Source organism: Halichoerus grypus, chromosome 2, assembly GCF_964656455.1.
Source record: "Halichoerus grypus chromosome 2, mHalGry1.hap1.1, whole genome shotgun sequence".
Taxonomy (NCBI): Eukaryota; Metazoa; Chordata; class Mammalia; order Carnivora; family Phocidae; genus Halichoerus; species Halichoerus grypus.
The window spans coordinates 191,334,056-191,451,402 of NC_135713.1; the positions used below are offsets into that span (position 1 = coordinate 191,334,056).

A 117,347-nucleotide genomic window follows, 5' to 3' on the forward strand; every position below is an offset into this window, starting at 1 on the left:
TTCCAACTATATGACATTGTGGAAAAGGCAAAATACGGAGACAGTAAAAACACTAGCGGTCACCAGGGGTTAGGAGAGACGGAAGGATGAGTAAGTGGAGCACAGAGTATTTTTAGGGCAGGGAAACTTTTCTGTATACATAATGGGAAATACACATCATTACACATTTGTCAAAACCCACAGAATGTACAACCGTAAGAGTGAACCCTCCTGTAAACTATGGATTTTGACTGATAATGTTGTGTCAATGTAAGTTCATCAATTGTAACAAATGTACCAATCTGGTGCAGGATACTGATCATGGGGAAGGTTGTACATGTGGGGGAAGGGGGTATATGGGGACTCTGTCCTTTCCATTCAATTTTCTTGTGAATCTAAAAGTGATCTAAAAAATAAGGTCTATTAAAAAAAAAAAAAAAAGGAGATCATCCAGCCGGACAAGCAGTAGGACTCCAGATCAGAAGTAAGGACCTTGAAAGGGAAGTAGAGCCTTACAACTGGGTAAACCTCCCATACTCTCTGCTCTCCAGGAGTCAGTGAAGTAGCTTCTCCAGGTTTCAACTTTGTAGGTGCCCTAGGGACAGATGGCCTGTAGAACCCTGCCTGATTAGGGGCCAGCTCAGAACCTAAGCAGGTTTTAAAACCTTTTGCAATGAAATGGCTATCTCCAGGCTCTGACAATCTGATAAAGATGCAGAGTCCCATTATTTAACACAATGATTTATAAAACAACCCAACTTTCAGATTGAACCTATAGGTAGGTCCTCTCAGAGTATCTTAAGACTGCTCAACTAGAAAATAAAGCAGATAAAACAATATAGACATTTGGGCTGGTCAAAGATTGCAACAGTTAGGTGAGCTGTGAGTTTTCAGGAAGATTCTATAAATACAGAATTTATTTCCCACCTTAAGGGCATATAATCATCCAATTTGGAAACCATCCCTTTCATGAATGTTCTTTTAACTTAATTACCCTTGGGAAGGAAGATTACTTTTAGAGGTATGTCACAAAACACAAAGCTTTGATAGAACTTTAAAAATGGACCCCTTCATAACTTCTTGAATTCTGTGGCCTAAATTAAAACTCTGGATCTTAATTTTTTTTTTAAGAAGCTGTTTTCTGGTCCATTGTGTCAGAAGATCCTTCTTTATATAGTCTAGGGATCCCTCAAATTCAGGAGAAATTTAAAGGCCTAAAAGAAATTTTTTAAAAAAGATTTTATTTATTTATTTGACAGAGAGAGACACAGCGAGAGAGGGAACACAAGCCGGGGGGAGTGGGAAAGGGAGCAGCAGGCTTTCTGCTGAGCAGGGAGCCCGATGTGGGGCTCGATCCCAGGACCCCGGAATCATGATCTGAGCTGAAGGCAGATGCTTAACGACTGAGCCACCCAGATGCCCCTAAAGGCCTAAAAGAAATTTCTAAAGACATCTTAAAAAGATGTCTTTTTCTGGTGGCACTCTTCTGTGAACCTTTTCTAACATCTGGTTCCAAACAAACACTGAGAAATAGAAATTCAGTTTTAGAGGGCCATAAAACAGAGATATTCAGAATTTTTCATTTTACAGTGAAAACCCCAGTTCAATGTCAATTCATAAGTTTAAATATCAAATATACATTCCATTATATTCAAAAAATAAAGTTATGGGCCCCTGGGTGGCTCAGTTGGTTAAGTAACTGTCTTTGGCTCAGGTCATGATCCCAGGGTCCTGGGATTGAGTCCCACATCTGGAGCCTGCTTCTCCCTCTCCCTCTGCTTGTCACTCCCCCTGCTTGTGCTCACTCTCTCTGTCAAAATAAATAAATTTTAAAAAATCTTTAAAAAAAAAAGTTATACATAGAAAAAGACCAAAATATAAAAGAGATGAGAAAGAACGTTATCTTTGAAGGGATGGAAGAGTTTGCCATAGGAAATGCACATTAATATTATATCTGATAAATATTAATCAACTCAAGAATCTCCCCACACCCCAAGCAGAAATATTTATTCAGCAAAGGTAAATGTATGAATTTTTCAGGGTCTCATCTGAAGCTAAGTGGAAACCTACAAGTTTCCTGGAACACAAATTAAGAGAGAGTGACCTGGAACCCTGTCCAACCAGAAAGTTAAAGCAGAAACAAGTTTACTTCCTACCTACCTAAAATAAATAAATAAATAAATAAATAAATAAATAAATAAATAAATAAATAAATAAGCAAGCATTAGCTAGGGAGCCAGAAAAACACTAATTACTGAAAAAAGGGAGTAGTTTCCAACAGCTCTAATAAAGAGCACTTTGTAAGGCCTCTGTCAACCTTTTTAAAAGAAAAAGGTAAGCGATTCAGCCAGGAAAAGAGAGTGTTTTGGGGGAAGAGCAGAAAAACTGCAATTCAGGACGAGCAAACTATGGCCAACCACAGGCAAGTCCTGGCAACAAAGTGGGAGAGGTCCTTCTACAGAGGTAAGGAGAAAGTTTGGAGGGATTTGTTTTGTTTTTTAAGATTTTATTTATTTGAGAGAGAGAGAGAGAGGGAGAGCGCACACACAAGCCAGGGGGGAGGGGCAGAAGGAGAGGGAGGAACAGCCTCCCCGCTGAGAGCAGAGCCCAACACAGGGCTCAATCTCGAGACCCCAGATCATGACCTGAGCCAAAGTCAGTTAACTGACTGAGCCACCCAGGCACCCAGCTGGGAGGTATGTTTTGAACAAAAGTTCACTGGAGGAAAATGAGAGTTTGAAGTGGTGGCAGCCTCTTTCATTGGCTGCCGGTGAGGGCAGCTTGCTGTTGGCTGGGCTGAGAGAATATCTTCCCTCCTACTGGAGGAAGCAAGCCAGGAGGAGTGGTAGGTAGTAAGATGTGAAAGCCTTCCCTTCATGTTTTCCCAGCTCCAATTTTGAGTTAAATTTCCTCAATACATTTCCACTCTTCCAACAACGATTAGGGGTTGAGAAACCACATATGGAAGTCCAGTTAATTTCAGTAGGTATAATTAAGATAATTGAATCCCTCAAGTCAGAGAAGCCTATAAAGAATTGCATGGCTTGAACTGAGGTAGTTTTGCAGCCCATTTAAGTTGTTGGACCACTAGTCCATTAGGAAACTGAAAAAGCAATTCATTTAACATAGATGTGAGCATATACAGTAATCCTGCAGTGACGTGATTATATACTGACTTGGAATTATATGATTGCTTTCTATGAGGAATTAATTCAGAGTTCTCTCTGGCATTGAGATTGTGCACCTGATATACTTTGAACTTCCGAAAATACGTATTTTATTTGAACTTGAAGTTTTAGTTGGGAGAATAATGAAATCCTATTTATTTTATCACACAAAACATTTCTAGGGGGCAGACTGACTTTTTTCAATGAAACTGATTATTTTTGTTACAAAACAAAATGTTTAAGCATGTGTAAAAGTATAAAAAGGGCTTCACTAATGTAACTGAAGAGTACCACATTGTACATTGTCTTCCAGAGTTGTAAAACAAAAACAAAAAAACCTAACCTTATATATTTTGGAGAAGTGTGCATTCTGCAGTAATTCTTAAGGATGGAATAGGTTTAAGTTGTTCCTAGTTATATCAAAGAATGTTCTTTTTTTTTTTTAAGATTTTATTTATCTGACAGAGAGAGACATAGCAAGAGAGGGAACACAAGCAGGGGGAGTGGGGGAGGGAGAAGCAGGCTCCCGGCAGAGCAGGGAGCCCGATGCAGGGCTCGATCCCAGGACTCTGGGATCATGACCTGAGCCGAAGGCAGACGCCCAATGACTGAGCCACCCAGGTGCCCCAGAATGTTCTTTTTTTAAAAAAAAGATTTATTTATTTGAGAGAGAGAGAGCACAAGCTGAGGGAGAAAAAGATGGAGAAGCAGACTCCCCGCTGAGCAGGAAGCCCAATGCAGGGCTCGATCCCAGGACCCTGAGATCATGTCCTGAGCTGAAAGCAGACGCTTAACCAACTGAGCCACCCAGGCACCCCACTATTTTTAAAATCCAATCATAAATTCAGATTCACTTAAATACTTAAATAAAAAAAAGAAAAATGAGTTTCTTACTTCTGAGGGCACCATCATTCTGAGATGGACCAAGGTTACTGAAATGTGATCAATCTTATGACATCAAACTCTTTTATGTTTGCTCCTATATAGGAATAGTCAATAAATGGAGAAAGAAGGTCATGATTTCCCCAGAAAACTTTTAAATTCAGATGAAGGCAAAGAATACATAAAACAATTATGTATTTCTAACTCCTTCTCATTTTTTACTTATTTATTTATTTTTAAAGATTTTATTTATTTATTTGACAGAGAGAGAGAGCACAAGCAAGGGGAGCAGCAGAGGGAGAGGGAGAAGCAGGCTCCCCACTGAGCAGGGAGCCTGGCATAGGGCTCGATCCCAGAACTCTCAAACGACTGAGCCACCCAGGTGCCCCATCTTTCTCATTTTTTTTAAGATTTTATTTCTTTATTTTAGAGAAAGAGCAAGCAAGCATGGGGGGGGGGAGCAGAGAGAGGAACAAGCAGTCATTGCACTGAGCACAGAGCCCGACGCAGGGCTTGATCCCCAGACCCCGAGATCGTGACCTGAGCCAAAACCAAAAGTTGGACGCTCAACTGACTGAGCCACCCAGGCACCCCTTTTATTTATTTATTTATTTGAAAGAGATAGCATGTGCACATGCACTCCCGGGGTGGGGGGTGGGTTGGGAAAGGGGAGAGGGAGAGAGAATCTCAAGCAGACTACTCGTGGAGTGCAGAGCCCTATATGGGACTTGATCTCACCACATGAGATCACGACCTGAGCCGAAACCAACAGTCAGACACTCAACCGACTTCGCCACCCAGGTGCCCCATAACTCCTTCTCATTTTAATCTGAGGTCTGTATATATCTTTGGGTAAGATTGTGAACTCAATCCTCCCCCCACCATACACATCCAAAATAAGATCTCCCCAAAAAGAAATAAAAGAGCTGAAAGAACTACCTACATACAAAATACTTGCCCTGCTCCATAACCAAAGTGTTCCCTTTAGCAATGTGTTCACTTGAGTTCAATGGAGTGTTAATTTTTCCTATAACCTTCATTTCCAAAACAAGCTATACCAATATTAAACAAGATAGTACAATCTCAAAAAATGAGCAAAGGACCTGAATAGATATTTCTCCATAGAAAATATACAAATGGCCACTAAGCATATGAAGAGATGCTTCAAATCATTAGTCATAGGGAAATACAAATCAAAAGCACAATGAGACACTGCAAAACACCCTCTACAATGGCTACTATTTTTTTAAAAAAAGGAAAACAACAAGTGGAGAAATTGCCATGGTGCATTGCTGATGGGACTATAAATGGTGCAGATGCTGTGGAAAACAGTTTGGTGTTCCTCAAAATGTTAAACAGAATTACCTTTTGACCCATTCCACTCTAAGGTATATACCCAAAAAAATTAAAAAAAAAAAATCAGATACTTGTATACTAATGTTCAGAGCAACATTATTCACAATAGTGAAAAAGTGAAAACATCCCAAGTGTCCATCAACAGATAAATGGATGGACAAAATGTGGTTTACATGTACAGTGGAATATGATTCAGCCAAGAAAAGGAATGAAGTTCTGACACATGCAACAATATTGATGAACCTTGACATTGCTAATGAATAAGACAGTCACAAAGGGACAAATATTTTATGATTCTACTTATGTGAGGTACCTAGAATAGGCAAAATCTTAGTGACAGAAATTAGTATTGAGGTTATCAGTGGATAGGGGAGAGGAAGTAGGGAGTTATTGTTTATTGAGCACAGAGTTTCTGTTTGAGATAATGAAAATTATCTGGAAATGGACAGCGGTGATGGTTGCACAACATTATGAATGTACTTAACCCCACTGAATTGTACACTTGAAAATGACTAAAATGGTAAATTTTATGTATATCTTATTACAACAAAAAAGATACATAAGAGGATTCATACTTTTTCAAACTTCTTTGGGGTACAATGGGGGAGGGAAGGGGGTACAGAACTCCTTCCAGCAAGGGGAGGATGAGCTCCACATCAGCAACTTTAAGGGTGAAGTAGGGAAAGAAATGTAATTGGTACAGCCACCTCACCTGGTCAGCTTTCTCAGATCAAAGCTGGGTAGACATCCAAACTCACTCCCGGGACAGTATGGGCCAATAAAACTTGTCCCCCTGTACTATCTCCATTTGCTTTTGAATTAAAAGAACATCTTCCACTTTACTGAGCGCTTCTCAAGTTTTGATTTTAAACATAAACACCTTAAAGGCGTTTGCAGCGTTTATGATTCCCATCTTCAATATTTCAATGCCCACAACATTTAGCATTTCTCTGAGACTATCTTATCTCCAAATGGGACTGCCCACGTAAATGGCTTGTCTGGTGCAGGTCAGCGTGACCTTTGTTCAAGAGTTCCATTAACACCAAAACGCCTTCACCCTCGTTATGGCCTGGGGCCTAGAACAGAGCTCGGCTCTCCCTCGGAAGGGGTGGGCGCGGGGGGGGGCGGGGGGGAGTCCCAACAACACCCAATCCCATGACCGGTTCCTCACCTTCCGTAAATGAGCACGTCTATTATTCTCTTGGCCCCTCCAAAGGATTCTGGGAGTTAGGGGAGGGACCAAGGGACAAAAATGAAATGCACAAGGTGCGCAGCGTTAGGTTTAGAATTAACAGCCAGTTGCTGAGCGACTTCTCATATCTTCCCACCACTTCCATCACTTCTCCTATCTGGTAGGCCCGCGCTCCCTCCCCACCTTCCACGCCCCGCCCCTCTGCTGCCCTATTAGCCAATCATCGGGCTGCTGCTTGCCAGTCAGGGCCAATCCCGAACAGGTTTACTTTGAGCGGGAAAGGCTCAGAAGCTACGGGAAGAGCGAGGTCAGCTAACGACCCCTTCTTGGCCTTGTCTCTGGGGGTAACAGGCCCTGGAGGCGATTGCCTATTGGTTGGGCAGCGGGCCAATGAGGAGGTGCGAAGCGGGGGGCGGGCCTCACACGAAGGGGTGGGGTGGGGCGGGGCAGGCCGGTGCGGGGTCGCGTGCCGGGTCGCGAGCCAGGGGTAGGCAATGTAACGGCCTCTCCCCCCGCCCCTCCCTCCCCGCTGCGGCCCCCCCACTCACAGACCGGCTCCAGGCAGCGCCCGGGGCGGCGGCGGCGGCGGCGGCGGCGGCGGCGGCGGCAGCGGCGGGGTGCGGGCTGAGGGAGCCGGGCCTCGACGCCCCCCCCTCACCCCCGTACCCCAGGAGCTGTACCTAGTCCAGGAGGGGCTGGGGGGCCCCATGGAGGTGAGAGGCGGAGACACTTGCCCGGCCCCTCACCCCCCAGGCCTGAGGGAGGGACTTGAGGTAGCCGGTGGGGACGGTCAGGGTCTGGGAGGCGGCCGGGCTTGGAGGATGGCGACGGTGAGGAGCCGCAGAGGAGCGGGCGCGTCCCCAGACGCGGTTCTCTGAGGAGCCCGCGGCCGGGCGGGAGAGGGCAGGTCGCCGGGGAGAAGCCCCGACGGGGCACCCGGGCCGCGGGGCGGGGGGCGCGGCGGCCGGCGGGCCCGGGCTTGGGGGGCTCGGCGCGGGCTGACAGGACGGACCGGCGCGGCTGCAGGGGCTGCAGTGGCCGCGACGCCCGGGCTGCCGCCGCCTCCTCCACGTCGGGCGGTCACGGCGCTGAGGCCCGACAGGGTGGCCGCGGGCGCGGTGGGCCTGTCGGGGCCGTCGAGGGCCGCGCCTTGGGGTCGGCCGGCAGAGGGCCCGAAGGCGGAGAGGGAATCCCCGGGACGGAAGCGCGGGCCCCGGGATCGGTGGGCTCGGAGCGGATTCCGAGTCGAGGTGCGCGAACAGCGGCGGGGCAACAGCCGTCCGCCCTTCCGGCCCGGGCTCTGCGCTGCGTGATGCCTCTCCCGCTTCCCACCCCTGTCTTGTGCAGCCCAAGGTGGCGTTCCGTGGAGGTGCGAATCGCTGCTGGAACCTCGGTGCGGACCCCGGCAGTAGACTAACGGATGTGTTCAACAGCGTGATGCTGACTGGCTCCACTTCCTTCTATGATTGCTACAAATCGCAGGTCCATCCTTTGTTAGGGGATTTTTGTTCCGAAATCAAAGTCGTTTACCTGAGCCCGTTCACTTAGGTGTTTAAATTTCTCCCAAGTTTAGGACCAAAAAGCCAGTAACATTTTCTTTCTTTCTTTGTTCCCTTTCTTCCTTTTCTTTCTCTCAGCCGGTAACATTTTCAGTAGAGTCTGCACAATACATATTTTGCTTGGAAAACAAGTTGAGGAAGATTTTTCCATTGATTCTTGGTATCATTTTGTTCTCAGTGTAACATGAGGCCAGAAATGTAAGAAAATCCCAGTTTACTTAGTAAGACAGTAAAATAGTTTTTCCTTCAAGCATTTATTGCAAGCAAGTCAGCACAAACATACTTTTGATCATTTGAAGGTGAAATTTTTCTGTACTCCTTCATTTTCTGGCCTTAACTGTGTCTTAGATGACATGCTGCCTTTCACCTCACCTAAACATTTAGTTTTATTAATCATATTAAATTAGGCTTAGGGTAGTGTAAGTCATTTTCATTTGAAATTATTTAACCGGAACATCAGTGTTGATATTGTTATACTTTTAATTATAACAATATCCCAAAATAAATAATTTTATCTAATCCATAATACAACTTTGTATAGTATTACATCTAGTGTACAGACTGAGAAACTGAGGCTCAGAGAGCTTGATTCATGCTTTAAGTGACAAAGCCCAAGTGGAACACAGGTCTTTTCACTGCCAAGACCAGCATTCCACTGTTCTCTACAATGTTTATACAGCTCCTAAAATTTACTTGGATTTAATTTCAATCAATTAACTATAGCAAGGATATAAGTGATACATTTTGCAGTTATTTAGACTGATTAATATGCCATCCCCAAACATTTGCATATTTAATTCGCATAAATGTTTTAACTGAAAAGGATCCAGATATTTAAAGTATAATTATGTTTGAATCCACCATGTTACTTTAGCTGCTTCTTTTATCCTAGAATACAAAATTGAAATCAATCTTACAAAAGGAGTTAATTTTTCTAATCCTCAAATCTTACTTTAAAATGTAAAACGAACTTGAAAGAATGCTCCTAAAATACAGTTAGTTTCAAATACTGTATATCTTGTTTGATATTGCATAATCTGAAAATACTTCTTTTAAGTCACTATCTTAAAAAGATGAACAATTACTTATATCACTTTGGATGTTTCACACCTAAAAGAGAGTTAAGGTGAGCCTATGATAAAATCTTCAGAAAAGGAATAAAATGATGAAAGGTTCTAAAGATAAAAGCCTTTGTAAAAGTTATTGCTAACTAAGAAATTCTGGAAAAGTATTTTTTTAGTGACACACTTAGCAAAATTACTTTGGTACCTCCGTTTCTGCAGCTTCAGAATAGTCAGCATGATGTATATAAACAAGACAATTATAATGTGTAGTTTTCAAATAGCAGTCATAACCAGAACTTAAACAAATGGTTGTAAAATATTTGAGATTCTTAAAGATGGGTGATTGGAAGAGATTTTCATATTTTTTGGTATAGTATAAACTCTTTTATGTTTAAAGAGTTATATTTCAGTTATGTCTATGATGAACAAAAATTTAGAATTCTTTGATCTAACTATGTCTTCTCTCTTTATATAAATTTTGATTGAGTATAAAAGCAATTAGAAAATATTTTCAGTCAGGATTATATTTTCTCTGTATTTATAAGAAAATACCATTTCTACTATATCTGGATATTTATAGTTATTACATCTCAGGTTTCATTTGGAGAGTTAAAAATTGTGAATCTATACTTTCAGACTTCTTTAAAGAAGCATTTTCTAGAATAAAATACATCTAAGTTTAATTTTCATATAATTTGTTAAATTCATTCTATTTTAAGTATCTAAAATTATTTTCACTGAACATCCCTTTTGGAAAGAGGCAGTATTTTATTTTACTTTTATTTTTTTAAAGATTCCATTTATTTATTTGACAGAGGGAGAGAAAGCACAAGCAGGGGGAGCGACAGGCAGAAGGAGAGGGAGAAGCAGGCTCCCCGCTGAGCAAGGAGCCCGATGCGGGGCTCGATCCTAGGACCCTGGGATCATGACCTGAGCCGAAGGCAGACGCTTAACCAACTGAGCCACCCAGGTGCCCCATGAGGCAGTATTTTAAATCAATAAAATCTTAAAATTCAAATTTTTTACCTTATTTACTCAAAGTTCATTATAGAAGTATTCACAAAAAAAGAAAAATGAGCTTGTATTTTTCTTCTAATTGTAGTAATAGCCTTTAAATTTCTAAAGAGATCATAAAATTTTATGTATCATCATCTTTATAATATCTCTTGGCAATGGAAACTAGGCTGAAAATTGAAGATACTATTTAAAAGGTCCTACAGAAAATAAATAAATAAATAAAAGGTCCTACGGTAGGAGTAAGGCCTTGAGTTTGGGTTTAGTTTTGTCACCTATCCGCTCAGTAACCTGTAGCCTCAGTTTCCCTCTTTTTAAAATAGAGTATTCATGTCACAGGTTGAATGAATATGTTACTTGAAAATTCTATGTAAATAAATGACATTCACTTTTTTCACAGATTGGGGGCATTAGAATTTTGCAAATAATTTCTTGAAAATAACACTGCTAGTGTCCACACAATGCTCATCTGTTCAAAAAAGTTAGAAGTGCAGTAACTATAGGTGTTTCATACCAGGGATAAGCAACAAGTACAGATCAGATCTGCTGAGTGCCTGATTGTGTAAATAAAATCTTATTGGAACACAGCTATGCCCTTTACATATTGTCTGTAGTTTGCTTTGGTGCTAGAATAGCAGAGCTGAGGAGTTTCAACAGAGACCATAACAGCTAGAAAACCCTAAAATATTTATTATCTGTCCCTTTACAGAAAAAATTCACCAACCCCTAGTAGAAAACAAGCTTAAGTGGCTAAGTCTAGATTTTAAGTCTTCCAGCTCTTACACATGTGTTATTTCCTCTAATTTCTTATTATTTCACTAATATTCTGTAATAAATGTAATTTTGATGTGTCTGATATGCAAACATGTCTTTAAAATTTCAGAGTGAAGACAGTGTTGACCTACGGCAGACCTATACTCCACTTTCTTCATCAGCAGAATATTCAAGTTCTGTAGATTCTTCACTTTTCTATGCACCATGGTCTACTTATGGAGATGATATTAAACAGCCTTCTAATTCTCAGATCAATGTAAAGAACAGGTAAATTAATAAATCAGATTTTTCAGGTTAAATGAAGTTTTTTTTAAGTTTGATTACATAGGAACCCAGTTGTATTAGCTCTTTGTTCCCTATATCAGCACTTTAATGTCATGGCATTACAATTCTATGTTTATTAAACTTTTAGAAACCCTAAACTGGGCAGTTATGTGTATATAATTTTTAGCTCATTACTTTTTTTTTTTATTCATTAGAGGCAACACTTAGTAGATCTTAAATTCCTCTTTCTAAGGATAGCTTATATAAATGAGTTATACTTTTTTATCTATTTTTTTCATCCAGTTCTAAATTTTCAGTAATTATTTCCTTCACAAGTATACAACAAATGGGATTTTATCAAATATAAGATACTTTTAGTTATTTTTTGATTCCATTAATAATAAAGGCCTACTCTATGCCAGATCTCTCCTGTTGGGGATACTAGAATTAACATGGCAAATATTATCCCTGCCTTTGTAGATCTTACAGTAATGATGATGATGATGATGACTTGCTGGGCACAAGTATAGTGAGGTTTAAAAGAAAAAGTATAGGATATTATGGGAGCCTGTTGCAAAGAGAAGCCTAAGGGAATGCCATCTACCTTTATTTTAATTGTATATAAGGGAGCAGTTGATAGAGGTTGATACATCTTTAGTTTAAGTGGAAAATAATTATTTTAAAAATCTTATATGTTTATTCTTTTTTTTTTTTTTTTTTTTTAAGAAATTATGTGCCCAGTGTGGGGCTTGAACTCAGGACCCTGAGATCAAGAGCCACATGTTTCATCAACTGAGCCAGCCAGGCTCCCCAATTTTAATATTTTTTAATTAATAAAACTTTTAAGTGACTCAGTTGGTAGAGCATGTGACTCTTGATCTCAGTGTTGTGAGTTCAAGCCTCATGTTGGGTGTAGAGATTACTTTTTTTAAAAAGATTTATTTATTTATTTATTTTTAGAGCGAGAGCACAAGCGGGAGGGGCAGAGGGAGAGGGAGAGAATCTTAAGCAGGTTCTGCGCCCCAGCATGGGGCTCGATCTCACCACCCTGAGATCACGACCTGAGCTGAAACCAAGAGTTGGTCTCCTAAACCACTGCGTCACCCAGGCGCCCCTAGAAATTACTTAAAATTTTTTTTTAAGTGTTAAAAATTTGAAAATTGGTAAGTTCTATGAAATAGTGATTTTATTAGAAAGACTAATATATAATTCTACAAGAATATTTTTTAAGTTGATCTGTGTTCATTGAAAAAATTCAGACTTTACAGAAATATACAAAAGAAAGCAGAAGTTCACCTTTTAACACTTCCTAATAACAACTATTAATAGTTTAGTATATATTACATTGAATTTTTTTAGATATGTACTAATATATTATTATTCAAAAAAACTTTACATTGAATCTTTTTGAAATAACATAGTGGAAAAAGCATTAGACTTGTAGGCAGACCACTTGTTCAGCAAGTGTACAGTTTGGCAAATCATATACACTGGCAAAATACAAGTTTCTTAAAATCTCAAATGCTCATTCTTCAATAGCTTAATGATTACTAATACCTGCCCATCCTATGTTATGAAGATCAATGAAATGTTTGAGTGTTATGCAAATATAAGGTATTTTTATTTCTAGAATGTCCTAACACGTGAAATGTTAAAAATAAAATATGAGAAAACAAGAAGTTACAACCTAAAGCAACATATTACTTCTAGGAACAAATTACTTTAAATACATAGGAGGTAAAAGGCACTAATTTCAGTCTCCTTGTGGTTTTTACATTTTGTATTATTTAGACAGTGTTAGTCACAAGACACGATTTCAGGTACATGGAGCTCTGGTTACTTTAGTAAGGATTTGGGATAGCCCATAAATCGGTTACATTTAAGGGACAACTGCAATATTGGTGTGGTATCTAGGATGACCATATTTCATTTCACTTTTTAAACCCAACGTTTGGTCTAAAGAGTCACAAAAATAGAGCAGCAGATTCATGTGGTTTTCAAATCACAAATGAAGAAACTGAGCAAGTGTTGATGGAATAATGTATAATGGGACCAGATACGCTTTTAGAAGCAGCCATGGTGCCAAGTCTGTCTAAAACATCATAGGTTAGAGATTTATATCTTGGAACCTAAAATGAATAGCATGTGTTTTGGAGAAATAAGAGTTAAGCATACACTGTGAACTAGACATAGAATTTGAAATGAAGGAGAAACACTTACATAGCATAGGCACTATGCTAACGTGGAAAATATTCTTGAGTTCCTGTTCCCTCTTTATTTGAAATGATGATATAAATCCAATCCAAATATTTTATAGAAAAATAATGGTATGATAAGTCTGGAAATAGAAATCAATATATTGTATTTCAGCATGAGGAAAAGAATTTACATGTGATATTCATTTACTTTTAGGATTCAAACGGAAAGAAATGACTATGGCAGTGAAACAGACTTATATGGACTTGTATCTAATATTTTGGAAGAACAAGATAAGTCACAGCCATATTTTGCTGAGGGGTTAGTATATTATATAAGCCATATGGTATATAGTAAGCTTTTAAATTCACATATACTAGATTACTATATTTTTACTTAATAAAGGATCATCTGATAATAGACATCTTAATTCACATATTTGTATCTAACAGCCTTGATTTTGATGAGGTACTTACCATACAATGGAAGTTTCATACTAAAATTTAATTTACTGTTAAGAACTTTCATTTGGAAAATTATTCTTGCATAATTCAGAGCTATTTCCCTCGAGTTTATGAGCTAAAGTTTGGCTTAAAGAGTATAAATTCCAAAGAGCTTTTATAGATATATCCCAAAGAATAAAACTATCATTACTGCTATGCAGAAATATGTATGGACTTTATTCATATGGTAAAAATTTTTAAAATACACTTTGATTGTTTTGGGGGGTGTGGAAGCCATATTACCCAAATGCCCTATTTCATAGATAGGGAAATATGCAGCACACATGTAACCAATTAAAATATTTTAATTTCAGTAATAGTTTCAGCAAAGTACATCTTTTTCATTTAAAAAATTGCAGTCAACAACATTTTTGTATTATATAATAACCTAATTAAAGGAAAAACTTACTTTGTTTTCTGCTTATTCTAGATAAATAATTGATGCAAGATCATGCAGTCACCAGCCTCAGGCCTTAGTTAATGCCTCTTGGGAAAGTATACTGTAGACATATTAAGATTAAAATGAATATTTATGTAGCATGTGACACATTTCAAGTGATAGAAAATTATTTGGATGTAATAGTTGTTTATAAGTCAAAATTAGAAAGGATTAGATAGATAATGGGGCAGTGAGGTGATATAAATGTTTTGAAAACCTGTCCTACCTTCTCCACTAAGGAAATAAAGTCATTTAAAAGCTAAGTTGTAATTAAATATATTTACTTGTTCTAGGACCTGCTCCTCCAATTTAAAGTCAGTTTGGCCAATGAACACAAGCAGATTTGCAGATCACCATGACCTCTTAACAGAAACCAAAAGGCCAATAGATACAGCCATCTCTCAGCAAGCTTTTTATAGTGGTGAATCTGTGTCAGCAGTGGAAAAGCAATACCTGCATAATAGTAATCTAACACCACAACAAAAAATAGATGAACTTTATCATGGATTTACTGGTTTAGACCTTGAAGAACAATGGATGTACCCCTCACGAAGTGATCATTCTAACTGTTACAATATCCAGACAAATGATACAGCTAAGACAACATTCCAAGATTATCCATTTATCAAAAACTGTTTTACATCACAAACTGGTCTGTCTGACATCATGAAAGAATCAGCAGTTGATACTTACCTTTATGGAAGAGAGAAAATATGTACTAAAGGTCTTGAAGCACCATTACAGCAGAAAAGGGCAGAGATGTTTCTTTCTCAATTTAATAGATACAATGAAAATGCAGATTATTGTAGATACCCAGAATATGTTCATCCTAATAAGGCTAAGCTTAATAAGTGTTCGAATTTTAGTGTCCAAGATAGTAAAAAATTAGCCAATGGCACACCTGAAACACCAACTGTAGAAGCAGACACCTACACAAAGTTATTTCAGGTTAAACCAGCAAATCAGAAAAAAATGGAGGAGACAATACCTGACCAGCAGAATTTCACATTTCCAAAAACCACACCACATCTGACAGAAAAGCAGTTTGCAAAGGAAGCAGCATTCACTGCTGATTTTGGCTTAAAATCAGAATTTGGACTAAAACCTCACACAGCTTGTCCACCTAATAATGATTTTGCTAATGTCACAGAAAAACAACAGTTTACTAAACTTGAGCCCCCAAATTCTGAGTATTTTAAATCTGTGAATTTATTATCAAACTCAGCAACATCTTCAGGAGGTATCAACTTAAACAGACCAACTTGGATGAATGTCCAAACAAAAAATAACACTCCTATTCCTTATCGGAATCAAGGTAACTTGATGAAATTAAATAGTCACTTAAGTGTAGCTTCAAAAGGTTCTAACCATTCTTCAGATTTCCCCCAACTGTCATCCACAAATTTAACCCCAAATAGCAGTTTATTTCAGAAGTATTGCCAAGAAAACCCTTCAGCATTTTCTAGTTTTGATTTCAGTTACAATGGTGCAGAAAGAATTCAATCTGTCAATCACATGGAAGGACTGACAAAGACTGGAGAAGAAAGTCTCTTTGAATCAGTTACTGATAAAAAAATAAAGCAACCAAATGGATTTTGTGATAACTATTCAGCTCAGCAGTATGGGATCATTGAAAATATAAACAAACATAATTTTCAAGCTAAGCCTCAGAGTGGACATTATGATCCTGAGGAAGGTCCAAAGCACTTAGATGGCTTATCTCAAAATACGTATCAAGATCTGTTGGAGTCACAGGGTCATTTTAATAGCCACAGACAGGGAAGTGGAGACAACAATATTAATAGCCGTGTGAATCGCGCACAGGCGTCATGCTTTTCTAATAATTATATGATGGGAGACTTAAGGCATAATCAGAGTTTTCAACCACTTGGTTCAAATGGGTTTCCCCTAAGATCCACTCACCCATTTGGCCATTCAGTTGTTCCACTGTTGGATTCTTATGATTTGTTTTCTTATGATGACTTAAGCCATTTATACCCTTATTTTAATGATATGATGTATGGTGATAATTCCTTTTCTGGTTTCGTGCCAACTTTTGGATTTCAAAGACCAATTAAAACCCGTAGTGCACCAGCCAGTGAACTTCATATTCGACTAGAAGAGTGCTATGAACAATGGAGAGCATTAGAAAAGGAGAGAAAAAAGGTAACACAAAGCTATCCATTTAGGAGTAACTTAGGATGTTCCCTCTGCCTCTCTTCATTTTGTTTGTTAGAGTAGTTTGAGTGTTATTTCTAAGCTGAATTCTATAATGTACAGTATTTGTTAAGTATTTGACTATAAGGAATTAATTAGATGACTTAAGCTTCAAGCTTAAAAAAAATCATTATTTATGTAAAGTTTATTTCGCCTATGAAGACTTTTTCCTTAATGGGTTAAAAGTTTACTTCTTTTGGGGTGCCTGCCTGGCTCAGTTGGAAGAGTATGTGACTCTTGATCTCAGGGTTATGAGTTTGAGCCCCACGTTGGGTGTAGAGACTACTTAAAAATAAAATCCTTTTTGGGGCATCTGGGGGGCTCAGTTGGTTAAGCGACTGCCTTCGGCTCGGGTGATGATCCTGGAGTCTCAGGATCGAGTCCTGCATCGGGCTCCCTTCTCAGTGGGAAGTCTGCCTCTCTCTCTGACCTTACCCCATCTCATGCACTCTATCTCTCTCTCACTCTCTCTCTCAAGTGAATAAAATCTTTAAAAAAATAATAAAATTCTTTTTTAAATTTTTTTAAAGATTTTATTTATTTACTTGAGAGAGAGTGTACAAGCAGGGGGAACAGCAGGCAGAGGGAGAAGCAGACTCCCCACTGAGCAGGAAGCCCGATACGGGACTCGATCCCAGGACCCCGAGATCATGACCTGAGCTGAGGGCAGACGCTTAACTGACCGGGCCACCCAGGCGTCCCAAAATACTTTTTTTTTAAAAAAAGTTCTTTTAATTAAATATTAAGCTGTTGGAGCCTTTGGGTATTTTATATGCATTAAATATGATAGAAAAATATGGTGGTATTGTGGTTTGTATTTGTTGCTTTTTGAAACTAAAACAATTTTAAAGTTGTGATTTTCAATTTATTTCTTAGGCCTAGGAGAAATGTTATTCAGTACTGAATCATATTTAGAAAGTTCAGCATCTAAAAGTTACATAATTTTTTACAGACTGAATTAGCCCTGGCCAAGAATTACCCAGGAAAAAAAGTATCCAGTACTAACAACACACCAATTCCAAGGCTGACCTCCAACCCATCTCGAGTTGATCGCTTAATTGTGGATGAACTTCGGGAACAAGCCAGAGTAAGCTGTAAAAACACCCAATAATGGATTTTTTAATTGTTTGATAAAATTTTAAAACAAGTCAGAGTTCTGAAGGATTTTTAAATCACATTTATGCAAAACTCTCTGAAATATATTCTTTTCCATGTTTGGTCCTAGAACTATGATTAATAATTAGGGAAGGGGAAATAGCACTCCCTTAATCATTTAAAAAGTAGGTTTAGTAACTTAAATGGTTCCTCTTTAAGAAACCCAAGTTAACATAGAGCTAATCCTCAATAGAAAGAATTTTAAAGCAAAAATAATTTTGAATATTATTTATAAAGAAAGTCCCATTTCTTAGACACAAACATTTGTTTTCTAGCTTGATGAGCAAGCTGTGCTTGCATTATACAAAATGGTAAATCAACAGGTAATTACTGTATTTCATTTTCTTAACCCTGTACTCTTGAGTTATTCAACAAACATTAAATATATCCAGCAATGTATTAAATACTGAAGAATATAGGTATGCATAATTCTGTAAAATACTCTTGTTTTAGAAAATTAGTATATCACTTCAAATATAAAGAATCCTGATGTTAGGTCACTTTGTAATTTAACAAATGATTATTCCTGTTATTTCCTTTGTAATTTCAGAATTTTCTAGAATTTAATAGAGCAGTGTAAAATTTCTTTTTTTATTTTTAAGATTTTATTTATTTATTTGAGAGAGAGAGAATGAGAGAGAGCACATGAGAGGGGGGAGGGTCAGAGGGAGAAGCAGACTCCCCGCCGAGCAGGGAGCCCGAAGCGGGACTCGATCCAGGGACTCCAGGATCATGACCTGAGCCGAAGGCAGTCGCTTAACCAACTGAGCCACCCAGGCGCCCGAAAATTTCTCTTTTTTGACCTTTCTCTCTTAAAAACTTATGCTGTTTTCCAAATAAAATATGATACAAGATTCTTGGGGGGGCGCCTGGCTGGCTCAGTCGGAGGAGCGTTTGACTCTTGATCTCAGAGTTGTGGGTTCGAGCCCCATGTTGAGCATAGAGATTACTTAAAAAAATAAATAAACTGAAAAAAAAAATATTCCTGGGAAAAAGCATGCAGTAAAGACAGCTTGCTTCTGTGATTGAATAAAAGCCATTTTAGGAATTAGAAAAATCAACATAGCAGAGTGTATTTTATTGAACATCAGTTTCTTGTACCTTGCTGTCTTTAAAATATAGATATGAACTACTTCAGTGGAAAAAGATTGATTTTACCTAGCTTTCAGTTGGTCAGTTGAAATTCTGTATCAGGGGCGCCTGGGTGGCTCAGTTGGTTAAGCGACTGCCTTCAGCTCAGGTCATGATCCTGGAGTCCCGGGATCGAGTCCCACATCGGGCTCCCTGCTCAGCGGGGGGTCTGCTTCTCCCTCTGATCCCCTTCCCTCTCATACTCTCTGTCTCTCATTCTCTCTCTCTCAAATAAATAAATAAAATCTTTAAAAAAAAATTCTATATCAAATTTATAAATTTGTACAATGGATTTATCAGTGGTATAGCATATACCAACATGGGTTACAGCCAAATGTTATGTTAATAAAAACTTCCAAAAAAGAAAAGAAAAAAAAAAAACTTCAGTCTTTCATTATTTTCTCTTAAGACTCTTCCAAGTTAAAATTCCTTTTCTTCAGTACATGTCTAGGCAATATATCAAAGGACTGCAAACTTAATAAACTTTTTCCAGCTTTGCTTATGCTTCACATTATTTTAAGTTATGTTTATAGCTGTTGTAAAAATTTGTTTTATCTATACTTAGCAACATTAGACCAATGATCACAAAGGGCAAAAATATTTTTACATGTACTACTTTCTAGTTTGCTGGTTTTATACAATTCTGAAAAAAAAACTTTTAAAAGTTTATTAAAAATCACCTGTGCACATTTCTTTCTTTATGCTTATCGTTTATTCAAAATGATTCGTATTTTAAAAATATATAATTAGTTCACATTTAATACCTATATACTTGTGTTTTCTCCATGGACCTGAAGTGGACTCCAAAGAAACTTGATATGAGTGTGAGGTTAGAGGCATTCATTCAGTTGCCATTAGCTTCTTTTTTTTTTTAATTTTTTTATTGTTATGTTAATCCCCATACATTACATCATTAGTTTTAGATGTAGTGTTCCATGATTCATTGTTTGTGCATAACACCCAGTGCTCCATGCAGAACGTGCCCTCCTTAATACCCATCACCAGGCTAACCCATCCTCCCACCCCCCTCCCCTCTAGAACCCTGTTTGTTTTTCAGAGTCCATCGTCTCTCATGGTTCATCTTGCCATTAGCTGCTTTTTTTTTTTTTTTTAAAGATTTTATTTATTTATTTGACAGAGAGAGACACAGTGAGAGAGGGAACAGAAGCAGGGGGAGTAGGAGAGGGAGAAGCAGGCTTCCCGTCGAGCAGGGAGCCCGATGCGGGGCTCGATCCCAGGACCCTGGGATCATGACCTGAGCCGAAGGCAGACGCTTAACGACTGAGCCACCCAGGCGCCCCTTGCCATTAGCTTCTTAATTGAGAGAGATTTTCTTAGTCTCTCCAATCACTGAACACCAAGTTCTTATGTGAATTTTGTGATTTTTAATTTGTGAATTTTATTTTTTATTTTTTTTAAAGATTTTATTTATTTATTTGACAGAGAGAGAGACACAGCGAGAGAGGGAACACAAGCAGGGGGAGTGGGAGAGGGAGAAGCAGGCTTCCCGCGGAGCAGGGAGCCCGATGCGGGGCTCGATCCCAGGACCTGGAATCATGACCTGAGCCGAAGGCAGACGCCCAACGACTGAGCCACCCAGGCGCCCCATGAATTTTATTATTTTTTTAAAGATTTTTTACTTATTTATTTGACCGCGAGAGCAGGAACACAAGCAGGGGGAGTGGGAGAGGGAGAAGCAGGCCTCCCGCGGAGTAGGGAGCCCGATGCGAGGCTCGATCCCACGACCCTGGGATCATGACCTGAGCCGAAGGCAGACGCTTAACGACTGAGCCACCCAGGCGCCCCTAATTTGTGAATTTTAAAACATTTAGCTCCCAAAGACAATTACTGTATTTACTTCATGTTCAAATCCTAATTATTGAAAAAGTTCTCTTTCCTTATATACCTTTCAAGTGTAGAATTTGAGACAAGTTAGGTATATACACCTAGAAAATATACTCCCCTTACTGATATACTGGATTAGGGATTCCTTAAAACTACCACTAGTCAGTGTGATCTGAGTATTTCTGATTTCCAAAAGGAGAATACTGGAAGCCCAGAAAGGACTTACCAAGGTCAGGATTAATCAATCTAGGACTTCTCCCTTTTAGCTCAATTTTTTTTTCCCTTTAGATTACAGTACCTTCTAAAAATGTTCTATTTGCAGGCTGTTCTCTTACTTGCCAAAAACAGTCTTAGATCTTAAATTTGCACTTATTGTCAGTGACATGGAAATGTTTGAATGTTCAATTTTTTTAACAGTTGCTTATTCCCAGTAACTGATTACTGACTGAAACAAGGAGGTACAAAAGACTGGCTTTATATCTTTGTTTTCCCCAGCATGGTATCAGGACACAGTAGGCATTCAGTTATTTATTAGATGAATATTCTTGCCCTCATCTCTATTCTGCTTCATTGAAGATTTGTTCTTAATTAAAAGACAGGGCAGTATGGTTACATGCCTTATCAAAATTTAAAATGTTTCCCTCAGGTTGTGACTCTACTAGGCAAAATGGAACGTCTTCGAAGCTCTCCCCTTCATGCCAATATCTCTACTGCTCTTGATAGACACCTGGAGTCCATTCACATTGTACAGTCACGTAGAAAGGATGAAATTGTTAATGCTTCAAATCGGCAAAGGCAAGGAGTTCCTAGATGCCAAGATGACAGAGGTATAAGCGGTAATGCATATTCTTTTGATAAGGCAGTGAGATCATTTGAATGTTGTTAAAATCAGATTCTGAAGTTAAAAGGTTGGATTTCTAAAATTTATATTTAGCTAAAGAATAAATTGGTAAATGATGCCCAAATAATTTACTCTAAAAGTACTTTGATCAGTTTTGTTAATTTTACCCATTTAATTATAACTCTGTCAAAGTCTGTGTTCTACCCAAAGCATAGTCATTGTACTATAAGTCAGAAATACAGTATCAACAATTTTAAATATTAAGTCAAATACTTTACCCCACTCAGTCAATAGCCATCCTTCTTTTATAAAAATAATGTTTGATAATTTAATAGTACAACATTGGGCTTTTTTAAGAGTTAAGGAATATATAAAAGGTATCTAATATGAACTGACCCTGAATGGTTTTTTTACAGATGTTTTTGCCCTTGCTTCAGCAATTAAAGAGATGTGTGTGGCTACTCGGAAAGCACGCACTACCCTGTGGTGTGCACTGCAGATGACCTTGCCAAAAACAGCCAGTACAGCTGGCCAAACAGATGTGGAAAAGGCTTTACAAGATATAGTAAACTGTGAGGATAAAGTCCATGAAAACATAAATAGTAGCAATCCAGTGAACCAGAGAGGTGAAGCAAACAAACATTAAGGAAATGCCAGCAGAAAGAAGAATAAAAAGCTGATAAGTAAATGTATCAAGACATACTAAAAAATTTTAATGAACTTGTCAAACTTGAAAATTTCAATACATTAATTTTCTTTCAGATTTAAAGTTAATACCTTAATGAAGTCTAACTTCTATTTAAAAATCTTCTATTTGGAATGAATCAGATATAGTTTAAAGTGAACTCAAAGGGAAAGTTGACTACTCTAGGAGTTCCGAGTAGCCAAAAATAACAAGTTTAAGTAAATTAAATATTTCCTAACAGCTAAAATATTGCTTAAGCCCATTCTGCAGTGCAGGTAAATGCAAATGTGAAATTGTTCTAGAAGATAAGTTTCATTTAGGTCTGCCTTAGTAAGTATAATTCCAAATAATGAATCTAAGTGACTGTAACCCAATTATGGCTACAGTCTAGTAACCAAGACAAGTTTTGATTGTGATATAAAAGTGTTTTCCTTACAAAACTGGATAATACCTAGGAAACAAAGGAAAACAAGGATGAACCCAATATTCATGTAAAAATTTAATATTTAAAATACTACCATATTTATAAATTTGAAATCTTAGTGCCTAAGTATATGGAGGGAAATGCATCTGATTCTCCTAAATTAGTGATAAAAGTGCCAGTGTAAAAACCATGCAAGTTACTGAATATAAAACCTGTTCAAATCATTTGTGTATATTCTTTAAAATTTAATTATACTATCAATTATTACATATTTCCAATTTTAAAGTATTTAAACTGAATCAAAAACAAATTTCCTTTATCTGGATCTTTTAGAGTTGATGCACAGTAACTAAAATAATGACTATTGTTTTAATACCCTTAGTTTGCTGCATTTTATGAGGGTATCACGAAGTTCTAAAATGTATTTTTTTAAGGTTAATCTTTAGTTTAGTTTGCAATTGGTTAGTGTATATTTTGTGTAGTTGTGTTCATTAGTTTGCTTCTGTATTTTTTTTAAAAGAGCTTTTGAAAGCTTGGCTTTTTCTGTTTCTCATCACTTAATATCTTTGTATGAAACCCGAGTAATTTATTCATTAATATGAAATGTTGGTATTATGTGACTCAGAAGATCTTGGGTTTTAACATTTCTCCATGAGTTAAACTATAATATAATGTACTGATGAAATTTAATTGAACTATCCTTGACTAGAAACACTGATGTTTTAAATGTTGGTGTTTTTCCTAGTTTTAGAAATCTTGGTATTAAAGAGTGTAATCACACCACATAAATTTTCTTTAGATGATGTGCGGAAGAAACTGATTGAGAATGCAGGAGTAACTATAGGGAGAAACATTTTGATCACTGATACGCTTTAGAACTACCCAAATGAATTACATTGAGGGTAGTCAAATAAAATAGATCACCCCACCACACTCACTGCATAGAAAGTGGTTAAGTTTGACATAAGACATGTTGGATGTTTTGAAAACAAATATTGTACTGAATTTAGTCTCTCAGGAAAAAATAAATTACTTTGTTGAAAATATTTGGTTTCTTTTTTTTACATCTTTGTATTAGTTTCTAACCTGAAGTGTCACGAAAAGGTCAGAAAACCAAATTTCATTTCACTGATAAGAACTGGCACTGAGTTTTAAATTTCATTAACATTTAAGTAAGAATGTTGGTAGACAAACCAATGCCATTCAGATACCCTTGCATCGAGCCTGACCTCCTTCAAAGATGTGTTTTGTTTTGTTTTTTTAAAGATTTTATTTATTTGACAGAGGGAGACACAGCGAGAGAGGGAACACAAGCAGGGGGAATGGGAGAGGGAGAAGCAGGCTTCCCGCAGAGCAGGGAGCCCGATGTGGGGCTTGATCCCAGGACTCTAGGATCGTGACCTGAGCCGAAGGCAGACGCTTAACGACTGAGCCACCCAGGCGCCTGTTTTTTTTTTTAAGATTTTATTTATTTGAGGGCAAGTTGAGCGAGAGAGCGTTAAGTGGAGAGGCAGAGGGAGAAGCAGACTCCCCGCCGAGTAGGGAGCCAGGGACCTGGAGATCATGACCTGAGCCAAAGGCAGATGCTTAACTGACTGAGCCACCCAGGCACCCCAAAGATGAAGTTTTTGCTCTGCCTTTATACTAATCCAGACAAACCAGATTAAAATTCTGGGGAAGTTTTAACATGACAGTGGTCAGAAATAAAACACTAGTCCATTAACAAAAACCAAACACAAAAATTCTTTGAAATTCTGTTAATCACATCACCCTGCAAATAATTCTCATATTAGTTGGTTATCCCTTTCTATGGTATACTCTCTAATGGATGGTTCATATGTATTGTACTTCTGAATTACAACCTGTGAGAACAAAAAATAGCACATATAATTTGTAGTGAAACTGATAAAACTGATGCTCATCATTTCTAATCCAAAAGAATTTGGTATATTCAATTTTTTTAAATAGACAAGGTGATGGGGCGCCTGGGTGGCTCAGTCGTTAAGCGTCTGCCTTCGGCTCAGGTCATGATCCCAGCGTCCTGGGATCGGGCCCCGCATTGGGCTCCCTGCTCCTCGGGAAGCCTGCTTGTCCCTCTCCCACTCCTGCTTGTGTTCCTGCTCTCTCTCTCTCTCTCTCTGTCAAATAAATAAATAAAATCTTTAAAAAAAAAAAAATAGACAAGGTGATTTATATAAAAGTAGTTAAAAATTATCTTGAATTATATCAGCATCCTTACCACTTGAATATCTGCTACTATTAAGTTTTAGAGTGTTGGGAATTAATGACTGAAATCCCAATTTTGGACTAAAATGTCAATCATACTACAGAAGATACGGCTGTTTAAAATTTGCCCTTTACAATACTGAACATTTTAGACATAAAGGATTTATCAGCATCTGAATTAAGTGAATAACCTTACTCAAAGCCTAATGAGCTGATCCTTTTTTCCCATTTAAACATTAGTTCAAGGGGCGCCTGGGTGGCTCAGTCGTTAAGTGTCTGCCTCCAGCTCAGGTCATGATCCCAGGGTCCTGCTTCTCCCTCTCCCACTCCCCCTGCTTGTGTTCCCTCTCTCACTGTCTGTCAAATAAATAAATAAAATCTTAAAAAAAATAAACAGTAGTTCAAGTATACACCTAACTGTAACATAATAGAGTCCCAGAAGAACTGGCTACTGTTATAACAGACTATAACAAGTACCCTTCAGGGGTTCATGGATATAACCTGGCTCTGCTTCAGACACCAAAATCAAGGTGAAAATAAACTAAAAATCCAAAATAAGGGTTAATAAAATAGGCTCTCTCATATGCTATCTGTAGCCACAGCTTATTATTGCTACTGCCATAGAGGACTAAGATTCCAAAAGGACTGCAAGGACTTCAAAGCCAATTTACTGACTTCCAATAAAACAAGGTAATCTTTCTGATTTCCTAATACCCAACTTCACAGGAAAATTGAGGCAGAGAATTTGATTCTAGGAAGAGGTTCTACTAATACAACATATTGGGCTAATCAAAATACAAAGCAAAATTCAACACATTCCTAAGTGTTCACACAATTCATTTCCATGGATAGCTGGAAGGAATCAATCAATCAGAAAACAGTGATTTAAATAGTTTATTTTTTTTTAAAAGATGGTTACTTTTTTAAAATGCAATGCCACGGTTATAGGAGTGTATAGAGGTGACACATCTTTTCCTTAACCATGCTTTTTACCTTCTGCACAAAGGTAAAAATTTTTTGTTAACCTCTTAGTTAATGGTATAAAACAGGTCAGCAAACTTTTTCTCTGAAGGGCCAGACAGTAAATATTTTAGGTTTCACAGGCCACAAAAGGTCTCTGTCACATATTCCTTCTTTTACAACCCTTTAAAAATGCAAAATCCCTTGCTGACTTGCACCATACAAAAACTTGCACCATACAAAAACAAACCACGCCAAATTTCCTAGCCTGCAGTAGTTTGCCAACCTCAGGTATAAAATACCTATTTTCTGTCTTGTCAGGGAGATTGCTCCCTTCGGGCTTCTTGACAAGTCTGCTGCCAGAAGTAGAGAAAGGCCTTATTTACAATTGAATGTGGCTTGTGACAAAAGTAGAAATGGAGAGTTCCTGCTCACTTTTGACTCTCCCAGGTTTTTCCACTCATTAAATTTGTTGAGTACACACAATGTACACTCTTAAATATCTTTGTGTTAGCAGAGATTTCCAGTGTTTCTTCCTTAGACGCATGGTTCCTGCAGTTTCTTCCAAACTGTAATTATCGCATCTTTATACTCATGTTTTAGGGCACACCAGGATTAAAATCTCTACTAGCAGTCAAGAGGGCTCATGATTATAAAAAGTGAATCTAGCTATCAATGATATCCTTCCACCCAATACACATCCTTCTTCAAAATCACAGCCTGGATGAGGAAAAATATGTAACTATCTCTACTTAAAAAGATACTTCTTTTCCTCCCATAGGCTGAAACTTAAAAAAAAAACCTCAAATCTAGAACATCTACCACATCATTTCTTCCATTTTCATAGTTTGTTGCCATGTTAACATAATATCTGGATCCAGGTAGGCTCTTCATTAGCTTTCTATTTCATCCATAAAACAATACAGTAAGAGGTAACTACTACTTTCAAAGTACTTTATGCTCCCACATTTCACCTCAGAAAAGGAGTGGTCATGATTCTGCTCCTTCAGGATGAAAACTGTAACTGTCTGCTTTCTGAATACTTCTGTTATTTATCCTAGGTGAGGGAAGACTTTTAAAGTGGCCAAAAGGAGCCAGGACTTCAGTATTAAAATATAAAAGTTGCCCCCATTCCAGATCTTTGGTACAGACATCAACCACAATAATCTGATTACCCACACCACAGAGACATGGCACATTTTGTAATTAGAAGTGTTTGTGATTTTCCTTTTGACCATGTAAACAAAAGGGAAATGCCTTGGGAAACCACTCTGCAATGTTCTCTCACTTCTCTTAAATACACATGTGCACAATCACTTCTCCCTTTGATCAAGTCCATGAGGAGAAAGAACAGAGTGGACCAAGGTTATCGCTTCCGCTCCCCTCTTTGTGTCCTTTTCTTTTCCTTTTCCTTGCGCTCCTGCTTGGCTAGTTTGTCTCTCTCCCTCTGCAGCTTGTCCTGTTCCTTCTTCCTTTGGGACTCATCCCGAAGCGAGTCTCGCTCCAGTTTTCGGGCATTGAGGACATCTTCCACATTGGTGTTTCGGAACAGAGCTACAGGTGAGTTAAGGGATTAGGGTACAAGTCACACAGGTCCCAAATACTGCTCTGTCCTTATTTTCTCTCTACATATTCCTAGTCTTTAAAAAAAAAAAAAAAAGTCCTGGGGCGCCTGGGTGGCTCAGCTGTTAAGCGTCTGCCTTCGGCTCAGGTCGTGATACCCAGGGTCCCGGGATCGAGCCCTGCATTGGGCTCCCTGCTCAGTGGGAAGCCTGCTTCTCCCTCTCCCACTCCCCCTGCTTGTGTTCCCTCTCTCGCTGTGTCTCTCTCTGTCAAATAAAGAAAATCTTTAATAAATAAATAAATTAATTAATTAATTAATTAAAAAGTCCTTATGATAATTTATCTTTGGTCTAATGGGAAATCCTGAAACTACCATTACAAAGGTTTAAACTTTTGAATAATCCTCAGAATAAAAATCTCAGACTTCTCTAAATTTGAATGTTAAAATATTTTATGAAAATGAAATTTTATTCCAGAATAAGTACTTAGATCATGGCAGAATATTGTTGGGAGTATCTAGGCTAGTTTTAGTCAACAGAGTATTACTGTAACTGGCAAAAATTTTATGTACTTGGCACTATTAAAATGCTTGAAAAAGAGTTAAATAAGTTGTTTAACCTTACTAAACTTTATCAGTTTGCTTTTTTTCCTAGACCACTGAAGCTTAAGTGAAAAACATGTTCTAATAACCACAAACTCTGAATTTATAAAAGACATGAAATAAGTTTAACCAGTTAGAAAATACCTAGCCAAAAACTTTACCCCTCATTTCTTGGGACTTTAAAAACACAACCTGGGGGTGCCTGGCGGGCTTAGTCAGCAGAGCACGCACCTCGATCTCGGGGTCGTGGGTTCGAGCCCCAAAATGGGTGTAGAGATTACTAAAAAAAAACCAACCTGTTAGCACCAGACAAGCTCCTCTCTACTTTTTTTTTTTTTTAAAGATTTTATTTATTTATTTGACAGAGAGATACAGAGAGAGCACAAGTAGGCAGAGAAGCAGGCAGAGGTAGAGGGAGAAGCAGGCTCCCCACAGAGCAGGGAGCCCGATGCGGGACTCGATCCCAGGACCCTGGGACCATGACCCGAGCCGAAGGCAGCCGCCTAACCGACTGAGCCACCCAGGCGACCAACTCCTCTGTACTCTTAAAACATAACTCTGTTGCTTTGGTGCTTTAAAATAAATGTCTCTGACATAACCTCCCCTTCTTTGATAACCCACCATACTTCTCATCCTTAAGAAGGTGGATTTTTTTTTTTTTTTTAAAGATTTGAGAGAGCAAGCAAGCACGCAAAAGCAGGTGGGGAGGCAGAGGGAAAGGGAGAAGCAGACTCCTTGCTGAGCACGGAGCCCGATGCAGGGCTCAATCCTAGGACCCTGAGATCATGACCTGAGCTGAAGGCAGACTGAAGCAACTAAGCCCCTAAGAAGGTAGATTTCTAAATGCAGGGGCGCCTGGGTGGCTCAGTCGTTAAGCGTCTGCCTTCGGCTCAGGTCATGATCCCAGGGTCCTGGGATCGAGTCCCACATCGGGCTCCCTGCTCAGCGGGAAGCCTGCTTCTCCCTCTCCCACTCCCCCTGCTTGTGTTCCTGTTCTCACTGTCTCTCTCTGTCAAATAAATAAATAAAATCTTTAAAAAAAAAAAAAAACAAATGCAGAAGCTTCTCAGGGCACCTGGGTAGCTTAGTCGGTTAAGTGTCTGACTCTTGGTTTTGGCTCAGGTCATGATCTCAGGGTCCTGAGATCGAGCCCTGCATCAGGCTCCTCAGGACCTTCCCGCCGCTTTAGCGGGAAGTCTGCTTGAGATTCTCTCTCCCTCACCCTCTGCCCCTTTCTCCCGCTTGTGCTCTCTCTCTCTCAAATAAATAAATCTTAAAAAAAAAAATAAATATAGAATCTTCTCATAAGTGTCTGTTGGTAGGGACTTTCCTCAGCACATTTTTCCATCCGTCCATATTTTCAGCTCAAAAGTATTCAGTGTTTGTGTTCTCTTTCCAAAAAATTATACGGTCTCTGAGGACAAAGTCAAAATTTCAATATTATTTTAACTACTTCCACTGCTGGGAAACCCAGTGCTATCCACAGGGAGTATAGATTCTTATTTTCCCTTAGAAATCCTCCCTTAAGTTAAGAAATCCTTCCTCCCTTCACATTAGATGTTAACATGTTTTCTTTGGGGAGAGTTCTCGTTAAATTGACTATTTATGGTTGTCCTTGGAATGGGGCTCAAAATGCTGGCCCGACACAAGTTCCTGTTGGTAAAAGGATCCCCCAGCAATGACAACAAGATGAAAACTGTTCAAGAGTATTCAATGGAGAAACATTTGGGGACGGACAAAGAGAAGGATACATTTATCAGAACCAATGTTCATTGTGGTGGCACATGAGTCATCCTTCTCAGCTGCTTCGGTAAGCGTCGTTAAGGAAAGTCGGACGGAAAGCAAAGGCCGGCACATCCCAACTCAACGTCAGAAAACATTCAGTGAAGTAACGGGCAGGGAAAGCATGCTGAAGGAAAACACCGTCAGAGGTGTGGTGGTAAACCCAGCACAGTCATCTTCAGAAGTCTCAAGATTGTTCAGAGCTACTGTGAGATCCTTAGCTGCTGGACGCTGAAAAGAAACAGCCCGATCTGGGTGGACTTTCCCCATTACCTGGCAGCCCGGGGAAAGGCGAGAGGACGGTGCTTCTCAAAGTGTGGTTCCCAGAACTCCCAGGGAGCTTATTAGAAAAGCACATTCTTGGGCCCCACCCTGCACCTACTAAATCAAACTGGGGAGTGGGGCCCAGCAATCTGGGTCTTAACAAGTTCTCCAGGAGAACCACTGCTTAAAATGTTCTTTTCCAGCCCAAGAAAGGAGGTTTTGTCATTGGAACCATAGCTCTGCTGACCCTGGCAAGAAAAAAACATTAGGAGAAACTAAGAAGACAAGCTGGCCCCAAAGGGCCTATTTCCTGAACTTATGATGGGACAGCCAACATTTCTGGTATGAGGTCCACATGCTCCATTCAATCACGCTCTATATAGCTAAGCGTCTCCTGAACAAGTTCAAACTCACAGGGAACCAAGCCTGTCCCCGTCAACAGCAATTGCCTTTGGCACAGCCCCCAAATTCCAGATTTCTTCTGTGTTGGTTGGGGATTCAGTCTCACTTTCAATTATGTGGTCACTGGAATATTAAAAAAAAAAAATTTTTTTTTTTTTTTCCAAATGAAACTGCTCCAAATTTGGGAATCCTTCATCCAAAAACATCTATATCCTAGTTCTGGTTTTGCCACTAAATCTATGCATGCCTCTGATCACACATTCATCTCCTACTGTCACAGTTTCTTTATCAACTGGGAAAAGAATATAAAGATGGATTATACATAGGATACTATACTGGACAGAAAGGTATTATACAAAAATAAAGAATCACAGCTATATCTTAGCTTCTGAAAATACAATATAAATGGTCCATTAAGGCATTTCTTTTACACCGAAGTCTTCAGGAACGTACGGATGATGTGTTGAAAAATATTAAGTCTCATATCAACTGTCCCAACATCACTCCTCACACCCATGAAGGGCCACAGATCAGATCCATTTTAGAAGGGAAAAAGTACACTATACGGGGAGATTGGCAACTTCTCAAAGCGCACTGTACACCAGCAAGCACTTCGGACTCAGGCCTCAGGGAATGGTCCCAAGACTCCGAAAAGGATATTCTTCTTCATCTGTCACATCAGCATACTGGGCCAGGAGGGCGGCTTTTCTCTGCTTCTCCTCTTCGGACACCATCCTGGGCTTCACCACAATCTGTGCCTGCTTCTCAATTAGGGTGGTAATGGCCTGTACCTCATCTGGGAGGGGGAAGGGAAGGGAAGGGAAGGGAGGGACAACAAGGCTGTATGTGAAAAAACAAGCTCACCAAACCACTAGTCCACCCAGATAGTGCTTGCGGGAAAGACAGTGGCATCTGCTGACTCTTTAGGGCCCTGGGCTTCAAAGGAGGTGCCTCGGGGGCCAATGAGAAAGGCAAGGAAAGGCCATGCGGGCTAGGCTTTAGGTCTTGTATCCATCTTCGATCAGAGCAGCCCTGCTTTTTTTTTTTTTTTTTTAAAGATTTTACTTATTTGATAGAGAGAGAGTGAGAGTAGGAACACAAGCAGGGGGAGTGGGAGAGGGAGAAGCAGGCTTCCTGCTGAGCAGGGAGCCCGATGTGGGACTCAATCCCAGGACCCTGGGATCATGACCTGAGCCGAAGGCAGACGCTAAACGACTGAGCCACCCAGGCGCCCAGAGCAGTCCTGCTTTTACTTGTTTTATAAATTGAAGTTCTGCTGCTTAAAAAAAAAAAAAAAAAAAGGTTGAAAAGCACTGCATTAGAATCATAGAAAATTCAGCTTCAAGCATGCAACTTTTTCCCCTCTTAACCCAGAAACCTAAGAAGGAATCTAGAATCAACTTATGCTGGTCTCTTTTTTTTTTATTTTTTTTAAAGATTTTTATTTATTTATTTGACAGAGAGAGACACAGCGAGAGAGGGAACACAAGCAGGGGGAGTGGGAGAGGGAGAAGCAGGCTTCCCGCCGAGCAGGGAGCCCGATGCGGGGCTCGATCCCAGGACCCTGGGATCATGACCTGAGCCGAAGGCAGACGCTTAACGACTGAGCCACCCAGGCGCCCCTATGCTGGTCTCTTTTGTAGTGATGATTATGCCCGGTGAAATTCATAGATTATTTTAAAATAAAATCAACTATTGGGGCACCTGGATGGCTCAGTTGGTTGAGTATCTGCCTTCGGCTTGGCTCATGATCCCAGGGTCCTGGGATTGAGCCCCACATTGGGCTCCCTTCTCATCGGGAAGCCTGCTTCGCCCTCTCCCACTCCCTCTGCTTGTATTCCTCTCTCACTGCCTCTCTGTCAAATAAATAAATAAAATCTTTAAAATCAAATCTTTAAAATCAAATAAAATCTTTAAAATCAAATCAACTATTAAGTTAACCATTCTCAAAGAAAGGAGGCAACGGTGCCCAGTAGTGGTTTTTACTCCTGGATCCACATTAGAATCATCTGGGAGCTTTAAAAAAAAAAACAAAAAACAGGGATGCCTGGGTGGCTCAGTTGGTTAAGCCTCTGCCTTTGGCTCGGGTCATGATCCCAGGGTCCTGGAATCAGGCCCCATCTCGGGTTCCCTGTTCAGTGGGGAGCCTGCTTCTCCCTCTGCCCCACCCCCCGCTTATGCTCTCTCTCTCCCTGTCTCCCTCTCTAATAAATAAATATATACCTTTAAAAAACAAACAAACAATACATGGGCCCCACCCCAAAGATATTTCTATAACTGGTCCACAGTATGGCCCGGGCACTGGCATCTTTTAAACTGTATCAGGTAGTTCTAATGGACAGCCAAGACTGAGAACTAATGTGTAGACAGTTTAGAATTGCTTCAAGTCTGGCTTTTACAATTTGAGTTTTCTGCAGTTAATCTGTCATTCTAATGGCTGTATTAATCCACTTCTCTTTCATTTTAAGGGGTGACAAAGTTAGCTGAATAAAGCAAAATATCAATCACAATTGTTATGAAATGAAAATACGGAAAAGAAAGGGTGGGGGGAGGGCGCCTGGGTGGCTCAGTCATTAAGCGTCTGCCTTCGGCTCAGGTCATGATCCCAGGGTCCTGGGATCAAGTCCCACATCAGGCTCTCTGCTCGGCGGGAAGCCTGCTCTCCCTCTCCCACTCCTGCTGCTTGTGTTCCCTCTCTCGCTGTCTCTCTGTCATATAAATAAATAAAATCTTAAAAAAAAAAAAGAAGCGGGGGGGGGGGGATAGTTGGCCCCAATCCCTGCCATGAAAATCTACGAGGGGCAGTGGAAAGAGGATGAAAAGAAAAGTGAAAGCCAGAATGAAGATGACTGTGGTCAGAGGAGGTGGAAAACTGGAGAAGGGGAAAAGGAAACCAACGTTCAGTTAAAAACTTCATGGAAGCTGCTGGGTGTTTACCAGTTTAAATTATCTTAAGCAAAATGAGTAGAAAACGGAGAAAACTCAAAATTCTCTCGCTAACAGCTGTACAGGAAAGGTTGCTGGAAAAGGCACTGGAGGTTAGACAGACAAACTCCCAACTCTACCTTCTTTTTTCACATTGGTGACGACATTTTGACTTTCCGACCATCGTTCCACAATCTCCTTGCAGATGTTTAGAAGAGAATCTTCTTCCTAGTTGGAAAAGTAGACCAATTAATTTCCTGAGAGCCCTCAGCCTGCACAAAGCCCAGGCACAGGGCACAGCTCTCCCTCTGGTGATGAGGAGTCACGGGGAAGGTTTGGGAGCCACATGTTTCTCTTCTGAGTCTCAGAATCCACACCTGCTGGATTAAGAGCACCCACTCCGTCCTGCCAAGCGCCAAGGGAAAGGATTCACAATAACTTAGGACAGTCTTCCTCATGGTTTTGGAGCAAAAACCTGTTGCCCGAGTTAAAACTCTCCTCTGTGAGATCTTCCTTGGCTGATACACTCAACTCAGTATACTCTCCAAGGATTATCAACTTACATGTTGGAACATATCCATGACCTTGCTGAGCCCACCGCTTTAGGTGATAAATGAGTAGATGTCTCCTATCCACTCATCCCTCTGTCCATTTTACACAAGCATACATATTCCGCATGCTGACCAATCTTCCTCCTTAGCATGGTATAACAAAAGGATGTTGGCTTCAGTATCAGACATACTTAAAGTCAAACCCAGATCCATGAACGAGTTTCTTAACTTTCTGAGCTTCACATCTTGTCAGGAATTTAGCGAGGATGAATGAGAATGTGTAAAAAACCCCTACCCTGCTTGGCAAAGAAAAAGCACTTCAACAAATACGGGTATTTCCCTCCATCTTCATTACGGCTGCCTACCATCTTCATGTTCTACCCCTCAAAATGAGCTGTCAGCTCATGTGCCAGGCACTGTTCTCAATACTTCACGTAAGAATTCTTAAAACAATCCCAAGATATAAGCACTATTGCTACTCTCAATTTATAGATGAGGAAACCAAGGTACAGAGGTTAAGTAACTTGCCCAAGGTCATACAAGTAAAAAAACAAAAAACACAAATGGACTAAACAGGATTTGAACCCAAACAGTCTACCTCCAAGCCCAGGTTCTCAACCATTGTATGATACCTTCTCTCAAAGAAAGCAAGGAGAGGCAGAACACAGACTTTTTAAAGATTTTATTGTTGTTGTTTTTTTTAAGTAATTTCTATACCCAATGTGGGACTTGAACGCACAACCCTGAGATCAAGAGTGGCATGCTCTACAGAATGAGCCAGCCAGGTGAACCCCTCTTTTGGATTTCCTTATTTTGTACCCAACAAAGGATTCCATCTTCTACCCTGCATCCTTTAAGCACACACGTCAAACATACAGAACTTCTTTAGCCCAGTTTCTGTAGTTCATGGACCGCCCCCCAACAAGAAAAGCAAAAGAAGAAAAGGAAGGAAAAGGAGTAGAGAAGCAAAAGAGAAAGGGTGCCCTTGGAGGACAAGGTAGTTTATTCTCTTCTCTTCACCCAGACCAAAAGAGTTCATCCATCCATTTGTTCATTTATTCATCCAGATGGTGCCTGCCATGTTGAAGGCACTAAGATGAGTGGTAAGAGATGAATGAGAAACAGCCCCGGGTCTCATGACACTGACAATTTAGAAGGCTGGTATATAAACAGCTGCCATATGGGGCGCCTGGGGGGCTCAGTTGTTAAGCGTCTGCCTTCGGCTCAGGTCACGATCCCAGGCTCCTGGGATCGAGCCCCGCATCGGGCTCCCTGCTCAGCGGGAAGCCTGCTTCTCCCTCTCCCTCTCCCCCTTCTTGTGTTCCCTCTCTCACTGCTTCTCTCTCTGTCCAATAAATAAATAAAATCTTTAAAAAAATAAATAAAATAAAATAAACAGCTGCCATAAAATGCAATACCCCAAGTAATGTAATAATCCTACTTAAAATTTAAAACTTACCCCTCCATTCCACTCCTGATCTTCTTATAATGTTCCTTTTTTCCTAGCACTTATCATTTTCTGACATACTATATAATTTACTGATTAAGTTTTTCCCTGCTAGAATGTCACCCTGTCAGGGCAGGGATTTCTGTTTTGTTCCCTGAGGTACCCCAACCATGTAGAGCAGTGCTTTGCAGAGAGTAACCCTATCAATAAAAACTTGATGAATCAATCAATCAATCAATACAAATGCTACTGGAAGGAATAAAAAAAAGGATAATAAAAAGCTTTGATTAACTGTTACCTGCTCCTGACAAGATACATTGTTCTTGAATCTTAACTCAAATTGTTGCTGACAAATTTCTTAACTCCTAATATTGAATCCTAGCCCAATCTGGTGATTGATCTGGCTATGCCTTTTGTTTTTCCTGGAAAGGGATTCGGTACAACAGTCAGTGGCTTTTATACAGAGCCTGACCGACAGAAAGTAAGCAGCACTATGAATTAAGTGTTCGATATATACCACATTCATTGGCCTTGCTGATCTATAAAGTTGTTTCTCAGTGGTTTCATGAACGCTGCCTCACCATATAATTCCTGGCCAATTCTTCCCAAAGTCATTTCTTATATAGAAGGGGTTGGGAAAACCAAGAGAAAATTAAGCATAGTGTGTGAATCGGGCAGAGAGAGGGGGAAAGGAGTCTGTCTTCTGTAGTTCATGTAAACAAGAAGCGGATATAAAGAACCAAATCTGGTTCTAGATAACTTTTCTCTCTTCTGCCAAGAGACTTAATAGTCTAAGCAAATTCATGCCTGCCTTTAGCAGTTCTAAATAATGACACCATGAAAAGAAGTCAAGGAGCTAGTACCAATGGGTACCCAAGTTATTTCAACTTCTTTTTCATGGAGTCTTTAGAGACTTCCAAGCTGGAAATAAAAACTAACTTAAATTGCTTGCCTCACGCTACCCCCGTCCCCCTCCAACAACCTGCAATGTCAGGGTCCAGGAAAAGAATTTACTCCATAGTGTTCTATCTCCACTGAATTTAGGAGCTGCATCACAAGCTGTGTTAAAGCTTTCCCATTTACAGGTCAATCTCACCAGAGCAGGCTTTGGGACTAAAAGGGGGACACTGCCAGGAGGACCTGGGACAGCTGCATTAGTATTATATTTCAACCATCTGCCCAAACATTGAACGGTGTTTCCACCAAGTAAATGTAAGCAGAGATGAAGGCAGCAGAATGGTCAGGTTGGAAAAGTGGACAACCTGGTGATTTACTACCTAAACACAGATTAAAATACACATTTCTGAACCTGCTTCTAAGCAGCTGGGTACCAAGTTTATCTCTCTTCTTTAAAACTCTGACCTTATTTGCCACCTCCGCCAGCAAACACCGATGATTACTGCATTTCTAAATACTATAAAAGATCAAGCACAATATTTGCTTCAGTTCCGGCTTAGACCTATACCTAGATTTTGACTGCCAACTTACCTTTTTTGGCCTCTTACCTCCAAAATAGGAACCGAGAGGGTACTTCCTGCAGGCTTTTGTCATGGGACAGCCCTGGGCACTGCCTCCTAAAGAGCACAGACATCCCAGAGCACTTGATTCCCCTCTCTGAACACTGTCAGTGGATGGGAATGAAATTGGTCGTTATGCGTTTATGATAAAACTCTCATTTAGACATTTCAGCGCCTTCGGAAGAATACTCACCCGCAGGCATCCGAGAGGGCCGTTTCCCCAGGAATAAGGGATATCCATTCTTCTCTATGCACCTGCAACCTCCTGACTTCCCCAAACCCTGGTTGGTGAGCAATCCCCTTCCCCCGCGGCCAAGAGCTCAGAATACCCTCTCCCAGGTGAAACCACTAATTGTCTGGGACAGCAGGTATGGGAAAGGGGTTACGAAGTACTGACAGGGGCCGCCAGGAAGCTAAAGGAACGTGTCCGGGCTTCTCACCAAGAAAGCAGAGAGGATACCCTGCAGAGCGTCCAGCTTCTCTTCTTCCTCCTCCTCCTGCAGGACACCCAGGATGTAGGCACCGTAAACGGCTCGATCCACTCCCAGCGCCTCCAACCGTCCGTCCAGCCACGACCCAAAGCCACTGCCCCCGCCATCGCCTTCTCCGGAGGCAGCCGCAGCCACTTCGCTGGGCGCCGCCATCTTGGGGTCAGGGTCCTGCCGGCCTCCAGGGCGCCTACCGCAGTGCCTGACGGGCCGCGCCGCAGGCCCACTGCGCATGCTCCGAAGGAGAACCCACAGCCCGGCGGATGGGGGCTGGAGCCAATCGACCTGCAGCGGTCGGCCTGGGCATTTTTGCACCTTCTAAATAGGGCGCCTGTTGGCGTAGGCGCGGTTGCGTCATCGCTCAGGAACGCGGCAGATGAGTCTTCCTAACAGACTCTTTTTTTTTTTTTGAGAGAGAGAGAGCACATGAGAGGGGGGAGGGTCAGAGGGAGAAGCAGACTCCCCGCCGAGCAGGGAGCCCGATGCGGGACTCGATCCAGGGACTCCAGGATCATGACCTGAGCCGAAGGCAGTCGCTTAACCAACTGAGCCACCCAGGCGCCCACAGACTCTTTTTTTACAGTTGGTTCAGAGAGGTTCGGTAACTTGGCCAAAGTCACGCGGTTACTAACTAAACGGGCCTGGAGCTCAACTGCACTTCCCCGCGCCCTGGCAGGCTAGATACTAAGTCGCCCACTCCCACACAGCTTTCGAGAAGGAACCGGCTGACTGTCCCGGATACCCACCGTCCCAATCAACTCGCACCACCTTCGCCTTTCCAAGCTCCGCGCGTATCAAAACTCAAGCTCCAGAGAGCCTTCCCCGGGCCCCCGCAGTCTGGGTTAAGACCGCTCCGATGCGCCGCGGTTGCTTCTCTGCATTCAGCATGCAGTATCGGACAATGTAGGTGCTCAATAAATGATCAGGCACCCTCAAGTCATTTTTCACTCATTCATTCAACACTTAAACCCATATCTCTGAAGAGCCTTCTTTACTCGTTCCCCGGCACTGTGCTAAGTAAGAGCTTCTGATGCATTAGTGCTTGTAATCCCCTCAACAAGCCTGTGGCGAGATACTTTTATTGTCCCTGGATTACAGGGAGGGAAACCGAGGCACAGAGTCCCACAGCTACAGAAGCCTAACCAGAGGCAAGGAGCTCGTGCACAGCTGACTCTGGGAAACACCTGGCTCCGGGCTGAAATGAATTAGCCAAGAAGCTAGCTAGGTTGGCTCTTCCTGAATTAGAGAGAGGCTGGTAGGTCACGGACCTGACTCCTTCATTCACTAAATATTTGAGTACCTAACAGCATGGCAGAGCTCCTAGGCACTGAAAATACAAAGATAAGGGCGCCTGGGTGGCTCAGCCGTTTAGCGTCTGCCTTCGGCTCGGGTCATGATCCCAGGGTCCTGGGATCGAGCCCCACATCGGGTTCCTTGCTCGGCAGGGAAGCTTGCTTCTCCCTCTCCCACTCCCCCTGCTTGTGTTCCCTCTCTTGCTGTCCCTCTCTCTCTGTCAAAAAATAAATAAAAATCTTTAAGAAAATACAAAGATAAAAATGTCACAAGATCTCTGCCCTCAAAGGGACTTCAGTCTGGTGGGAACAGGCAATATTTAATGACAGTATAGTAAGGTAAATGTTTTAATGGAGCTCTGTCCAATGGAGGTTGCCCATTGGGGCTTGCCAGTTGACAGACTTGGGAGCCATTATGACTCAAGGGTCATAGTTTGAGGTCAGTGCAGAGCCCCTCAACCAGAAAAGTACCATGAAATTTTGTTAGCTTTTCTTTCAGTTTTTATTTTGAAATAATTATGGACTCGTGGGAAGTTGCAAAAATAGTACACAGAAACCTGGGCACCTTCACCCAGTTTCCTCCAGTGGTAACATCTCTATAACTGTAGTACAACATCAAAATTAGGAACTCGATATTGGTACTATGCCCAAAGATTTTTGAAGGCCTTAGGAACTTCTCACAAAACTGAGTGAAGGCTCTTCAGACCCTGCATTAAAGAAAATACTTAAGGGTGCCTGGGTGGCACGGTGGGTTGGGTGTCGACTCTTGGTTTCAGCTTGGGTCGTGACCTCAGGGTGGTGAGATCCAGCCCCTCATCAGGCTCTGTGCTGGGCACACAGTCTGCTTGAGTTTCTCTCTCCCTCTCCTTCTGCCCCTCGTGCACATTCTCTCTCTCTCTCTCAAATAAATAAATCTTAAAAAAAAATCCTCATTGGCTATTTTATTACAAAAGTAATCACTTGTGGTTAAAAAATACAACTGGAAAAGTGACAGAAAGCTTACAGAAAAAATCAAAATTACTTTTTAAACTATAAAAAAATGCTGACACATAATTTTTTAAATACGCAAATTAAACTTGGAGATGAGATACCATGTTTACGTCTCAGATCAAAAAGGCTGATGATGGGGCGCCTGGGTGGCTTGGGCGTTGGGCGTCTGCCTTCTACTGAGGTCATGATCCCAGCGTCCTGGGATCCAGCCCCGCGTCAGGCTCCCTGCTCAGTGGGAAGCCTGCTTCTCCCTCTCCCACTCCCCCTGCTTGTGTTCCCTCTTGCTGTCTCTCTCTCTCAAATAAATAAAATCTTTAAAAAAAAAAAAAAAGGTGGATAATATGCTGTGTTGATCTGTGATTGGGTGGCAGGCACTGGAAAATGCTGGAGCAGGAAGTAGATCAGTACAATCTCATTGGATGGCAATTTGAAAAGACCCAGCATTTCTACTTCTGGGAATTTATTATAGTACATACATGTGTGCAGAATGACCTATTTATAAGGATATTCATTACAGTGATGCTTATTGTAGTGAAAGGACAGAAATAGTCTCCATCCTGTCAATGGGAGACAGGCTCAAAAAAGCCACAAAAAGAAGTATGGACAGCTATAAAAATGGAGGAAGCACTTTATGTACTGACAGGTAACAAAACTCAAGATACATTGTTAAAGAAAAAAGTGAGGCTCAGAACAGTATGTAATGTTTGCTACCAATTATGTTTGAAAAGAAGGTGGGTAGGGGGAATACATATACATATGTGTCCTTGCATGTGCATAAAATATCTCTGGAAAGATACACAAGGGGTAGGAGAATGGTTGTCACTGAGGAGGAGAACTCAAGGAGACTAGTTTCAAGACATCTTGTTTTAAAATTATGAGCGGGGCGCCTGGGTGACTCAGTCAGTTAGGCATCTGACTTTTTTTTAAGATTTTATTTATTTGTCAGAGAGAAGCAGGGGGAGCGGCAGGCAGAAGGAGAAGCAGGCTCCCCACTGAGCAAGGAGCCCAATGTGAGACTCGATCCCAGAACCCTGTGATCATGACTGGAGCTGAAGGCAGACACCCAACCGACTGAGCCACCCAGGCATCCCTAGGCATCCAGCTCTTGATTTGGCTCAGGTCAAGATCTCGGGGTCCTGGGATTGAGCCCCGCATCAGGGTCCACATTCAGTGGGGAGTCTGTTTCTCCCTCTGCCCCACCCCCCACTCATGCTCTCTCTCTCTCAAATAAAATCTTTAAAAAAAATAAAATTGTGAGATATTTATTTACCCTGCATCTTTTTTTTTTTCTTTTCAGAAATAAAACTTACTGAATACTTTCTCCAATCTCATTTTCTTCCCTTCCTCCCCAGAGGTAACCACTATTCCTAAATTTAGTGTTTATCCTCCTCTGGAATGTTTGAAACATAGTATATATTACAACATGTATATGTATTTATCCATACATATATATGTATCTGTAAACAATATGTCACATTGTTTTTGCATGTTGGACTTTTCATCCTGCAGTGTGCTTTTTTTTCACATAAAATTGTTTAAAATATTGGGACGCCTGGGTGGCTCAGTCGGTGAAGCGGCTGCCTTCGGCCCAGGTCATGATCCCAGGGTCCTGGGATCGAGTACCACATCAGGCTCCTTGCTCAGCAGGGAACCTGCTTCTCCCACTCTCTCCGTCTGCTTGTGCTCTCTCTGTCAAATAAATAAAATCTTTAAAAAAAAAAATTGTTTAAAATATTTACCTATGTTGATACAAGTAGCCCTTATCCATTCATTAAACCACTCTATAGTATTCCACTGCTTGAATATATCCCAGTTGATCCATTCCTTTGTTGGTGGGCATTTAGGTTATTTCCCAGTTTCCCAAATAGTGCTTCAATTCACATTCTTATATATGTCTCTTTATAGGCTTGTGGGAAAGTTTCTCTAGGCCAGTAAGCATCAAACATACATTTTTTAAAAGATTTATTTATTTATTTTAGAGAGAGAGCATGAGCGGTGGGGAGGGGCAGAGGGAGAGAGAGAATCTCAAGCAGATTCCCCACTGAGTGCAGAGCCTGATGCAGGGCTCAATCTCATGACCCTGAGATCATGACCTGATCTGAAACCAATAATCTGATGCTTAACTGCCTACGGCACCCAGGGACCCAGCATCAAACATATTTTTGCCACATACTCTTAGCAGGAAAAATATTTCACTACGCATGTCTAATGTATGAATGTGTATTTATTTATGAATCACTATAACAAATTAGTATTCCATCATAAGACATCCAAAAGATAACTATAAAAGGGGGGATTAAAAAGTGAATAATGATGGTTAGCATTTTTTAGCAATAAAGTAATTTTTAATTAAAAAAAAAGTGAAGAGGGGCGCCTGGGTGGCTCAGTCAGTTGAATGTCTGACTCTTGATTTTGGCTCAGATCATGATCTCAGAATCGTGGGACCGAACCCCACATCAGGCTCTTCACTCAGCGCAGTCTTCTGGTCCCTCTCCCTCTGCTCCTCTCCTCACTTGCTCTCTCTCAAATAAATAAATACAATATTTTTTAAAAGGTGGAGTAAATAGGGGCACCTGGCTGGCGTAGTTGTTAGAGCATCCAACTCTTGATCTCTGGGTGATGAGTGTGAGCCCCATTTTAGGCATAGAGATTACAAAAAAAAAGTGAGGTAAGTAACATATTACAAATATCATACATATTATGAAAATCCTTAGTGAACATAAAGTGGTTGCATATGCTTCATTACTTTCCCCACGTCTTTTTTTCTTTTTAATTATGGTAAAATGTACCTAACATAAAATTTACCATCTTAACCATTTTTTTTTTTTTTTTTTTTAGATTTTATTTATTTATTTGACAGAGAGAGAGACAGCGAGAGAGGGAACACAAGCAGGGGGAAAGGGAGAGGGAGAAGCAGGCTTCCCACGGAGCAGGGAGCCCGATGCGGGGCTCGATCCTAGGACCCTGAGATCATGACCTGAGCCGAAGGCAGTCGCTTAACCAACTGAGCCACCCAGGCGCCCCCCATCTTAACCATTTTTAAGTGTACAGTTCCGTAGTGTTAAGGATCAGTACTGGCAAGGATTTCTCTTTAACTTCAGTGATTTTTTTTCACTGGTTGGTCAGGTGCCTCCCTCTCAGCACTGGTTGGATTTTCATTGAACCTGAGTGTTTGTACTTGAAGTATTCACTTGCGAGTAATCTCAATCTTGCTTCTTCTAATAAATTTTTGTTAAATCCTTTGTCCCCTTGGAAGGTTAGGAAAATTAAATCCAGATTGCATAATCTGTAAATCCATCCATCTGGGCATATGTAAACTACATAGAATACTAAAACACAAACATCACAGAGCTGAAAGAAAAAAACACAATACTCCTCCAAATATGAAGCTTCCTTTCCCCCTGCCCCAGATAACTCCCCTGCCTTACTACATAACCCAGGATGTCTGACAAGAGAGGCCCAGGGAGGGCACCAATGTCAATTTGCTTATGAATGATTAGCAAAGCTTACTTGTTTTTATTCTTTTAGATAAAAAATGAGTTTAGGGGTGCCTGGGTGGTTCAGTTGTTAAGCATCTGCCTTTGGCTAGAGTTATGATCCCAGGTCCTGGGATGGAGCCCTGCATCGGGGTTCCCTGCTCAGCGGGAAGCCTGCTTCTCCCTCTCCCACTCCCCCTGCTTGTGTTCCCTCTCTCGCTGTCTCTCTCTCTCTGTCAAATAAATAAAATCTTTTTTAAAAAAATAAATAAAATAGGGGCGCCTGGGTGGCTCAGATGGTTAAGCGTCTGCCTTCAGCTCAGGTCATGATCCCAGGGTCCTGGGATCGAGCCCCGCATCGGGCTCCTTGCTCAGCGGGAAGCCTGCTTCTCCCTCTCCTTCTACTGCTCCCCCTGCTTGTGCTCTCTCGCTCTCTCTGTCAAATAAATAAAATCTTTAAAAATAAATAAATAAATAAATAAATAAAATAAAAAGCTGTAAAATTCAGCTAAAGTAACTAGAGGGAAATTGTATGACCTTAAATGAATATGCATGCTCTACAAACTTAGCCAGCCGCGTGCCCCTTCCCTTGTATTTCTGCCTTAAATATTTTTTTCTGCCTTAAATATTTTGAGGTTATGTTGTTAGATTCGTATAAATACTAGGTTACTTAGTTCCTGGTGAATTGTTTATCATCAAGCAATGACACCTATATCCCTAATAATTCTTTACCTCTTAAAATCAATTTTGTCAGATTTTAATATTGCTGTATCGGTTTTCTTTGTCCATGTCAACATACACTGAGAAGCAGCACAGAGCAGTGTTAAGAGCATGGCGTCTGAAGTCAGACTGCCTGGGTTCACATCCCAGCACTGACACTTTTTGGCTGTGTGACTTCAAGTCAGTTATAACCTCAGTTTCCCCATGTACAAAATGGGCGTAGTTAACTACCCACCTCAGAGGGGTTTTATGAGGATTAAAATAATTACTATTTTTAAAGCATTTTAAGGGGCAGCTGGGTGGCTCAGTTGGTTAAGCGTCTGCCTTCAGCTCAGGTCATGATCCTGGAGTGATCCTGGAGTCCCAGGATCAAGCCCCATGTCAGGCTCCCAGCTCAGCAGGGAATCTGCTTTTTCCTCTCCCTCTGCTCCTCCCCAATTGTGTTCTCTCTCTCTCTCTCTCTCTCTCTCGATCACTCTATCTCTCTCAAATAAATAAATAAAATCTTTTTTAGAAAGTGCTTTGAATATCATAAATAAGCACTACATAAGATTTATAAAATAAAGTAATTAAATATATATATCTGCATCCCTTTTCTGTGTCATTATTTTTTAAGTATTTCTCTGGTTAAACACCATACAGCTGGTAGATACTGCAGTGCTGCAGTAGATATTATGTAAGTCCTAGCACATATGTGTGAGTGTATGTGTAGAGTAACTCCTAGAAATGAGCTTGCTGGGTGGAAAGATATGTACATTTGTAATTTTGCTAGAGAGTGCCAAATTGCCTTACATAGAGGCTGGTACAACCCCGATGTAAGGCAATTTGGCACTCTCTAGCAAAACTGATCTTTGCAAGTCCGTTAAATGAAAAGCGGCATTTCAGAGCAGATTTAATTTGCATTTCTCTTATTTCAGGTGAGGTTGAGTATATTTGAATGTTCTTTGTATTTCTTTTTCCATGAATATTCTCTTACCCATTTTCAACTGGGTTGTTGTTCTTTTCTGTATTATTTGTACAAGTTTTTTTTTTAAGATTTTATTTATTTATTTGACAGAGACACAGAGAGAGAGGGAACACAAGCAGGGAGAGTGGGAGAGGGAGAAGCAGGCTTCCCGCTGAGCAGGGAGCCCGATGTGGGGCTCGATCCCAGGACCCTGGGATCATGACCTGAGCCGAAGGCAGATGCTTAACGACTGAGCCACCCAGGTGCCCCATTGTACAAGGTTTTTTTTTAGATATTGGAAAATCAGTCCTTGTTCTATGGTATGAGCTGATTTTTTTTTTTTTTTAATTTTAAGCACTTCCCCTCAGGAATGGAGAAAAATGGTGAGAAAGAAAATTTTGAATACTATCTCAAAACATTTTCTGCCAAGTAGTAAAAGCTACCTTTTTCTGGTCACTGACTTTGTGCTAAACACATGTTTAATATTTAAAACCTCACTTTCTGGTAGATAATATTATCTTCATTTTACAAATAAAAAAACTGAAGATCAGAGAGATTCAGTCATTTGCTCATTTAACAAATATTTAGTAAGCACCCACTGGGTTCTTTACTTTGGGGATATATTAGTAAGTGAAACAGAAAAGTTCCTTTTTATGGGCTTGCATTCTAGCTGGGGAAATATAGACAACAAACCACTACACAAATAAGATAATTTCTGATAGTGGTAAATGCTATGAAGAAAATAGGAAATGGGGGAGCTGCTGTTAGGTTGGGTGGTCTCCAAAGTCCTATCTGAAAATGAGTCAGCGGGGAGACTGCTTCTTCTTCTCCCTCTGCCCCTGCCCCCCCACCCCCAGCCGCTCGTGTTCTCTCTCCCTTTCTCAAATAAATGAGATTTGATCTGATGCCTAAAAGGAAAGAGAAGAGCTGGGAAATGGAACTGTTGGTATAAAGGCCCTAAGGCAGCAACAAGTCGGACTCATTCAAGACACAGCAAGTTTGGTCGGAGGAGTGAACAGGAAAAGCCACTGGGTGGTTTTGAAAGGGAGGGTAATTTGATCCATAATGGGGGACCCCAAACAGCTTTTTTGTTGATGTGTATATCAGTTATCTGTTGCTGTCTAACCCCAAAAGGTAATGACTTACCACCAATCACTGATTTTCACTGGGTTTCTGTGGTACTGGAATTTGGGAGCAGCCGGCTTGGGCTTTTCTGTCTCGGTATCTCTTGTGAGGTTGCAGTCTTCGGAAAGCTTGGCTAGGGCTGAACAATCTCCTTGCAAGATGGCTCAGTCACATTAGCGGTTAAGTTGGTGCTGGCTGTTAGCAGGAAGACTCCATGCCTCTCCGTCTCCACAAGAGCCTCTCCACAGGCATACTTGAGAGTCCTCATGTCATGATTGCTGGCTTCCCCCACAGCAAGTGATCCAAGAAACAGCAATACAGATGTTGAAATGTTTTATAACCCAGCCTCAGAAATGGCACATTGTTCTTTCCTCAATATTCTACTGGTACATAGCCCTATTTGATGTGGTCGTGACTGCCAGGAAATGTATGCCCTTGCAGGCCATCTTGGGAGACTGGCTACCACAATGTTTCAGTGGCTTTTAGGCAACAGGCTTGAACAGTGGAAACCTGAGTAAGGTAGAAGGGCCCACAGTGACCCCAACCCCCTGGCTAAATACAGACAGGCCCAGGGGACCCACCTCAAACTATCCATAGGCCCTAACTAACCAATGGGCTACTTACAACCGGGCACAGGTACCAAAAAATGGAAAATTCTGTATGTTCTCACACCCGCTCACCTTCCCTCTTGAAAAACAGCCCCAACCCATTGCCTCATTGCAGGCCGTCTCTCCTTTGTGGCCCTGCCCGCTGCTCCCTTGGGGTGTATTCGATAAATTTCTATCTCCTTTGTTCTGCCTCACGTGAATCCTGTCACTGCCCGCGCCACTGGCTTCCACCTGATTGAGTCACCCCACATTTGGGGACCCCTATCCAATAGGGACAGACACCACAAATGTGGGTATTTTTAAATTTGAGTTTATAAATGTAAATGTATTTTATATATTTGTATATATATTTAGAAAATAAAATATGTGATATTTACCACATTAGAAACTAAAGCTTAGGGGCGCCTGGGTGGCTCAGTCGTTAAGCGTCTGCCTTCGGCTTAGGTCATGATTCCAGGTCCTGGGATCGAGCCCCGCATCGGGCTCCCTGCTCTGCGGGAAGCCTGCTTCTCCCTCTCCCACTCCCCCTGCTTGTGTTCCCTCTCTCGCTGTGTCTCTCTCTCTGTCAAATAAATAAATAAAATCTTTAAAAAAAAAAAAAAAAGAAACTAAAGCTTAAAAATATTGTTCATGGGGCACCTGGGTGGTTCAGTCAGTTGGGCATCCAGCTTCTGGTTTCAGCGCAGGTCATGATCTCAGGGTCCTGAGATCGAGCCCCAAATCCAGATCCATGCTACTCAGGGAGTCTACCTAAAGATTCTATCCCTCTGCCAGCCCCCCAACCACGTGCGCGCATGCACGTGTGCAACTGCTTGCACTCTCTCCCAAATGAATAAATAAATCTTTTTTAAAAAATGTATATTGTTGGGACACCTGGGTGGCTCAGTCAGTTAAGCATCTGACTCTTGGTTTCAGCTCAGGTCATGATTTCAGGGTCGTGGGATTGAGCCCCGAGTCTGGCTCCCAGCTCAGCAGGGAGTCTGCTTGCCTCACTCTCCCTCTGCCCCCCCCCTTACGGGCTCTCTCTCTCTCTCTCTCAAATGAATAAATAAAACTTTAAAAATATATATATATTTTCCAAAACAAAAATAATCAGAAGAATGACATTGTTTTACATTTCTCCAAATCTTTTTAATAACTGGTTTGACAGAAGAGTGTTAGATTCTTAATTTTGCTTCTGCATACTCCACTAAACTATTTATGAGAGAATGAGAACAAAAAATGGAAAATAATGTCTTTGTGTTATTGTGAAAATAGTTTTGACTTCAAAGAACCTTTTGAAAGGGCTGAGCTATACTTTGGGAACCTTGGACTAGAATATGATGTAACAAATGATACCCAAATCTCAGTAGCTTAAAATAACAAAAGTTTATTTCTTGCCTATGCTACAAATCCATTTGGAGTTGCCCATGGTTCTGTTCTATGTCATCTTCACTGAGGAACCCAAACTGACAGGTCAGCCTCTAGCTAGGACATTGCCAGTCATTGTGATGGGTGAAAAGAACTTGGTAAATGATCCTATCTCTTCAAACTTGTGCGTGGAAGTGATGTCAATTTTTTTTCTTTTTTCATCAGCCAAAGCAAGTCACATGGGCAAGCTTTAGTTCATCAGGACTGGTATGTATAATCTAGTGTAGGGAGGGGCCCTGCTGGAGGGGTACAAAATATATGTGATATTTTATATATATGTATATACAAAATATACAGAGATATATATATATATATATATCTGTGCCATGGTGTTTAAGGAATATCATTCCAGTTGTGCATGGAGAATGGATTACTTTGAGGAGATGTAGGAAGGTACTCAGGAGTAAAAGTAGTGTTGGGCCACCTGATTGTCTCAGTCAGTAGAGCATGCAGCTCTTGATCTCAGGGTCATGAGTTCAAGCCCCACATTAGGGGTAGAGTTTATTTAATTAAAAAAAAAATGTAGAAGTTGTGTTAGAAATTGACACAGTGCTTGGGCCGAAGGTGTGGTGGCTTGAACTAGATGGTAGCAGTGGTCTTTTTTTTTTTAAGATTTTATTTATTTGTCAGAGAGAGATAGCGAGAGAGGGAACACAGGCAGGGGGAGTGGGAGAGAGAGAAGCAGGCTTCCCGCTGAGCAGGGAGCCCAATGCGGGGCTCGATCCCAGGACCCTGGGATCATGACCTGAGCCGAAGGCAGATGCTTAACGACTGAGCCACCCAGGCACCCCAGTAGCAGTGGTCTGATTCAATATATACTTTGGAGTTGGCAGAATTTGTTTTTGGAGTGGGGGTGGGGATAAGGGCAAATACTGAAAAAACTTCTAGGTTTTTGTCTTGAGCAACTGAGTGGATTGTATGACATGTAGAGATGGAGAATAGGTGGGTTTTTTGAGGGGTGGGTGAGTGAAACAAATGTTCTGTTTTGAACATATTAAGCCTGAGGTGCCCGTTAGACATCCAAATAGAAATGTTCAGTAGCCGCTGAGTATATAAGTCTGGAGATCAAGGGAGAGGTCAGAGCTAGAGATAGAAATTCTGCAGGCATTAGCATAGAGCTCTAGTAAAGCCAAGGAGTTGAATGAGATCTCCTAGGGAGAAAGTGTTAATATGGAAGAGAAGAGGGCTAAGGGCTAAAGCCTCAGCATGCTGCAACATTTATAGGTGAAACAGTGGCTTTGGATCCAGCAAAGGAGATTGAGGAACCATTGAGGGAAGGTGAAAACTGGTAGAAATAGAAGCAGAATGAAGAAATTGGCTCAAGAAGTGGGGAATAGTCTATTTCAATGTTCTAGAAATCGGATAGGATGAGTATAGCAAACTGACCGTAGGATTTGGGAACATGGAAGTTATAGCTGACCTGGACAAGTACAGTTTTAGTGGAGAGGTGAGGATCAAAGGCTAATTACGGGAGTTGGGGCAAGTGAAGAATGGAGCACCTCTTTTGAGAAATTTTTTTGTTGGGTGGGTAACAAAGATGTGAAGATGAAATAAGGTGTACGTCAATTTTTTTCTTTCTTTCTTTTTTTTTTTTTTTTGTAAATTGTCAATGCTCTATAAGTGATAGGCTTGTTTTGTTATTTATTATCTACCTCCCAGGACTTTCCAACCTGCTCAGTGTGAAGAATCACTAAGACTAGGCTACCACTAGTCCCCAGCTTCCCGTCTATTAAGGCGCAGTGTATCTCCACGCAAAGACAAGCCAAGAAATGAAGAGACGGATGGAGGAGGCGGAAATGAAAAGGAAGGGGGAAAGGGAGGATTTGCTGAGTTAACATTGACCTCGCAGGGCCACCGTAGGGCAGACCCTCTCAGCTACTACGCTCTTTTAGGGGGCGGAGCCGACAGGAAATTTAAACCGAAGCCGCGGCCGACGGCGCCTGCAGACTGATAATGTACTCGTGCAGTTTCCGTCGGCACGCGGACGTCCGAAATCGCTCGTGCAGCCCGCGAATATAACGCGGAGGCCTTGAGGAAGGAGTACGGAGGCCGAGAAGGAGCCGAGAACTTGAGGAGGGAGCCAGGCAAGGGTACGGATGCCGGGAAGGGGAAGATGGGGTAAGAAGGTAGGCGGAAGGGGTCCTAAGAGTGTGGAGAGGAAAAGGGCTGGGGAAGGTGCACAAGAATTGGGGAGCGGATAGGTGCAGAAGCTGAGGCGGGTAGAGGGGCCGGGAAGGGCTCCCAGGAATTGAGGAGGCCGAGGTCTCAAGGGGGTGGAGGGACTGAGCGGACAAGAACGTGGAGGGAGGCACGGGAATTGAAATGTACAAGGGTGGCCAAGAGGCCGTGGAAGTTGAGGGCGCAGAGTCCTAGTGGGGGCGGTGGGACGGAGGGACAAGAACCTTGAAGGAGGCGCAGGAGGTGAGATGGGATGTGGATTGGGATGGAGTTGAGGCTGTACCCGGGAGCCGCGCCGGGGATTGTGCGGGAATTGGGAGGCGGGGGGGAGGGGAGGATAGAAGGTCGAAGGCTAATGAAGGTGGTTCTGCTGTTTTGTCCTTTCTCAGGCGACGGCAGATTCTCTGAGCTGCAGAGTTCTATGGCGGAGAGTAGGCTCCGGGCTCCGGACCTAGGTAGGTAACAGGTCAGAACTAGGGATGCGAGGTCGAAGTTGCTGCTCCTGCACCAGAGTCACTTGGGATGGAAAGGTCGAGAAATGTTAGCGCTGTTGGGGTTTTCTAATTACTCAGTGGTTTTGAGTGTGTGTATATGGTGGGATGTCATGAAATCATTTAGGAATTCATGTTAAAGGTCAAATAAGAGCTTTCAGTCTGATATTATGAACAAGATTAGCAGATGGGGAATCAGGATAGAGTACCTTATTAAGCCCACATTCATGGTTATTTTTACCTAAACTCACCGAAATAGGTAAGTATTTCAGCACATGCTCACTTCCCTCAATACTCCCCCTCCCACTTCTTTCTTTCTTTTTTTTTTTTTAAGATTTTATTCATTTATTTGACAGAGAGATATAGCGAAAGGGAACACAAGCAGGGGGAGTGGGAGTGGGAGAGGGAGAAGCAGGCTTCCCACTGAGCAGGGAGCCTGATGTGGGGCTCGATCCCAGGACACTGGGACCATGACCTGAGCAGAAGGCAGACGCCTAATGACTGAGCCACCCAGGTGCCCCTCTCCCCCTCCCACTGCTTTCAGTATCCTCTGGTTTTAGTTTTGGATTGTTACAGGTAACAGACTTTGGTTGTTGCCTTTGAACCGGTAATGTACTTTACTAAGTTACCTACTCTTCCTTTGCTGGAGAACTTTTCTCCAAGAGTGTTTTCAAAAGGGGGCTTTATGGGATAAACTTTCTGAGGCTTGTATGCCTGAGAATATTTTGATTTCACCGTTGTGTTAAAATTCTTGAGTCAAAGTTCTTTTCCTTCAGCACACTGAAAAATGGTATTTTCTTCCTGCAAAAAGTAGAGCCTGTTGATAACTGATGTTGGTCTGATTCTTGTTCCTTTGTAAGTGACCTGCTTTTTTCATTAGAACATTTTAGAGGATTCTCTTTATATTTGTTCTTAAAATTCACTGTAGTATGACTGTGTGAATTTTAGAGGGTTTTTAAATTTATTTATTACAGTTTTATGGTTACATAATTTTAAAAGGCCAGGTCTCCCCCCTCTCTCTCTCTCACACCTAGAGTTGGAGTTGTTCCTCCTGATTGCCACTCCCTAGGGTGCCACTGTTTACAGTTGTTTTCACTATTTCTTCTAATATTTACCTACTTATTTCTAAATAGCGTGCTCATACTGCTTTTGTTGTTTTCAACTTAAATTATATCTATTGACTTCCCAGCATGGAAAATATTTTTTCTGTCTCCCCACTCACCTGCAGCGCACACACACACACACAAACACACACACACACAATTTTCCTCCTCTTCTCTCCTCCCAGTGTATATGAAGTCTGTTTTGTTTGGTTGGTTTGTTTTTTTAAGTAGGCCCTACACCCAGAGTGGAGCCCAACGTGGGCCCAAACTCATGGCCCTCAGATAGACCTGGGCTGAGATCAACCCACTGAGCCACCCCAGCGCCCCTATACATAGTCATTTTTGATTGGTCATTTATTTATTTGCATTATCATTATTATGGTTATTTACAGATGACCCATATAGTAAAGTAGGAAATATGTTTCATTTTCTATGAATGATCACTAATCATGTCCAGATTCTACCAGAATTATAAACCTTCCCTCAATACCTTCAAGCTCATCAAAGAATCCATCAGTTTCTTCTTTGTCTGGAAGACATACCTTCTGAAACCATTTGTCAGTCTTCCAGTCTGGTCCAGCTATGCCGAGGCTTGTTGCACTGATCTCATCCTAGAATCTCCCTTCATCATTCTATGGATTTCCCTTTGCTTTTTTCCTGTGTAGGATCCCCTATATTCCAAATTCCTATTTTCTTCTCTCTTCATTTACTTCCTCATTTTGGTAGAGCACATCTTCTAATACAGCTTCCTGAGAAAGGGTACATGACAGATAAATTTTTCAAGACCTCCAGGTCTGATAATTCTTTACTTTTTTTTTTTTTTTTTTTTTAGATTTTATTTATTTATTTGAGAGAGGGAGAGAGAACACGAGCGGCTGGCGGGGGGGGGGGCAGGGGCAGAGGGAGAAGAAGAAGCAGGCTCCCCACTGACCAGGGAGCCTGATGTGTGGCTCGATCCCAGGACCCTGAGATCAGACCTGAGCTGAAGGCAAACGCTTAGCCCACTGAGCCACCCAGGCGCCCTGACAATTCTTTATTCTACCTTACATTTGAATGATAGTTCAGCTAAATTCCCCAGAATTTTGAAGACATGTTCCATTTTTTTTATTTTAAGTGTACAAATCGTTTTGTTTTAATTTTTAATCCCAGTATAATTAACATCCAGTGTTATATTAGTTTCAAATGTACAATATAGTGTACAATACAGTGATTCAACCACTTTCCACTTCTTGTAGCTTCCAGTATACTATGGCAAAGTCTGATGCTGTCAATATTTCTACCTTCCTCCTGAACACAATAAGCACCTAGACTGGTCTGCCTCTGAACCACCCCTGCCCCCATCTAGCAACAATATGATTATTGTCTGTCTTTTTTTTTACTTCCAAATTAGTCATTGTTATTGTTGTTTTATACAGTCAGTGATTGTTTAGATTTATACATATTTTTGCCAAATTTTGGCATTTCAGTCCTTCTGGGTCTAGCTTCCTTCATCCCAAAGTACACCTCTGCGAAGTCCTTTAGTAAGAAGTGGTTGGGGATAAATGGGTTTTCTTTGTTTGAAAAATGCTTTCAGTGTTCTTTGTTGAAAAATGGGTGGCTCAGTTGGTTAAGCATTAGATTCTTGACTCTTGGTTTCAGCTGAGGTCATGATCTCATGATTGTGGGATCGAGCCCAGTGTCTGGCTCCATGCTGGGTACGGATCCTGCTTAGGATCACTCCCTCTCCCTCGATCCCTCCCCTGCCCTCAAAAAAAAAAAGGAAAGAAAAGAAAAAAAAGAAAGAAAGATGCCTTTATTTTGCCCTTACTGTTGAATAATTGTTCAGTCAGATATAAAATTCTAAGTTGACATTTATTTTAAATACTGGTTTTAGTGAAATAAAGCATTTAATAATTTAAGGAATTATTTTGTAGTCTATATCTGATCATTCTATTTGAAGTTCCTGGGCATCTAATTTTGCTGTCTCTTATTTCTGCTGATTCTGACCCACAGTGGTTTGTTTCCTTCATGTGTTTTATAATGTTGGAGGGTGAGTTAATGTTTGATGATGCTTTATCTGAGGAAATTCTTGGAACCCTGAGCTAAGCTGTCAACCTCTAGAATTGCTTTGCGTTTGGTTATTTGAAGTATGCCAAAGATGTTATGAGCTGGAATTATTTTTTACTTTAATTTCTCTGATGGTGGTGGTAATGGGTTCTTAGACCACATAAGTAATGTGAATTTGAATTCCAAATTCTTGGGAGGCCTATGGTTATGAGTTCTCAAGAGAAGACTTTTGTCATGCAGAGCCCAGGCTAATATAGACAGTATTCCCCTTTTGTCTCCTTTAGTGGGTAGATTATTTTCTGATTTACCTTTTCTCCTAGATTCATGCAGGATTTCTCAATTCTAACTCCCCCCTTTAGGCAGGTATAAAACCTTATCTCCTGGGCCCATCTGACTCATCAATCCCGAACCCTTCTCTTTTAAGCCCACAAACTCCCTCAGGGCAGTCAGCATTAGCTTTCACCCCTGTGGTTTTCAGTTTTCTCATCATTCGGGACATTTGTGGAGTCCTCTTATTTATTTATTTTGTGAACTTAGCAGTTAGATGGGTTTTGTGTTTATATTTTAGCTAGTATTTTTAGATATTTTGTATTAGGAAGGCTTTTAAATTACTGGTCTCCAATATGGCCTGAAATGAAGCCAAAATCCTTTCTCCTTAATATCCTGAAATTTCTTGACAATGTGCCCTGATGTGGGACTTTTTTCATTCATGGAGCTGGCACTTGGTGGAGACTTTCAGTCTGGAAACTCATTTTCTTTCGTTCTGGAAGTTGTTAGCATTATTTCTGTGAGATTCATCCCCTCCATTTTCTTTCTTTTCTATTTCTGGAACTTTGTATTGTTCAGATATTGGATCTTATGGACTGATTCTTTGGTTTTCCTGTCTTTCTCTCCCACTTTCCACCTATTTGTCTTTTGTTCTCTTCTCTGGAGGATTTCTTCAACTTAACTTCCAATCATTATATGAAATTTATTTCTGTAAGATTTCTCAGTTCCTAAAAGGTTTTTCTTCTTTGTGGTTTCCTTTTTTATAGTTGCCTATGTGTTTATGGAAGGCAGTGCATTCCCTTATCTCTCTGAGATATTTGTGGTATTTCTTTTTTCTCTTTTCTTCTGCTTTCCTGTATTGTCTCTGTTTCCTCTAAGGTCTTTTTTCCGTTTGTTTGGTAGTCAGATTTCTTGTTAAAAGCTTTCATTTTTCTTCTTCTTCTTTTTTTAAGATTTTATTTATTTATTTGACAGAGAGAGGGAACACAAGCAGGGGGAGTGGGAGAGGGAGAAGCAGGCTTCCCGCTGAGCAGAGAGCCCGATGCAGGGCTCTATCCCAGGACCCTGGGATCATGACCCAGGCTGAAGGCAGACGCTTAACCGACTAAGCCACCCAGGCGCCCCATCTTCTTCTTTTTTAGAAGCTTTCTTTAAATATCTGATGATCTTTGATTACCCATTTTTATTTAAAAGCAAGGCAATAAAGGGGCGCCTGGGTGGCTCAGTCATTAAGCGTCTGCCTTCGGCTCAGGTCATGATCCCAGGGTCCTGGGATCCAGTCCCACATCGGGGGTCCCTGCTCAGCAGGGTGTCTGCTTCTCCCTCTGCCCCTCCCCTGCCCATGCTCTCTCTCTCTCTCTCTGTCAAATAAATAATAAATAAAATCTTTAAAAAAAATAAAAAAATAAAATTCAGCAATTTTACTCTCTTGGTATTGACTGTTCTGGGTCCATTTTTTTCAAGTATGTGACAAACTCTTTGAATTTGTTAGTTTCAAATATATTTTTTTATTTCAGGGAAGTTTTCTTCAATTATACTTTTTAGTATTCTGGGGATTTTTTGTTTTATTTTTTTGTGTTTAAGAACTCTTATCATCTGTATGTTAGACTTCTTTGCCTGTCTTCAGTGTTTGTCACATTCTCTCGAATCCTTTTTTATCTCTTCAGGTTTTAACATTTTATTGTGAAAGTTTTCAACCCTGCAACAAAATCAAAAGAATTCAACACCAAGCACATAGATACACCATTTAGTTTTATCATTGATGTTTTAATATACTTATTTTATCGTGATCGATTTTTATCCATTTTATTTATTTATTTATTTTAAGATTTTATTTATTTATTTGACAGAGAGAGACACAGCGAGAGAGGGAACACAAGCAGGGGGAATGGGAGAGGGAGAAGCAGGCTTCCCGCCGAGCAGGGAGCCCGATGTGGGGCTCAATCCCAGGACCCTGGGATCATGACCTGAGCCAAAGGCAGACGCTTAATGACTGAGCCACCCAGGTGCCCCTATCTATTTTATTTTTGATACATTTCAAGTAATTTATAGACAGTAGTACCTTTCCCTCTAAATAGTTCAGCATGCATTTCATTGACCAGAATTCCGTATTTGTTTATAGTTTTTTCCTTTTAATGTAAAATTTATATACAATGAAATGCACAATTCTCAAGATTATATTCGCTGAGGGTTTGAGGGGTTTCTTTTTAGCTTTACTGAGATATAATTTACATACTATAAAATTCATTTGTTTTAAGTGTATGCTTTCGGTGATTTTTTGTGAATTTACAGAGTTATGCAGCTAACACACCAGTCTAATTTTAGAATATTTTCATCACCCCGAAAAGAACCTCATGTCCATTTTCAGTCACTCCTTATTCCTCCCACCCTCAGCCTTTAAGTGATCACTGATCTAATTTCTGCCTCTCTATATTTTCCTTTTCTGGACATTTCATATAAATGCAGTCATAGGGGCGCCTGGGTCGCCCAGTCATTAAGCAACTGCCTTTGGCTCAGGTCATGGTCCCGGGGTCCTGGGATCGAGTCCTACATCGGGCTCCCTGCTCCGCGGGAGGCCTGCTGCTCCCTCTCCCACTCCCCCTGCTTGTGTTCCCTCTCTCACTGTGTCTCTCTCTGTCAAATAAATAAATAACATCTTTTAAAAAAAGAAAAGAAAAGAAAAGAAATGCAGTCATATGTGGTCTTTTGTATCTGGCTTTTCTAATTGAGCATGTGTTTGAGGTTCAGCATCCTAGTTGTGGCCAGTGTCAGTGGCTCAATTTTTTTTATTGCCCAATAAAATTACATTGAATGGATACACCACATTTCCACTTACCATTTTATTTACATGTGAATTATTTCCTATTGGCTAAATGAACCATGTTGCTATGAACCTTCTTGTATAAGTTTTTATCTGGACATACGCTTTCATTTCTTCAGGGTACATGCCTAGGAGTGGAATTGCAGGGTCATGTGTTAACTTAATGTTTAGCATTTTGAGAAACTGCCGAACTGTTTTCGCAAGTGGCTGCGCCATTTTACATTCCCACCATCCATGTACGAGGGTTCTGGTTTCTCCACATCTGAGCTTCACGAGGGCGGGAACACTAGTCTCAGATTCATCTTTACGTGCCCGGGGCCTACCTGGGGCACACCATGCCGAGGCTGTCGATGAGCATCGCTTGGCTCGCGGGACTCTCTTAGCCCATGCTTCTCACTTTGTTCCTTTTCTCCTTCTTTTCTAGGGACTCAGCTGGGAGTTTCCAGTTGTCTGGAAAAATGCCGGAAGAGCTCACCAGACGCTGGGAAGCAGCCCTTCTCTGGAAAGTCCTTTTATCTGGATCTGCCTGCCGGCAAAAGTCTCCAGTTTTTGACGGGGGCCATCCAGCAGCTGGGTGGGGTATGTAACCTGCATCTGACCCGTGATGTCATGTGCCTTTGTGGGTTATAGGGCAGGAGCTGGAGAGGGATTCTGTCTGTGACTTCTAGGTATTTTCAGTGGGACGGCTACATTTACCAAAGCCACCCTTTTTTTAAAATAAAGTTAGGGATGCCTGGGTGGCTCAGTTGGTTGAGCATCTGCCTTTGGCTCGGGTCATGATATCAGGGTCCTGGGATCGAGCCCCACATCGGGCTCCCTGCTCAGCGGCGAGTCCGCTTCTCCCTCTCCCTCTGTGATCTCTCTTGCTCTCACTCTCTCTCAAATAAATAAATAAAAATTTAAAAGTAAAATAAAGTTAAATTTTTTTCCCAGTTAGAAAAAATATTATCTGTTCATTGTAGAAATTTTGCAGAACATGGAACTGCTCCAAGTGAAAACCATCATTTTAATGTATTTTCTTCTGGACTCTTTTCTCTCTCTCTTTCTTTCACAGCTTTACTGAGATGTAATTCATATACCATACAGTTCACCCATTTAAAGTGTACAACTCAATGGTTTTTAGTGAGAGGTACCTGGGTGGCTCAGTCGGTTAAGCAGCTGCCTTCAGCTTGGTCATGATCTCGGGGTCCTGAGATCCAGCCCCACATCAGGCTCCCACTCAGCAGGGAGTCTGCTTGTCCCTATCCTTCTCCCTCTGTGCTCTCTCTCTTTCTCTCTCAAATAAATAAAATGGTTTTTTTTAGTGGCTTTTAGTGTATTCACAGAGATATGTAAGCTATGTGAATACACAGTCAATTTTAGAACATTTTCATCACCCCAAAAAAGAAGCCCTACCCATTGTCCGTCACTCCCAATTTTTCCTCAACACCCCCAACCTGGGTAAACATTCATCTACTTCTGTCTCTATTCTTTTTCCCTTTTTAAAATTTTATTTTTATTTTTTTATTTTTTATTTTTTTAGAGTGGGGTGGGAGAGAGGGTGAGGGAGAGAGAGAATCTTAAGCAGACTCCATGCCCAGCGCAGAGCCCCACACCGGGCTCTATCTCCCAACCCTGAGATCATGACCTGAGCTGAAATCAAGAGTCAGACGCTGAACCAACAGAGCTATCCAGGTGCCCCATTCCTTTATTTTTTATGCTCATTTTCTGTGTAGCTATGATCATGAATACATGTTTGATTAGCAGCTTTTTGCCCACAACCTTAAAGCATTAGCACTGTCCTATCTTTTTTGTCCCTCATTTACATTATTTGTAATGAGAATATAATATTTTTGAGTGGATTATTAGTTTACTGAATTGTTACCCTATGGACATTGAGATTATTTCTAAATTTTAGCTCTTTTAAATAACACTGGTAAAAAAAACTTTGGGTAAAAAGCATTTGCCGTGTTTGAGTCCTTTAAAATATTTTTAAGGCATGTGTGTCATGTAGTACTCTTAGTAAGCAGTGTTTAGAAAATAGGATGATGGTGCTTGGCCCCAAAGAGGCGGGCAGCTGGGGAAATGACTTGAATAAGCTTGGAATGCAGAGGATTGTCAAAGGAACAGAAGCTCAGGGATATGGAAACTTAGCAGTGGAGAATGTACCAAATGACGATTATACACCCAAACTGGCCCCAAATTACCTTTTGAACTTTTAGTCTGTTCTATCATTTAGCCTTTACTGTGTAAAAAACCACCCTAGAACTGGAGCATAAAACAAGTTATTGAGGCGCCTGGGTGGCTTAGTTGGTTGAGCATCCAACTCTCTCTCTCTTTTTTTTTAAGATTCATTTATTTTAGAGAGAAAGAGAGCACGTGCATGAGCATGAGCCAGGAGAGGGGCAGAAGGAGAGGGAGAGAAGCTGACTCCCAGCTGAGTGGGGAACCCAACATGGGGCTCGATCTCACAACTGAGATCATGACCTGAGCCTAAATCAAGAGTTGGACACATAAACGACTGAGCCACCCAGGCGCCCTGAACATCCAACTCTTGATTTCGGCTCAGATCATGATTTCAGGGTCGTGAGGTCAAGCCTTGTGTTGTGCTCCATGCTGGGCATGGAGCCTGCTTAAGATTCTCTCTCTCTCCCTCTGCCCCTGCCCTCCCACCACCTGCTTGCGTGAAAGCGCTCTCTCTCTCTCTCTCTCTCTCAAATAAATAAATAAAATCTCAAACAAAACAAAACAAAACTGGTTTCCTTAATAGCCATGGACACGATAGAAAAAATTTTTATTTCTCACGACACTGTGGATTGGCTGGGCGGTTTCTCTGCTGGTGTCGTCACGACTCACTCCTGCAGCTGCATTTGGGTGGAGGGTCAGCTGGGCTTGGAAGGACCAAAGCTGGCCTCGCTTACACATCTGATAGTTGGTGCTGGCTGCCTCTATATGGCTTCTCATCTGTCGTTTGAGAAGCTTCTTACGTATGTTGTGGGAATGTATAATATCATATGTAGATACGGGAAGCTGAACCAGCCTGTTTACATGGCGATCTCATGTAGCTTTCCGAGGTGAAAGGAGAAGCTACAAGGCCTCTTGAGGCTTAGGCTCTACAGCATCTTTCCCTACATTGTATTGTTCAAAAGGAGTCCGATTCAAGGCGATGAAAAAGTGGGCTCTGCCTCCTGACGGGAGTAGGTATATTGGGGTGGGAGTGCTGCGCAGCCGTGAAACCATCGACCGCGTTTATACAGGAAAATCCTTGCCCTCCTCCCACCCTCTAACGTCTGTTTTTGCCATGTTACAGAAGGTAGATACACTCAACTCAAGCCATACCTTTAAAGGTTCTTTTTAATTGTGGTAAAATGTATATAGCATAGAATGGGCCATTTTAATCATTGGCAAGTGTACGGATCTCAGCATGAATTACATGCACGTGCCTGGGCGACCTTCACCACCGTTTCCCCAATTTTTATCACCCCACACAGACCCTCTGTAACCAGTAAGCAAGAACTTCCCACTTCCCTTTTCTGCAGCCCCTGCCACTCACAGCTACATTCTGTCTCTCTGAACTTGCCTATTCAAGAGACCTCCTATCAGTGGAATCTCGAATAATCGTCCTTTTGTGTCTGGCTTATCTCAGCATCATCTTTCCCAGGCTCATCCGTGTTGTAGCCTGTGTCCAGAACTTCATGTCCTGGCTGAACAATATTTCACTGAATGTATATATCACATTTTGCTCACCCATTCACCTGTCGGTCGCCTGGGTTATTTCCGCTTTTTGGCTGTTATAAATAATGCTGCACTGAACATGGGTGTACAAGCATCTGGTCAAGTCCCTGTTTCCCAGTTCCTTGGGGGTGCATACCTAGAAGCAGAATTGCCAGTTGGTGTGGTAGATCCTGTGTAGCTTTTTGAGGAACCTAAACATTTGTTGTTGTTGTTGTTGTTGTTTTCTTAAGTTCAGTGCCAAGTTTCCTATCCAGTCACCCTTTCGAGGGGGCCATCGTCCAGCCTTATTTTTAGTGGTGCGCTGGAGCTGGAGCGAACTGTTAGCATCTCCTTCTAGTTCCACATTCAGTACGTCATGTCGGCAGCTTGAAATCAGCCACGGTGGGAGTGTTTACCCCCCAGAAATCGGCACATGCTACAAAGCAGGGCTTTTTCCCTACCGAGTGGGTCATGAAGCATCCACCACCTCACCCCTGCTTATGTCCCTCTTTTCTACTCCCCACACACACGACTTAAATATCCTTGTGTCTCAGGCACCACATTGGGCCCTTGGGATACAAGGATGAGTCAGACCCTCTCAGTGCCTGTGAGGAGCTTACAGATAGGATGAGCAGATACCTGTGCAGCTGAGTAGTGGCCAGACCCTTTCTTGTTTCATATTTTTGCTCCTTTTGGAGTGTGGTCAAGATCACAGGTGCATTGTCTGAATGCCCCAGTGTGTCTTCACAGGAAAGCCATGGCCTAACTAAGCTACTCTTTCTAATTTTTAAAAAAATTTTAATTTTTAAAAATTTTTTTAAAAGATTTTATTTATTTGACAGAGAGAGACACAGCGAGAGAGGGAACACAAGCAGGGGGAGTGGGCGAGGGGGAGTGAGAGAGGGGGGAGTGGGAGAAGGGGAGTGGGAGAGGGAGAAGCAGGCTTCCCGCTGAGCAAGGAGCCCGTTGTGGGGCTCGATGCCAGGACCCTGGGATCATGACCTGAGCCGAAGGCAGATGTTTAACGACTGAGCCATCCAGGCACCCTCTTTTTAATTTTTTTCAAAGATTTTATTTATGTATGTGAGAGATCAGGAGCAGGGAGGGGAGGGGTAGAGAGAGAAGCAGACTCCCTGCTGAGCAAGGAGCCCGATGCGGGACTTGATCCCAGGACCCTGGGATCATGACCTGAGCCAAAGGCAGACACTTAACCGACTGAGCCACCCAGGTGCCCTCTTTTTATTTTATTTTATTTTATTTATTTAAGGGAGAGAGTGAACAAGGGAGAGAGGGTACAAGCAGGCGGAGCGGGAGAGGTAGAAGCAGGCTCCCTGCTGAGCAGGGAGCCCGACGTGAAATTCAATCCTAGGACCCTGGGATCATGACCTGAGCTTAACCGACTGAGCCAGCCGGGCGCCCCTAACTAAGCTACCCCTAATCCTGTCGGGCGCCGTCAGGGAGCTCTTGCTCTGTGCAGACTCAAACTGGTCAAATAACAAAGCCTGTGGCCTTCTGATGCTGGGTCAGGAGCAGCAGTTCTGGAGACAAAAACCTGTATAATATATATATATAAACCCTATTATGTTTCAGGATGATGTCTTCTTAGGGGCTTGGTACAGAACTGCATTTGGTCTATTTAAAGACATTGATTCTGAAACTTCTAGCAGCCAAGATTTCCTTACCCAACCTCTCAAAATTGATGATTCTACATCTGCATTTTGGTTTTCAGCCACCTCTGTGATCTGGTTTCAGGTAATTGAGGGTTTTCTGAGCAAAGAAGTAAGTTACATCGTGTCCAGCCGCAGGGAGGCGAAAGCAGAGAGCAGTGGGACAAGCCCCAGAGGCTGCCCCAGCCCCAGCGAGGTCAGAGGACAGACACTGTCCATGGCCCATCCGAAGGGCGGCCACACCAGGCCTTCACAGAAGCCTGCAGACTCGGTAAGAACCTCATTGGGTAGGAAAGGTGTGTTCTCTGAACAAAGGAAGGAAGCCTCGGTGAGCCCTTGTGGGCAGTCTCCGGCTTTAGTTTCATCTGGTTTAATTTAATCTCTCATTTGAATTCAGGGACTGCAACTATTTTATCATAGCTCTGGATCTAAAAACCTCAGCAACTCGTTATCCCCATGCTATCCCTTCTGTGATACGTTTCGCTTTTTATGGGACTTCCGTGTCAGAGGTTCAAAAACAATAGGAAGGTCCTCTGTAAACCAGGGAGGACTTGTTGAAATTGGCCCAGGCTTCTCTGCTGGGGGTGCGGAGACTCTTAGAGAGAGGTCTTAGAACACTGGCGACACTTCGACCTTGGGTAAATGCAGAACGCCCTTCTCCACCCGGGTCCAAGCTGCAGCTACCTGTGGGCGACCCGGAATTGTGTGTGGCTTTACCTTTCCTCCAAAAAGTTCTCTAGGCTCTCACTCTGCTGCTCCTCAGCTGTCACTGCTCCCAGCTTTCCGAGAGACAGGACTCCAAGACCTCACCGGCGCCTGTGTGGAACTTCTGTGCACAGGGGGGCCGCAGAGCGCACCTCAGGGTTCTTCTCTTCCTGGCAGGTGCCCAGGAGCAGAGGCAAGGAGCTCCTGCAGAAGGCCATCAGAAACCAGGTGAGCCGAGCGAGGGAGGCGGGCGCCTCTGGCACGTAACCTTTCTCCCGAGGGTCTTCTGCAGTTCTGCCACAAAATGCACAACTGTGACCTGGATCGTCCTTATTTCCTTCTTACGAATGAGGAAGTAGAGCTCAGAGGAGTGAAGCAATTTGTCCAGAGTTCCCCCAGGGCGACAGTGGTAGAGCCTGGATTTGACTTCCCGATCCTTCCATCTCCAGAGCTAGCAAGAGCACCTCGGAGGGATGCTGGGGGACTGTCTGCGCTGCACATAAGCCAGACTTCGCACATCTTTTATAAGTAGCTGTTTACCCCTTTTGCGAGATCCAGAGCCATTAAAGTTAGGTAGCGGGAGGAGGAGTTAGGGTGATCTTGTGAGAGAAGCGGGCAAAGTGACACGGAGAAGCGGGTAGAGTGACACGGAGAAGCGGCTGCGGCCGGGGGGAAGGTGGTGTTGCTGCCCTGCGGCGGCGGGGCAGGGACAGCCTGAGGCGGGCACGGCTTCCTGCTTGAGGACGGCGACTGTCGCTGCTGTGTGCTGAGCGCGTGGCTCACAGAGGCCCTCCTGACGGACGGCTCTCTGAGAAGCGTCTGTTGCTTCCAGGTCACAAGTGGCTGAAGCAGCAGTCTGCCCCTCTGGCGAGAACAGGGGTAGACTCTCCCACGATGTCCCTTCGTGGGGTGACCCGGAGTCCGTCAGGCTTTGGGGGGTCTCTCGCTCCTGCCTGACTGCGTCATTTTTCCAGGAGAGCGGCAGCAGGGGAGGTGGCGGGAGAAGCAGCAGTCTCCTGACGAGTGCCCGCGCCTGGGGAGTGAGGATCCTGCACGTGGACGGTACCGTTTCTGCCCAGGGCTTCTGTGGGGGGGACTTGGCGACTGACTGGGAGCATCCGCTCTTCAAGGGACGTCAGCCAGTGTAAGCTAGCTGAAAACCAAATGCGCTCACTCGCTGTGTTGACCCACAAAGGTGGGGGGCGTGGACCAGCAGTGGTGACAGCAGGGCGCGGGTGCTGGGAGATGCTGCTTTGTTTGCCTGCGCTCCAGCTCTCCAGCTGGTGTCGTGATCCTGTTTCACAAATACGGAAATCCACCCAGGTGCCCCAAATCTTTTTTCTTTTTCTTTTTCTTCTTATTATTATTTAAAGGTTTTATTTATTTGAGAGAGAGTAAGAGAGAGCATGAGCGGGGGAGAGAGGCAGATGGAGAGGGAGAGGCAGACTTCCCCACTGGGCAGGGAGCCTGATGTGGGGCTCGATCCCAGGACCCTGGGATCATGACCTGAGCCGAAGGCAGACGCCTAACTGACTGAGCCACCCAGGCACTCCTAAATCATTTTATTTTTTATTTTTTAAAGATTTTATTTATTTATTTGACAGAGACACAGCGAAGGAGGGAACACAAGCAGGGGTAGTAGAAGAGGGAGAAGCAGGCTTCCCGCAGAGCAGGGAGCCTGATGTGGGGCTCGATCCCAGGACCCTAGGATCATGACCTGAGCCGAAGGCAGACACTTAACGACTGAGCCACCCAGGCACCCCCTAAAATAAAATCTTTAAGAAAAGTAAATAAAAATAGGGGCGCCTGGGTGGCTCAGTCGGTTAGGCGTCTGCCTTCGGCTCAGGTCATGATCTCAGGGTCCTGGGATCGAGCCCCTTGTCCGGCTCCCTGCTCAACAGGGAGCCTGCTTCTCCCTCTCCCTCTGCCGTTCCCCCTTCTCATGCTCTCTCTCTCTCAAATAAATAAAATCTTTAAAAAATAAAATAAAATAAAAAATAATAAAAGATTTTATTTTAAGAAATCTCTGCACCCAGTGTGGGGCTTGAACTTACAACTCCAAGATCAAGAGTCGCATGCTCCACTGACCAAGCCAGCCAGGTGCCCCAAAAATAAAATCTTTAAAAAAATTTTTTTTTCATGTTCTTTCTTTTATGTAGGGTTGTCTCACACTGTAACCACCTATTTGCAGGTTGTCATAAATTTACATTAGAAGAGCTGTCCTGAATTGGCGGCAGTGACTGGCCCTCATACCCAGCTCCACTCTGAGTCTAGGGTTTTCTCCTAATAACATTGTAGGGGGCTGATCCAAATCCAGCCTGAGATCTGCGAGGGCATTTGAGAACTGCGCTCAGGAAGGTCCTGGCCTGGGATGTGGGAGGCTCTGTTGTCACTGGAAAATCAGCCATTTCTGATGTGGTCTAATTTCCTGCCTTCCTGTGTATTAGGGAAGCTCCTGCTGGGCCTTGCATCTAAGGCTGCGTCTGAGTAAATCACATGGCTGGTGTCCCTCGGGAGCAGCTCTTCAGTGGTACCATAAAGCCCTTGAGAGCCGTAAGGCAGCTCCTGTTTGAGAGTTGTACTCAGTGCCACAAAATAGCGTGAAGCCAGCTTACGTACTTCTCCAAGGATAGAACCCAGCCCTTCCTTATTATCAGCAGGTGCAGAGGTGACACATAGCCAGAAGGTGGCAGGCAAGGCTGGTGTGATCCAGTGGGCCAGGTCCGTGAGAAGTTGAGCCCCCAGCCCCAGGAAGGGGCCGTGCTGGGGAGAGGAGGAGTGGGAGCCTTTGGCCACAGCCCTCTGTTTCCTCCACAGAAATGCTGATGCACGTGCAGCAGCTGTCTCTTGATACTCTGTGTGTGAGGAAACAAGGGCCAAAGAAGCAGCCAGAGGTAGGTCGTCCTGCTGAACTGAAGGGAAATGGACAGTCTGCCGTGGTGAAGTCTGTGACAGCTTCGGTAAATCCCCGACCCAGGCGAGCCAGGTCTTCTTGGCCATCCTGGAGAAAGTACGAGGAGCGCAGCCTCTCCGTCGTCAGCGCGGCCCTTGTGTCCACAGCCTCTCACTGCCCTGTCCTCTCCTCCTGTGCTACCTGCAAATCTCCCATGGTCCACTGAGGCATGCACCGTGGCCTGGGCCGTGGACTGCCTGTGGGTAGTCCTGGCCTAGATAAAACAGCAGTGTGCACGGCCTGCTGGCCAGGCTGCCGTTCTGGGGCCAGCTCTTGGCCCAGGAATGAGCCTGCAGATTGCACCGGTGGGGGCAGGGGATGTTGCGGTTTAAAAGAGCTGTCACCTTCCAAGTTCTTATTTGGCTTTTCTTTCCTTTGCTGGAGTTAGAACTGTGTGTACCATACATCAAGAGAGCCCAGGCTGATTTTTCAAGGCACGGTATCCACCCAGCCTGAATCTAAGGAAGGATTAAGCCTTCCAGGTCCACTGAGGGCCTGGCACCCAGGAGCAGGACCAACCACGGGAGCGAACCACTCTACCACATGGAGCCCCCTGCCTCAGCGCCCCCTTGCTCCGCACCCTCTGGTCTGGGAGTCTTGGGGTTCTGCCGCAGCTGTTAACTAGATTTGCATTATTCACCATTCAAAAGGCTGTACAATGAAAGTCTCTCTCCCCTGCAACTTCTTCTCTTCCCCAGCAACCAAGCTCCCTCCCTGAGATAAGCAGTATGAACAGTTTCTCAGGTATCCTCCCAGGGTCCATGCATATATGAGCAGATGGGTCAGAAGTTCCTCCCTTTTACGCAAATGCACGGTATTTTTACTTTGCTTTGTTCACTTAATAATCTATTTTGTAGGTACTTAGGGGTCTTCCAGAGTGAGTTCTGGGTGCAGTCTGCTGATATGCAAGGAGATAGGGAAAGCTTCTTTGGGTCATGTTGGCCCTGGAGGTGTGGCCTGGAGGAGAATCCAGAACCTCTGTGGGCCCAGGGGTACACATAGTCATGGACCCACTGGATCTCTGCCACCCCCCTCCCCGAACTCTACCTGGTTTCTTATTTTTTTCCATTTAGTTTGTAATACTAGCTTTGTTTGACCTTGACCTAAACATTGGTTTTGACCAACGGGGTCCAAATACACAACACAGGGCACAGGAAAGCGAGAGGCGTGCTCTTCACGCTTGTCCTGCAAGCTGACCTGGAACGGCAGCAGTGCCTAGAAAATGCAAGGTGTCTGGGCACCTGCTGCGCGTCGGGTCTATTACCTCCTCCCTTTGCATTTGTCTGTACGTCGTGGCCACGTCGGCGAGGCGGGTGGGTGCCGCTCAGAGCCCGGGCGGCACAGCGCCAGCCTGCACCCAGGCTCGGAGGCCCTGGAGCTCTTGCTCTTCGCTGTGCCCTGTGTTCCCTCCACAAAGTCAGCTGCCGCTGAGATGCGCACACAGGGCTCGCCACCCATCGCGTCCCTGGGGAGGCAGAGGGAGCCGTTGTGTCAGGTCTGCCCTTGCTCAGGGCCCAGCCGACCGCAGGAAGCGAAGTGGGGCAGACTCACAGCGACTCGCCTCCCCAGGCCCGCTTCCTCGACCCTCTAGCTTCCTCGAATCCTTAACCTATTTTCCCTTTCCATTTAGGGAACGTGTCCAGCAGAGTCAAGAACGCGGAAAGGTCAGTGTCGTAGCTCTGCTCATCTAATTGCAGTCCCTCCCTCCTAAACGCTTCCCCACGGCTCCCTCTGTGGCAGCATCTGCTCGCTTTTCTTCGGCAGGAAGTGGGTCCAGGTTGTGTGGCCCTGTTGTGTTTGCAGGGCCTGAGCTTTGGAGACGAGAGGGCGGGAGGAGGGTATCGCTGAGCAAGCCCAGAGCTGCCCGGCCGGAGCTTTTCCTTCGTGCCAAGAGCTCATGCGGCCGCTGCCACTTCCTGGGCACTGAGTGAAGTTTGCCTTCCTTTTCCTCTGATTCAGGAGCAGTTTGGGGTGGGCAGTGTGACAGCTGCCTACCACTCTCCCAAATGCCAGACTCCCTGAAATTGACAAACCGGCAGATTGACAGCCCAGCTCCCGGCCCCTCTTGGACCGCAAGAGAGTTTCTCCCCCTGGATGTTTCTCCCAAAGATGCTCTTTAAGTGGCATTTATTCGTGCACAAGCAGGAGCTAAGAAAAGTCACTTGGCACCTCTCGTGTTCAAAATTCAAGGAAATCTGTGGGGGAATTGATTTTAATCACTGTCTCAGTTAATTAGAAAGGCAAGAAATCGCCCCCAAAAAGTAATTAATGGGGGCTGATGCCTTGCGAGGAGCGAGGCTGCTTTTTGCTTGGGCGCTGGCGGAGCCGTGAGCGGGTCTGAGGGGGGAGGCGCCAGCCTCGGGGGGCGGGGTGGTTGGGGGGGGTGTCCAGGGGCTGCTAGGGCCGCCCGGGGCTCCCAGCCTGCCTTGGCTGCCCTTCTTTTTTTTTTTTTTCTTCAAAGCATCCAGTATTTGTGTTTTTATTTCCTATTACCTTAAAAGTTCAGAGTATACTGCCAAGAAAACTAGCCTCGGTTAGAAAACCAAATTTTTTCCTCCTCTACCCTGGGAGTCAATCAACAGGGAAGCAGAAGATGGCTGGCATCAAGCACAGAAAAATGGTTATACCACCTATTACCGCCTCCTAAAGATGCCTTCTGGAGACAGGGCACGTCCTTTATGGAAGCTTCCTGATCACTAAATAGAGTTTATGCTCCCCTTTTTTTTTTTTAATTTTTATTGTTATGTTAATCACCATACCTTACTTACATCATTAGTTTTTGATGTAGTGTTCCGTGATTCATTGTTTGTGCATAACACCCAGTGCTCCATGCAGAACGTGCCCTCTTTAATACCCATCACCAGGCTAACCCATCCTCCCACCCCCCTCCCCTTTGGCTGCCCTTCTGACAGGCCTTCTGTGGGAAGTAGAAATGGTTCTTAATACCTAAGAGATTTTGTAAACTGTGTGAATAACTAGCTCATAGAGGATGAATTTCTTGATTAACTGAGCAAGTTCGACTTCCCAGCAGCCCTTTGCCCTGTTATCCAGGATCCAGATTTCACCTTTGGTATTTTTTTTTTAACTGCCCTCCTGCTATGATCCGTAAACACTCTTCAGCTCTCTTCCTCCCTGCTTTCCCGCAAAAAGCCCAGGATTCTCCTGGAGTGTTCCTCCTGGGAGTGTTCTCAGGCCCCTCGGGATTCTGAGACAGCAGGAGGGAAGGTCAGGGAAGGACCGAAGGCATTTAGCGGAAACGAGCTGGGGCTGAGTTCTGCCCTGTGGGCAGGTTTCTAACCCTTGGCTGACGGCCTCCAGAACCCACACATGGCAGGGTCCTGTCCCTGCTGTGGGGTGGATGGCACCCTGCGGCCTCTCCCCAGTAGGGGACCTCCCTCTCTCACCCTGGGTAGAGGCCAGAGGAGATGGGGGTGGGTAGCTGACCTCAGCCGAACGGAAAGGCGCACTTCGGGGTGGCGTGGGCTCTGGTTCCGCGTGGCTCTTAGACCTTAGCAGGGCCTCGCCCCTCTGAGCGTTTCCTGTGCGTGTGGTGCGGGCCCTGCACCGGGGCCGACAGATGGCTCATGTGTGCGCGTTTCCTTTCCAGTGGCCAGGCTGAAGGCACCGTTCCTCAAAATCGAAGATGAGAGCAGGTGAGTGGTGGGGGGCCCCCTCTCTCTCCCCTCAGTCCCACCAGGCCTGCACGGAGGACAGGCACTCAGGGGCCCCAAGCTGATGTGGGGGTCATGGAGCCCCTCAGCCCTCCACCTTCGTCTTCCCCAGAAGCCGCTCTCTCCCCCTGTCACGGAGAAGTCTCCCACAGACCAGGAGGAGCCTCTGAAGGTGACATTGCACAGTTGGCCCTCCTCTTGGTCGTGAGTCAGAGGTTAGTGACCCTGTGTGTGCATTACCTCCTTTTAATGCTCTGCTTTTAGGAGCGCCCGTGTCCCACCCAGGCTCATTGCTCCTCCTTTGCCCCTGGGCACACACTGACCCTCACTACCGAATCCATGCTGGCCCTGGACGGCGCTAGTAACCGTCATCTTGGCTGAAGCCAGGGTGCTCGGGCTGGTGTTGGCGAGTCCCTTGTCAAACCATCTTGTACTGGAAGCCTTTCTTTTTCTTCTTTTTTTTTTTTTTTTAGTGTTTTATTTATTTATTCATGAAAGTCAGAGAGAGAGAGAGAGGCAGAGGGAGAAGCAGGCTCCCCGCCTAGCAGGGAGCCCGATGCGGGACTTGATCCCAGGACCCTGGGATCATGACCTGAGCCGAAGGCAGACGCTTAACCATCTGAGCCACCCAGGCGCCCCTACTGGAAGCCTTTCTGTTTGGCTGTGCAAAACCCTTTTCTGACACATGTTATCTTGTGAGGGCCTGGGAAAGACTGGCATGAGGAGAGCCCATCCTTTTCCTAGTGGGGAAACTGAGGTCAGAGAAATTAAGGGACTTGTATACAGCCATGTTGCCCATGAAGCTCAGCCCAAGGCCAGAATCCAGGTGTCCTGCCTGTCCTGCCTGGTGTCCTCCCCACTCTGCCCTGTCTGTCCCCCAGTAGGGCCCCTTCTTTCTAGAGCAGGAGGGGCACATGGGTGATAACCTATGAGCTGTTAGTCACCTTGGTTATCACTGACTCTTCAATAAGTACTAGTTCAAAAACTGTGAATCTATAGTGACCTCAAAATTAAAAGTTGGTTTTGGGTTTGGGCTTTGTTTTGTTTTGTTTTTAAAGAAGCAGCCCATGTGAACCCAGCAGAGACTCCTGGGACCAGAGCTTTCTGGGTCCTTTAGCCTCAGGCAGGGCAGCTGAAAGGCCCAATGCCAGAAGCCTGGCGTGCCTGCCTGTCCTCCAGGTGGACCTAGGTTTCCTTCTTGGCGCCTGAACACAGGAGAGACTTGGCTTTGGTGGCCCAGAAATGAGTGGAGGGGACGCAGGGAGATAATGAGGTACTCTGTTCTCCAGTTCCAGTGGGATGAGGGGGTGCACGTCCTGCACCCCAGCCCCTTCACTACCAGTTAAACACAGTGGTCATGGCTCGTACACATGCCAGTGCCCCAGTGTCCCACTGCACGTGGCTGGCACACGTCACTGATGGGGGGGCGTACACGCGTTGGGGCACCCCTAGCAGCGTAGGCAGGAGTGGAGACGAGCTTTCTTATGCTTCTGTTTACGAGCTCTCTTGAAGCCCCATAACCTTACCAACCTCAACTCTGCAGCCTTCTGGGCAGAAGCAGACCATTGAAGAGGAAGAAAGTGGGGTACCGGGGCTGTGAAGGGCACCTCCCTCTCCTTAAGGGCCCAAGGAGACGCATGTATTAATCCACCCCGAGGCCACAGGGCTCTCACCGTGCCCCCCCCGCCCCGCCCCCAGAGGCCCGTGGCCCTCACTCCCCGCCAAACCCGGCGTGCCCCCCAGCTACCGCATCAGGCTTTGCTCGGGGTCCCCAGGTCACCACCCCTGGCTCTGGAAGTCTCCTGAATATGAGCAACTTGAGGCAAGCCACCAGAACCATTCAGTATAGGTCTGACTACCCAGAACCTTCACTGTGCTTCTCTCTTCCATTCAGAATACCTCCCCTCGGGTGGTACCGAGGAGCAGCCCAGAGCAAAGACGTTCCTCTTCGCGGAATAGGAAAGTCACTGCTCTCGTCTAAACATTCCTCCATTTAGGTCTGCCAGGCTAGAGTCCTCAGAGGTGGTCAGGGTCAGGAAGCAAAGTGGAAAGATGGATCAGGAGTCGGGAGATTTGGCTTGTTACCTGGTCTCGACCACTTACCAGTCGTGAGCCCTTGGGCAAGTCACAGAACATTTTGGGCTTCATTTCCTCTTCTGTCAAATGGGCTAATACTACATGTTCCGCTTTGCTCAGACGAGGCAGGGAGGTTAAATGGGCTTGATGAGTAGCCAGGGGGAGCGTATCAGTCTCACAAGGAAGGCTGGGGAAGGTTTGGTTTTAGAACCGAAGAGTTGTGTGGGGGAGAGGCCACTTTATCAGGACTGGGATTCTGGGGTTTGGGCGGGCCCCCCTTCCCCTCTCCCTGCTCCCCACGGTATTCAAAATGGAAGTTCTCTGTGTTTCAGGAAGTTTCGTCCCTTCCACCATCAATTTAAGTCCTTTCCTGAAGTTTCTTTTCTGGGACCCAAAGATGCAAGTCCCTTTGAGGCCGCGATGACCCCGGGCAGCTCGCATCATACCAGGTGGGTGTTGCTGGTCTGAGTACCAAGGGCCAGCAGCAGGCGGGGCCCTTCCCCCAGGGAGCCTGCTGGTCCCATTTGGGAATGGCCATGTGTTCGCTCCTGAGGCAAAGTCTGTTCTGGGAACTTCGCCCAGAGAAGAGAGATACTAGGAGTCTTCATCCGTTTTACTTGGTGTTCTCCATCCCTACTAAGGAATTTGACTTGTGTCCAGAGGGCAATAGGCTGGTTTCTGAAACTCAGATCTACACTCCATCTTCATCACAGGGCCCTTGGCTCCCATTAAAAATGCAGGTTCTCAGACTCCACACCTACAGAACCACGGTCTCTGATGATGGAACCCCCAAAACTGCATTCTTGTGAGTGGCTCCCCAGGTGACCTTTATGCACGTCAGAGTTGGAGGCCTCTGGGGCTAAACATCAGGAATAACTTAGGGGGCAGGGAATCCAGGGACCTGCCACGTTGTGTGGCCCAGAGTAGCTTGTAGGCATGTGGGCTTGTAGGGTTGTTTCTCCTTTCTGTGGGTGAGAATTTGAACCTTCCCCGAGTGGAGTGCAGAAGGGATGTGGTTCGGGAGACAGACAGATGCCTTCTTGGACCTTCTTCTAACCTCTGCGTCACAGGGTTAGTCCGCAGACCATGAGACCAGGACAGGCAGACTCCCAGCATGAGAGCCTGTGGGTCCCCCCAGTGGACAGAGACCGTGAGCAAGCCGAAGTGACAGCCCGGTGCCCTGCATCCCTTTCCAGGAGGTGCCAGGGGTACCAGTAGGCGGTGCCAGGCCTGGGATGGCTGCCGCTTACAGAGGAGCAGAGGTGGTGAGGGAGAGATGGTGAAGCGTTGGTGTCTGCATGGGAGGAATATAGGGAAAGAGTGGCCCAGGGTCGGGGGGCAAGATTGGTTGGGGGGGGCATGGAGAAAATCTGTGAGAGGAAATGTTTAATTTTTTTCATTTAAAAATTATTATATTTTGATTCCAAATTAAGAGAGTTACAGAGGGGGTTTTTTGGTTTTTTGGTTTTTTTAGATTTTTATTTATTTATTTGTCAGCACAAGCAGGGGGAGCGGCAGGCAGAGGGAGAAGCAGGCTCCCCGCCGAGCAAAGAGCCCAATGCGGGACTCGATCGCAGCGCCCTGGGATCATGACCTGAGCCAAAGGCAGACACTTGACCCACTGAGCCACTCAGGTGTCCCAAGAGTTACAGAGGGTTTAAAGTGAAAAGTCTGGAGGTACCTGGGTGGCTCAGATGGTTAAGCATCTGCCTTTGGCTCAGGTCATGATCTCTGGGTCCTGGGATCAAGCCCCGCATCAGGCTCCTGGCTCAGCAGGGAGTCTGCTTCTCCCTCTCCGTCTGCTGCTTCCCCTGCTCATGCTCTCTCTCTGTCTCTGTCTTAAATGAATAAATCAAATCTTTTTTAAAAAAATAAAGTGAAAGTCTATATTCCACACCTACCCACCAATCTCCAGATTGTGGGTCTGTCCAGAGATACTTTGTGTGTGGACAGAAGTACATCATGTATCCTTCACTCCTCTTCTCTAAAGAGTAAGATAACATTGGCTGAGCTGGATCTAGCCTTTTCCACTTAATGTATTCTAGATTAATTTCCTATTAGTCCCTAGAAAGCATCCTCATTCCCTTTTATGGATTCAGGGTCTTCCATCATATGGTGGGTTTTTTTTGTTGTTGTTTTGTTTTTAAGATTTTATTTATTTGACAAAGAGAGACACAGTGAGAGAGGAAACACAGGCAGGGGGAGTGGGAGAGGGAGAAGCAGGCTTCCTGCAGAGCAAGGAGCCCGATGTGGGGCTCGATCCCAGGACCCTGGGATCATGACCTGAGCCGAAGGCAGACGCTTAACGACTGAGCCACCCAGGCACCCCCATCATATGGTCTTACTGTATTTTCTTTAACTAGTCTCTTCTTGATGGGTACTTAGATTGTTTCCAGGCTTTTGCTGTTATAAATAATGCTGCAGTGAATAGTCTCACTCAGTAAATTTGTGGAATAAATTCCTAAAAGTGGAGGTGCTGGGTCAAAGGGTTCCTGCATTTATAATGTTGATAAACATGGCCAAATTGCTTCTCGTGGGGGTGATGCCCGTGTGCACTCATGCACCCTGGCCCACGCCCGGCTGCCCCCCGCCAACCTGGGCTGTCCCGCATGCCGACCTCTGCCAGCCTGCTAGGTTAAAAACTGTCTCTTGGTGTGATTTGCATTGTCATTTTTTCTCATTATGAATGAGGTTAAGTACATTCGTATGTTTGATCATTTGAATTTCTTTCTGTGTGAACCTTCTTTATGTCCATAGTCCATTTTTCTTTTCAGTCACTGTTTGCTTTTCTTTTTTTTTTTTTTAAGATTTTATTTATTTATTTGACAGAGAGAGACACAGCGAGAGAGCGAACACAAGCAGGGGGAGTGGGAGAGGGAGAAGCAGGCTTCCCGCAGAGCAGGGAGCCCAATGTGGGGCTCGATCCCAGGACCCTGGGATTATGACCTGAGCCGAAGGCAGACACTTAACGACTGAGCCACCCAGGCGCCCCACTGTTTGCTTTTCTTATTGATTTGTGGAACCCTCCACATATTCGGGAATGAGCCCTCTGTTTGTGTTATTAGTTATAAATACCCCCCACCCCCGTCTGTGATTTGTCTGTTGTTTACATTTTCTGCCATGCATACATTCTTTTAGATTGCATGTAGTTGAATTTATCAGCTTTTTTCTGTTTTCTGGATTTTGCATCATGCTCAGAAAAGTCCTGAAAGGGGACTATTTTGGACTTTGTTGAGTTTGCTCAGCCAGCCAAGCAGCCACTAAAAATATGGGCCTGAAATTAAGATGAGAAGTCAGGTTCGAGAAGGAGACTGGCGAGTCCTTGGTGAAGGTGGCAGCTGTGCAGGGGGCAAGCCGGCGAGAGGGAGGAGACCGCCTGAGCCTGGGGAAGGCGACCGTCGGGAGGGGAGGGCGGGAGCAGCAGAGGCCCCTCGCTGCCACCGAGGCCTTGCCCCTTTCCTCGTGCAGGGCAGAGGGACGTGGGTTTGGGTGTGAGCTCGAGCTGCAACTGTCCTGGGAGGCGTTCCTGCTGGCACCGGCCCCCGGCCTCACCTGTGCTTTGCCCTGTGGGGGCAGGGACGGGACGGGGTGCCCGCCGGGAGCTCTCACCTTCCTTGTTGCCTCTCCTGCCCCCCAAGTGGGGGCAGGCCTGTGCGTGCCTGCCCAGCTGTCTTGGTCCGCCCCCCTGAGGGCCCGGTCCTGATCGCGTCCCCCACCCCTACCCCGCGCTTTCCCCAGAGAACCCAAGGACCGCGAGCCGAGCCTGCGATCGGCCGCCCGCACCCTGCCCAGGAGGAGGAAGGGCTTCTGTGAGTGCTGCCAGGAGGACTTTGAGGAGCTCCACGCGGTGAGCCCTCCCTGCCGAGCAGCTTCTCCCGGGCTGCTCTGACGGCACCCTTGCCCCCCGGCCTCCACCCCGCTCGCATCCCCCCCTGCTCTTGTCTAATGCCCTGTGCCCCTCTCACCCCGGGCAGCATCTCCAGAGCACCCGGCACCGGGGCTTCGCCCTAGAAGCCCACCCGTACGCAGAAGTCGATCGGGTCATTGCCCAGCTCGGCCACAGATTTGCCGACGCCCCCTCCCGGGCCGGCCTCCCCAGGTGAGCGCCCCGCCCATCCTCGCTCTCCTGCTGCCCCCCGCTCTAGGTGGGAAGGGGCCCTCAGGCTGGTGACAGCGGGAACCAGACTGTGGCGCTTTTCTCTTTCCCACCAGCTTCTGTCCTGGTTCTCTCGGGGTTTGGTGGGGGTTGGGAGCCCTCCATTTGTGGCTCCAGCTGACGGGGACTGGGCCCCCACCAGCACGCGGCTGCTTCCATGGTTTGTGGGGGTGGGGAGCACAGTTGAGCAGTTGCTGCTCCTGGCATGGCCCTGGTGGTGTGCCTGTGTGGCCTTCTGGAAGTAGAGAGGGGGCTTCCTGGGTCCCTCTCAGACAGGTAAAGAGCAAGATCTCTCTGCCTTTCTAGAAGTTACCCCCAGAGAGGACTGCAGGGGGTGCTCTGGAATCCCAGGTTCCTCTGAGCCCAGCTTCCCCTGCTGCCCACCACGGAGCTGTGGCTTCCCCTCTCGAGCCCAGTCCTCAGCTCCCTGGGCTCAGCTTGGAGAGCCAGGCTTGGTGCTGCATTCTCCGGCCGCCAAAGGGCACAGCCTCCGCTGCAAAGTTATTAAATGGAACAGCCTCTAACCTGTTCCTCCGGCCAGCCCTGACCACAGGCCACAGAGCCGAGAGGGGCGCAGCCAGCCCTGGCCGCCGCTGCAGGAGCAGCCCGAGAACGGGCCTTCCGCCGAGCCCCAGACTGGGCCGCCCGCCTCAGCACAGCAAACCCACGAGGGTAGCGCCGTGCGGGCCGCACCCCCGCCCGCCCCCAGCCCCAGCCCGGGCAGACCCCAACTTGCCGCCTGCTCTGGAGTTGAGCCCTGAGGCCCACTGGCGGTGTCTGTCCCCACAGGCAGCCGGGCTCCCCGTCTTCAGATGGTGACCCTCTGTGGCCTGAGACTCTGCCTCCCGGCCAGCCCTCCCGGCCCCGGGCCGCGTGTCCCGGGATGAGACAGGAAGACGAGCTCCCAGCCCCGGGCGCCCCAGAGCGAGCCGGCTCGGAGGGCAGCGTGAAGCCACCCGCCGAACCCGTGGGGGCTGGCCAGGTGCCGGGACCAGTAGCAAGCTGCCGGGAGCTGGGGGGCTCAACGGATGTCATTGCAGACCCCTCAGGGACGCCAGGGTCCGAGAGCCCTGTACACCAGTGCCTCCCACCACGCTCTGGTTCTGCGGAATTCTCCGGCCTGGACGTGGCCCCTGTTGGCCACAAGCGGAAGGTTCAGCTCCCCGGGGGCAATCCGGAGAAGAGGTCAGGGGTCTCCCAGCCACAGGCCTCCTTCGTCGTCCCGAGAGCCAGCAGCCCCTGTGGCACCAGGACAACCGGCGGCAGGCCTCTCCTCTGCCTTCCCCTTCCGGGCTGCGAGCACAGGCCCTTGGCCTCCCTCCTCCCCGTCCCAGAGCCCCTCCCCTGGCAGCCCACGGAGAGGCCAGCAGAGCCCCCTTGGCCTGGGGGAGGATGGCCCCCCGGGATCTGAGGAGTCTGAGCGTGCAGCGCCCCCATCCCCAGCCCTGTCCGCGGCCGGCTGGCTCCAGGCCAGCTGTCAGCCCACCTGCACTCAGCGGCGGACATGCAGGACCCCGGGGGACCTGCGAGGGCCAGTCCGCCTGCGAGGGCCAGTCCGCCAGCGGAGGAGCCGGCTGCTCCCAGTGGTCCTGCCCCCCCCCCGCCACCTCCCGGTCTCCCAGCACCCGCAGAGGACTGCTCCCCGGAGTTCCCTGGGGCCGCAGCAGCCCCCAGCCTGAGGGCCAGAGACGCAGATCCTAGTGCTACCTCTGCTGAGCGCTGCGCACCGCCCGGGGAGGGTGGCCGGGGAGGGGAGCGCCTCAGGCCTCCCTGCCAGAGCCGGAAGAGCCCGGGGCCTGGCCTTTGAAGTCCAGGTGAACAGCCGTGGTCTCGGCCGCGCTCTGTGGGGTCGACAGAGCCGGTCCACCCACTCGCCAGATCTTGGGGGGCTGCCAAGAGAGTCTGGGCTGGGGGCTGCTCTCTGCCCCTACCTCCAGCCGTGTCCCGACTGGGCGGCCGGCTACGGTGCGCTCGTCCCTGCCAGCCGCCCGCTCCAGGAGGCAGGGGGCGGGGGGGGGGGGGGGCAGAGGGAGGGGCCGCAAAGAAGCCACCACAGCAGGAGCCCTGGCCCGGCTTCCTGTCCCTCTGGAGGCACTTGCCTCTTGCCGCGCCCGGTTTTGGTGTTCCCCACCCCCACCCCAGCCTCCTTTCCCAGGAGCATGTGGCTCCCCTGCTGTCTGAAATGCCTGTGTGTCCCTCCCCCGGCCCCCCACGCTCACACACACAGATCCTCAGGAACATATGAAGCAGAGGAGGGGCTGGCTGTGGCGCCCCCAGAGCTCCCTCGTCCCTGTGTTTGGTGGGAGCCCAGCACTGAACGGACCTTTCCCCTGAGTCCGGGGGATGGCTAGACCCCCCCACCCCGCTCTTCCCTGGCTGCCCCCCCATTTCTGCTATTCCAGGGTCAGCGGTTCACCTGCCAACTTGTGCATCACCCTCTTCCCTCCCTCCTTCCCCAAGGACCTCCCCTCATTTCTTTTAGCCAAGCCATTAATCTGGAGACAGAGATGGGTTTGCTATCGATTCTCTGGCCACTTTTTTTTTTATTGCATTTTGTGCTGTGGTTCTTCTCACCCTTCTCTGCCTCAGTGTGTTTGTTTCTTTAAATGTTGGAGCTGCAAGAAGCCTGGTGCTATTCTGTGGCTCATTTTGGAGGAAGAAAGGGGGGCCTAGCTGCGGGTGAGGACCTGAGTTGTTACTTTGGAAATAGAGCAACTCTGTGTACAACCCGCATAGAGGTCATGTTTGGCCTTTTTATGCCATTCCTGTTAAATTTCACAATTAATCTTGGTTCAGGAACTGTAAATAAATTTGTTAATAACAAATAGCAAAGGTATAGGGCTGGAGTGCAGTGTGTCGGGCCTCAATGTCCCCTCCAGTGACCCAGAGCAGGGCCACGGGCCCAGCAGACATGGGCAGAGTAAGTGGCCAGCAGGATGGGAGCCCCCTGCGAGTGGGAGAGCATATGTCAGCCGCCACCCTCCCCGGCCCTGAGGGCTGCAGGGGGCGGGGGCTGCATCTGTCCTGTCTCCTCTGGTCACCGACTTGGTTCTGCTGCCTGCCAAGCGGTCGCCTACAGAGGGCATGCCCACTGCCAAGGAAACTCCTTGGCCCTAATGAGCTTTCCTGCTAGGGGCCCTCTCCCTTATGCCCCGTTGCCTCTTCCCCAACACCGCTGCTCTGGATGAGCAGTTTCCCCCACCCCTTTCTCAGACCCCTGGGATATCCTCCCGTGCTGCTCAGAGACCAACACACCCAGTGCCAACACCCCGTCACAGCCGGCTGGCCTTCCCCCTCCCATCTCCACCGTTGTGACCTTGGACATCACCTCTCAGCCAGGCCAAGGCCCAGGGCTGTCTCTCCCTATCCATGTCTCCGTTCCAGCCTCCAGGATATAAATTTAGAGGGGACCGAAGGAGACCTGAGCTCGGACAGATGGGTGCTGGCCCTCACGTGTGGCCCTCAGTGGCTCCTTGACTTATTGGAATCCCCTTCCGCTCCTCCGCAGATGACCTTGACTCAGACTGTGCGGGCACCGCCTCCCCCTGCTCTCTGTCCCCTTCCCACATCTGACTCTTGCGGAGGGAGCCGTGTCCTTCCTGTCACCGTCCCTGCTCTCCGGTCCACCCCGGCCAGCCTTGTCAGATTCCTTCTCGGATTTGCCATGTCTTCTTCCCTCTGCCCTAAAACTCCACTCCTTGATTCAGCAGCCCCCCCTTCTCCAGCCACTTCCTGCGGCCGCTGCCTCCACGTCTGCGCCTCGTCGCCCTCCCAGAGCCGCCGAGGCTCTGCCTGAAGCGCTCCGCGGGCCTCGGCCGGTCCAAGGTCACTGGATAACCCGAGAATTACCAAAGTCGGCTTCCTTCTCTCCTTTTCCACCTTGAAACCTGGCTCTCCTGCTCCGTGACCCCCCGCCAGCCTGGTCCTTCCCTCCCCCAGCCTCTGCCCTCTGTACCAGCCTCACTCAGCACGGGCCTGAGTCAGTTCCTGGAACCCTGACCCGCCCTCCGGCACCCCTACTTCCCCAACGTGGGACCTTCGTCCTCAGCCCTGTGCACTGCTCTCTCCCTTCGCAGATGGGACCTGAATTGGTAGCTCGGCCCCTGGCTCCCTTCTGAATTGTCCTCCTCCCCCGGCTGGGTGGGAATGCAGGGGGCCTAGCCCCAGCCCGGCTCCCACTGTGACTTCCGGCGAGGCCCTTGACTACTCTGGGCCTCGGTTTCTTCATGTTTCGGTGAGGGGCTTGGATGAGATGACTTCAAGGGTCCCTCTTTCCAATAATAAAATACCTGATGGCCAACAGGTCCCTTGTATCCCTCTGTCCTGCCACTACCACAGACCTACTTGCCTAGAAACTCGTCCCTTCTGCCAGGACCGGCTCCCCTTCCCGCGCCTCTCCTGGCGTCCTCTCCCTCAGCCCCTCAGCCCCTCAGCCCCTCCCACCAGACTCAGGTCCTCCTGGTCACTCCCCCTGCTGCCCGGCCTCTCCTTACAGCCACCCTGCCTCCTCCCCGCTCTCTGCCACCTCCTGGTCCCTTGTCTGGCCACCGCGGGCACTCCAGCCCTGAGGCCGCTCTCGGTCACTGACCTGGAATGCCCCTCAACGACAGCAAGAATGCCCTGCTCTTCAAGGCCCAGTTCCATATTCCCCGAAAACCCCATAGTGTATGCCTTCAGGCTGCACAGGCCCGAGTTCACGAGTTCACATCCGGGTCCTGCCCATAACTGACCTTTGGCAAGGATCCTGAGACACTTCTTAATCTGAAAAACAGAGGTAATGGCAGTTTCTGCCTCACTAGAAAGTTGCAACAATTAGATGTGTTTGTGAGGTTATAAACACTATAACACATATTATAAACCCTCAGCAAACTTTTCATCCACTCCCCCCCCCCCCCCGCCCCAAACCCGTACCTGTGAGGCCCCTCCAAACCCTTCAGTAGAGCTTATTTTCACTGATCTCCCATCTGGTGACCCGCAGCCCCATCCCCAGTGTGTATTTGTGGCTGAAGCTGAGGGGCTCTGTGAGACACCCTGACCCCAGGCCCCCCCACTTCCCAACAGCTGGTTCCCCAGAACCTGAGGAGGATGCCATGCGTGGGGGACAGGGGACGGTGGTGGGTGCCACACCTTCCCCACCCCAGCATGTTGGGCCCTTGGGGGCATGACTACACACCTCTCAAAGGATGGGCGTCCCTGGGACCCCCGGCGCCTCCAATTCCTCCCTGAGCTTCAGATTTCTAAGGAAGGGTTCACAAGGACGACCGAGAGCGGGGAGAACTAGGCCTCCCTCGGGAGAGCTAGCCAGTCAGAGGGGTGGCTCTCTCCAGGTGGGAAGAACAGGGCGCCGGGCTGGGATCTGGGAGGGAGCAGAAGGCACTCCTGGTCCTGATGCTCGGGGCATTTTCTCTGCGCTCCACCCCTCAACAGCATGTCAGCGAGCAGTCTCCCCAAGTGCTGGGTAGAGGGCCCCGAGGCCCCCAGCCACTAAACAGTCCCTTGGGTCCAGCACAAGGGCCACAAAGCTGGTTTTCTCCTTGGCACGTCTGGGGCCCCAGGGGCAGTGCGAGCCTGGGGCCAGGGAGCGTCCCGTGCACGTGCCCCAGGGGCTGTCCCGAGCGCTCGAGGCCAGCCACTCCAGCCCCCAGCAGCACGGCCAGGAAGGGCCTTTCCAACCCCCATTTCACAGAGAAGGAAACAGGCTCAGAGAGGCTGGGAGACTGGTTCAAGGTCACACAGCCCTTAACCAGGACTGGGACACCAGCTGGTCGCCTGGAGTCCTAATTCCTGCTGTTCGCAGGGCACCCCCCTGCCCCTCGCCTGGCATGGTCTCTGCTGCCGGCCTCGCAGCCTGGGCACGGGGCCTGGGCGGCCTCCTTTGGCAGGAATCACCGCCCACCATGTCCTCCAGGATGGAGTTTTGGGGCAGAGAGAAGGAGAGGGGCCAGGGGCAGCAGACACCCCTCCCTTACCTGCAGCTGCTGGGACTACATCTTGGCCCCGCATCAGCCCACTTTGGCCCCCGTGCAGGAAAATTTGAGGGAAGAACTTGGCTGAAGGGCAGGACTTCAGGGAAGGCGGCCCCAGGCCTCTTGGTGGTAGAGGCTCCTGAGGGAGGGCTGGGGGTGGGGACTGGAGCCTAACAGCTCCCTCAGCAGGGGGTGACCCAGAGGGTGGCATCAAGACAGAATAGTGGCCCCGAGCCTCTGATTTCCAGAGTCCTGTCCTCCTCGTGGGGCAGACAAGCAATGGGCAGAAGGGACCAAACGAGCCCACCATAGCTGTGGCCCTGGGGTAAGGATCCTCCCAGGGAGCCCCTGCTTTGAAGAGAGGCTGCCTCTACAGCTCCTGCCCTCAGGAGAGAAGGTGGGGGAGAGAAACAGGCAGGCTCCTGCTGGGGAGAGGCGTGGGGCTGACACAGAGGACAAGAGAGGGGAGGTGGGACCTCGGGCTCAGGAGTGAGGTGTGGTCAAAGGAGGGTCAAGATCCCAGCTGGGCCTGCTTGAAGCTGCCACCCCGGGAGATGAGGGGCTGTTGGGGGTCACAGGGCCATACAATGGAGCCACCACTGGAGCTGCCTCAGGATGCCACCAGAGAGGAGTCAGTCTGGGGGCCAGGAAGGACTCTCAACAGGAACACCAAAGAACCAGAGCCACAGAAATCACAGCAATGCCCCTCAACAGAAGAGGCCCAGGCCACAGACTGGGCATGCCGTGTGGTCTTGGTCATGTCAGGAGAGGGGTCCAGACTCCCCCAGGCCCAGTGTCCCCCCTTGTGAAATGACAAACCCCGCCTGTCCTTTTGGGAGGCACACGGGATCGCGAATCACTGCTGTGGCCCAGAACAGGCAGGCCAAGGGGAACTCGCCCTGGGCGGCCTGGGGAGCGGATGGGATAGACGGCCTCTCACTGCCAGCTCTGGGACTTTGGGAAGCTCACATGGGCACCTCTTTTTTGGAGCCTCCGTTTCCCCATCTGAAATGAGGAGCACAACCTCTCCCTCCTGACTAATTGAGTTTCTAGGGAATATCCCATAGTAGGTCCTCATTCCTGGGAGCCCCCTCACCCCTACACCCTGGAAGAGGTTTCCAAGGTGTCTGCAGAGTGAAGGACCAGTTGGCTCAGCCTTGCTGAGCATCTGGGTCTGGAGTGGCAGGTGGTGGTTGGGGGTAGTCACCCCGGTCCCAGCATCAGCACCTCCCGGGAAATTGCCTTCTCACCTCTCCTGGGCCTAAAATAGAGCGCGGGGGGGGGGGTGCGGGGGGGACGACTGTCACGAGCCAGAGACAGCTTCCCCGTCCCTGGCAGAGTCCCTGGGTCCCTAAGGAAGGAGAGGACCCAGGAAGGGGTTCCCTGCCTCCACTCCTGCTCCTCAGCCCGGTATGACTTCGAGGATGCTCTGGCCTTGGGCACAAGGTCATGTGGGACCTCACCAGCCGTGTGCAAGCCCTACCACCCCCCATCCATCTCAGGTCTCTGGTTCTTGGGATCCCTAGCAGAGATCAGAGATCCCAGCCCCCAGTATGGGGACCCATCTTACCCAGGAGCCCACGAGCTAAGCGAGGTGGCACAGGGAGAGAGGAAGGTTGGAAGGTCAGGAGGTTTGCAGACAGGGCAACCTAGTCTGGCCAGAGAGGGGAAGCTGGGGGGCTCCAGAGGTGTCTTCTGCTCCTCAAAGATTTGGGCTGCAAGGGAGGGGCAGGAATGGGGCATACTAACAGCATGTAAATGACCTGGCTAGCTGATATATTTAGGGGAGGAATTCAGGAGCCCAGAGGCAGTAGGCCCGCCCTTGCTGGTGGCTCTGGTGACAGCAATCCCCGCAGCCCTCCTGGAGGCAGAGGACATCTTTGGCCTGGAAAACGAGCCTGCAGGATGGAAAGGGGTCTGGACCCGGGGTGTGGGAGAACTCCGCAGTGACCTGCTCTGCTGCCCGTGGGTGAGAGATCCCTTCGGTCCCGTCCCTGGTCCTCCGACCTTCCCAGCTCCACCTAAGCCTGCGGTCGACCCGGGCCCTCGTGGCTGGGTACAGGGAAAGCCCGTCCTGGGTACCGCGCTGGAGGGGCAAACGGGAGCCGGACAGCCACGCCCCCGCACCTCGACCGCGCGGGCCCCCCCGACGGGCCGTCACCGGGTCAGAGCCCGGGGTCCCCGTGTTCCCTGCCTCCCTTCCCCTACCAACCCACGGGTCCTCGGAGCTCCCCAACGAGGGGTGGGGGGGGGGAACGGGCGCGCTCTGCCCTGCACCTGCCGAAGGGGCCCGAGGAGTCGCGGGCAGGCGGGTCTCCGGGCGGCGCCTCTTTTGTCCTCCCGTCGCGGCGGCCCCGGCCCTGCCCGGCTTGGGGAGGGGGGGGGCCGGGGGCGGGCCCTGGGCTCACGTGCTCGCCGCTCGGCTCTTAACCCGGCCCGCCGCCCCGCCGGGATGGCCGCGGCCGGAGCGCGCTGAGCCGGGCGCCCGCCCCGCCGCCGCCGTCAGCCTCGCCCCCCGCCCGGCCGGCGCCCCCGCCCCGCGCCTCCCGCAGCCGCGCCTCCCCCCGCCCGCGCCTCCCCCCGCCCGCGCCGCGCCGCTCGCAGCCGCAGCCCCCGGAGCCGGAGGATTATGAGCGAGCCATGAGGCGGCTGCGGCGCTGGGCGTTCGCGGCGCTCCTGCTGCTGCTGCCGCTGCTCCCCGCGCCGGGTGAGTGCCCCCGGCCCCGCCGCCCCCCCACCCGGCCCCCGCCCCGGCTTTTGCGGCGCTTTCTGCTGCAGCCACATTTTCCTGCAGTGCTCGGGGTGACAGCAGGTCCGAGCGGGGGGGGGGGGAGCGGGGTAGGAGGGAGGGCGCGTGCACCCACCTGTCCCCATCTGGCCCGCCCCACCGCGGCCAGCCCCCTGCCGCCGGCCGGCGGACTCTGCAGGTCTCTGCGGGTGGGGGGGCAGTCGTGACGGGCCGGCGGGAGGGAAGCTCCTGGCCCCCTCCCCATCGGGCTCTTCCCTCTGCAGGGGAGCAGATCCTCCCGCCCGGATCCCCCTCCCCCAGGGCTCCAAGGGCCACAGCAGAGCGGGTGATGAGGTGTGCTCACCCCAGTCCCAAGTCTCCTGCCCCTCGGTGGGCATCCGCCTGCAGCTCTGGCCTTGTCTCCCCAGGTCTTGGGACCCGGGGTCCCTTCGGAGCTCTGCGCTGGCGGGTCTCACCCCAGCTGGGGCGTCCGGGAGCCCCTGAGGTCACAGAGCCCAGCCGTCTGGTGGGGGAGAGCTCCGGGGGAGAGGTCCGAAAGCAGCAGTTGGACACCAGGGTCCGCCAGGAGCCACCAGGGGGTCCGGTGAGTGGGGTTGGGTGGTGAGGCCAGGGGGCTGAAGCAGGCCTGGAGCCCAAGGAAGGCCACCCGGGCAGCCAGGGTTTGGGTCCCCCCACCCCACCCCACACGCTGGCTCCTGCAGCTTCTCCTTCTGCACAATGGGCTACCCACCTGATGGGTGCTAAAGCCCACTAGTGGGGAGCCCTGGCCTCATTCCAGGACCCCTCCAATCATCATGGGGATCCCCTGCCCTCCGTGGACCCTGGAATGCCCAGGACTCATGCAGCCTCGGGTCAGCCTTCCACCCGCCCCCACTCCCATCCTGCTAAAGCAAGTGGTTCTACCTCAAATGGGGCTTGGCCAGGGCAGTAGGGGACAGGGAGAGGCCGCTAAGAGCCCAGGCACCGATTAGGTAGGGCTCCCGTTTCTCCTCACAGCCACCCTCAGCGGGCTTTCTTGGAACGGCTCAGTGCTTGCTCCTGCCTCAGTTTCCCTCTGTGCACTGATAGGCTTGTCTTTCTTCCTGTCCTTGCTGAGGGTGGGGTCCCGGAAAAAGGTTGGAGGCCCCAAGCTCACCCACAAATGCCAGCTCCATCGGCCCCATTCCCCGCCCCCCCCCCGCCCCATCCCTTTCAGCTGCCAGGCCCCTCCTGCCTCCCAAAGGAAGGTTAGGAATGAAGGAGATTAATTGCAATTAATAATTAATTAATATCATGTGAATAATAATTACCCAGATGGAATATTCATTCAGCACGCCTCGGCTCTCCAGGAGCTGGAAGCTGAAAGTTAGCCAGGCCAACTGGGGGGGGGGGGGGGCGGAGGGAGGGATGGCGAAGGCCTGGCAGAAATAGGAGGTGTAGAGGAGAGACTCAGAGGAGGGGTACAGCGGAGGTCTGGGAAGTTTTGGCAGCTGGGAATGGTGGGAGGTAAATTGGGCTGGGCAGAGAGAGGAAGGAGGGAAACGGACATCTGTCAGACTGGCATCTGGCCCTGCCTAATGTACTTGGTTAAAAGCCCTTAGGGGGGGTGGAGGGGTTTGTGGGGGGGTTCAGGGGGGATACTCGGGAAATGGAATGGAGCAGGAAGGCAGCATGCATAATAGATGGACCATCACTCAAGGCAGGGAGGGGGAGGGGCTGCTTAATGGTCCCGGGCAGGCAGGGTGGGGGTGGGGGTGGATGGGGGTGGCAGTGGGGCAGGGGTGAGAGGAAAGCGGTTGGAGGCTGCCTTCAGTGTCTGCCCAGGCTCCTTGGGAGGAGGGAGATGGGCCATAGGATGATCCCAAGGCCAGGGATGGGGTGTCCTGGCTGGGTTTGGTCCTTGGTCCAGCTTTCTTCCTTGGGGTCACCCCCCGAGAACTGTGCACCCCAAGCCTGTGTTGGCTGGGAGTTGACTGCCCAGCCTGATGCTGGGGCCCCTGGTAGGTGCTTCAGGGGAGGTCCAGATGGAGGATGGGGTGATGCCGTGGTGTGGTCAGAGGACATTGCGGGCAGAAGGCGTGGGGGCCAGGTAGGGATGAAGAATGGAGTGCTTCCTCAGCCTAGTCCTTCCTGGGGGGGGGGGGGTCCTGGGCTATGATGGCGCCTGGGACTGTGTTGGGGGGGACCAGAACGGGTGTAGCTGGACTTGATGAGTTGGGTGTGCAGACGACAGGTGTCATTCTGCTGGGTGATGTGTGTGAGCAACCAAGTCTGAATGTGCCCAACGGGGTATCTGAGGGGGTGAGGGTAGGAGTGGAGGGTTCGTGGATCTGTGGGGCGGTGCTCACCTCCAGTGGGGGCCTCTGCAGCATTGAGCCTTTCTAGGGACCTCCCTGCAGCCTCCCCAGGGGACATACTCGTAGCCCTGCCCCACCTGTACCTCGGTCTCCCCTGAGGTGGATTTCTCACAACTCCGTAAGGAAGGTGACTTTTGCCTGCCCATTTTACAGATGAGCAAACTGAGGCTCAGAGAGGTTGAGTAACTTGCTCAAAGTCAATCAGATCTCAAGCAGCGGAATGATTCTCTCCAAGACCAGGTGCTTCCCACTGCACCATTCCGCCTCCAGGGACTCTCCATTTTGGCACCAGGGCAGTGCCACCCAGCGAGATGGAAGAAGGCCGAGGGAGACAAAGGGACATGTCCAAAATAGTTCCCCCTGACCGGAAGGAGACATTGCAACCCTCTACTCCCACCTGGCATTTCTCCCTGAGGCATTTCTGGCGTTGGACCGTCGGGGCTGATGACGGAGCCCGTGCAGCACTGAGCCCGGGTCCCCACAGGAAGTGCCACACCCTGGCGCTGTTGGGCTCAGGGCAAAATTACTGCATCGGCTTGGGACCTCAGGCCCAGCGAGGTGTTGGGGCAGCAACAAGATCTCTATTTGCTGTGGGTCAGGTGGCGAGTCTGGCGGAGCACTCTGGCCGGCAGGACTAGGGTGGGGGGGGGCCTTGGGTGCTCACCTGCTCTGGCCTGGTCACATCACCTGTCTGAGGTCTAGCTTCCTGATCCCTAAAATCGGGATGATGATAGTATTCATCTCGGCCTCATCCACCTCTCGGAGGTGGTGATAGGAAAGGGTTTTGTGTGCTGAGGGCTCCTGGCTTTTGTGGGGAGGGGAGCGCGGGGGTGCGGGGGGAGGAAGGTGGCCAGGAAGGAATTAGAAGCTAGAGAAATGACAATTTACTGGGCCCTTACTGGGGCAGTGTTATGCCTTTCCACGTGCTGAGGTATGTAATGATCATCGCAGCTGTAGGAGATGGGCCTGTTGTTATTCCCGTTCTACAGGTGGGGAGACGGGCACAGAGAGGTGAAGTAACAAGCCAGGTCACACATCACTTAAGTAGCGGAGTCAAGACTGAGGCCCAAGATTGATGCTCTGAGTCTGCCTGCCTCCCGCTCAGGGGTATAGTGAGTGAGGGGGGCCACGGGGGACCCACTGCTCTCAACACCTCGTTTTTGTCCAGTTTGGAAGCAGGCTGGGCCTGAGGCCCAGAGAGGTGGGGGAGTTTCTGGAAGTGCAGAAACCTGTGGTCAAAGGGAGCCTGAAGCTGAAGATTGAGACAGAAGAACAAGCAGGGCCACCGCGTGCAGTTGGGCTGGTTGTTCACTGCACAAGAGTGCCCGGGCAAGTGGACTGAATGAAATCTGTGGGCTCATGAGGCTACATGTCTCTGAGGGGAACCTTTTTCTAATCCACACAGAGCTGCTGTGTGGGTCATGTCTGCCCCCTAGGGAAACCCAGACTCCTTCAGAACCAAGACAAGGGCAAGACGTGGGGAAGCAAACAGAATTGAGGGTGGAGAGGTTCCAGGCTCCAGGCCTAGGAGACAGACATACCAGAGGCAGCTGGAGGAGGGGGGACCCCAGTCACTGGGCTGAGCTCCTATGAAAGCTGTCCAGACCAGCGTTTACTGGAAATGCTACCCCTGAAGCCCTCGGCGGGTTTGTGTTTTCTTGCTGTAGGGGGTGGGGGACAATCTGGCAAGGCTCAGTCCCCAGCCCTTACTAGATGGCAGTCCTCGGCAGGGAGGCACAGGGCCTTGGGCCTGGAGCCCTCGTACCCTACTAGGGCCATGGCCAGGCTTGGTCTTTACAGCCAAGGTTGCAGCTCTGTCCTGGGATTGGAGGTAGGAGATGGTTCCCGGGAGGGGGCTGGTGGCCGGAAGCCGCCCCTGGGACTTGTGCTGGCCCCTCCCCCACCCAGGCTTGCTCTGCAAAGGCGAGGGCCGTGAACTGAGCCCCGGCCTGAGGTTGGGCGGAGAGATTGTTCACGCACGAGACTAAGCTTGGGTCTGAAAGGCTTTGGGGGTGGGGGTGGGGGGAGCAGCCTTGGCGGCTCCTGGTTCTGCTGCCTCTGAATCCCACCTTCCTCATCCATAAAATGGGGCTAAGAGTCGTCTCCATCTTGCCAGGCTGCTTGGAGGATCAGAGGCGATGATGTTTGTCAGGTGTCCTGCCTGGGATCTGGCAAGAACAGATGTTCAACATCTGTGAGGCGTGCCCTCGCTCCCGAGTGTCCGGGGCGGCGTGCGGGCAGCTGGACTAGCATGAGGGCTGGTGTCCGAGACAGAAGCCTGGGCATCTGGGGGTTACCTGTCAGGCTCCGGGTGGTGCTGGTGGGGGTGGGGACAATGCGGCAGGAGTCTGGAGTCCTCCCAGACTCTGGCCTGTGGGCTTGGCCTTGCCTGATCACCCCCTCCTGGTTGCCTAGAGGGACCCAGTTGCCTAGAGTCTGTCCCCGGAGGGACTCATGACCCTCTAAGGAAGTGACTCTGTCCTCAAAAATATAGGTAAAATCCCATTATCAGAAATTTGTTCAACTGTTCCGTCTGGGATTCCCACAGTCCTGCTGATCAGTTGAGCCTCAGCACATCGTGGGCAACAGCTGCCATGGGGAGGGGATGTCTCCCCCCCCAGGTGGGGCCCCTGCGTCTCTGGCTCCTTGCCGTCTGCCGCCACCCAGCCCATGTGGTTCGGCTAGTTCCTCAAAGCCCTGTTCAGCGGGAACATTTACACTTCGTTCTTCAACTGTTATGATTATGATTACTAATCCTTGTGATAATAACACATTAAGAAGGGCTTCCATCTGACCCTCATGACAACCCCATCTTACCGATGGGGAAACTGAGGCTCAGGCCTTCTGATGCCTTTCCATTCAACATGAGTGTGGAGCCCCTGGGCAGGAGAAAAAAAAAGATGGGCATGTTGTGTGCTCAGGGGACTAAAGGTGGCCGTGTGAAAAGTTGAATCAGTGATCAGAGATGTCCAGAGCTGAGGCCCTAGGAGAGGGGGGTTGAGGTGGGGTGAAGGGCCAGCTCAGGAGTAGAGGATCCACAGCACTCGTGGGTTGGGGGGTGCGGGCTTTGCAGATGAGGGTGAGGAGGAGAAAGCCATGGGAGGAGACGGGGGTTCCGGTGGAGGGATTTGGGGTGACAGTTTGAAGGGCAGTGCTTGGACACTCAAATTTACTGGAGCATCTGAGAACCCCCCAAGACCCTCAGTCTCCCCCTTCCCAAGACTGTGATTCTATGGGTCTAGGCTGGAGGCCTGGCGTCTGTATTTGTGATTCGGGGACTTCAGTGGGATTTTTGCCTCCTTCCTTCTGCCCCCTGAATCTGGTTGAGCCTGACACGGGGCATAAGCCCAAGCTGAGGGGGTGGACCGGCTGGTAACAAGGGAGCCTCGGGGAGGGCAGTCACCGAAGCCAGGTGGCCGAGCTGCTGTGGCAGACATGAACCCCAGCCCCAGGCTGAGATCTGACCCCGCACCTCCCCAGCATGGCCCTGGGCCAGTCACCTCCAAGTGTCTCTCCCTGAGCCTTGGCCTGCCATTTGTAAAATGAGCACCAGATGACCTGGGCGGGTTGGGATCAAATAAGCCAGGGCACGTGAGAGCCGGATGGCTGGGGAGTGAGAGGCAAGAGCAGGGCACGGGGTCGAGGCCCGGCCGGCTGGTCACCAGCAGCGCTGAGCTGGGCACGGAGGAGGGCGGGCGGGTGGCAGGGGACAGAAGGGGCTCCCAGGGGAGGAACTGAGGGATAATGGAAGAGGTCAGGGGCAGGTCAGGGGCAGGAGGCAGACCAAGTAAGGAGCTGTTTGGCTTTGATAGAACTCAGGCCTAAAGCTTGGCTGGTGGAGGGGGGCGTCTTAGGAGTCTGGGGCCAGCAGGAGCCCCCACCCCAGGTGCCTGGGGTACAGAGTTCCTGGGGACTGAGGTGGGCTTGCCTTAACTTTCACTTCCTGCAGACAGGGGTTGTCCCCATGTAGGCCCTGCCCAGCTCTCTGATTTCCCTCCCCTTCCTCCAGCACTTTTGGTGGCTCCCTAGTCCTCCCTGGGCTGCCTCCTTTCAGGCCCAGCCCCCAGCCCCAGCAGCTGCCCTTGCCCTTATCTGGCCTGGGCCCTGGGTCCTGCTGGGGAAGGGGCAGCCCAGCCCAGGGTAGGCCTGAGCAGGTGGGGAAGAATGAGGCTGCGGGAGGCAGTGGGGACAGAAAGGACCTAGTGTCTGCTCTTCCACCAGTCTGGGCTTTCCCCAGAGTGGGGGTCCGCTTGGTCTGCACAGAGATGGGGGAGGCCAGATGGGTGAGCTTGCTGACTTCCTGAGTGGTGGACATTCTGCTAGCACCAGGGCGGACGCTGCCAGAATTCTCCTGGCCCAAGACGACCCCCACCACACAAAGCCAACTTCACAGCCTTGCATCTATCTGGGCTCATTGTACCATTTTCAGTAGGAAAATCTGAGGCTCAGAGAGGCTGCTGGCTCATCCCTGAAGCTGCACAGGCTGAGGGAGTGGGCTTGGGCCAAGGGGCCTGGAAGGGCTGCTCCTCTGGGGGGCCCGTAGGGGCAGAGATAGGGGCTTATCAGTGGGGGTGGGGGGCAGAAAGAACAAGCGGATACAGACCTGAGGACAGGGGAGGGCAGAGGTAGTTCGGGCAGGGATGGATGGGGAAGGCAGAGATAGACCAAACCCAGGAGAGGAGAGGGAGGGAAGGGATAGTCCAAGCCAAGGGCGTGGGGTGGGAGGGGTACAGGTAGTCCAGGCCCAGGGGCAGGGAGAAAGCAGAGATGATCCAGGCCAGGGCAGGAAGAGGAAAGCAGTGACTCCTTGTCCTTGACGTTCTATTTCAAGTCTGATCGACGCTCTAGGGTTTTGGGATAGAGCTTGAGCTCAGTCAGCGTGGGATGGGGTGAGTCAGTGTCCTTGGAGCTCAGAGGGCTGCCTGCCTGGGCGCTGGCCCTTCACCCCACCTCAACCCCCCTCTCCTAGGGCCTCTCGTGGACACTGGGCCCTTTCTATCTTACTTCACCTTTGGGGTGAGAAGGCCTTGGAAGCTGATTCTGTAGGCTTGAATCCCAGCTGCACCACTTCTTAGCTGTGTGACTTTGAGCAAGTTAGTTAGCCTCTCTGTCCTTCAGGCTCCCCATCTGTCAGAGGAGGGTAGCCGTGGCTTCTACCCCACTGGCTCGTTGTGAAGATCAAATATGATAATGCTTGTATTTAGAACAGTGCCTGGCACATAATAAGCACTCAGTAAAAATGAGAAATCTAGGTGGTTGATAAGAAAGCCAACTAGCACCAGGCTATGAGATTTCGTGACCTTGGGGCTCCCTTCCACCCTGCAGCCCAGGAGAAAAGCCTCACACCTGCATGGCCCAGTGGTGGGACCCTCACCTGGGGGTCTGGGTTTCAGTCTTCTTAAATGGATAGGGGTGTGAAAAAGGCTCTAGTCCCTCTCAGGCCCTTGCTGTGCTTCCGGGTCTTTTGTGAGACCTGACGCTTGGAGTGGGGACATGAGAGTCCCCTCATCCGCTTAGCACAGACTCTCCTGCCCCTTCTCTTGAGGTCACTGTTCCTCCAGGCACACTAGCTTCAGGTCTGGAGTCCCCACTCCCCGCAGAAGCTGGGTGCCCAGACCGGGTAGGGCAGCCATCTTGCTCAGGCCTGGTATGTCGCCATGACAACCTGGAGCCTCCCAGCCCCACTGCAAAGGCCCCTCTGAAAAATTTATCAGGAAAACTTCCGTGTTTAAAAATTAACCATGGGATTGAAATATTAAAGATGAGCTGCTTTGGGCAAGGCAGAGGGCAATGGACTTGGGGGTGGAGGAGCCAAGTTCCCTCCTCCTGACAGGATGGCATCTGCCCATCACCCCAGCTTCCAGTTCTAACCCACGCTACCCTGTCTGTAGAGTCCGAGACTCCTCCATCAATTGAGGCTGGGGCCAGGATGCAGGAAGGGAGGGGCCTGTTTTGCAGGGCCCGGGGGTCACACTGCTCCCCCATCTCCAGTTTGCCCCTTTCCCATGGTACTTCTGGGGGGCTCTCTTTAGTCCACTTGAGGGTGGGGCTGGCCCTGCCAACAGCAGGGAGGGCCTGGCATGAAGCAGTGGGCAGGCTGAACTGCCTTCCATCCCTGCTGCTCAGGTAGCCTGGCCCTAGGGGGCGCCTACACCAGAGAGGGTGGGCTGGCACATGCCCCCTATGCTGCTCACCGAGCCCTGGCCCAGAGGGTGGGCTGTGCGCCGGGGTGCATACTCCTGCCCCTGCCCCCAGGAAGGGAACAGGGTCTTGGAGGAAGATGAGCTCTTTCCCCCCAAATCAATGGTCCCCTTAGCTGCTGGGCTGCGCCATCCCCTCCCCAGCGCTACTCCTTGTTCTGAGGTTCCCCAGGTTGATTCCCCTCCGCCCTCCCCCCACCCCCAGCCTGTCCACCTGGCCCAAGTGAGTTTCGTCATCCCAGCCTTCAACTCAAACTTCACTCTGGACCTGGAGCTGAACCAGTGAGTGTGGCCTTGAGCCTGGAAGGAAGGGCAGCAGGCGGGTGGGCAAGGCATGGTCTTGACTTGGCTGGGTGGGGAGACGGGGGCAGGGCTGGGGCAGGGGACCTGGATCTGAGCTGCGGTGGGACCCAAGTCTGATCCAGCCCCAGCAGCGACCCCCCTCTCCTTCCTCCTGGCCCCCTCTGTCTGTTTCAGTCACCTCCTCTCCTCGCAATATGTGGAGCGCCATTTTAGCCGGGAGGGGACAACCCAGCACAACACCGTGAGTGCCTTTGGAAGGGGACAGGGGAGATGGAATGAAGGGACAGGTGGTCAGTGGAGATGGGGTCCAAGGTATATTCTATACTTGGGTGGGCCCAGCCCCTTGGGACCCTCCATCTCTCCCCACCATGGAAGCTCCAAGGGTCGGAGTCAGAGTGGCGTATCGAATGGCGTGGAGCCTGAGCTCCCTTCACCCAGCTCCCAAGGTCTGACTCCCAGCCGGCCTCTCTGCCTGACATGGAGGGCCCGGGGGTCACACTGCTCCCCCATCTCCAGTTTGCCCCTTTCCCTTTGCCCCTTCAAGGACCCTCCCTGCCCCCTGCCCAGACTTTTCTAGGAGGTGGCCGTTGGGGAAATGCCCTTCTTACTCAACACCAAGGCCTTGGAAATTCCTGGCTGCCCGGGACACCAGGGTCTCAGCCCCAGAGGCCCAGGGGCTTGAGCAAAGATGAATGAGTGTCTATAAATAGTCTCCTCCCCGTCCCCCCACCCCCAACCAGCCAGTTCAGGAACTGGAGCACAAGTAATTCTGCAGGAGCAGGGAGGGGGGTGCTTGTCCCCTCTGACCGGAGAGCCCAGGCCAAGAGGACACACGCTGCTCACAGTTCCTCAGCCGCAGACCGTGTCCGCCGAGGCGGTGGTCCCTGTGAACACACTGTGTGTGCACTTGTGTGTGTGCTGGGGCTGAGTCCACAGCTTTCATCTGATTAAGTGAGCTCCTCAGTGGTGAGTGCTTAGAGCCGTGCCTGGCCCGAGTGCTAGCTCTCCTCAGAGGAGTCTATGAACCATGCACCTGCCCCTCCCAAATGGCTAAGAACCACTGAGGTAGCCCAACTTCCTCATCTTGTAGGTGAGGTGATGGGGGCCCAGGGAGGACTAGGCACCCGCCCAGGTGAAAGAGCAAATTAGGAGCACATCCAGAGTAGGACCAGGCTCCAGATCCCCAGGTGTACCCAGGGCCCATGGCCAGCCGCACACCCAGCAGCCGCGGGGCCCCTCCCTGCTCCTCCTGCCTTCACACCAGGGCCGGGGGCATGTCTGCTCATGTTCTGCTCCTCCTCCAGGGGGCCGGGGACCACTGCTACTACCAGGGGAAGCTCCGGGGGAACCCCCAATCCTTTGCTGCCCTGTCCACCTGCCAGGGGCTGCAGTGAGTACGGGCAGGGGCGGGAGAAGGGGGAAGAGCCTTCGTCCCTGGCCTGGGGATGCAGGTGGGGACCTGCGCCTCTCTCTCTGCAGTGGGGTCTTCTCTGATGGGAACTTCACCTACATCGTGGAGCCCCGCGAGATGGCCAGGCCTCAGGAACCCCCCCAGGTGAGCCCCTCACGGTCGCCTCTGACAGCCCTGCTGCGCACGCACACCCTCGTGGCTTGTCCCAATGGCTGTCGCTGCCTCCTCCCTTGGTGACCTCAGCCTTACTGCCCTCCTCAGTCACCCCAGCTCTGGTTCCCTCCCCCTGTGCCCTCAGCTCCAATGTCCCCTCTGTCCCCCAAGTAACCTCCCATCGGGCTCCAGTGTCCTTTGCCCCTATCTCTCAGGGCGCCCCCAGGTCTTGACCCCGGAATCTGAGCATCTGGGAGATCAGATCCGACATGGGAGCTCTGGCCAGTTCTGGGTCACCCTGGGGTGGGGTGGGGGTGAGGGCTGGAGCTGTCCCCCATCCGGGCTCAGGAGCAGACCTGGTCGCCCCCCCCCCCGCCAAAAACTAATTCCCCCTCATTTCAGGGACCCCTTCCCCACCTCATTTACCGGACCCCTCTCCTCCCAGTCCCCCTCGGATGCAGGGAACCAGGTAAGGGAGGGAAAGTGGGGCTGGGGAGGGGGCCAGCTGTGCTCCCCTCACCTGGCCCCTCCCCCCAGGCTGCCTATTTGCTGCCCCTGCTCATTCTGCTCCTGTGAACCGGCCGAGGCTGAGAAGGAAAAGGCAGGTACGGGGGCCCGCACAGACCTCGGGCTGCAGAGACCTCGGGCTGTGGTCCATCCATGACGGGGGCAAAGGAGGGCTCAGACGGATGTGGCTGGGGGCCAGGGTACCACGCCTGAGAGGAAGCCCCCCACCCCATTTCCTAACACCTGTGTCTGCACCCGCCCGAATTATGGACAAACAGGCTGACTGCCCTCGTGCCAAGGCTGGGGAGGGAGGGGACCCCCACCAGTGGGGGGACCAGCATTATCCCTGACTGGAGTGCAGCACCCCCGAGTCTGCCCATGGCTTGGCCCCGACGCCGGGCCTGGAGGGGACTGATCCCAAGTGCCCACCCACCGCCCAGGTCCGCCGGGGCCACCCTACCGTGCACAGTGAGACCAAGTACGTGGAGCTGATCGTGGTCAACGACCACCAGCTGGTAAGTTCCCAGCCTGGGGGCAATTCTGGGAGGGGGGCCCAAAGCAGCCTGGCCCTCCTCCCACTCTCTTTCCTCCCAGTTCGAGCAGATGCGCCAGTCGGTGGTCCTCACCAGCAACTTTGCCAAGTCCGTTGTGAACCTGGCAGATGTGGTGAGCCACCCCCCTTCCCTTCCCTCTCCTCCCTCGCCACTGGCCTGCTGCACACATGCTTGGGGTGAGCTCGGCAGGGCCCTATCAGCCTCTGATCCCCACTTCCTGAAGAGACAAACTGAGGCCCTCCTCCAGCCCTGTGCCCCCACCCTCTCCTACCCTCCAACCCCACCCTCATCTTCTTCCCTCCGGCCCCAGATGTATAAGGAGCAGCTCAATACCCGCATCGTGCTGGTTGCCATGGAAACGTGGGCAGATGGGGACAAGATCCAGGTGCAGGATGACCTCCTGGAGACCCTGGCCCGGCTCATGGTCTATCGGCGGGAGGGCCTGCCTGAGCCCAGTGATGCCACCCATCTCTTCTCGTGAGTCCCCGCCCCACACGTCCTGTCAGGCTCAGCTGCTTGCTGCCGCGCGGGGTTGCTGGATGCTTGCTCTGCGCCAGGGGCTCCTGCGGGGTCTGGGACCTGGGCTCACCTTGCACCAGCCCCCCAGCCATTTGCCATAGGCTGGGCATCTTCCCTGTATCTTAGGCTGATGCCTCCTTTTCCGGTCCCCACTGATCTTCCTCTGCCTATCAGCTCCCCTTTTGTCCCCTCTTCTCCTCTCAAACTGTCCCAGCATCCTTTCCTCAGGAACTCAGTGCTCGGATAGAAAGAAAAAAATCTGCAGTTAGAGATGATCTCATAGGAGCCTGTCATGTGGCTCATGGGCTAACAAACCCAAAGAGAAGAAGGGGTTTGCCGAGGTCACACAGGCTGACATGAGGACGGGCTCCCCTCCCTGAGGGAGGGCTCTAGTGTGCGAGTCTCCCCAGTCTGCCCCTGACAGCCTAGGGAAGCCACCGTGGGCAAGGCAGGGGTTTCTCCTGACAACCCTCTCCCTTCCAGGGGCAGGACTTTCCAGAGCACCAGTAGCGGGGCTGCCTACGTGGGGGGCATCTGCTCCCTGTCCAGGGGTGGAGGTGTCAACGAGGTGAGCTGTGTGGGGCATGGCTGGGATGGCGGTGGGGGTTAAAGGGAGAGGGGCTGTGAAGGGCACGAGGGATGTAGACATTTGTGTGCTCCATCTTCCTCACCCCAAGTATGACAACATGGGCGCCATGGCAGTGACCCTGGCCCAGACGCTGGGGCAGAACCTGGGCATGATGTGGAATAAACACCGGAGCTCCGCAGGTATTAAAGAAGACCCCATGTCGCCCCACAACCAGCCCAGACCCACTCCCAGCAGCTCTAGAAGTGAAGAGGGTGACTGTGGGAGGGGGGCAGTCCTCCTCCCTCCCTTATACCCACCCGCTTACCTCTCAGGGGACTGCAAATGTCCAGACAACTGGCTGGGCTGCATCATGGAAGACACTGGGTGAGTTCTTGGGCACAAGCTAGGGGAGGGTCTTGGGCGAGGGAGAACCATAGGGAGCGCTGGGTGGCAGTGCTCAAGAGGCCCAGCTATTGGGCCCACTTAGGATTTCAAAAAGCCCAGTTTTCTGAGGACACTGCCCAAGGAGACCCACATTCCCTAGCCGGCCACAAACAGGCAGCCTGTACTGTGCGCTGTGGCCACTGGGAGCCGCCAAAGCCTCGTGTGGAGGCACCTTCCCCCCTTAGCTCTCCAACCTCCAGCTCTGAGCCGTCCTGAGGTTTCGGGAAGGGGACAGGAGCAACGTCCGCTGCCCACTTCCGCTCGATGGGCAGGCAGGAGGATGACCGTGCCCTCTCCTGGCACGTAGATCCTCAGCCTCCTCGAGATGGTCACCGAGTCCCCCCGTGCACCCATCCCCAGTCTTGAGAAGGGGCGAGAGTGGGCTGCAGGGGAGGGCGCGGCGGGGACTCAGCGGCTCCGTCCCCTGCCCCCTGCCCAGGTTCTACCTGCCCCGCAAGTTCTCGCGCTGCAGTATCGACGAGTACAACCAGTTTCTGCAGGAGGGAGGCGGGAGCTGTCTTTTCAACAAGCCCCTCAAGGTAGCAGCCCCAGGGCGGGGATGTGGGAGCGAGGCTTGGGCAAGGTCCCGGCCAGACTCCCGACACCCCTTCCCCGTCCAGCTCCTGGACCCGCCTGAGTGTGGGAACGGCTTCGTGGAGGCAGGGGAGGAGTGCGACTGTGGCTCGGTGCAGGTGAGAGACCGGTGCGGCGTCAGGTGCGGGACGGGGGCGCGCCAGAGAAGGTCCTGGTGGGGAAGGTCAGGGCTTACCCACCTCCCTCCCCTTGTCCCTGCGTCCCTCAGGAGTGCAGCCGTGCGGGCGGGAACTGCTGCAAGAAATGCACCCTGACTCACGACGCCATGTGCAGCGACGGACTCTGCTGTCGCCGCTGCAAGGTGAGGGGCACCTACCGCCGGGGCGGGATGGAGGCGGCACCAGGAGGGACCAGGCTGCGAACAGGACAGCCGGAGAAGGGACCGGACTTGGGGAGGAGGAGCCGCTGGAGGCGGGGCAAATGTAGGGGCGGGACTTGAGGCGAAGAAAGCGCCAATGGAGAGGGAGAAGGGCGGGCGTGCGCCCCCAAGGGCCTGTTGAAGGCGGGGCTACGAGGAGCGGGGCGGGGCACCTACCCAGAGGCGGTGGGGGGGCGGAACGTGAGCCGGCCTGGGGGCGGTGCTGACTGGGCTGGGAGCGGCCGGGGGGCGGGGCGAGGAGGGGCCGAGGGCCCAGGCCGGGGGGGCGGGGCCTCGGGGAAGGCGGGCGCGGAGTCCGCGGTTCTGGTCTGAGCCGCGAAACGCACCCCTTTCCCAGTACGAGCCGCGGGGTGTGTCCTGTCGAGAGGCCGTGAACGAGTGCGACATCGCGGAGACCTGCACCGGGGACTCGAGCCAGGTCTGTCCAGTCCAGCCGCCCTGAGGGTCCCAGTGGGAGGCAACCCCTGTCCTTTTAGGTTTGGCTCCGCGGGGCTGTTGTTATCTGCGCCCCTCCGCTCCGCTGCTGGCGTCGCCGCCGCTGGTCAGCCTCGTTTTCCTCGCCTGTGAAACGGGTTCTTCATGCCTCCTGGTTTTGCTCCTTCCGTCATTAAATCAGTATAGTCTGGCTGGGGTTCCAAGGGCCTGGCACGGGGTTGGTGTGTGTTCAGGATAAGAGTGTATAATAGTATTAGTTAACATCTCTTAAGTTCTCATTACGTGCCAGGTATTTAGTTCCATTAAGTTTTCCGAGCCCTGTGAAGTAGTTACAGGAAACAGGGAGATTGGAGAGGCTATGGGACTTGCCAATTTGTGTGGTCTGAGTTCTGAGCGAGACCTCTTGTTCTTGACTTGGAAGAGCCCTGTACTACTATAAGCCCCTTGAGGGGGCATTTGACACCCCTTCATTCTTCAACTCTCAGTCCTGGGGCAGCTCTGCTCAGCCCAGCCCCTCTGTCCACAGTGTCCCCCTAACCTGCACAAGCTGGATGGTTACTACTGCGATCAGGAACAGGTATGCTGGGTTGGGGTGGGGTGGGGGGTGGGGGTTGGGGGGTTGGGGCCCTCCCCTTGGGGCCTCTGGCTCAATACAGTCTTTTGTTTTATATCCATTCCGACCACTCAGTGTCTCAGTCCCTTGTCTCCTGTTTGCTCCTTAGGGCCGCTGCTATGGAGGTCGCTGCAAAACCCGGGACCGGCAGTGCCAAGCCCTCTGGGGCCATGGTGAGTCTTTGGCTAGGAATGGGAGAGGGGACTCTGGAGGACCCAGAATCAAGCGGCTGGGGAGGGGTAAGTTCTGGCTAAATATGCCCTCTACCGAGTGTGTGGCTCTCCAGGATCTCAGCGAACCCAGCTGGGTTGGGGGTCAGGCCAGAGTGTTGGAGGTGCAGGCCTGAGGTCCTGGGGCGGGTTCTGGGGTGAGTGGGTGACGCCTGGCATCATCTCCTTACAGCGGCTGCTGATCGCTTCTGCTATGAGAAGCTGAACGTGGAGGGGACAGAGCGTGGGAACTGTGGGCGCAAGGGGTCAGGCTGGGTCCAGTGCAATAAACAGTGAGTTGCCAAGGCTCCTGGTTGGCCTCCCCAGCTCTAGGACCCAGGAGGGTTTTTTTTCAGAGTTGGGACAGCAGGTTCCTGGATGAGCCTGAGTCCCAGTGGAGAATATGTGAAAAATCCGGTGGTGGGGAGAGGGCAGATTCAAGTTCAGTAGTAGTAGTAGCAGTTGGGTTGGAGGTCAGACTTGGGGTTCACTGTCTCCACGCTGCCCCAACAGGGATGTGCTCTGTGGCTTCCTCCTCTGCGTCAACATCTCTGGAGCTCCTCGGCTGGGGGACCTAGGGGGAGACATCAACAGTGTTACCTTCTACCACCAGGGCAAGGAGCTGGACTGCAGGTACGGGCCGAGACCTGGTCTGGGGAAGGGCGGGTTGCAGCCGTGATGGGGGTGGGCGGCAAGGGCTGAGGCTGGCTTCGCCGGTTCCCCAGGGGTGGCCACGTACAACTGGCTGATGGCTCCGACCTGAGTTACGTGGAGGATGGCACAGCCTGCGGGCCCAACATGCTGTGTCTGGATCATCGGTGCCTCCCTGCCTCTGCCTTCAACTTCAGCACCTGCCCTGGCAGCGGGGCGCGCCGGATCTGCTCCCACCACGGGGTGGGTGCCTGGAGGCCAGGGATGCCGGGAGGGGCTCCCAGAGGGGGCAGGGCCCCCGCTCACCTCTACTGGCCCCACCCCACCTCTAGGTCTGCAGCAACGAAGGCAAGTGCATCTGTCAGCCAGACTGGACAGGCAAAGACTGCAGCATTCACAACCCCCTGCCCACGTCTCCCCCCACGGGAGAGACGGAGAGATACAAGGGTGAGGCTGGAGCTGGCTGGGGTGGGGCTCTGTCCCTCCCCTTCTCCATGCCTGTCCCCGCCAACCGAGCCCTGCCCTCCTCCCCAGGTCCCAGCGGCACCAACATCATCATCGGCTCCATCGCGGGGGCTGTCCTGGTCGCAGCCATCGTCCTGGGAGGCACGGGCTGGGGATTTAAGTAAGAGACACACACACGCCCCCCCATCCCTTGGCGTTCTTGGGGGGTATCAGAACCCCAGACCGTTGAAGCTGAGGGGCCTCCCTGCGAAGTTAGCTAAGCTCACACATCACAGTCGGAGTCAGTCAGCCACACGGTCTTGTTTTGCTCACATTTCCAAGAGATTAAAAAAACAAAAACAAAAACAGACGAACCAAAACCACAAAAAATTTTACATTAACAATCCTGATTCCCAGCTTTTCTTGCAAAAGGAGAAGACTGGGCCTCAGTGCATCCCAGCACGGCCGTGGAGTGGAGCCCAGCAGGGGCTGCTGGAAACCGGCCGTGTCCTCCGTCCCTAGGCCCCACGTAGCCCACGGTGTCCTGTGGGCATCTGGGCCTGGGGCCCTCGAGCTGGTCTAACGCCTGCACCGTGCAGGGGAGGGACCTGAGGCCCAGGGTCACTTGATGAGTTAGTTGCTGAGACAGGACTCAAACCCAGGCATCTCTTCCTAGGCCCATCATTAGTGACCCGGTCCTGGGGATCCTGGCCCATGCCAGGGGTCTCATGGGAGCCAGGAAGGCCCTCCCTGAGAGAAGGGCAAGGTCACCGATGGCTCCTTTTCCTTTCTCTCCCTGCCTGCCCTCTCCTTGGCTCCTGAAGAAACATCCGCCGGGGAAGGTACGACCCGACCCAGCAGGGGGCAGTGTGACGCCGGCCACGTCATCCCTCCCGCTGTCCCTGTCTCCTCCATCTCATTCGTCACCTCACATTGTGTTGATGGGGAGCTGGGGGCTGATTCCCCCACCCCTGCTGTCACTGCTGTCACCACAGGGGTGGGAGAGCCCCGCTCCGGGAAGGAAGTCCTCAGCCTGCCCTTGTCCCTTCCTCCCGCCCACCTGCCTCCCCAGGCCTTGGTCCATTTCCTCCTGCCCTTCCTATGGCCAGACCACCCCTGGCCAGGTGGGTCCTGGAGCTGTGTCCCCTGCAGCCCCCTTCTCCCGGGAGGGGAGCCTACCTCTGCGTCCCATCTGTTTTGTCTTCCATGTCACCGCTGTCTGAACTTCCCACCAGATCCCCTCCCTGGCCAGCCTGTAACTTGCCGCCTCTAGGGCCCAGCACTGACCTCCCAGGGCCCGGCTCAGGGGCTCTCCCTCTGGGCCCTGCCTCACCTCCTCCCCTGACGCCCCCTCTCCGTTCCAGGTCCGGAGGGGCCTAAGTGCCACCCCCCTCCCTCCGAGCCTGGCGCCCACCGTCTCTCCGCCCTGAACCACGAGGCTGCCCCTGCCCAGCCACGGAGGGAGGCACCATGCAAATGTCTTCCGGGCCCAAGCCCTTCAACTCCTGGCCCCACGGGTGGGAGGGGAGGGCTTGGCCGTGGGGTGGGGGGCTGTGGCCCTGCCCTTCACTCCACCAGGGTGGACCAGGCCTGGGGATTCCCCTCATGGTCCCCCACCGCCCCCCATGCGGCTTTGGCCTCGCACACCAACTCTCCCTGTGTGAATGTAGCTTCCATCATCACGGATTGCCACAGCTCAAGGGTGGGGGGGTGAGAGGGATGCCCCCCAGTGGGCAGGGCCTGGGACGGCCCCCCCTCAAAACCAGGCAGCTGGGACCAGGGTTTTAACTCTCTGGAACTTCGGGGGAGGGGGCTGACATCTACATTTTTTTTTTTTACTGAATCTTAACTGATGAATGTAACTTTGGGGGTGCTGGGGCGAGGGAAGTTATGGGGATATTTTGACATTTGTGGGAGGGACCGGAGGAACCAAGGCATGGCCATCCCCTGGGGCCCTCCCCTGGGATGATCACACCCCAAGTCCTCTCGTTGAATAGAGCCCTCCCCAAGCCAGGCAGGGGCAGGGTGGACTTGCGTGCCCCTCGGCCCAGCCCTGCTGAGCTTGGAGAGAAGAATGAGTGCTGATTCAAACCAAAGCTGCCTGTTCTGTGCCCAAGGCCTAGGTTATGGGTACAACGACCACACATCCCAGATTGTCTTCAATTTCAAAATGACCACCCTGTTGTCCCTGCCAGGACACATGTATTTGGGGGTCTAGAAAATCCAGTCCCTGAAATAAAATGGCACCTTCCCCCCTTTCAAGAAGGGTGATTCTGGGGCTGACTCAGGGTTTAGGTGCCCCCCCAGCATGGCCTAGGGGGTCCCAGGCTGGGCCATCTTCCCAGGGAGGACTCTCCCAAGCAGGAAAGGCCAGGGGTGGCCCAGTGACTGGAGGGTTAGGGGTTTTGCCTGTGATGTACAAGAGGAGGTAAGAAAAAAGACAGGTCTCAGATATGATCCTCAGCTTCTAGAAAAGTCCTCAAGGCCCTGTCAAACCCACTCTGCTCCTTACCCCCATTCCAGGGCTGAGTAGTAAGTTTACAGTTGTTCTCCCATTCCATCCTCTGATCCCCACTGCAGCTGAGCCTGACAGAGGGGCTGAGGCCGAGCGGGGTGCCTCAGGCCTGCCCCTGGCCTTCCCTCATGACCCATGGGACAGTGGAGCCTTGGCTCGACTGCTACAAACCAGCCGGCAAGGGCAAGATGAGGGTCAAGCTCCCTTACGGATGAAAGCCACAAAGGAGCAGAGCCCCTCTCCCCAGGAATACCCCACCCAGACTCAGCAGGGGTTTCTGGACACCCCCAGGGCCTTTGAACGGCCTGTTTCATTCAGTCCCTCTGTTTCTGGGGGCATCTTTGAGGAGGAAATGGCTCCCTGTTTATCTGCACCACCCCTCAGGGCAAACTGGGGACTGAGACCCACTGACACCCTTTTGGGTGGCCGGATGCGGCTACAGTGGGGTCCTCAATACCGCGCTCCAGCTGGCACTGCCCAAGAGAAGGGGGTGGGTGGGGCGCCCCCTGGCCAGTCCTGCTCCGCCAGCCCCACACGCTGGAGCGGGGGCAGGAGGGAAAGGGCTGGTTTGGCGCTGCTGCCGCGGTTCTTTAAGGCCTTCTTCGCCGATACACGTGCACACAGCCGGTGATGCATCTGGCACAAGCATTTGGATCCCCATCTCCGCACCAGTGTGAATACCTCTGCACATGCGGACAGGCTGCGTGTGCGCGAGCGTGGGGGTGGGCGTGAGGATGTGGAGGACTCCAGACTTCCTGTGACCAGTCCACCTGGCTCCCAGCTGTCTGCATCCTCCCGCCCCCCCGCCCCCCCCAGCAGCGCCCACCCTGGAAGCGCCCAGGGAGGAGTGTAGGCTGCACTGGGCCGGGTCTGGAAATGGCTCCATACAGCATCTTGTACATATGTCATCTGGGGCTCGGGGCGGGGAGGCAGGGACAAGAACATCAATTAAAGATCACGTCCTGGGGCTTCCACGGAGCTCACACCAACCTGCTTCTCTCCTTTCTGTAAATGACCGCGCTGTGACTAGGGACCCTTCCCTGTCCTCCCTTGCCTGGAGGGAACATGATGACTGTAGCACTGGAGGTGGGAAGTGAGCACCCAGGACTTGGCGCTGGGAGACTGGGACTAAGGGGTGTACTTTTCCGTTCCTGGCCAGGAAATACGCGCTCATGGGTGGAGGGCCAGCCCTTCCGCTCCCTCGGCTCTCCGGGCAAAGATAAGCGCCTTCCTCTGGCTTTGGCAAAGCAGAAGGGGAGGTGAATAGAAAGCATCCTACTCAAAGGCGGGAGACCCAACTTCCCTTTTATGGTTACAGCCCCGAGAAGCCTCTCCTCGCCTCCCAAGAGATTCCAGAAAGCTGGATAAAACCGCTAATCTGGTCCCAGGGCACCTGCTCTTCGGCCTGCAGAGAATTTGCCGTTTCTCATCTCTGCCCTCCCCCACCAGGCCTGGGGCAGGAAGGCACTGAGCTTGGCCAAGGCTCAGAGCCCCTCCCATGCCAGGGGAGCCTATTCTTCCCATCTTCCCCTTCAGAGGCTTTGGGCCTGGAGGTATCTGGCTCAGGGGAAAGATAAGAGGCGGGGGCCGAGCATGAAAGCAAGGTAAACTAGAGATTAATGGGAACAAGAAAGAGCCCCGGTCAAGGGCCTGGAGAGAATGAGACGCTGGAAGCTCCGGAATCGTAGCCCCATTCCCAAAGGGGTGGGTCTCCCAGGACCACCCTAGTTCACACTCAGAGAGAGCAGGACTCAGGGCAGCGCCAGCCTAGGTTCCTGGTCTGCGCCCTGTTCTGAGTCCCCCAGGATATCGGGAACATCCACCCCCCATTCTCCCCACCCTGGCAGACCAGGCAGCCCAGCCGGAATCCTTCTCCAACCCACAGTCACTGCCTGCCGTCTAGGCTTGCCGCATCTGCTCTCGGTGGGAAACCTCAACTTTTCCCATTGCAGCTGCCTCTCCATTCTTCCTTCCTCATGCCCACTCCTTCCTCGCTTCTGGGTCTGTCCTGACCTTCACTCTGATGGGTCACACAGCTGAGGCTTCAGGGGGTGAAAAACGTGGCTTCTGGCGGAGGGCATGGGTGAGACTTATCACGGGTGACTTGTGAAGGTCGGTGCTCAGTCACTCTTAACACCTGCTTCTCAGCCTCAGGCCGAACCCCGGAGCCCCAGGACTTGGCTGTGTGAGCGCCCAGAGGAGCAGGAAGCTGCAGAGCAGAGGGGGCCCGGGGTGGGGGATGTCAGGGAGGTGGCCTCAGCCCTCTGCCACGGGGCCGCCCTCTGATGGCAGCACACCTCTCCCATCTGCCCAAGTGGAAGGCTCTGTGGGCTGGAATGAACACCAGACCTGGTCCAAACAGATCATCTGGAAAAGTACTTACTTTGGCTTCAGAACTTGTCACAGGCCGTTCTGGCAGAGTGTTTTCCAAAGAGTGTGGAGTGGGACCAGAAACTCAAAATTGCTGTGAAGGCCACTATTGTGAGAATTCCCAGGTATATGTTTTTGATATAGTCTGCTCCCAGATCCTTTGATAAGATCACCACCCCAGGCTGTCTCTGGGTCACCCTCCCTAACCCCGCACTCACCTGTTCAGAATTTCTGGATGGATCGTGGATCCAGATTTCAGTTCCCAGTTCTATGTGTGGCCTCCTCAGTGCCCTTCTGAGTTGAAGGTGGCCACGAGGGACAGCTGGGGTCACTAAGCCCACTCTGCACCAGGCAGGTGCTCAGAGTGTATTTGTTGAGTTGAAGGAAAGATTATAAATTCATCATGGTTCATCCCAGTGTCTAGACCGGTGTTGTCCAATAGAATAAAGTGCGTGGTCCATAGAGGCAAGCTACGTATGTATCTTTAAGTTTTCTAGTAACCTCATTAAAAAAAGAAACAGGTAAAGTTAATATTAATACAACTTATCAAATCAAATATACCCAAAATATTCTCATTTCAACATGTAATCAACATAAAATGATCATTGAAAATGAAATGGGGTTTGTTTGTCTTTGGTACTAAGTTTTAGAAATCAGGAGTATCTTTTGGGCTGAGAGTGCACGTCAATCTGGACTAGCCATATTTCAAGAGCCACATGTGGCCAGTGGCTACCATATTGGACGGCGCAGGTCTAGACAAGAAGTGCTAAATTGCGCTATCTCAGTCCAGGAAACTCTGAAAGAAGGCAAGGCCAGAAGAGAGGGAATGAACGAGGGCAGGAGAGACCAGGATGGGCTGCAGAGGACAAGACCTCCTTCAAGCTCAGAGGGGATCTGCCTGTGCCTTCCTAGGAGGTGAGGGAGGAGCTAGGATGACCTTGGCGGGACTGGGCGATTTTAACTTGATCCAGCGTGAGAGAGCTAGATGCGTCCTGCCCTGAAAGCGGCTCTGGCCCCAGGATGTGCTGCGGATAAAGTGCAATTTCTATCACGCTTTTCAGAAGGGCACCGGAAGCCCAGGGGCAGCCCGGTCCTGAGGCTCGGTGCCCAGGAAGCCTCTTCTTGCCAAAAGCACTTTGCAGGTGGGCGGGGTGGGGGTGGGGTGGGGGTGCGTCAGCAGCGGATCCAGCTTCAACCAACTTCTGGCCTTTGAAGCTGGAGATTCAGACACAGTCGGGGAGTGAGATCTGCACCCCACCCCTCCCCCCAGACCCTGAAACCCCCGCGCCCCTGGCGGGGGGCTCTAGTAGCCCTGGGGGTGCCGCGGGCCTCCTGGGGTTGAAAGCAAAAACAGGGAACAGGCGACGTCCCCGCCAAGCCCCAGCGACTGCTAGGGTGTCCCGCAAGAGGTCTAAGATCTTGCAGCCTGAAGTCCGTCCCTGGTGACAGCGCCCCGGCAGCCCTTGCAAAGGTCACCTGGGCCCTTGGGAGAGAAGTGTCTTCTCCCTGCTCTGGGAGACTGACGAGGCCGGGAAGCCACCGGTAACATCAGCCGCGACGCGCACCGCGACAGCCCCCTGCTTGGTCCCACTCACCCCCAGGTTCGCTGGGAGGGGACAAAGTGCTGCCCGGGTCCTCCAGAATGCTGACAGAACGCCCCTAGTAGGGACGCCTGGGTGGCTCAGTCGGTTAAGCGTCTGCCTTTGGTTCAGGTCATGATCGCGGGGTCCTGGAATCGAGCCCCGCATCGGGCTCCCTGCTCGGTGGGAAGCCTGCTTCTCCCTCTCTGTCACTCCCCCTGCTCGTGCTCTCTCTCTCTCTCTCTCTCTCAAATAAGTAATAAATAATAAAAATCTTTGGGAAAAAAAAAAAAGAACGCCCCTAATGCTTGACGGCCCTTTGCTCTTGCACACAGCTATTCACGTGGTCCATCTGACCTCCAACTGAGACCAAGCCTGAACCCCTCCCCCGCCAAGTTCAGGGATGACAGCCGCGTTCAGTATACTCGCTGGCCGCCGACTCCTTCTTGGGCAATGCTTCAGTTGGGCTCTGGAGTGTTTTGTTTTGTTTAAAGATTTATTTATTTATTTGAGAGAGAGCATGTGAGCTGGGGCGGGGCAGGGGGGCGGGGGAGAGGCAGAGGGAGAGAGAGAGAGAATCTCAAACAGACTCCACACTGAGCATGGAGCCCCACCCGGGGCTCGATCCCACAAACCTGAGACCATGACTTGAGCTGAAATCAAGAATCCGGCACTCAAGCAACTGAGCCCCCCGTTGGGCTCCAGAGTGTTAACTGCTGCTCCCTTCCCCCCACCCTGACCCCTCATGCCCAGTCCTGGCCTTCAGCCAGTCTGAACCCCTGCCCACCTGGCAGCCTGAAGGCTTCCTGACAAGTGTCCGACCGGATGCCAATCTCTCTTCTCCCCAGGAGCCACCTGATTCTCCCTGGCAGCTGTAGTGCCCACTTGGGTTTAAAAATAAACTTACAGGGGCGCCTGGGTGGCTCAGTCGTTAAGCGTCTGCCTTCGGCTCAGGTCATGATCTCAGGGTCCTGGGATCGAGCCCCGCATCGGGCTCCCTGCTCCGCAGGAAGCCTGCTTCTCCCTCTCCCACTCCCCTGCTTGTGTTCCCTCTCTTGCTGTCTCTCTCTGTCAAAAAATAAATAAAATCTTTAAAATAAAGGAAGTTGGACAGATACTTTCTTCAGTTCCTTGTCTCCAGATTCTGCAGTTCTGTCTGAATAAGCAGGATTTCAGTCTCCATCCCCTTTGCAACACCAGTCAATAAATAATAATAAATATAAATATAAATAAATAAAAATAAATAAATAAATAAATAAATAAAAATAAACTCACAGTCTGCTTTCTCCAGCCTGACCCCAGGAACTTCTTCCAGGTTGAGCCTGGTCCTGGCTGCTGCTGCCAATAAGGTGCCACCATCATTCCACCACAAGGAATATGTCCCAGTGTTCCCGCGGAGCACAGACCGTATGAAGTTTGTTCTAGGAAACTCCATCCTTTTCCATCCTTAAAAACAAGACCACCATGACCAAAACCAGCCCCTGGCCACTAGCCCCAGGTCTTCACAGCCACACCTGTTGATAGAACCACCTGCTCCCACTGCCCCATTTCCTCACCACCCATCCAGTCCTCGGACCAAACAGTGGAGGTTGCCAACTCCGAATCCATCTCCTTCTCCACCCCATCATCCGGATCCTGGCAACGGCCACCTCTGGCCCTGTCCTCTCCAGTCCTGCCTGAACCCGAGCCCTGGCTCTCCTGTTTGCCCCCTACTCCCTCTACAGCTCCTCTCAGGGCCATGCTCCCTTCTCGGCTCCAGTGTCTTTCGGTTCCTTGAAAATTCTTGCCCTTGGACCTTCTCCCCATTTACAGCCTCATTCCTCACTTCATCTGGCTAATTCTTATTCTATCTTTAGCTCTCAATTTATTTTATTTTATTTATTTTTTAAAAGATTCTATGTATTTTTGCAAGAGAGAGCAAGCACAAGCAGGGGGGAGGGGCAGAGGCAGAAGCAGACTCCCCGCTGAGCAGGGATCCAGATGTGGGACTCTGTGGATCCCAGGACCCTGGGATCATGACCTGAGCCTAACCGACTGAGCCACACAGGCGTCCCATCACGGTGGAAATTTCTTTCCCAATGCACGATAGAAACAAGAATTGACTTGCTGCTGTAAAAAAGAGAATTAGGAGTATATTCACAAATCCACCCCCTCCCCAACTAGCTTCCCTCCTTAGCCTTTCCAGATGGATCAGTGGAAGCATCATGCTTCCAGCACCAGGCACCCCCTGTCTATGAGGCCCCAGCCGCGTGCTCACCGGGGGCCAGGCCCTGGGGCAGCATGTCCCGTGATCCTCACTCGCCATCACTAGCCCCACTGTTCAGATAAGGACACCGAGCCTTAGAGGACGCGCCCCCTTGAACTCACTGTTTCTGAGCACTCATCTGACGCTGTTGCTTTTATGTAAAGGTCCTATTTTCTGCAACTCTCTAAAGCCCCCCCCCCCAAGTCTCATTTTCCTGCATCTTCCCCAGAGCGTCTCCTCACGGGACCACCTCACACAACCTCGTGCGTGAGGACGCGACACTCTGCGCTGTCCCTGTGGCCCAGAGAGGAGGCGGCAGAGCCCGAGGGACAACAGGTCTGCGGCTCCAACACAAGGGCCAACCACTCCCTTCCAAGGACTTTTATGGGTTCTTCCCCTTTCTGAGTCTTTCCTAAATGTCAAAGATTTATAGTGTTTATTGGCTAAAATACTTGCCCAGCATCTCTAGGAGCTTAAGGAGAAAGAATAAAAGATGTGAAGAAGAAAATCTGGGGACCGGTGTTGTTGCAAAGGGGATGGAGACTGAAATCCTGCTTATTCAGACAGAACTGCAGAATCTGGAGACAAGGAACTGAAGAAAGTATCTGTCCAACTTCCTACCCGACTCCTCCCTGCAAAGCCCCCCAGTGTGGCCTGTATAAATTCCTACAATGATGGGGAACACACACACCTCAAGAAGCAACAGATTCTTGGGGCGCCTGGGTGGCTCAGATGGTCAAGCGTCTGCCTTCGGCTCAGGTCATGATCCCAGGATCCTGGGATTGAGCCCCGCGTCGGGCTCCCTGCTCGGTGGGGAGTCTGCTTCTGCCCCTCCCTCTCCCTCTGCCTCTCCCCCTACTCATGCTCCCTTTCTCTGTATCTCTGTGTCTCAAATGAATAAATAAAATCTTAAAAAAAAAAAAAGCAACAGATTCTTGATCCGAACACTGAAGCTGCAACCAAGTTCGGCCTCCCTTCCATCTCCCCACACTGGTGTCCTCTCCCTGGGACAGTCCTTTAAGTATGTGAAGATCGCGGGTGCAAGCCTTCTCTTCCTCAGGCTCAAGATCCTTCGGATTCCAGTGCTCCTCCCTGTCTTACCTGTGCTGCCATTGCCTTCTGGGCACGCCCCACCTGTCCAGAAATAGAGAGAACCCCAGCACGATGTGCTCAGCGGAGCCAGAGCCGTGGGTCTGTCACCTTCGTGGGTGAGGAAATCTTATTTCTACCGAAGTAGTAACTGTGCCCTGATCAGACCACATCAGCAATGTGTATTTTTTGACCTTCATCTTAACCATGATTTGGCCTAAATCTGTAGACATGAAATCTGAGAAAGTTATTATTTTTTAAGATTTTATTTTCCTTCATCTTAACCATGATTTGGCCTAAATCTGTAGACATGAAATCTGAGAAAGTTATTATTTTTTAAGATTTTATTTTAAAATAATCTCTACACCCGTGGGGCTCGAACCCATAACCCCAAGATCAAGAGTCACGTGCTCCACTGACTGAGCCAGCCAAGCACCCTTGAGAAAGTTCTTTGAACTAAATTTAATATAGCATTTCATTTTTACGAAGGTACCAGAAACTGCATGTCAATCCCTTTTCAAAGAAGTTACTACATGGAGATGCTAGAAGTTGTGCTTGGAGAGACACCTGAGGACCCACCATTAAGAATCTTATGGTCCGGGCACCTGGGTGGCTCAGTCGTTAAGCGTCTGCCTTTGGCTCAGGTCATGATCCCGGGGTCCTGGGATTGAGCCCCGCATGGGGCTCGCTGCCCAGCAGGAACCCTGCTTCTCCCCTTCCCTCTGGCTGCCACTCTGCCTGCTTGTGCTCTCTCTCTGTCAAATGAATAACTAAAATCTTAAAAAAAAAAAGACATGCGTGTGTATTAATTACCTTTCAAGTATCAGCAAGGGTTATCTGAGTGTGGAAGGTGTGGCCATTTTTATTCCCCACATACTTTTATGTGTTTGAAGGTGAATAAATGCATGTGTGCTTTGAACAAGAGACACTGCTAAGGAGGGCTTTTTAGGGAGGGGGCAATTATTGATGTCTTTTGTTTTCTCTTTATTCGTTCCTGAATTTTCCAAGTCTTTTATAAGGAGCATGTAATAATATCTTCATAACCAGAAAAAATGTCATTAAAGTAGAATAACCAACAAAGCAAAAAACCCCAGCAGGCCATGGTATTTTTATATATATATTAAAAAAACTCGGGGCGCCTGGGTGGCTCAGTCGTTAAGCGTCTGCCTTCGGCTCAGGTCCTGATCCCAGGGTCCTGGGATCGAGCCCCGCATCGGGCTCCCTGCTCTGCGGGGAGCCTGCTTCTCCCTCTCCCACTCCCCCTGCTTGTGTTCCCTCTCTCGCTGTGTCTCTCTCTGTCAAATAAATAAATAAAATCTTAAAAAAAAAAAAAAAAAAAAACTCACAAAAGTCATTGAACTATACACCAGAAAAGGGCACATTTACTGTCTGCAAATTATGCCCCATAAATTTTTTTTTGTAAGACTTATTTGAGAGAAAGAGCACAAGCAGGGGGAGCAGCACACAGAGGGAGAAGCAGGCTCCCCGCTGAGCAGGGAGACCAAGAGCCCGACTTGGGGCTCGATCTCAGGACCCTGGGAACATGACCTGAGCCAAAAGCAGACTCTTAACTGACTGAGCCACCCAGGCGCCCCCCCCCCATAAAGTTCATTTTAAGAAATTTTAAAAAGCTTTAGAGCTCTTACATTTCATTTTAAGCAGTCTATGTTGTAGTGAAGAACTTATCTTCATGGGAAGTAAATTCATGTACACCAGCAGTAGACGTTCTTATTAAATTTCTAAGTGCCCCCTTTCAAGACAATTAATTAAAACTCTCTAATTTTGGTGTCACCAATTTTGGGTTTGGGGTCCTGTAGCCTATTACTAAAGATGACAATTGTAATTCTGTTGAATAAACAGTTTGCTTAATGGGGCGCCTGCCAGGCTCAGTTGGAAGAGCATGCAACTCTTAATCTCTGGGTCATGAGTTTGAGCCCCACATTGGGTGCAGCGATTACTTAAATAAATAAAACTTTTAACAACAACAACAAAAAATACAAATAAATGGTGTAAGCAAAGAACAAATGTGTAATGCTTGTGTGTGCATAAATATTTCTGCTAACAGTGATTAGCTCTGAAGAATAGTAATAGGAAGGAATGTGAGGGGGACTTTTACTGTCTTATATCTTTTAGTATTGATCAAGATGCTTTTATTATTTTGTTTTAGTAAGTTTATTTTTTATTTTTATTTTTAGAGAGAGAGCAAGTGCAAGCAGGGGAGGGGCAGAGGGCGAGGGAGAGAATCTTTTTTTTTTTTTTTTTTGAGGGAGAGAATCTTAAGCAGGCTCCACACTCAGTGCAGAGCCTGACGTGGGGCTTGATCTCGTGACCCTGAGATCACAACCTGAGCCAAAATCAGGAGTTGGATGCTTAACAGACTGAGCCACTCAGGTGCCCGCCCCCCACCTTTTTTTTTTTTTTAAAGTAAGCTCTGTGCCCAGCAAGCTCTGTGTCCAGCATGGGGTTCGAGTTCACAATCCCCAGATCAAGAGTCGCATGCTCTACTTACTGAGCCAGCCAGGCGCCCTGATAAATGAGTTTTTAAAGAAGCAGGCTGGCTGCTGGCCTGAGTTTGGGTTGATATGGCTATTAAATTGTGATTAAAATTACAGAACCAAAAAATGGTTTGCATTAGAGAATTGCTATAAACAGGGAAGCCCAAAACATATTCCACACTGGGAGCATGATTTCTTACCTTTCTGCACAAAGTGGCTCAGACTTGGCACAGAGTTTAGGCTCGTGGTTTTCCTAATAGTTGACTAAAGCCTTTTCCATCCTCTGTTACCAGGCCTCAGAACCCATGTCTGAGTCCAGTCAAGGTGAGGTTGCTAGTTTTAGCAAATAACATAGGACACTCAGTTACATTTGAATTTTGGATAAACGACAAATAATTTTGAACATATCAGTATTTCCCAAATATAAGATACAATATATAAAAAACGATCCATTGTTGATTTGAACTTCAAATTTAACCAGGCATTTGTATTTTATCTGGCAACCCTAAATCAAAGGTCATGGGTTCTGGCCCAGGCCATGTTTTCCAGGCGAACCTATGTTGATCTATTCACAGCCTTCTCTGGCAGTCCCTGGTTGTGCTCTGGCGCATCACATCCCTCCTGACCACACGAGAACCCCCCCAGCCGCCCCCGCCCCCCCCGGCTGCATGCTGAAAGCTCGGCCCTTCCCTCTCCTATTTCCCAGGTTCGTAGAGACTACTCAGAGGAGCTGCCTTCTGGGAGCAATGAGATAAATAAGAGGAAAAGCAGTCCCCACCCCACCCTGTTTCTTCTAGGCCAACAAGTCCCCAAAAGCAGACCACGGGAATCAAACAGCATAATCACAAGCTGGTCTATAATCGAGACGGGGCCAAACGCTGCAGACTTCGTCCACGATCATTTTCGCATCGGAACGTGAAATAAACAATCCACTGACAGTTTGCACTTACCCTATTTCCAGGGCTTTTGCCTTTAAAAGCATCGCCAGGAGCCCAAGTCCTCATGCAGACCATTCTGCAGAGGCTGGGGCCTGTCACTGCTGTCGACAGCACCTGGGCACAGGACCGAACATCAGGCCCTGCCTGCTGGGCACAAGCCACAGCTGCAACGTGCTTTCAGAAAAATGGGCCAGGCCAGGGGCTCCCTGTCAGTGCTTTTCAATGTCCCCAGTGCAAAGGTAAAATTCCGCTTTCACAGGACCACACAAACTAAAAATAAAATTGAAAAAAAAAAAAGCGATCTAGTTCTGTATCATTTTTCCCCATGGTCAGGTCCCATTCAGGTCACTGGCTGTGCAGGGAAATCGGTTATGAACAGTTGCTTGGCTCTGCCTTGCCTGGGGTTTAAGGCTGTCAGCCAGCCGTGCCCTCTGTGATGGCCCCGGAGAGCAGAGCAGACAAGGATACTTGTGGAAGGTTCGGCCGAGGGTAAAGAGGGAACCCGGTCAGCTTTTCCTCCAGGCATTAGCAGTGGGCTTCCTTGGGTTTTCTCTCACAGTCCCCGAATCTAGGAGAAAATAGGCCTAGTGTGTCAAGGGCAGGGCAAGGAAATGCTGTGCCGTTTCCTCAGATTGAGAGGGCAGGAGAAAGCCAACAGAGCGAATGCCTGTCACCATGTCATCTTCTCTTTTTCTCGTTTTCCACTCCTGAGTCACTTCCCATTACTAATTTCCTCAAAGATGTCATTCAAAGTAGGGTGGAGAAATTTCTAAGTAACGACACCAACTCATGACCTAGAAGGTGAAATGGTTCTCTTTACATGGGGCTGGTCACAGTCGGAAAGTGGAAGTCCGAATCCGTATTGCATGATGTTTTAAAAACTTACACAACACATCTAGTCCAGGCCGGCCTGCTTCCCAGCACCCACCCCCCGCAAATCACTTATGGATTATTCTGCCCATCCCTCTACAGTCCTCCACTCCAGGCCATCAGTCATTCTGGGCTCCTGTGCTAGGCCAGGTCTAAACCGCCTTGAAACGAGACCATTCAAAATAATCCCTCTTCCCCTTTCACCCTGGCACACACTTCCAGTTTTCATTTCTTTTTCCTAAGATCAGTGGTTCTCAAAACTTCATGTGATAATTACATACAGAAAATTGTTGGGTGATGCAACTATTCTGTACCTTCCAGTGGTGGTTACTCAACTGTATGCATTTGCAACTATATACTAAATAAAAAGGGTGAATTTTACCACATGTAAAATTACACCTTAACGGAAGATTTTTCAACAATCACCTAGAGAACTTAGTTGTGGTTACGTAGGCCTGCGATGCATCCAAGGAACCTACATTTTAATAGGCATTCCCGTCACTTCTCCCACCGGCGGCACAATGGTCACATTTGGAAAACGCGCTGTAGACACAGCATGTCCCCCCAGCAAAGATCCACAGACCCGCCTGCCCCTGCCCCAGCAGCTGCTGCACACCCCTCCAGGAAAAGCTCCGGGGGTGCTGGAGTGAGCCACTGTGCAGACTTGATTCTGTTCTCAGCTCTGCCTCAACCTCCACATTCTTCATGCCCCTGGTAACATGCTTCCAATTTGAGGTAACTGAAGGAGAGCAAACCCTAAAAATATGGTATGTTTCATATAAGCCCTAGGAAGTCTTACACTCCATGTAGCAAAGATTTTAACTTTGATGACGATACCTTTTCCAGGTATTAGTCTCTGTGCTGATGGCAAATCTGCCAAAGAATCCACTTTCAGAAGGAAGAGCGTGCCTTCACTGCCCGGACAGCTTTCGAACAGCCCACAAGTTCATTACCAAATATGGTTGGCTGACTGGTTTACAATCTGTGCTGCTGAGGGCGCGCTCTGTGCATGACCTACCAGCCGGCCTCGTGTCTGGGGGAAACGGCATTTTTGCAACAGATGCTACCCTCTCCTGCACTCCCCCCAGAAGGCAGATTAGCCATACCAAGATTGGGCCGGGTCTGCCGGAGAGGGAGGCAGATCAGCCATACCAAGACTGGGCCGGGTCTGCCGGAGAGGGAGGCAGATCAGCCATACCAAGACTGGGCCGGGTCTGCCGGAGAGGGAGGCAGATCAGCCATACCAAGACTGGGCCGGGTCTGCCGGAACAGCCCTCTCAGAAGGGGCTCCTCTCGGAGGAAAGGCCCTGAGAACCAAAGGGAGCCAGAGACAGGGTGTGATCCGTTTCTATGCTTAGACTTCGGCCTTCCCACTCCTACACAAGGCCACACACGCTTCCCAGATTAGGATGCCAGAAATATGCCCATCCATGCAGCCACAGCACTGCCAGGGGTTGTAACTCAGCTGTTGAAAAAGAGCATGTTTTAGGGGCGCCTGGGTGGCTCAGTCATTGGGTGTCTGCCTTTGGCTGGGGTCATGATCCCGGGGTCCTGCTCTGCGGGAGGCCTGCTTCTCCCTCTCCCACTCCCCCTGCTTGTGTTCCTGTTCTCGCTAACTCTGTCAAATAAATAAAATCTTTAAAAAAAGAAAAGAAAAAAGAAAAAGGGCATGCTTTGAGCCCAAACATCTACTTGGAAATTTTCCTGCTCCTGCATTCCCACTGAGATCAATTTACAGGTGAATGTACTAGGAGAGGTTTTCATATCAGGTTTTCCGTACAAACCATTAAGCTCTCAGGTACTATTTTACACAAAGAATGGGGTAAAATCCTCAATATGACACTTACTGGCAGCTGAGTTTTCAAGTTTGGGAAAAGATGCACAGACCACAAATGAATTTTCTCAACTGTATGTGGCAATGACCAGTCTTCCTGAGATGAGGCCCCGAGCAGTCTGTCCCCACCACTAAGTTTTACATCAATGTACAGAACAGAATTAGCAATGGGTGATCTCTGGCACTAGAATGGGTAATTCCTTAGCTGTTCATACAACATCCAAGCTGCACACCACATGACATTGCTGGTTAGCAGTTGAATTTTACATTTAAATTATCTTAAAAAACTGGATGTCTTAGCTACATTTTTCAGTACCAACATGCTAACCACATCTAATACTTGGAGCCTGAGGTAGAGACTTCTGTTAAGAGCTTTATTAACAAAAACACAATTGAGAGTACAATAAAGAAAAAACATTTTCCATCTTGGAAGCATATAGCCAAATGTCTTTGCTGGTTCAACAAGCAAACCCTGAAATGCAAAACACTTACTCCTTTTATTTCTGTAGAGATTTTGCATGGGAATAAGATTTTTTGTCTGGACTCCTGGATTTTGGAATACTATGGAC

At 48.8% G+C, this 117,347-nt stretch overlaps 4 protein-coding genes across 9 annotated transcripts; 3 read left to right on the plus strand and 1 right to left on the minus strand.

Moving 5' to 3' along the window:
* The first annotated feature begins 7,397 nt into the window (after window positions 1-7,397).
* On the plus strand, window positions 7,398-22,313 carry MEIOC (meiosis specific with coiled-coil domain). The gene is made up of 8 exons (XM_078066380.1): window positions 7,398-7,406; window positions 7,924-8,058; window positions 11,097-11,254; window positions 13,664-13,768; window positions 14,683-16,555; window positions 17,559-17,693; window positions 21,384-21,564; window positions 21,995-22,313. Exons 1-8 carry the CDS (start codon window positions 7,398-7,400, stop codon window positions 22,222-22,224), a joined length of 2,826 nt encoding a protein of 941 aa, XP_077922506.1. The 3' UTR covers window positions 22,225-22,313.
* A 3,480-nt stretch (window positions 22,314-25,793) lies between these two features.
* Window positions 25,794-37,638, minus strand: CCDC43 (coiled-coil domain containing 43). Its single transcript, XM_036092704.2, has 5 exons — window positions 37,366-37,638; window positions 33,551-33,638; window positions 31,146-31,281; window positions 29,789-29,847; window positions 25,794-27,427 (listed from the first exon to the last, which is right to left on the minus strand). The coding sequence occupies exons 1-5, from the start codon at window positions 37,567-37,569 to the stop codon at window positions 27,240-27,242; spliced, it is 675 nt and encodes a 224-aa protein (XP_035948597.1). The 5' UTR covers window positions 37,570-37,638; the 3' UTR covers window positions 25,794-27,239.
* An 11,797-nt stretch (window positions 37,639-49,435) lies between these two features.
* Window positions 49,436-78,639, plus strand: DBF4B (DBF4B-CDC7 kinase regulatory subunit). 4 transcript variants are annotated; one of them, XM_078065825.1, is made up of 13 exons: window positions 49,436-50,106; window positions 50,548-50,613; window positions 57,311-57,465; window positions 62,332-62,517; window positions 63,129-63,179; window positions 63,926-64,013; window positions 65,769-65,845; window positions 67,535-67,568; window positions 69,512-69,557; window positions 71,984-72,100; window positions 75,390-75,498; window positions 75,626-75,750; window positions 76,848-78,639. In XM_078065825.1, the coding sequence occupies exons 2-13, from the start codon at window positions 50,580-50,582 to the stop codon at window positions 77,506-77,508; spliced, it is 1,683 nt and encodes a 560-aa protein (XP_077921951.1). In that variant the 5' UTR covers window positions 49,436-50,106; window positions 50,548-50,579; the 3' UTR covers window positions 77,509-78,639. The 4 variants fall into 4 exon arrangements, with proteins under 4 accessions (XP_077921951.1, XP_077921950.1, XP_077921953.1 ...); XM_078065824.1 differs by having other exon boundaries at window positions 49,436-50,070; XM_078065827.1 differs by having other exon boundaries at window positions 49,437-50,070; window positions 76,597-77,347.
* A 5,723-nt stretch (window positions 78,640-84,362) lies between these two features.
* Window positions 84,363-104,346, plus strand: ADAM11 (ADAM metallopeptidase domain 11). 3 transcript variants are annotated; one of them, XM_036116840.2, is made up of 27 exons: window positions 84,363-84,480; window positions 84,930-85,105; window positions 93,264-93,340; window positions 93,536-93,602; window positions 94,666-94,751; window positions 94,841-94,916; window positions 95,328-95,394; window positions 95,463-95,530; window positions 95,873-95,947; window positions 96,027-96,098; window positions 96,297-96,463; window positions 96,989-97,073; window positions 97,183-97,273; window positions 97,406-97,457; window positions 97,957-98,056; window positions 98,138-98,209; window positions 98,320-98,412; window positions 98,828-98,908; window positions 99,452-99,502; window positions 99,648-99,711; window positions 99,941-100,040; window positions 100,261-100,380; window positions 100,473-100,641; window positions 100,731-100,845; window positions 100,933-101,023; window positions 101,667-101,684; window positions 102,207-104,346. In XM_036116840.2, the coding sequence occupies exons 1-27, from the start codon at window positions 84,414-84,416 to the stop codon at window positions 102,220-102,222; spliced, it is 2,316 nt and encodes a 771-aa protein (XP_035972733.1). In that variant the 5' UTR covers window positions 84,363-84,413; the 3' UTR covers window positions 102,223-104,346. The 3 variants fall into 3 exon arrangements, with proteins under 3 accessions (XP_035972733.1, XP_035972732.1, XP_077921954.1); XM_036116839.2 differs by having other exon boundaries at window positions 101,667-104,346; XM_078065828.1 differs by lacking the exons at window positions 84,363-84,480; window positions 84,930-85,105; window positions 93,264-93,340; window positions 93,536-93,602; window positions 94,666-94,751 and having other exon boundaries at window positions 95,463-95,526; window positions 101,667-104,346.
* Window positions 104,347-117,347: the final 13,001 nt, after the last annotated feature.

What these genes read in the sequence shown, in the direction of transcription:
- MEIOC (XM_078066380.1), top strand. An exon ending in ATGATTGCTACAAATCGCAG is followed by an intron (nt 8,059 to 11,096) that starts GTCCATCCTTTG and finishes TTAAAATTTCAG; the next exon opens with AGTGAAGACAGTGTTGACCT. An exon ending in TAGAAAAGGAGAGAAAAAAG is followed by an intron (nt 16,556 to 17,558) that starts GTAACACAAAGC and finishes AATTTTTTACAG; the next exon opens with ACTGAATTAGCCCTGGCCAA.
- DBF4B (XM_078065825.1), top strand. Translation starts at nt 50,580, where the DNA reads ATGGCGGAGAGTAGGCTCCGGGCTCCGGACCTAG. An exon ending in GAGGATCCTGCACGTGGACG is followed by an intron (nt 64,014 to 65,768) that starts GTACCGTTTCTG and finishes TTTCCTCCACAG; the next exon opens with AAATGCTGATGCACGTGCAG. An exon ending in ACTTTGAGGAGCTCCACGCG is followed by an intron (nt 75,499 to 75,625) that starts GTGAGCCCTCCC and finishes CACCCCGGGCAG; the next exon opens with CATCTCCAGAGCACCCGGCA.
- CCDC43 (XM_036092704.2), bottom strand. Translation starts at nt 37,569, where the DNA reads ATGGCGGCGCCCAGCGAAGTGGCTGCGGCTGCCTCCGGAGAAGGCGAT. An exon ending in GTATCCTCTCTGCTTTCTTG is followed by an intron (nt 33,639 to 37,365) that starts GTGAGAAGCCCG and finishes TTTTCCAACTAG; the next exon opens with GAAGAAGATTCTCTTCTAAA. An exon ending in GATGTGACAGATGAAGAAGA is followed by an intron (nt 29,848 to 31,145) that starts ATATCCTTTTCG and finishes AACGACGCTTAC; the next exon opens with CGAAGCAGCTGAGAAGGATG.
- ADAM11 (XM_036116839.2), top strand. Translation starts at nt 84,414, where the DNA reads ATGAGGCGGCTGCGGCGCTGGGCGTTCGCGGCGCTCCTGCTGCTGCTG. An exon ending in TGCATCATGGAAGACACTGG is followed by an intron (nt 97,458 to 97,956) that starts GTGAGTTCTTGG and finishes CCCCCTGCCCAG; the next exon opens with GTTCTACCTGCCCCGCAAGT. An exon ending in CCAAGCCCTCTGGGGCCATG is followed by an intron (nt 99,712 to 99,940) that starts GTGAGTCTTTGG and finishes ATCTCCTTACAG; the next exon opens with CGGCTGCTGATCGCTTCTGC.